The following is a 127,082-nucleotide window of genomic DNA, read 5'->3' on the forward strand; positions in this document are numbered from 1 at the left end:
ACAATTTGACAATTTGTTATCGTAAAAAACAAATTGACGTCAGTTTTTCATGCGTCTGTCCTGTTATTGACAATGAATTTCGTCATAACATTGTCAAAGAAGTGTGCGGATCCACAGCTACTTTGAAAATGCTATGACGAAATTCATGATCAATAACAGGACAAACGAATGAAAAACTGTCGTCAATTTGTTAACTAGACCATAATCGATTAATCTTGTTTCCAGGCTTCCCCCAAATGCCACAGGAAAGCCCTGGAAACGAAGTTGTAAAAGTTGTCGCTTTGACCTGTACAAAATTTGAATTACCCTTCGGTTATCATGGTTACGAGCTGACATGACCGAGGTAACGAAGTGACACGACTAAGTCTAATATTGGTTCGAACAAATACAAATGTAAAAAAGTTGTCAAAACCCCAGTTCTTTAATTTGCATGATGTTTTGGTTGATATGTCTTGTTACTCTACTGATAATTATAACGTACCGCAAACACCAAGGGGGCATGTTGTAAGGACATGAAGCAGGTACAGTTTTTCTTCTGTGACATACCAGCTTTTGCGAGTTGCAAATCCTAGTTTTGCGCAGGGCGACAAAATTTCGTCCCTACAACAAGCTGCATGAAACTCAACTAGTCTGAATTCCTGTGCCACGGAGCAGGAACAAAATGACCTCAATTTTCAATGTCGCATCGTATGTGTTCTGCTCTCGCAAAGTGTCCCCGCTACAACATAGAAATAAATCAAATCCGCTTCCTCTGCACTAGTTTGTGTATTGTCCCCACAACATGCGCACACCTACACAAGAAGAGGCTTGTCCCCGCTTCACGAAGGCAGCAACATGGCCCCTAGTGTTTGCCGATTCTAAGTACGGATCATACTGTGACATTTTACTCCCTCAAAAGGCTACGTAGACTGCGAGCAGTCTCTTTCGTTTCCTAGCGTGCAATAGCCTGCAATCGGCAACTAAGTTCCGCGCGCTGAGGATTTCAGGAACAAAATTCGGCTACTCATATGGCCTAAGAAGCTTCGCCTACCAGGCTCACCTTCTCTTTACACACTCGAGGAAACGTAAGATTCGTGCCTTTGTGAACGTTTCATACTCTTTAACGAGATAAAAAGGTAAAAATGAAGAATCATCCCTTAATTTATCACATACCAAAAACAAGCAGAAATAAATTCGAGAGATTTTTTTATCTTCATAACTTGGATGAATTCACAATTAAAAAAGCTATGACAATGAGTTATTCTTTCATAATTAAACACGACAGAAAATATCCACAACAAGGTAGAAATTAAGTAAAAACACGAGCCACAAGTGAGTTTTCTTAGGTTATATGTGGAGAAGAAAAGAATAGTATATTTTGTTCAAAAGAACTTTATCACCAAAGAGATTCATATTGCTTTAGAAGTAAGAGTTATCTAAAGCAAATATAAGTTCATTTTTTTATACCAACTTAAATGATGTCTGTTACTTTCCAATGGTCGATACCATAGGAGTATCTCTTTTTGATTTCCTATTGTTTTAAGCTCCCTTAATATTCACTCTGGAGGGACAACGTTTAGACTATTTAGAAAACTTAGAGGAGTTAAAAAATAAAAAAGCTAAGACAATGAGTTATTCCCTCATAATTAAACACGACAAAAAATATTCACAGCAAGGCAGAAATTTAGTAAAAACACGAGCCGCAAGCGAGTTTTCTTACATTATATATGGTGAAGAAAGGAATCAGATGTTTTGTTGGGAAGAACTTTTTTACACCGAACTGAGTAGCATATTGCCTTGAAGTAACAGTTACCTAAAGCAAGAATGAGTTCAGTTTTTAAACCATGTTAAATGTGAGATCACGCCTGTTGCTTTCGAATGGTCGATATCTTTGCAGTATCGCTACTTTTGGCATCTTTTAACTATCAACCATACATCTTTTAGCTTTTTTCGAGGGTTGAGTGAGGAAAGAATTTGCAGTTGCTACAATCAAAACTTTGCGGTATCCAATTTTAGCTAGATTTCAATATGTTCGCTAATTTCGCGCCATGTTTTCAACACCTCTTCTTTAGGTAATTTCCAAAATGCTTCCAAATTTTTCCAACCGTTTCTGGCTGATTCCAACAGATATTCGTTGTCAGGGTCAAGATATTTGTTGGAGTAAGCTCCAATTACTAGCGACTGACAAAACCTTGCGGCTACAAGCACGTAGAGTAGTTCAAGTTCTTCCTCAGTCAGCGGGTTAACCGAGTAATATCCCGCGAAGAAATGTCCCGCCATGCGGGTATTCCCGCAGCTCAAGTCATCAGCAATATTCAGGATGTACATAAGGGAAATTGCCAGTTCAAAGATGCGGCAACTGTAGTTAATATCTCCAAAGTCTATGAAACCAAAACTGCTATCTGGCGTGACTATGATGTTGTTGTTATTTGCATCAGCGTGGATGGTCTGTTTGGGCAAGAGATGAAGTTTTGGTGCCACTTCTTTCTTGAAAGATTCACAAACCTCTCGAACAAGTTTGGAGCGATTTTGATCAGTGACCGCAGCTTCAAGGAGCTGACCAACTGTGGTCACAACATTTGACAGGCCCCACGCAAATCCTGGTCGATCAAGTTTCGGGCATGGAAAATCCTGTTAAACAAAGTCGAAGAATAAATTGATTAAATTGTGAATGGTTTGATCATGAACCCAGGTGTATCAGTAGTTGGTCTTGTGTGATCGTCCGGGTGAGGGTAGTTCTGAAAAGAACTGTTGTTGGGAACTGAACTTTTGAGAAGTCATCTTTCTAACACTATCGACTGACAAACACTATTCACTTGACTCTGCAGATGACTTCCGCTCAGGTTGCCGAAACGTGGACTTCAGGTTAGGAGCGCGGGCCCCTTTCCCGAACAGCGGCTGGCAATCGAGCTTACAGTGTCGCCTACAGTATTATCACTTACCTCTAAATCTCGATCCAACCTCCCAATGGCCATCCCGGCATTAAACAGCAGTTCAGTGTTCAGCGGTATTTCATTTAATACTTTCCCCGGTACAAACGTCAGTAGACGCACATCACACACAAAGAACTTTTTTTCAGAATACTCTTTTCCATCATAAACCTCGATCCCGCTTCCCAGAATTCCTGCACTTTCGAAGCTCACGTTGGTATCCGCTAACACATTGTCATTTTTTAAGGCAGCACTTTCAGTTTCCAAGGTAACACCATCCGTTTCCAAGGCAACACTTCTAGGTTGGATGTTTCTAGGGATTTTGCATTTCACAAAATACGTATTGCGGATGGAAGGGACTGGGACGGGGCAGTGATAACCACGTGATTGAAGAAATAACATGGTGTTACATTGTACCTCTGTTAAACATTCATGGCTTGAATCCACGTGGTTTAATATTTTGAGAATGTACTCTTTACATCCAGAAACTTCCACTTCCTCTTCTTCTCTCATCAAAGATCCTCGCATGAAAAAGTTCCTGTCGTCATAACTGTATAGTTCTTTGACAGAAGTAGCGTCTTCAATGTGAAGGTTGAACAGTTGAGTTGCCATGGTAACTGCTTGATCTGTAGTTACAGGCGGTCTGCTCGGAAGAAGGGAAAAGAATGCCTTTTTGTCGCTCATCTCCTGGAAGTTAAGACATAGATTGTTAGATTTCAAGCGGTCCGGGTTCGAGCCCTGGCCGGGGACATTGTGTTGTGTTCTTGGGCAAGACACTTCACTCTCACAGTGCCTCTCTCCACCCTAGTCTCATACGCAGACGCTATTTGGGCTCGTCTCTAGGAGGATTGCGTGACGAGGGGTAGGAGGCTAGTCTTCACCTAGGTACAGGTGTATAAATGGGTACTGGCGAAACCATCGAGAGGGGTCGGGAGGGGGGGGGGGGGTAAGAATACTCCTAGTCGCTTTATGCCACTAAAACCGGAGATAAGCGCCGCCCTGATGGGACACTTGGCTCGTATTGGCAATGGTTTTCCTTACCCTGTCGTCTGTGGTATAAAGGGGACTGGGAAATTGTTGTGGTCCATACAGGTTCTATCCCCGAATTCCTACCCCCGCCCCCAACCCCCCCCGCCCTCTCCCCCACTGGCCACGATACTATTTTATCGCGAGAATATCCAGATCGTTTAATTTGCTACTACCCGTCGAGGGTTATATGTCTTGTCACAGGGCACAACATAGTGATCTGGTTAAGGGCTTACCATGACTCAAACAAGAGGGTAGAGATGAGAAAGTGCGAAAAAGAACATCGATCGAAATGACCTAATATCCACAGTGAAAAGAAGCAAACATCACAAAGAACATCGCGAATGCAAGGTAAGTCCGTTTTGTTTCGCTGTTCCCGCGTATATTTGACTCTTAAAACGGGCTTTGTTCCTTTATCGCACCGTTACATTATGTAACGCAACGGTAACGTGACAGTTAGCTAACGTGACAACGCCACTCGCACATGGAGCTCTATAAATCGTAACGTGGATGAATCACACGAACAAATTGGCTCAAATACACTAAGAAAGGAAATTAAAAAAGACGTAAGTAAAGACAAACACAGTGGCAAGAGAGACGAATTTCTGGCTACAACAACGTAACGTGTAAACGTGCGGTTCCGGTAAGGTCTTCTCTTTATTATTGTAGTGACGACATTAACCCATTAGCCGTGTTAAGTGGGGCTTGACAGTATTAATTCCGAGTATTCAAAACCGACGCGTTTGTCGCAACGTTGTTCACGTGTCCAATAATGCGTGCAAGGCTGTGATTACATGTATCTACTACTCACAAGCAGGGTAATGTTTGTACGCTCTAATGGTCGCCCGGTAACCGGTAAACTCAAAGAACTGTATGTGAATTAATTATATTGATTGGATGAATGCTTTTCCGATGTTTTTCGCTATTCAAGCCATGATATTCTGTAAAAATATCTCGATATTAAACTATATCTCAGAGAAGTTTTTCAAACCTTTGCCCTGTGAAGTAACTGGCAGTCATTCGTCATTTAGTTCAACCAGTTCAATGCCAGGTCAGCGTTGAAGACCGATGTTTATTACGATGTAGCTTTCGACAGTCACGTGCTCGCTTCCAGAGCCCGCGTCCACAGTTACCAGCGGTCGGTATAGGTGACGCAAGACTGTAACATTAATTAGATTTTAAAAACTGAACTGAAATTCGTAGCTTTATGATCTAAGAACCTCATCTACTACAGCGAAATTTGCTGCTTTTATGCTTTTCTTTACAGCTACAATTTAGCCATAGCAAATTTGGAGACCGGACTATTAAAAACAATACCGTAAACTGCCGCTTATATTAGCCCTGGGCTTGTACAATTTCGTAAGGGTTTTTAGACGGGCTTATAAACGGAGGGGCTTATATCCGAGGGGGATTATAACCGGAATGAAAATACCGTTTCGAAACGAGCTATAGCTCTACATGTTGATCGAAAAAGCTTTTTCATTTACTAGTAATTAAGCTTTAAAACATCATGATAAAACGATTCAAATACAAGGAAAGCTAGAGGGGGACTTTTATACAGGGTGGGGAGCTTATAGCCAGAGGTACTTTTTGGTTTACAAGAAGAGTGGCGTATAACCGAGGGGTACTAATAAGCCGGGGGGGGGGAGGGGGGTTAAAAATCGGCAGTTTACGGTATACGTCATGCCATTGGATCGGACTTCATGTCACTGGATCGGACTTCATCTTACTCGGATCGGACTTCATATCACTGGATTTGTAATATTATAAGAATTGTAGACTAGCTAGTATAGTAATAATAATAATAATAATAATAATAATAATAATAACAACAATAATAATAATAATAATTAAAATCTAAAAAAAAAAGAGGAGTGTTTATTGTGACAAAAACTAGAGCTAAGCTTTACAAAATGCTATAATATTTACATAATTTGATGTCTGTTAAGCCTGTAAAACATGTTTCCGTATCTAATCATGATATCATGGTTACTACAACTAATACTAATACTACTATCATCATCATAACATTAATTAACATATTCCATACAAATTGGTATATACAAGGTAAAAGTAAGTAAAAGAAATAAACTATTAAAACCTATTTCAACAGTGTTTACATAATGGCTCCCTCCTGGGTTTCAAGGTCAATATCGGTATATTACAAGGTAAAAGTAAATAAAAGAAATAAACTATTAAAGCCTATTTCAACAGTGTTTACATAATGGCTCCCTCCTGGGTTGCAACGTCAATATCGGTATATTACAAGGTAAAAGTAAATAAAAGAAATAAACTATTAAAGCCTATTTCAACAGTGTTTACATAATGGCTTCCTCCTGGGTTGCAACGTCAATATCGGTATATTACAAGGTAAAAGTAAATAAAAGAAATAAACTATTAAAGCCTATTTCAACAGTGTTTACATAATGGATTCCTCCTGGGTTGCAACGTCAATATCGGTATATTACAAGGTAAAAGTAAATAAAAGAAATAAACTATTAAAGCCTATTTCAACAGTGTTTACATAATGGCTCCCTCCTGGGTTGCAACGTCAATATCGGTATATTACAAGGTAAAAGTAAATAAAAGAAATAAACTATTAAAGCCTATTTCAACAGTGTTTACATAATGGCTCCCTCCTGGGTTTCAACGTCAATATCGGTATATTACAAGGTAAAAGTAAATAAAAGAAATAAACTATTAAAGCCTATTTCAACAGTGTTTACATAATGGCTCCCTCCTGGGTTTCAACGTCAATATCAATGTTCTTAAAGTCACAAAAGGCTTTCCTTCTAGCTCTTGAACCTCTTAGGCAGATTAGTGCGGATCTTAGTAAAGCGAAGGATGTCCTTGCTCTTATCCAGGAGATTGTTTTAGCATAATGTTCTCCTTTCTTGATGGAGATCAGCTGCGCCAGTCTGGAATGGTATTGCAAGCACTAATAATAATAATGATACATAATATTTTAAGAGGAAGCCTCCAATCACCGTAAGGCGGTTTTCAGGAGGGTCCTCTGAGAAAATAAATGTTAAACCTTTAAAATACATTAAAATCTAAAATACTATAAAAAGGACAAAGTAAGCTACGACCGCGACCGCTTCAAATTTTATAAGCTTTTGGTGAGATTCCCACGTTGTGCACATTGATGATACATTGATTATATCATTAATTACACTGTATCATACCTTTATATCATACCAATGATTATATCATACCTTTTTATATCATTGATGATATAAATAGGTACTTAAAATAGTAGTATCGTTTGTTGCCTGGTAGTGGCCATGTTTATTTTTGATTTTTCCAAAAAAAAGGCATTTTTCTTATTTTAAAACCTCCTTTTCGTCTTGCCCCTAACATCTCCTTTTCTATTTTCGATCTTATCTCTCTCCATCTTTTTCTGGCTCTCTCCTTGTCTAACTCCATCCATCCCACCCCGCTATTTCTTTCCTTCCTTCCTGCACTCTAATTATTCCACTACCTCAACCCCTTACCTACTATCATTACTACCCTTTCTTTTTTTTCTTTCTTTTTTTCCCATTCCAGTCGTATCATATCCCGTAACACTCCGTGTGTTTCTTTCCTTCCCCTGACTATTCGTAGCTTCCCCCTGTCATGACCCTTTTTCTAACCTCCCCCCCTAGCACTCCGTGTGCTCCTTTCCCCCCTGAGCTGAGCTGACTATTCCTAGCTTCCCCCTGTCGTATCCCTCTTTCTAGCCCCCCCCTAGCACTCCGTGTGACTCCCCGATTGTTTTTTTTTTGTAATTTGTTTTGACATTCCCCACCAGGGCTCAACCCTTCAACCTCCCGCTCTGAAATGAAGCTCCTTATCCACTACACCCCGCATTATATGTTTAAAGTCTTCCATTAATTTTTATGGTATCATGAGTTATTTGTCCCAGGCTCAACTCTAACCAACTAAAATCCAAGGAAATGAAAATTTCCAAAGCAATTCTTTAGCCAGGAAAGTGAACGTTCCAAGATCTCTTGTCACATGAATATAAGCTTAAAGCACAAAAACTAAATACTTTGTAAAAATACAAAACTGATCAAAATTCTCAAATCTGTTTCTGGATGCTGCAAACGAATTTTTTCCTTCTTAGCTCCTGGTGAAACTGTTGTGGCAATTAATAAACAAGGCGTTTAGTTTCTAAGAAGAAACTGTTTGAAGTTTATAAAAGGATAAAAAAACAGAGGACTCACGATCCAAACATGAGTTTTTCGTGATCGTGATCACATTTCATCATCGCTAAATTCTCCCCCACCCCAACTCTTTCGAGAAAGCTAATCTCGTCGTTTTCTAGTTTGGAGTGGTTTCCTACAGAGGTAAGACGTCGTGTTGACTAAAACTTCACAAATTAAATGTTTTGTAGAAGCTGAGACTTTAGTCTACATGCAGTCAACTTGAATTCGACTTTCTACAATATCGATAGTTTTTCTTCCGAGATTTTAAGATCAGGTTATTCATTGGCAGCATAATTTCCCATGTCATCATAATTTTTCCTTTTAAATTAAGACTTTTAAGAAACAGAATCAAAAGTATGGGATCATCCAGGTCTCAGACAAGTATTTATGCATCAGTCAATTCCATCTGTGACCACCTGCCCCTCTTTTCCCCTCTTTTCCCCTCTCCAGGCAGTACTGCCATTTAACTATCCAAATTAAGGACATTTCAGTCTTGCATCACACTTTCCTTTAGAAACTTAATTTGGCTTTTAAAATCTCCCTTCGTCCTGAAATTTCCAATGATCATCTTTTGAGGTGGTTGCTTACTATAGTCGCACATTGCTTGTTGTTTTATAAGCCAGAATGTCAGAGACCTGGAAATCCAAAATGCTGGAATGCTGGAAACTATGCCGGAATCCTAAAACACGGAATGACTTCTTTTGTTTAGGCCTGGACGGTTAATTGGCGGAAAACATGTGATACATATTTTTTAAAGAAAAAAAAAAATTAAACTTTAAAAAAAGAAAAAAAATTAACATAAGGTGCTGAGAGGCCGTAATATTTAAATTTCAACGTAGCTTAAGTTTATTAAGGTGCGAAAAATGATTTTCTTGGGCAAGAACTTATTCATGAGAAACTTATATAGGTATAGACTGTGATTGTTATATGTCGTTAAGAATATACATGTACACAATCTAAAATGACCTCGAGAAAAATATGTTTAGAAAATTAAACAAGTGTTAGTTTTCTTTCATGTTACAAAACTTAAGTGAAAATAAATCAGTTGTTTATGAGACTTGCAATAAAAATTTTGCAGTCATTTCTTTGAAGGAACTGTGTGTCTTGGCTGATATTAAACTAATTGCCCTGAGAAGAGAATGTTATAATTGGCTGGCTCAAAGCACGGCAAACTGTTCATGTGATCGCCTTTTAACATGTAAATTGAATGCGAAAAAGACAAAGGTTGTACTATTAGTCTAACACTTAAAGCAAAGGTCCTCACTGACTGTGATGTAATCTTTTTGTACTGATACAATCTTTTACATTTGGATCCGACAATTTCAAAATAAACCCATATTCATTTGCAGTAATAGAAAAAAGTAATTCCAGGTTTTAGGATTCCTGACCTTGGTTTCCAGCATTTGGGCTTTTAAGACAGCCGGCACATTGCAGTTTTATTTAATAAGGTATCCCATAATTAAGACCTACACTGAAAAGATCGGGCCAATTGATAGCAACATGTGAACGCAGCATATCTCAACATTGTTGAGCACAACATGTTGCTCATGTTTAGCCACCCTGTTGTGATGTATTGCGACATGTTGGGTGCTGTTGGCTCAAATTTGACCATTTTCAAACTTGAGCAAACAACACCGACATGTCGCAACAGGATGGCCAAATGCGTGCAACATGTCTTACCCAACAATGTTGCGATTGTCTGGCCGTGTCGTAAGGCGTCGAAAAATTGAACCTCAAAATGGGACCAGGCTACCATAATGTGTTACGGCCTGGAATATACAGGTCTCATACCCTCAGATACCATTTTTTCTGCAAAAAACATTCCTTCGAAACATGAAGATTCAACATCTCTGACCATTGGCAAAACGTGTTTTGAGACCATTTTGCTCCAATTAAGGACGTTCGCGCGAAAATGTTCCAGTGGATAGATTTTTTTAAAATTGTTACCGCAGTCAGATAATGAGTTACTTGTGTCAGAAATGCAAAACAAATTGGGGGTCACCGACTTCGTTTCAGAGATAAAGCGTGTGGAAAACTACCCTGATTTTGAAAAATTAGCGCACGTAATTCAGCATGGTCTACAGGGGTTTATAGTTAAAAATATCGAAGGTGGGTCAACAAAGGCAAACGATCTTAGTCATATGGTCTCTCAGCCAATGAAAAGGACGAAAAAAATTCATTAAATGATAACGGTCGTTATCATTTGATACATTTTTTCTCTTAGTTTTCACTGGCCGAAAGCCAACCATCTGACTTGCAGATAACTGCTTATAATGGCCTTCTAAGCCCATTCAGTTGTTCTTGAAACATAAACATATAAAAATTAAGTTGTAAGAATTATTATTCCTAACAATAAGGGTATTACAATTATTTTAAAACTAATCAACACTTATCGAATAAGAATTCTCGCAGTCCATTTGATTATTGAAACTTGTTTATTCGATGACTTAATTATAAAAGCACATGCGATATTATATAAAAATACTCGTGATCAAATGTCAATCATAAATGTCATTTGAACTCTGTACAAACAAAACATAAACAAAAACCCCATGTGGGCCAATAAGTTCCACGACAACACCCTTTCAGGCCTGAATTACTTTCATTGTACCAAACTTGTTAAGTTCAATATTGCAAGAATTATTGACAGATTATATCACGTGATTTTTGCCACTGCGTGCTTTAAGATCGGTGCAAGGTTTCAATCTGGTATGATTTTCTTGTATCAATTAAAGACGATTGTCGTTGACGTGGAACGTTGCGATATTCTTGGTTAATTAACGAAACGATTTATAAAAAATTTTAACGCTAAAGATGACTAGTGGAAAAAAAGAGGGATATTTACACCTTAAAATGATGGTTACGTTCAAGTGTCACTTCAATCTCATATGTTCGTCGTAATGTTGGATGACAAATACCTCGCTACTAAATTCCTTCAGACAAATCCAACAGGTCAGGCTTTCAACTTGGCTTGAATTTTCGTCGGTCAAAGAGGGCAGCATACAAGATTTCTTGCCACCGAGAGTTACAGCTGGCTCCTGAAGGTCTCTTCTTGATTTAGAGCAATGGTCATGTTGCTTCTGTTTTAAGGAGCTGGCACTTGCATGTCTCTCTTCATGTCGCCTGCAGTTTGACGACTGACTGAAGGGCTTTTTACAATGCTTGCATGTATACGGCTTCTCTCCTGTGTGAGTTCGATCATGTCGCTTGGAACCTGATGAGAGTCTAAAGGACTTTTTACAATGCTTGCATGTATATGGCGTCTCTCCTGTTTGAGTTCGTTCGTGTTGCTTGCAAGTTGATGACTGCGTAAAGCACTTTTTACAATGCTTGCATGTATACGGCTTCTCTCCTGTGTGAGTTCGCTCATGTCGCCTGCAGTTTGACGACTGACTGAAGGACTTTTTACAATGCTTGCATGTATACGGCTTCTCTCCTGTGTGAGTTCGTTCATGTTGCTTGCAATCTGATAACCTGCTAAAGGACTTTTGACAATGCTTGCATGTATGCGGCTTCTCTCCTGTGTGAGTTCGCTCATGTCGCTTGCAGTCTGATAAGCCGCTAAAGGACTTTTTACAATGCTTGCATGTATGCGGCTTCTCTCCTGTGTGAGTTCGTTCATGTTGCTTGCAATCTGATAACCTGCTAAAGGACTTTTTACAATGCTTGCATGTATGCGGCTTCTCTCCTGTGTGAGTTCGCTCATGTTGCTTGCACTCTGATAACCTGCTAAAGGACTTTTTACAATGCTTGCATGCATACGGCTTTTCTCCTGTGTGAATCCGTTCATGTTGCTTGCAGTTGGACGACTCGCTAAAGGACTTTTTACAATGCTTGCATGTATACGGCTTCCCTCCTGTGTGAGTTCGTTCATGTTTCCTGCAATTTGATAAGTCGTTAAAGCACAAATTACAATAACTGCATGTATACGGCTTCTCTCCTGTGTGAATCCGTTCATGTTGCTTGCGGTTGGAAGACCAGCTAAAGCACTTTTTACAATGCTTACATGTATACGGCTTCTCTCCTGTGTGAATCCGTTCAGGTTGCTTGCAGTTGGAAGACCAGCTAAAGCACTTTTTACAATGCTTGCATGTATACGGCTTCTCTCCTGTGTGAGTTCGTTCATGTCGCTTGCAATTCGATAACTTGCTAAAGCTCTTTTCACAATATGTGCATGTGTATGACTTCATTCCTGTGTGATCTTTATGCTCCATCATGCAATCTGTTAACTGGTGAAAGAACTGGCCACAATGCTTGCGTTGTTTTATCTGCCGAAAAAAAGAAAAGTTAATTTCCTGTTGAAACCTAGGTAGATGGGTTTTAAGGATGTTCGTGGACAAATAGTTCCCATGTTCAGATTGTTTTGAAACTTGCCATGCAGAAAGGTAGAGATCTGTAAAAAAAAAGGGGGGGGCAGTGCTCATTTTTGAGATAAGGTGCATTGAAGATCATGCGCCACTTGCATTATTTTTTCATTGATTTACAACGGTCAGTAAACACCTGTTACTAATCGAGTTCTAGGGTGGTACTGTAAGTTACGGAACGAGTTTTTTCCCCATAAACCGACGGGGAAAAAAACGACGATCCGTAAGTTACAGTACGGACCGAGAAAACGAGTTAGTAAGATATTTATTATATCTCTACTGGGTGTGTGACGGGTTCGGGAACTATTTCTATTTACACAAAACGGTTTCAAATTTCTGACGCACCTGGAAAGCTAAACGAGTCAATTCTAAATCGTCAGTAGGTTTTAATACGCAGTTTCAGAAGTAAAAGAAAGTTTTAAACTTTCACCTGCTAAAAAGGTTAAGAACAATTGGCAATAAATCACGAAACATTTTGGCAACAAAAACAGCTTTAAATTTTAGCGGGCCGTACAGTAGATTACGGTCCGCTAAATTGGCCAATCACAGCACGCGTACTAACTGAGAGATATAGTAATAACATTTAGTGACATTTACACCGGGTAAACATACTCAATTGATCACAACTAGGTTTATTAGGTAACGTTTTGCAGCCAACAAAATGCTAGAAGAAGCACGGTCGATCTTATTTGCCAGGATTCGGACGATCTAAAACAGGCCATAATCATAACATAATCGATCGAGCTTTACTTTGATATCCGTCGTGCTAGCTACGATGCCTTTTCCTCCAGTTTCCTTTAAAACTGGTTCAGCTTGTTCACTCAAAGATGAAGGCCTTTGAAGTTCCATGGGAACAAATGACCGGACTTAAGGGAATACATGTAAAACCAGTGTTTGATTGCATGCTTTATCGCTCATTAAAAGATTAAAACCGGAGCTGGATATTTCCAGCAAGAAACCATAACAAAATCATGTTGAATAAAGAAAATAAGGGGGTTTTAGTTTTTGGATCTTACTTTTCTGGTCTTAGTTTTTAGGTCTTAGTTTTCGGGTCAAAGTTTTTGGGTCTTAGTTTTTGGGTCTTAGTTTTAGGGTCCTAGTTTTCTGGTCTTAGTTTTTGGGTCTCAGTTTTCGGGTCTTAGTTTTTGGGTCTTAGTATTTGGGTCCTAGTTTTTGGGTCTTAGTTTTAGGGTCTTAGTTTTCGGGTCGTAGTTTTTGGGTCCTAGGTTTTGGGTCTTAGTTTTTGGGTCCTAGTTTTCTGGTCTTGGTTTTTGGGTCTTAGTTTTCTGGTCTTAGTTTTTGGGTCTTAGTTTTCGGGTCTTAGTTTTTGGGTCCTAGTTTTCGGGTCTTAGTTTTCTGGTCTTAGTTTTTGGGTCTTAGTTTTCGGGTCTTAGTTTTTGGGTCCTAGTTTTCGGGTCTTAGTTTTTGGGTCCTAGTTTTTGGGTCTTAGTTTTTGGGTCTTAGTTTTCTGGTCTTGGTTTTTGGGTCTTAGTTTTTGGGTCTTAGTTTTTGGGTCTTAGTTTTTGGGTCTTAGTTTTCGGGTCTTGGTTTTTGGGTCTTACTTTTCTGGTCTTAGTTTTTAGGTCTTAGTTTTCGGGTCAAAGTTTTTGGGTCTTAGTTTTTGGGTCTCAGTTTTCGGGTCTTAGTTTTTGGGTCTTAGTTTTCGGGTCTTGGTTTTTGGGTCTTACTTTTCTGGTCTTAGTTTTTAGGTCTTAGTTTTCGGGTCAAAGTTTTTGGGTCTTAGTTTTTGGGTCTCAGTTTTCGGGTCTTAGTTTTTGGGTCTTAGTTTTCGGGTCTTAGTATTTGGGTCCTAGTTTTTGGGTCTTAGTTTTAGGGTCTTAGTTTTCGGGTCGTAGTTTTTGGGTCCTAGGTTTTGGGTCTTAGTTTTTGGGTCCTAGTTTTCTGGTCTTGGTTTTTGAGTCTTAGTTTTCGGGTCTTAGTATTCGGGTCTAAGTTTTTGGGTCTTAGTTTTTGGGTCTTAGTTTTTTTGGGTCCTAGTTTTTGGGTCTTAGTTTTCTGGTCTTAGTTTTTGGGTCTTAGTTTTTGGGTCCTAGTTTTCGGGTCTTAGTTTTTGGGTCCTAGTTTTTGGGTCCTAGTTTTTGGGTCTTAGTTTTCTGGTCTTAGTTTTTGGGTCTTAGTTTTCGGGTCAAGGTCAAGGGGTCCTAGTTTTCGGGTCTTAGTTTTTGGGTCCTAGTTTTTGGGTCTTAGTTTTCTGGTCTTGGTTTTTGGGTCTTAGTTTTTGGGTCTTAGTTTTTGGGTCTTAGTTTTTGGGTCTTAGTTTTCGGGTCTTGGTTTTTGGGTCTTAGTTTTCGGGTCTTAGTCTTAGCTTTCGGGGGTCTTAGTTTTCGCTACAACCACGCTTAAATAGTGAATGTGACAGTCACGCAAACCCGCAGATTTAAACCTCTGTGTAAACACTGGATGTGTTTGTTGATGTACCTGTGCATTTAAACATTTTTTTAGTTTATTCAACTAGTAGTAATCAAAGATTATGAGTGCGTTCGTTTTCTACACCTGTGATTAAGTTAAATAGCTGTCTGTTGCTGAAATCATTATCTTTGTGAACAGCTGAAGTTTTATAGACAGATATCACAGTAACATAATAACAAAGTCCGCTATTTTTCGGGAGATTACAGTCAAACCTCCAAAAAGCAGCCACTCTGGGGGACGAGACAACTGGTCGCTTCTTAGATGACGGCAAGAAGCTAACCGCGGCCGCTTATAATAGAGGTGGCCGTTGGTAAACAAAATCACCCTTAGGACGGCAAGAAGCTGACCGCGGTCGCTTAATAGAGGTGGGCGCTGAATACAGGTTTTATTACAGTGTAGAGCCGACAATTTTTTCCGGGCTTTTGGTCGCTGGCAGCCAAATTAAAGTTGGCCGCTTAATAGGGGGCCGCTTAATAGAGGTTCGGCTGTATTTTGATTTCCTTGCTTTATTGCTGAGATGTTGGGTGACGGCTCCAGTTTCGGTAAGTCACAAGTTAAATAGACCATTTGCCTTCAAAATTCATGCGAAAATTTCAGTTTTACTTTTACTGGCAATTTTTAAGCATAAAGGCTAATTTTTAAAAGTAAACTTGTGTTACATCTAGTATTCAAAGCTGGAAGCACAAATATCAGCTAGCATTTGCACTAACGTGCCGGTTTATCCGTGGTTTATCGTAAACAAACTCTGTGCTACTGGCAACTGATTCGAATATTTCCGCTGATGAATAGAGATAGTCAGCATTTACATTGCTTTTCCTAAATTCTGGCTTACTCCTATAGATCTTGGCTTCAGAGTACTCTTCCATCGATTCAATTTTGAGCTTCGTTGAATACTGAACTATTTTTGGCCACTGGAACTAAGTAATGCAACAAACTCAAAATATAGCCAATGAAATATAGCTGTTCCTACAGTTAACGTGCCAAAGGCAAGGCGATTCAAAGTCGTGGTTGTGAACAGAATTAATAATTGTTGTCCCAGTTATGTAACGAAAGCACGTCATGTTGCATCCTGACAAAAGAGGCCACTCACGGTCTAGAATCAAAACAACAAACAAGCGAACGCGATCTAAAAAGCAAATCACCTTGTTTACAGGTGAACCGTCCCATGAAATTTGACTCGAGTCTGCATTAGGACTGCGTTCAACGAAAGCAACAATCCTTGCCAAATACGATCGTTCTTCGCTGAGTTTTCTTAAGTGCTAGTTTTAGCCTTGTAAAACACGATGGAAAAAAGGCGATGCGAATAACAACTGAAAATTATACAGGAACCAGAGAGCAACGCCATTCTCTATCAAAATAAAAACCCAGACACTTTTTGTCCTCATTCCGTGAGACAAAAAGAGCTTACTCTGTGTTATTAAAATTAGCTTGATATAAAAAAGCATTCTTTTAGACTCTCTTACCTTTATAAATCAGCGACAACGAATCTAGAAAGCAGATCACATCGATCACATACTCGATCACATGAAAGCCGCATCGAAAGACTCCATCACAGAGATTATACTGGAACCCAGTCTCTCAAGTGAACGCCCGGCTTATGTCATGTTACTTAGTCGGGGGCGGCGGGGGGGTTGGAAGGGGAGGGGGGCGGGGGAGTGTCGGAGGTCAGGGTAACTGTAGCACTCTTTGCATGGTTGAATGGACATAACCTCACACGCAGTCAAAAAGCACATTTTTCTACGGCTAGCGGGAAAAGAAAATAATCAGTGTGTCATCTATGTCATCGAACTCATCAGGAGCCATAATCGGGGACGGAGACCGTAAGCGCGCGCCGTTCCAAGTATTGGGGTTGTCCCCATGATATGGGACAATAATTCTATTTTTAGAACAAATTGCGCCATCACCTGCGGCACATGCGCGTGCATGCTGCGAGGATTTTTGCGGATGTCGCGCGGGGGAAATGGCGTCCGAAATTCCCGAAATGTTTCATGTTTTTGCCCCACAACTGAACGCGTTTACGTCTGTTGGAATTTTGCTTAAGTATTTTCGTCGTAAGCTGCTCCAGTTTGAGTGAAGTAAGACAGTGTCGAATTTAGGTATGTTCCGCTTTAAGCTTATATATATCGCTGACCAAGTTGTGTTCCGACGGATGCTTCTTTTACATGAGCTGTACATTACTCCACTTTAAATTTCACATATGTTGAAGATTAACAGCTTTTCCATTACACATCAAAAAACTATCTGGATATATTTAGATATAGCAGAGCTTCAGGACTTCATAGTTTCATAGCTCCTCTTGCCACACGCTTGCGAGGAATTTGTCAGTCTATCGCGACCGAAAAGTAAAACACAATAATTGCTAGTTTGAGTTTCGCTTGAATTGTAAGCAAGGCTTGATGTTTCATCGAGGCTTAATAACTTTACGTCCGTAGATACTGCTCAGTTTTATTCGTGTAAAAATCCAGTAAATTCTCTGTTGTCGATGAATGAGAGCGCCCGCCGATGCGTGTTTTGTACAGTCAGTAAACATGACAAATTGTACTTCCGCCGCACTTTCGTGTGAAAGCGTACATCGAACTCAAACAATAGCTCTATAGTTTTTAAATATGTTCAAGATTGATAAATGTTTGAGAACATATTAAAAGCTAAGCTGAAAATATGTGAATAAAGCAGAAACAATCAGCAAAGTTACGATGACGCTTTCTTTAATCAACTTGGAATAACGATTTCGATTTTGTTGATCGAGTTATCAAAACTCCTTGTCTATTTTCATTTTCGCAATGTAAAACTTCACTATGCTTATGTTGAAGAAACACACATGATGTTAGTAGCCTTTTTTGCATTCGTGAAATTTGTTGCAGCATCTCAGCACAAAAGATAACGAAAGAAATCTTTGTCAAGATTTGTTGACAATTGAAAACACCGACTCGGACTTGAAAGTGCACGAGCTGCACTATGCAAATGAGCTAATTGTACGCGTCAGACTTTCCTTTCAAAAACCTTTGCAAACTCACCAAACAAGCAGAGACAATAAGAAACCATCAAAACAGGTTTTGGTTATGATTAAACATTGTCTGAGAAACTCACAATTTAACTCGATACCAGAGTAGAGAGTTTTCTTGCTATATTCTTAAGCATACGCGTAAGCTTACAACTAGCGTGAGCAGATCTTATTATTCATTCCCAGCGCGAGATTGAAGTCTTGTTTTCGACCCTGAAAAACCCACCTTTTCCGTTAGCTCAGAGCATAAAACTACATATAAGCGCCCTGGTTCGTATTCCCTGCCTTATTCCCTGCCATCGCTGTGAAAAATACGCAAGACAATCTCTCAACTCTCACCATTTGATCACGCAACGTGACAACATCCACGCGAGAGCCCCTGACATGTGCGTGAATCCGCGCGGAAATATGACGTCAGGATGGCGCAATTTGTTCTAAAAATAGAAAAATTGTCCCATATCATAGGTGCCCGCGAATCCCGAGACTTACGGTCTCCGTCCCCGATTATGGCTCCTGAACTCATGCAATATCTGCTTACAAATCTTGCTTTTGAAACATAAATACATAAAAAGTTGCGAGTATCATAGTTATTCCCAACGATCTGGGTGTTATATTTTAAGTGTTTTTTTTAAAAAAAAAAAAGAAAAAAATTGTAACGTTTTGTTCTGTCTTGTTAGTACAGTGAAACTCTCGGGACCTTCCTAAGTGTCCGCTTAATAGAGGGTGTCCATAACAATTGCGCAATGTTTGTTAACAATTAATATTCAACAGTTCCTCTGTACTGTAATAAAGTTCCAGATTGTTAACGAAGCTTTCCAGAGTTCAAGTTCATCGGCTTTCATTACCATCTTTACTTTGTTTGTAACAATGCCCTTTAAATACAGAAACGATAATACGGGTATATTTAATCGACTATTTCAAGGACGTATTCCAATGCCACATCGTCAATTCAGTCCGGTGTCCACTTAATAGAGGTTTTTAACAATAGAAATTAGCCAAATACAATTTAACGGGTGGCGGATGGTAAATGCGAGACTTTGCGAGACGACGAGATTAGCGTTTTTCTTTGGGAGCCCGAGACATTTTGATTTCTTCAATTGCGAGACAATTGCTTTGAATGCGTACTTAAGACGTTCAGGTTCTAAGATGTTGTAATGTCATTTAACTTTACTAAAAAAAATTAACAAATCGGTACTTCGTGACTTTCTTAGCCTTGAAAAAAAATCGAGACTGCGAGACAGCTTTGTGAGAAAAATCGAGACTGCGAGACGCACATCACCGCTAAAAAACGAGACTGCGAGACCTGTGAAATTCGGCGAAAATTTTGCGAGACCCATGGTTTTTGAAGGACCATTCGCCACCCCTAATTTATTTTAGTGTCTGCGTCCGCTTAATAGAGGTGTCCGCTGAATAGGGGCTCGTTGTAAAGGAAAATATGAGACGTTAATTTTGGGACCAGGTTAAGTGTCCGCTTAATAGAGGGTGTCCGCTTAATTGGGGGTCCGTATGCGGTCCCTTGCAGTTTCTGGTTTCTCGTTTAATAGAGGTTTCACTGTAGTTTGTTCATGTACTCGCTGATATACCATGTTGTAAATAATGTTTGTATGTTGAAATAACGCATGACGTTACTAATCGAATCGTTCCGGTAGTCGAACTCAATCGAAATTAATCGAACGACTGGGTTCGATTAGTTCGCGTATCGAACAAAATCAAATCCAAAAATTTGTGTCAGAGAGTTCGATTGCGTTCGATTTCCGAACTAATCGAACCCAGTCGAACTTATTCAAACACGATAGAAAAATCTTAAATTTACCCTAATACAACCGATAATTGAACAGTCTGTCTAAGTAAGAGTTACAAATGAATAATTAACTAGTAATATTTTTATTGATTTATAGACTTTTGGCATGGAAAATACATGTAAAATCGCAAAAAAACCCTTAAGAACCTTAAGGAACCTTACGAGAACCTTAAGGTGGCTCGTACCAGTTTTCAGGTTTTTGACGGCTCATAACTTTGTAAGAATAGAGCAAAAAGACAGACCAGGGCCACTGCAATATTTTTGTAGGCTTGGATTATGCAATTTATACTTGACCTAAAACAGCTGTTATTTTGTCGTCACCAGTTACCATGGCAACATTCCAAAAGGATTTTCCAGATCTGATTTTTCGCTTATGTCACTAATAACTCAAAAAGTAACCCGGTGACCCCGAGTTTTTTTAATCAATAACTTTTGGCTTCTGAAAATGAAAATGCACAACAATTTTAAAATAATTTTACGGAGCCGATTTCTTGTAAACTTGGAAAAACGGCAATTTGCATTAAGTGCAAATTTCGTTCCGTAGGATTTTTAAATATTTTTTCTGACGTTTCTTCTCAATGATAATATTATATTAAAACAATGAAAAGGAGAGGTCACCGGGCTTGTTTTCATGTAAAAGCCTTCGCGAGTTCCGTTATTCCCACGCGCGTAGATACGCATTCAAAAATCCAGACTTTATAAGATCAACAGTTGCTCACAGTTGCTTATGAGCCGTTTTGACTACCGCTGACTGCTTCGCGTGCCCGCGCGGGCGAGCGGGCTCCGAACAGGCGTTTTGTTTTGTTTGCTGCTAAAACATCATTTACAGTTGTAGTTGTCGTTTAAGACAACGTCCTGGGCTTACTCTGTAGGATTTTTACACAAATTCTGGGTAGATTTGCTATGTTTTGCGAGTCCTTTATACGCTCCCGGTGGCTGTCACGATCGATCGAGTTGCCTTTGAAATTTGGGAAACATTGAATTCCCGAAACAATTTTTCTTAAAAACACAGAGTTGACTTAAGTTGTTCTAGCAGGTGAAGCCTCCTTTATATGCGAATTTCGTCTCCAACAGTACAAAAGTGACCTTGCGCGAAAAAAGCCGCGCGCCGCCATATTTGTTTTCGTCTTTCGGGTTTTAAATCTTGCGCCTCCATCGTGCGTGTTACTCACGCGTGACGCACGATGATAATCTACTCCCCGCGCGAGAAAACTGGTATCAACCACCTTAAATCAAATTGGAATACAGAACACGTTGAAAGAAACCAAAGAAATAAGCGAATAAGGAGTGACAGCCAGCGGGACATCTTGTTAGCTTTTCTAACGGTAATAAAATTGACAAAAGCAATTTTCTTTCAGTATTTATTCGTTGTTCTGGGTTAAACACCCTCGTATTCACCCGTTATTCGCATACAACATACCCCCATTTTCAGCCGAATGTAATAGACCGTGAATTTTACGACCGTTGTTTTTCAATCAACATCCATCCTCAAATGGAACCTAATCGAACCCAGTCGTACTAATCGAACTTGATCGAGCCCAACTGAATCGAACTCACTCGAACGTTCGATTGCGTTTAATTGGTCAATTTTTTTTGAGTTCGATTGTGTTCGATTACCCAACTCGAACCCAATCGCGTGATTACGTTCGATTAAGTTCGACTGAGTTCGATTTGGTCCGATTAGTAACGTCGGGAATACAAAAAAGAAATACCAAAAAAATGCACTTATAATTGTGGTTACTTTTATTTTTGTCAAATCTTAATGGAAAGTGTTGTTAATATACGCGCCATAATCCATTATTTGGAGCAAAACGGTGTCTGCGCTCTGAAACCGACTTTGAGGACCTTGTGACAACACTGGTTGTAGACATACAGGAAGCACAATAGATTCTAACTTGTCTTCACTTGATAACTGTTTAAAACTGAATAGAGAACTGTATACTTCGTCACATAGGTGCTATAAATAATAATATCAAAACATTTAAACAGAGTTGCACTGGAATGTTTTGTTTTGTCTTGTTCGTAGTTTGTTAATCTACTCTACTGATATACCATGTTGCAAATAAAACTTGTATTTTGAAATAACGCATATGTTGTAAGATAATAAATATCTAAAAAGGGTGCAAGTATTTTTATTCTCAGCAATCTGGGTGTTCTATTTTAAGAGTCTAAAAAAAACTGATTGACACCCTTTTAGAACTGAACTACTTTTATTATACCAGACTTGTTTACGTGAGTTCAATATTAACACTAAAGTTGACTGGTGGAAAAAAGAAGGATATTTACACCTTTATGTAATGGTTATGTAGAAGCGTCACTTCAGTCTCATATGTTCGTCATAATGTTGGATGACACATGCCTTGCTACTAAATTCCTTCACACAAATCCAACAGGTCAGGCTTTCAACTTGGCTCGAATTTTCTTCAGTCAAAGAAGACAGCATACATGATTTCTTGCCACCGAGAGTTGCAGCTGGCTCCTGAAGGTCTCCTCTTGATTTAAAGCAATGATCATGTTGCTTCTGTTTTGACGAGCTGGCTCTTGCATGTCTCTCTTGATGTAGCCTGCAGTTTGACGACTGACTGAAGGACTTATTGCAATGCTTGCATGTATATGGCTTCTCTCCTGTGTGAGTTCTTTCATGTTGCCTGCAACCAGATAAGTGAGTGAAGCTCTTTTTACAATGCTTGCATGTATACGGCTTCTCTCCTGTGTGAGTCCGTTCATGTCGCTTGCACCCTGATGAGCTGCTAAAGGACTTGTTACAATGCTTGCATGTATACGGCTTCTCTCCTGTGTGAGTCCGTTCATGTCGCTTGCACCCAGATGAGCTGCTAAAGGACTTGTTACAATGCTTGCATGTATACGGCTTCTCTCCTGTATGAGTTCGTTCATGTCGCTTGTAGTTTGATAAGCTGCTAAAGGACTTTTGACAATGCTTGCATGTATGCGGCTTCTCTCCTGTGTGAGTTCGTTCATGTTTCCTGCAATTTGATAAGTCGTTAAAGCACAAATTACAATAACTGCATGTATACGGCTTCTCTCCTGTGTGAATCCGTTCATGTTGCTTGCAAGCTGATGAGTTGCTAAAGGACTTTTTACAATGCTTGCATGTATACGGCTTCTCTCCTGTGTGATTTCGTTCATGTCGCTTGCAATTCCAGAAAACGCTAAAGCTCTTTTCATAATATGTGCATGTATATGACTTCATTCCCGTGTGATTTTCATGCTCCATGCAATCTGTTAACTGGTAAAATAACTGGCCACAATGCTTGCGTTGTTTTATCTGCGAAAAAAAGAAAAAGTTAATTTCATGTTGAAACCTAGGTAGATGGGTCTTAAGGATGTTCGTGGACAAATGGTTCCCATGTTCAGATTGTTTTGAAACTTGCCAAGCAGAAAGGCAGAGATCTGTAAAAAAAAAGGGGGGGGGGGGGGAGGGCAGTGCTCATTTTTGAGATAAGGTGCATTGAAGATCATGCGCTACTTGCATTATTTTTTCATTGATTTACAACGGTCAGTAAATACCTCTTACTAATCGAGTTCGAGGGCCGTACTGTAAGTTACGGACCGAGCTTTTTTTCCCATCGATTTATGGCCCAGGCGCGAAGCGCGCGGGCCATAAATCGAAGGGGAAAAAAAACGACGATCCGTAACTTACAGTACGGACCGAGAAAACAAGGTTAGTAAGATATTTATAATATCTCTACTGGGTGTCTGACGGGTTCGGGAACTATTTCTATTCACACAAAACGGTTTCAAATTTCTGACGCACCTCGAAAGCTAAACGACTCAATTTCAACCCTTTGAATACCAAACTTTAGCCAAGAAATACCGTTTTTAACCGTTTAGTCAGGTTTTTTAGCTGCCATGACGCTAAATAAGCCTAAGTTTTGCTAAGAAAGCTTTTTTTGTACTAAAAGGAGAGATTTTTCGAGGATTAGGCACAAAATAGAGCAAAATTTCAATTCCGGGCATGCACATAAGCCAAATTTTTTTTTTTTTTTTTGCCATTAACCGTCCTCAATTTTGTTTGTTGCCCGTTTCCTTTCTGTTTTTCTCGGCCCTTTTACACTGGCTACCTTTTGCGTTGTATGTTCTTTCTGGCTGCCAGGAAAAGTTGGATGTTAATTGCGGGCGAAGCCTAGAAATGGACCTTGATCAATCATAGAATCAATCAAGGCGTAGTGGACCATTTTACCACCGATTTTGCACCAAAACTGATAACGTTGTTTTTCGATTTGCGACGTCGGAATGTCGTCGATATGTAAACCTGACCATTGTGCGGAAAGGCCTAGCCTAGTACTACTATCTGCTCATCAAGAATATCTGATGACATTTAAATTGATGACGTCACAAGTGGTACAAAGAGCACGACCATTAAATGGCCGTATATGGCCACTTGGGCGTCAAAGGGTTAAATCGTTAGTAGGTTTTAATACACAGTTTCAGAAGTAAAAGAAAGTTTTAAACTTTTACCTGCTAAAAAGGTTAAGAACACTTGGCAATAAATTACGAAACATTTTGGCAACAAAAACAGCTTTAAATTTTAGCGGGCCGTACAGTAGATTACGGCCCGCTAAATTGACCTATCACAGCGCGCGTACTAAAACCAGTGTTTGATTGTATGCTTTATCGCTCATTAGAAGATTAAAACCGGGGCTGGATATTTCCGGCAAGAAACCATAACAAGATCATGTTGAATAAAGAAAATAAGGGGGTTTTAGTTTTTGGGTCTTACTTTTCTGGTCTTAGTTTTTAAGTCTTATTAGTTTTCAGGTCTTAATTTTTGGGTTTTAGTTTTTGGGTCCTAGTTTTGTCGTCTTAGTTTTTAGGTCTTAGTTTTCGGGTCTTAGTTTTTGGGTCTTAGTTTTTGGATCTTAGATTTTGTGTCTTAGTTGTTAGGTCCTATTTTTCTGGTCTTAGTTTTTGGGTCTTAGTTTTTAGGTCCTAGTTTTCCGGTCTTAGTTTTTGGGTTGGGTCTTAGATCTTAGGTCTTAGCTTTCGGCGGTCAGAGTTTTCGCTACAACCACGCTTAAATAGTGAATGTGACATTCACGCAAACCCGCAGATTTAAACCTCTGTGTAAACGCTGGATGTGTTTGTTGATGCACCTGTGATTAAACATTTCATTAGTTTATTCAACTAGTAGTAATCAAAGATTATGAGTGCGTTGGTTTTCTACGCCTGTGATTAACTGTCTGTTGCTGAAATCATTATCTTTGTGAACAGCTGAAGTTTTATAGACAGATGTCACAGTAACATAATAACAAAGTCCGCTATTTTTCGGGAGATTACAGTCAAACCTCCGAAAAGCAGCCACTCTGGGGAACGAGACAACTGGTCGCTTCTTAGATGACGGCAAGAAGTTAACCGCGGCCGCTTATAATAGAGGTGGCCGTTGAATACACGTTTTTATTACAGTGTATAGCTGACAATTTTTTCCGGGATTTTGGCCGCTGGCAGCCAAATAAAAGTTGGCCGCTTAATAGGGGGCCGCTTAATAGAGGTTCGGCTGTATTTTGATTTCCTTGCTTTATTGTTGAAACGTTGCGTGACGGCTCCAGTTTCGGTAAGTCACAAGTTTAATAGCACATTTGCCTTCAAAATTCATGCTAAAATCTCATTTTTACTTTTACTGACAATTTTTAAGCATAAAGGCTAATTTTTAAAAGTTAACTTGTGTTACATCTTGTATTCTAAGCTGGAAGCACAAATATCAGCTAGCATTTGCACTCACGTGCCGGTTTATCCGTGGTTTATCGTAAACAAACTCGGTGTAACTGGCAACTGATTCGAATATTTCCGCTGATGAATAGAGATAGTCAGCATTTATATTGCTGTTCCTTAATTCTGGGTTACTCGTATAGATCTTGGCTTCAGAGTATTCTTCCATCGATTCAATTTTGAGCTTCGTTGAATACTGAACTATTTTTGGCCATTGGAACTAGGTAATTAAATGCAACGAAATTTGTTTAACGTACTCAAAATATAGCCAATGAAATATAGCTGTTCCTACGGTTAATATGCCAAAGCCAACTGAAGGCGATTCAAAGTCGTGGTCGTGAACAGAATAAATAATCGTTATCCCATTTATGTAACGAAAGCACGTCATATCGCATCCTAACAAAAGAGGCCACTCACGGTCCAGAATCAAAACAACAAACAAGCGAACGCGATCTAAAAAGCAAATCACCTTGTTTACACGTGAACCGTCCCATGAAACTTGACTCGAGTCTGCATTAGGACTGCGTTCTACGAACGCAACAATCCTTGCCAAATACGATCGTTCTTCGCTGAGTTTTCTTAAGTGCTAGTTTTAGCCTTTTAAAACACGATGGAAAAAAGGCGATGCGAATAACAACCACTGAAAATTATACAGGAACCAGAGAGCGACGCCATTCTCTATCAAAATAAAAACACAGACACTTTTTGTCCTCATTCCGTGAGACAAAAAGAGGTTACTCTGTGTCATTAAAATTTAGACTCTCTTACCTTTATAAATCAGCGACAACGAATCTGGAATACAGATCACATCGATCACATACTCGATCACATACTCGATCACATTGAAGCCGTGTCGACAGACGCCATTACAGAGATTATACTGTAACTCAGTCTCTCGAGTGAACGCCCGGCTTATGTCATGTTACTTAGTCGGGGGCGGCGGGGTGCTGGAAAAGGAGGGAGGGGAGGGGGGGTGTCAGAGGCCAGGGCAATTGTAGCACTTTTTGCGTGGTTGAATCTGTTGAATGGACATGACTTCACACGCAGTCAAAAAGTACATTTTTCTACGGCTAGCGGGAAAAGAAAAAAATCAATGTGTCATCTGTGTCATCGAACTCACGCAATATCTGCTTACAAATCTTGCTTTTGAAACATAAATATGTAAAAAGTTGCAAGTATCATAGCTATTCCCAGCAATCTGGGTGTTATATTTTAAGTGTTTTAAAAAAATAAAAGTGGAATGTTTTGTTCTGTTTTGTTAGTACAGTGAAACCCTCGGGACCTTCCTAAGTGTCCGATTAATAGAGGGTGTCCATAACAATTGCGCAATGTTTGTTAACAATTAATATTCAACGGTTCCTCTGTACTGTAATAAAGTTCCAGATTGTTAACGAAGCTATCCAGAGTTCAAGTTCATCAGCTTTCTTACCACCTTTAATTTGTTTGTAATAATGCCCTTTAAATACAGAAACGATAATACGGGTACATTTGATCGACTATTTCAAGGACGTAATCCAATGCCCCATTGACAATTCAGTCCGGTGTCCGCTTAATAGAGCTTTTTAACAATAGAAATTAGCCAAATACAATTTATTTTAGTGTCTGCGCCCGCTTAATAGAGGTGTGCGCTGAATAGGGGCTTGTTGTAAAGGAAAATATGAGACGTTAATTTCGAGACCAGGTTAAGTGTAATACACCTGACGTTACGAATCGAACTGTTCGGTAGTCGAACTCAATCGATTAGTTCGATAGTCGAACAAAATCGTATCCAAAAATTTGTGTCAGAGAGTTCGATTGCGTTCGATTTCCGAACTAATCGAACCCAATCGAACTTAATCGAACACAATAGAAAAATCTTAAATTTACCCTAATACAGCCGATAATTGAACAGTCTGTCTAAGGAAGAGTTACAAATGAATAATTAACTAGTAATATTATTATTGATGTATAGACTTTTGACATGGAAAATACATCGAAAGGATAAACTGTCTGAAAAATCTCAAAAAAAAAAAAAAAAAAAAAAAAAAAAATCCCGAAACGTAAAGTTAAACTTATCGAGAGCCTTAAATCAAATTGGAATACAGAACACGTTGAAAGAAACCGAAGAAATAGGCGAATAAGGAATGACAGCCGGCGGGACAACTTGTGAACTTTTTTAACAGTAATAAAATTGACAAAAGCAATTTCCTTTCAGTGCTTATTCGTTGTTCTGGGCTAAACACCCTCGTATTCACCCGTTATTCGCATACAACATACCCCCACTTTCAGCCGGATGTAATAGACCGTGAATTTTACGACCGTTGTTTTTCAATCAACATCCATCTTCGAATCGAACTGAATCGAACCCAATCGTACTAATCGAACTTGATCAAGCCCGATGGAACTCACTCGAACGTTCGATTGCGTTCGATTGGTCAAATTGTTTTGTGAGAGTTCGATTGTGTTTGATTACCGAACTCAATCGAACCCAATCGCGTGATTGCATTCGATTAAGTTGGAGTGAGTTCGATTAATCGAACGTTCGATTTGGTTCGATTAGTAACGTCGGGAATACAAAAAAGAAATACCAAAAAAGATTCACTTATAATTATGGTTCCCTTTACTTTTGTCAAATCTTAGTGGAAAGTGTTGTCAATATAGGTGCCAAAATCCATTATTTGGAGCAAAACGGTGTGAGGACCCTGTGACAACACTGGTTGTAGACACACAGGAAGGACAATAGATTCTAACTTGTCTTCACTTGATAACTGTTTAAAAGTAGAGAACTGTATATTTCCTCACGTAGGTGCTATAAATAATAATATTAAAATATTTAAATGGAACTTCACGGGGGGTTGATAGTTTGACCGTTGAGACTCTAAAGGCAGATTTGGAAACATCTGTGGATGTCTTACACTACTTCTTGCAGAAGGTGTGGGAGCAAGAACAAATACTGGAGGACTGGCAACGGGGATTGATAGTGAAACTACCAAAGAAAGGCGATCTCACCGAATGCAACAATTGGAGAGGCATAACGCTTATGGTGGTTGCTGCAAAAGTTCTAGGCAGAATCATAATTACACGAATACGGGATGGAATTGATAATAAATTGCGCCAAGAACAGGCAGGTTTCAGGAAGGGCCGCGGTACAACGGAACAAATATTAATACTACGCAATATCATTGAACAGTGTATTGAACGGAACGCTAACCTTTATGTCTGCGTTGTCGACTTCGAGAAAGCATTTGATTCTGTGGATCGTTCTGTACTATGGAGGATTATGAGAAGCTACAGCATTCCTGAGAAGATTGTGACGATGGTGAAGGTGATGTACAGTGGGAGTGAATGCGCTGTAATTGATAGGCCAGGTGTGTACGATTGGTTCGAGATCAAAACCGGTGTTAAACAGGGTTGTTGTATGTCTGGGTTTCTTTTCCTGCTTGTTGTGGACTGGGTTATGAGAAAGACCACCAAACATGGGAACACAGGCATCAGATGGAAGTTCAACAACTCCCTAGAAGATCTTGACTTTGCTGACGACCTAGCCCTGATCTCTAGCAGTAGAAGTCATATCCAAACTAAAGTCAGCAACCTGGGACGTTATGCAAAAATGACGGGCCTCAAGATAAACACAGCAAAGACCATGATGATGTGCTGCAACAACACCGCAGGCAGAAAGGTCCAGGTCGATGGAAAAGAACTGGAAACGGTGTCGAAATTTGTTTATCTAGGAGGAACAGTGACCCAGGAAGGGGGCTCAGATGAAGACATCAAAAGCAGACTTGGAAAAGCCAGAGCAGCATTCAGCAAGCTTAGAAACATATGGAAGAGTAGTCAACTGAAATTGAAAACTTAGCTGAAGATCTTTAAGTCCAACGTTGTAGCTAGTCTGTTATATGATTGTGAAACATGGCGTATGACTGAAAGAGATGCGACCAAGCTAGACGTATTTCTACATAAAAGTCTGAGAAGGCTTATGAAGATCTATTGGCCTATGAAAATATCAAATGAGGAGATTCGAAAGCGGGCCAACATCAGTACCATAAGAGAGCAAATCTTCCGGCGGCGCTGGAAGTTCATCGGCCACGTTCTCAGAATCGATCCAAATAAACATCCCAAGACAGCATTAACATGGGTCCAAGAGGGAACAAGAGGTCGTGGCAGACCGAAAGAGACTTCGCGGAGAACCGCAGAAAAAGAGAGAACAGCATTGGGTTTTGGCTCATGGAGCGAGGCAACAGTGGCTGCTCGTGACCATGTGACATGGCGAAGGAGAATGTCTGGCCCTATACCCACTTAGGGTTACGGTCAAAATCATTGGAATGTTCTGTTTTGTCTTGTTCGTAGTTTGTTAATGTACTCTACTGATATACCATGTTGCAAATAATGCTTGTATTTTGAAATAACGCATATGCTGTAAGAAAATAAATATCTAAAAAGGGTGCAAGTATTTTTATTCTCAGCAATCTGGGTGTTGTATTTTAAGTGCCTAAAAAAAACTGATCGACACCCTTTCGGGACTGAACTACTTTTATCATACCAAACTCGTTGATGTGAGTTCAATATTAACACTAAAGTTGACTGTTGAAAAAAAGAAGGATATTTACACTTTTATATAATGGTTATGTATAAGCGTCACTTCAGTCTCATATGTTCGTCATAATGTTGGATGACACATGCCTCGCTGCTAAATTCCTTCAGACAAATCCAACAGGTCAGGCTTTCAACTTGGCTTGAATTTTCTTCAGTCAAAGAGGGCAGCATACAAGATTTCTTGCCACCGAGAGCTGCAGTTGGCTCCTGAAGGTCTCTTCTTGATTTAGAACAATGATCATGTTGCTTCTGTTTTAAGGAGCTGGCTCTTGCATGTCTCTCTTCATGTCGCCTGCAGTTTGACGACCCACTAAACGTCTTTTCACAATGCTTGCGTGTATACGGCTTCTCTCTTGTGTGAGTTCGTTCATGTTCCTTGCAAGTCGATGACCGGCTAAAGCACTTTTTACAATGCTTGCATGCATATGGCTTCTCTCCGGTGTGAGTTCGTTCGTGTTGCTTGCAACTTGATGACTCGCTAAAGCACTCTTTACAATGCTTGCATGTATACGGCTTCTCTCCTGTGTGGGTTCGTTCATGTTTCTTGCAACTTGATGAGTAGCTGAAGGACTTATTACAATGCTTGCATGTATATGGCTTCTCTCCTGTGTGAGTTCGTTCATGTTCCTTGCAAGTTGATGACTGGCTAAAGCACTTTTTACAATGCTTGCATGTATACGGCTTCTCTCCTGTGTGAGTTCGTTCATGTTCCCTGCAATTCGATAAGCTGCTAAAGCACAAATTACAATAACTGCATGTATACGGCTTTTCTCCTGTGTGAATCCGTTCATGTTGCTTGCAGTTGGAAGATCGGCTAAAGCACTTTTTACAATGCTTACATGCATACAGCTTCTCTCCTGTGTGAGTTCGTTCATGTCCCTTGCAATTCGATAAGTTGCCAAAGCTCTTTTCACAATATGTGCATGTGTATGACTTCATTCCTGTGTGATTTTTATGCTCCATGCAATCTGTTAACTGGTATAAGACCTGGCCACAATGCTTGCGTTGTTTTATCTGCCAAAAAAAGAAAAAGTTAATTTCCTGTTGAAACCTTGGTAGATGGGTCTTAATGATGTTTGTGGACAAATAGTTCCCATGTTCAGATTGTGTTGAAACTTGCCATGCAGAAATGTAGAGATCTGTAAAAAAAAAGAAAGAGGGGGGGGGGGGGGGTTGGGGTACAGCGCTCACTTTCGAGATAAGGTGTGTTGAAGATCATGTGTTTTAGAAGCTTTCATTATTTTAAGACGATCTTGTTTACAACTGTCAGTAATAGAGTCACACCTCTCCATATTGGCTACCTTGGGGACAGAGGAAAATGGCTGTTGTAGAGAGGTGCTCATTATGGGGAGGTCGGAGTGTAATGTGTAGTTCCAGAAAATATCCATGACTCCCCCACGGAAGGGATTTTTTCCCAAGATACCCCTCCCAACCCCTCTGGAAATTCCAATTAAACTTGATACATTTCTTTAAATGTTTTGGTCTTACAGACCCCTCTCCCCCCCCCCCCCCCCCACGCCAGGAAATTCCAATCCCTTCTGTGGGTGGAGTATGGATATTTTCTGGTACTGCACTATATGACACCAGGTTTTTTCCTCGGGTTGAACATTTTTATGTCTACAAAATACCTAGCGTAACATGTAACTATGTAACACAATTAAAATATATCAATAAAACAGAAACCAAACAGAAACGTAGACAAACAACACGCGGTATGGATCAAGTTTCGTGAACTTTTCCAATAAAAAATGAGGTTTTGTATACACCTTTCGTCAGTTTTTGATTAACTGGCCGTTGACAAGAGGTTATTTTGGCAGTTGGGACACGCTTCAGTGGCTGCTGCCATGGTGGAGAGGTGGCCTTCGTAGAGAAGTTGATAGAGGAGTGAACATATAGACCCTCTGTCGGGACCAAAAAAAGTGACCATTGTGGAGAGGTGGCCGTCAGTGGAGGTTTGACTGTAATAATTAGCAACATTTAGATCAGGGCAACATACCGGTACTCAATTCATCACAACCAATTCTATTAGGTAATACCTTACAGCTGATGGTGTTCCTTGGGGTAGAAAAGGCTTTGAAAAAGAATAAATAGTAGTCTTGCCATTCATATTCAAGGAAAAATGTGTTCGCAAGGGAGCAGAAAATGCAAAATATTTGTAACTTCTCACTAAAGATAAGTCCGATAAGATATACGCAAGAAACATAAACATATAGCTTTCTTGAAGCAAAACTACAGCGCCTCTGAAGAAAAATGTTGGAGGAAAAATATGATGTCCATGATAAGAATCTACATACTGTACTTGAAAACAGTTTTAATCAAACAGCTCGGCCTCGTGTCACAATATAGAATGTAGAAGGAAGCAACATTTTCATGGAAAATTTCACATTCTGTCCCTCGAAAGCAAATGCTTGGAGACTTAAAAACATATCTTGCAATAGAAATGAGCCTAAACAATGCCTAAACACATGACAAATTACAGAGCTGTCAAACTCGGCGAGGCAACATGCAGTTAACAGCGGAAACTGTGCAGACCTATGACCTCTAACGATTCAACTCTACTTAGAATTCCTTTATATAACACAACATGAAGTGCCCTTTATAAACACGAGTGAAGCAACGAAAAGGTCAAGAGACCGAACAGAGAATGGCAAATGTACAAATGTCACGATGGAGAAGACTCGTGTGGTTATCGACTGGTATCGATTTTCAATAACAATCGATAGATAAATTGATATCAATTGGTTGCAGATTGACAGAATCAGCACATAAATATCACATCTTTGTACGCAGTAATTGTAAACACATTTCATTTTATTGCTTTGAACGTTAAAAGAAGAACAATACTATCTTCTTTCTCTGCAATGCCCCATTCACAGGTATCCGTTTTCCTTTGACAACTCAAAAGTTTGTTCTCGTTCTTGCCTCCAGTCTACACTTATCCCATGAAAACGTTAACCAAAAACAGAAACGATTGAAGTTGGAAAGCGTTATCCAAAGTGGAAAACTATTTAATACGTGCGGACATGGGCCAATACTACAGACTTCAAAAAATGGACAGTGGTTGCATTGTGCCTTCATGATCACAGAAAAATTCTGGTAACAGAAGTTGTACTTTGGCAAGTGATGAAATTGCCATCAACAGCAGCATGAGTTGTCGCAAAATAATGAATAAAGCAGCAATACCCAGCCTGATTATAACAAACCTGATCTTAAACACTTCACCAACGGCAAAGATGATAGCCTTTAACGATGCTCCTTGTATTCTGTAAAGCCTCTTCCCGCTCTTCTTACGTAGACATAATGACATGGAAAGGTAATGACAGGCAAGTGGGGAATTCGAGTACACGTGCTACAGGATATATTCTTTGTGTTGAGAAGACTGGGTCGGAATTGTTTCACCAATTTTGTCCCCAGGGCTTCCTGAAATTGGCGGATGATCAGACAGGTAGTTAAGAGTGAATGCCTATAAAAATGGACCTAAATCGCCTATCAATGGCACAGGTCGAAAAATTGATTTCGCTTGTATTTTGTCCATAGATAGGTCCTAGTAAGAATAGAAACGGACCATAGTTAGTTTCTGCTAATACAGCTTTCTTTGGTAGAAATACGCCAAAAACGATTTCGACCCGACTGGGCTCAAAATCTACTTCCGGTTTTGCTGAATTTTCCGAATATTTGATTGCTTCGCGCTCCGCACAACAACTACTTGAGAATCTTTCAATGGATTTTATATCCAGTTCAGGTCTTGGTAGTATGACTGAGCGAAAAATAAAATAAATCAAAGTTAGTTTTGAGCCCGAAAAGAGGTAAAACTGAAACGCAAAATTTTACAGTATGTCGCAAGAGAATTATTGCTTAAAAACATCGCCATATTTTTCTATGGGCTATAACTTTAAATACCATAAAAACACTTTCTACGGGTTAAATATACACCCACCTGTTAGGATATCAAAAAATATCTCTGGGCAAATGGTTTCAAGTCGCCCGCCTTGGCCTGTGTTTCTCATAGATTTTGCCCAAAATCCGCCGTTGGAATGTAAGCAATTGCGTGACGCGGATAGCCACTCTCGAGTAAAATATTCGTTTCCAGCAATCCGATGAAAGCAATTTTTGAAACGTTGTGTGGATAAAATAATGGAAAATGTTTTTTTTGTTGTTTTTTGTTTTTGTTTTTTTTGTTTAACTTAGTATAAATATATATGTTTTTTCATTTGCATTGCGACATCCACGACATCCATGATAAAGAACGTTACTACAGTACTCCGGGAAATGATTTTAACACTTGTTTATTTTATTGATTTCACTGATAACTTACAACACAGTAGCAGTTTCAGAGATACACTTAACCAATCCTCTATGATTTATGGCAACTGAATCATTGACTGACAAATAAAGTCAAGTGGAAATACCATAATTTCTATAGACTACTAACTGCGTGACGGCATCTCAGCTCTTCTAGCTGTGTAGAAAATTTGTACCTACACAATATGCTCAAACTCAGCTAGAAAACCCGGAATTTCTTGAATTGAATTAGCCGAGGAAGAAATTGCGTTTAAGTTTCAATCATACTGGGAAAAAAATCCATCTTTTCTACTTTGGTTGTTTGATCAATTAACTGAAATTTGCAGATCAAAACACTGGTAGACAAATAAACATTACAGTGGTCGATCTAGGACTAGGTTTACAATAAAGGAGTTCCCGAATTCATCAATTTTAGAGTATTCGGATTAGTAGGGGTTTACAGTGAAAGGACATTTGGATTCTTAATCGTTTATACACGACGATAACTCCGGGAACATTCATGATGGAATGGTTAACAAGCAGTTTGTTGCCTCGACAACGAGAAACAAAATGCCTCCGAAAATAAGGCTAGGGGTAGGTTGAGACAGTCTGAAGTTTTCTTTCAACTCGCTGACCACGGTACTGTTGTCCATCATGCCAGGTTCCTCCAGGTATTTACTTAGGGTTTAGGGTCGAAAACCGTCGAGGTTTTCGATCGTGCCATCGTCGTCATCTGCGCAGTAAAGTATAAATTGGACACGGTTTCTGAGGAGTATGGCATTACCCATTATAAAAGTGATTACCTACACCTGAAACAGCACGAGGTAATCACCCAGCGACCGCCATCAAATGGCCATCAATGCGCCTACGACTCGACTACGACTGGATCATGTAATCCGCCACTTTCGTTCCACCGCAAACTCAAAAGATCACAGGCGGAAAAATATCTGGATTCGAGAGAAAATCGTTCACACGACAAAACTCTCCGGATTCAAAAGTTTTCGGATTCAAAGTTCCCACTTTAAATTCCGGATTCAAAATCTCCGGAGAGACGACCAAACCGGGGGGTTTTTATTTCGGTTTCGTCCACTTTTGTGTAAATGGCAAAATCAATCCGGCACTAAAACATTCTGGATTCATCACGAATCCGGAACAATTTCCTCTAGTGTAAACCTGCAATCCTGGCCATAAGTTCTTGGGACACCTCCCATTTTTGCGCGCTGAAACCCACGATTTCAACTACGTCCTTAACGTTTTAGAACAAAAGATGAATGGAAGCAAGTACAATTGACCCCCCCTCTCCCCTAGCAATGTTGCATGAAAATGAAGCTATTCTGAAGACTAGATTGGATGTGGGAAAAAAGGAAAAAGGGACAATAGAAAGTGGTTAGACAGTTGTGTTGGAACCAAACGCGATTGCTGAAAAATCGCTATTATTGGAATAAGACGTGAATATCTATCTTATCGTCTCTTTAGTTCGAGAATACTGTTCTAGGAGGCGAACAACTCTTGAAACGAGGCTATTCTGAGGCTATTGTCAAGGATTTTTTTTCTTCAAGATTTTTATCAACATTGACAGGGGGAGAGGGTAGGCGGGCTTGCGCGGTTTTGGTCTTAAGAGAGGCTGCCTGTGAAGTCATCTGCCGTAACTGTCCCAACACTTTTGACCAGGATTGTAGTCTTAAATGAACAGCGAACATCCATCTTGTTTTGTTCGCGGAAGTCGGTCACAGAGGAGCGAATTTCAATGAAATATATATATAATTTGATTAAGCAATTAGCCAAAAATAGGTTGGCCGCCAAAACAGTTTAGGGTTTAGCCCAACTTTAACCTTAAGTTTTAAGACTGAAGAAAAAAAGGAAAAAGCACTGAGCATTTCAGTTGTTTGAAACAGAAACATTCGCGCACAATGAACTATGTATAGTACGTGGGTAACCAGGAAAGCAATCCGTCCAGCACAGTAATTGTTCAAATTAACAGCTTACCGAGACACTCGCACTGTCGATGCCTCTTATTTATAACTTTTAGGATTTGTTTACTTTACTTTTTCCGACTTTTTAGCAGGAGAAAAAGCACTAAATGTGCTGGCACAAATAAAAAGGTTTAACCGAAAATCGATCCGTCGAAATCAACAAATGCAAATTTAATCACTGTAGCGTTCCTTCAGATCACGTAAGGCTACAAACCAACAATATCAACTTTTCATTACGCTTAACAAATGAACTTAGAACGATTTTCTTTCTAGAACTCGTTCTTGTAATTAAAATGATCAGAGAAAGAACGACAGCCTAAAACGACATAGCAGTAACACCCGAACTCCGAGTAAATTGCTTTTAATTGGCGTTTTTAATTAACGAAATTTCCAAAGCGATGACTTTCAAAATATAAAAGTTAAAAGTGGTCCATTATGTTTTTCTTTTTTCACCCAAATGTTCTAAGATAGCCATCTGCGGTTTGTTGGAAACGAATTATGTATTCAGGGTGACCGCCAGAGTCACGCAATTGTTTACATTCTCACGGCGGTTCAGGGAAAAATTCATGAGAAGCACAGGCCAAGGCGGGCGACTTAAAACCGTTTGCCCAGAGATATTTTTTGATTTTCAAACAGGTGGGTGTACAGTTAACCCGTATAAAGTGTTTTTATGGCATTTAAAGTTATAGCCCATAGAAAAATATGGCGATATTTTAGTGCTATAATTCGTTTGAAACACATCGTAATATTTTCCGTTCGTGTTCGATCTCGTTTCAGGCTGAAACGAAGCATCGATTTATTTTATTTTTCGCTCAGTCATACCATGAAGACCTGAGCTGAATGTAAAGACCATTGAAAGATTCTCAAGTAGCTGTTCTGCGGAGCGCGAAGCAAACAAATATTCGGAAAATTCAGCAAAACCGGAAGTAGATTTTGAGCCTAATCGGAAAAAAATCGTTTTTCGCAAATTTCTCCCCAAAAAAGCTGCATTAGCAGAAACTAACTATGGTCCGTTTGTTTACTAGCTAGGGCCAATCTATGGGCAAAAAATGAGCAAAATCGATTTTTCGACTTGTGCCGTTGTTTGGTCCATAATTATGGGCACTGGCTCTTAAGTGTGTGTGATGTCTGTTTCAAGGTCCTGTGCCAATCAATGGCAATCGATGAACGGATTTTGTGTGGTTATCGATTGACTGATACCAATCGATACCAATTACGATAACTAATTTTATCGATTGATATTGATTGATCGATTGGTTTTACGATCATCAGTTTCCATCAATTGGATACTCCAGGAACTAATTAACAACAAAGTCAACACGCTAAATGTTAAATAACAATGAGAAAAGCAACATTAATTACCTCTCTACTTCAATGCCACAACTCGACCAAATAATTTGCGCTTAAACAGTGAATGTGACACTCATAAACATCTATGTAAACACTGGATGCGTTTGTTGATGTAGCTGTAAATTTAAACATTTGATTAGTTTATTCAACAATCCTCGCCAAATACGATCGTTCTGCGTTGATTTTTCTTAAGTGCTAGTTTTAGCCAACAACAGAAAATCATACAGTACGTCTACACAGGGACCGGAGAACTACGCCATTCTCTATCAACATAAAAACAGACACTTTTTGTCGCCATTCCGTGAGACAAAAATAGCTGACTCTGATCATTAAGATTAGCTTGAGATATAAAAAGCAGGCAAGATTTCCGTATAACCCCATACATTTATTATGCAGATCACATGAAAGCCGCCATTACAGAGATTACACTGGAACCCAGTCTCTCAAGTGAACGTGGGGCATATATCACGTATGGAGCAGAGGCGGTGTGGGGGGGGGGGGGGCTGGGGGGAGGGGAGGGGTCAGGGCACTCTGCAAAGCAAGGCATTTTTTGACCTTTTTAAATGTTTGAATGAACACGACGTCACATGCGGTCAAAATGTAGCTCATTTCTCCGGCTAGCGGGAAAAGGAAATATGAATGTTTCAGCCAATGAAATGGCGATATTTTGCAATCAGTCAGGCACTTCAATTATGGTGTACCACAAATGGAAGGTGTAGAGAATGTCCTGCGGGGCACTCCCTTATCGGGATGCTGGGAGAACACTCGACAAGCTTCTAAACCACTCGCCGAACGGCTCGTGATTTACAAGCTAGTGAGTGGTGTAGCAGTGTGTGGTTGTTAACAAAATGACGGCCGCTTCTTTGTGTTTTCGAAGTGTTTGTGAAGAGGATTCGAGGGACTAGTAGATTTATTCCAAAACAATTAGATTATTCACTCTCGATTTCTATACTTGATAGTTGACAAGGGCGCAACTTTGATCACGCGAAAGAAAATCGAGAGCGGATAACCTAATTGTTAAATGAAAACATTCGCGAAAGACTAGAAGAGTTCGCAAAAGTTGTGGCAACACCGGTCCGCTGTTTCCATAGCCGCTCGTTGTTGTCAAAATCTAGCTTGCATTCGTGTTTCTGTAGAGACGCAGAAAATGCTTTTTATTCTTTTATTCTTAAAAATTAGCTACGAAATTCCATAGTTATTGCAATTTTCAAGGAAAACTATATTTATTCATGACATCAGGTAACGATTACTACTTACAAAACATGTTACCAATCGATTACAAATAAACCACATATCGTAAATTTAATATCTAAGGCTTTGCATTGTACTTTGAATTTTTAACTGACAATAGAGATTCACTGAGACGAGAAACAAGAGTAAATAAAATCATTTACAGGTCATAATAACCCAGTAATATCTCAAAACAGATATTAAAATATGTATAGGTGTGTACAAGGAATGCAAATGTTTGATTTTCCCAAACAGGTAAAACTAATCAGAAACTGCGCCGTAATTAGGAAACAATTAGCTCAAACATTAAGCTTAAAGTGGAAAAAAAGTTAAAGTATGAAATTATTTGACGTGGTTAATTTTTGTTACTGGAGTATAAATCAAATTTACCGATATTTAAGTGCTAAGTTTGTGATATGTATCAGGATTCAGGCAAAAGTTAACGTCAATATATCGAAAAAGTTATGTTCCCTACAGCTTTTAGAATTTATGTGTAACTTAATATTAAGACACGCTCAAGTTAGTAGGGTGGGGTTGAGATCTTATTCAGCAGGCTGGCCGCTAACCCCGGGCTGAGTTTCTTCAGACGCAAGGGGTATCTCATCTTTAGGGGCGGCATCCTCTGCCTCGGCGGCTTGCTGTCTTGTCAGAAGGTCTTTAAATTCCTGTTCTCGTTCCAACTCGTGTTCTCTTGCTGCGTCTTGTACTTCGCGAGTTCTAAACACCCAGTGATTGCATGGAGTCTCCGCTTTGTGAGAATCCACTTCAGTCTTGGCGGCAATTTCGAACTCTCTCCCAAATGGTGTTCTGAAAAGGTTAAACATGCAAAACAGTGTGAAATTGAGGCCTCGTCCACGCTACGCTAGAGAAATTTGAAAACGAAGCTTTATTTCCACGGTTAGGCCTACCGTCCACACTAATCCGTCACGAAAACAGAGCTTTCCGGAAACGCTCTTCAAACCGGAGAAATTTGAAAACGCCGGCTTTGAGTTTTAGTGTGGACGCAAATATTTTGAAAACGGAGCTTTTCGAAAACGATGAGGTCACGAAAATCACGTGATTTCCCTGCCAGAGGTTTCCTCAAAAAAAAAAAATCCAAAATGACCGGTGATTGTTGCGTTCTTAAATTCCTCCGGCGTAGTGTGGACGGAAAGCGTTTGATGGTTTTCAGAGTGAAAACGACGTTTTCAAATTTCTCCAGCGTAGTGCGGAGAGGGCATTACACACCATTGTGTAGATGGAAGTTGTCTGTATTGAGATGATTATAAATGTGAGGGGAGAATTTACTGTTATCACACAAACATACCTGAATGAAAACTGTGACAGGGCGGCTAAATTCTGATTGGTCTTCACGTGATTTAGTATAATTTTCGTGTTTGCCTGTCAAATGAAGAGAAGTTTTAAATATTTTATAGAATAGACAAAACTATATTACTACGATGATGGTACCAGCTATCAGCCTACAGAGCTGGAGATGTGTTGGCAAGAAGTTGCGGGGAATGCGTTGCAATCACGAAGCGCAAGGCATTCACGTTCTGCGTGTTTTCGCGCGTAGATTACTCCAGGAAAACTCGTGTTGCATGCTTGTTCGTTTCTGTAAGAATGCGAGACCCAGACTTTCACGAAGTGACGAGATACTGCGCCTCTCATCTGTTCATACCTTGATCGTTCAATCGTTTCAGGAAACGAATAGGACATCATAAGAAACATGTACGTTTCTGGGGCATCTGCCATCTTTTTGAACTCAAGACAAATGATCAAAAATTACGTCAAATATCAAAATGGCTAAGAGGCACGCTATAGTGGACTCTGAGCAGTCTCCCGTTGTACTATCTTGTGAGGGACAAGAAAGAAGAGGTGGGGAGAGAATGGCGGGGGTGGGGGGGGGGGTGGGTGGGACGATGTCTCATGACACTGGGGGAGGTTCACTTACCGGGATTGGCATTCCTTCCGTTTCAAGGCGCTGCTGAGGATCAAAGCAAAGAATTCTCCTGAAATAAATATACATAATTTTTGTTATCAACAGATTTGTTAGCTTCATACGAGAATATTTTGTTTTCGGGTAAGCTGACATCACAGGTATATAACTAATCTACAAACCAACGACAGATCACAATATTGTCTGGTGAGAAAAGAGTCAACTTTGGTACGGGTGTTTTTGAAACTTCTGATGAGTGTCGCCGCCATCAACACAACACAAAAAATCGCAACAAACGAAACAAAACACTACACGACAAACGCTCAAACCACCCCCCCCCCCCCAAAAAAAAAACGCAAAAAAACTCAACACAACTACATGTAAACAAGAGAACAAAACGCAACAAAACGCGAAAACATAACACAACGACAAAATGCAACAAAACATGACAAAACGCAAATACACGCGCAGTGAAATGTAGCATAACGGAAATAACACAACAAAACACAAAACGCAATGAACAGAACAGAACAAAACACAACAAAACGCAACAGAACAGAAAAAAAAAAAACACAAGAAAACGCAAAAATAAAAGCAACGAAACACAAGAAAACGCAACAAAACCCAACAAAACGAACTAAAAAGCAAGAAATCACAACAAAACGGAAACCAAAATGAAAGAAAACGCAACTAAAGTGTCCCTTCCATATTATGTGCGGTATCAGCTAGTCCTCCTAAAGGATTTGTTTTCTCAAGCAACGAGACTGAAAGGCAGCATTCACGCTGTGAAACCTTTTGTTCACCCCTTTGCTCGAGCCAGGGAAAAATAATCAAAACGCCAGCAAATGATACTGTACTTACCAGTGAGACATAAAAGTTGTATTTTCGTTCAGAGTCACTTTCTGTTGCCTGGACTTCTTTGCACATTCATTGAATGATACTCTATCGCTCATCAATTTGAGCTGCAAAAAATCGTTATCTGTGTTAATTTATGCTATTCAAATTAATTTATGACACATCAACAGGTAATAGAATTAAATTAAGTGGGACATGAATCACCTGGCGATTTATAAAGCCTCTGTGAAACTCCAGCAAAAATATGGCAAGGATGGAAATTTTGACAGCAATTTCCACCTGGGTGCAAGTGATTGACTTTAAGGGAATGATGCACCAAAGTATTTTGTCTGGACAAGTGGATTAGGTCCTTGGTTTGCGTTCCAATGAAAGTTTATTTCTATTAGGCACTCTTTACGCACAAGGGAAGATCAATGTATTAGACAGTGAATCCCCCATATAGGCCTTAACACCAAAGGTAATTCCTCTTAGGCTATTTTTAGATATGATACCCAGTTATTTCATGGAACCAATGTGGAAAATGTGGTGGAAAAGTCCTTTTCTACATATTTTCTTATAGCACAGATGTATTCTGCATTCCCAGCTGTCTTTTTGTTCAGCTGGGCTTTCATTTCAGGGAGTTTGTGCCTGTTTGGCTGCTCAAGCCAAAAACCCCCAGGAGGGAGGGGAATCGAACTTCCATATAAAAGGCGCAGGGGTGTTTGTTGGACATTTTGAAAAGAACCCCTAAGAGGTACCAAGACCCTGTTTATTGGGCGTGGCTTGAAATGTTTTAACCCCTAAGAGCTACCAATTCTAAACAACAGTCATATTATCTCTTGTCATAGTTTTTTGGCCCAATAGCCTTAAAGGTAGCAGTTGAGAACAAAAGCCCCTGCTGTGGACCTTTTGAGGATAAACACCCTAAGAGGTACAAAACTTCTTTTTAAACCTCCAAAAAGTATGACAAGCACCCCTGCCCCACCCAACCCTACCCCCCCCCCCGGGCAAAATCCCTCACTGGGAGAGGTATCGGATATTTCCTGAAACAACACAACACCAAACTGAGTATTATACTTACTTCTCCTCCAACTCCTGGTAGTGTGCTCAAAGTAAAAGGTTCATTGTATCTTAGGACTCCTTCACCATTTGGTTTTGGCCTGGTGATAACAAAAGGGCAAAAAAGAGGTAATTAGTTTTAAAATAAACTAATGGATTAATTGGCTCATAATTATTCGACTACAGCATAAGTAGCATATTAAATTGTGTGGTTCATGTCCACAAAATACCGGTATCTATAACCAAACCATGGAAGGTAATTGAAATTCTGAGGCAGTTGGGGGGTGGATCTCAAAAGAAAAAAAATTGAAAGAAAGTATGGAGTTAAACTGGAACTTCTGGAGGGGTGGGGTGAGTGGGGGTTCATCAACCAGGAAACCTTCTGTGGGAAGGTTATATATTTACAATGTGCATGCGATGTTTTCAGGAACAATGCATCAAATAAACTTTAAGTAATTAGTGAACTATTTACTCAATAAAATGAAATTATTTTAGGACTGAAAAATTTACTTTGTTCTGATTAATGGAAAACAGGACAATTTAGCATTAACTTCTAACTTGCACTGCAGTGCAAATTATTGTGTCCCTGTTGGTGATTTTCTCAGTTATTTAATAAATGATAAAATGAATGATTGATTGTATGAAACATTGAACAATTAACAATCTAAACTAGCTGTTCATTATATTTGCACTGGCATTCATATGATCAACTAAATGAATCCCATCATTACTCACCCAATCATGAAAGTATTTCGAATGCAAGGATCAACAATCTTAGATGCCGACACATCACAAGGCCCAACAAGTCTCTTTTCATCATGCATTTTACTTTCTGCCATATTTGCTGAAAGGGTTGTCTCAGTAGATGGATTAAAGATACAGACTGTGTCGCCGATATGAAGATAACCATCATGGGATACTGATAAGGTGACCTGGCGAATGGTATAAAAATACTTGTAAATTGGGATTTTGTTTATTTGTTTTCTGTACTGCTGGTTTGATGTTCTCTGGGGAGGGGGGATGTTTTCGAACATTTTCAAAAATTTCGAAAGATTGCCGAAGACTTCTCAAGAAGATCCACACCAACAAATGCAAGTGCAGTTAAGTGATAAATATGATATCAAAAATGATATCACTGATGTGTGTCTGGATAAAAGTAATATCCACGTATGTGGAATATCACTTTTATCAATTTGATACCACTCGGTATACCGCTAAATTTTATAGAATAAAAATCTTTTAAAAAGATAATTAATTCTAACAAAGTACTAAAGTATTCAGGAAGAAATTAAGTGACTGTTTAGTGTTTACCTGTGCAGATGCAAGATAAATGAAAGTCTGGGAGAATTACAATGTTTTTTCATGGGTTTATGTTAATGTATGCCTGACATGTGGCCCAGGATTACATAAACTTTTGAATTCTCCAAAAGTTTCTCTGACTTTCAAAGACTTATAAAGCTTAAAAAATAGACATATTAAAATGAATTTTTCAGGGTCCATGCAATCGTTATTAAATATAAACTCATGTCCCAACCTTTTTGAGAATATTTTGAAGAAGATTGCTGGCTTTTTGAATCAGTAGTTCTCCACTTTCTTTTTTCTCAAGGAAATCTTTTAGCTTGTCCTGTAAAATGAATCGAATAGAATCAGAACAAATTCAGAAATCTAAAATAACCCCAGGAAAAAACTGCATGGAATTGTTCAAATAAACCAACCTCTTCCAAGCAAACGTCTTCATTCCAATTACCGATGAGAACCGAAGGGTTGTAAGTTCTTACGCTCATTGTGATAGTGTATTTTTTAGAAAATAAACGGAAAACAAAACTCGAGCTCAAAATGTTCCACTCTTCAATTTTCGCTCGAGGAGACAATCTGTTTTGATTGTCATGGCGACCTTGAAGGAGAGACCGCTGATTACAGAATTGCATTACATAAAACGTCACAATGACGTAACGTCACGCAACGGAAGGATAACAACAGGAAAGCAGCGCTGATGAAATAAGTTCAACATTTTACCGCAGTTTGGACTTTTGACTTTCCTAGTATTTTAACGCAGGTGGCGTTGGCGTTATTTCATTATGTTTTATGGTGTCTGCACACTGTACACGGCCACGGCGCATTTTTAAAATGGCAAATTCTGCTCTTCGCCTGATCTTCCAGCGCTCGTCTCGGCTAATTTTCACTGGGAGCTCTACAAATAGCTTAATCCCGTCAAGAAGCCGAGAGACTTATGTGTCTTTGAAGAGACAGTTGTCTTCATTTTTGAATTCAAACTCTCTCGTAGAAGCATCGTGTCACAGGAGTATTTCAAGTACTACGTCATTGGTTTTGGGGAAGGTTATTCAAGGTGACATAGGACGACCAACGTCTTGTGATAAAGACCTCGGATTTCGTTCATACAGTTCTTTTGAACACGGCTACTCACAGGTATGGGTTTTAAGGAGGTAAAGATCTACAATTTTCATCGACAAAAGGAGATTTTGAATGAAAGGAAATGCAAAGGTGACCAGAATGGTTAGATCTTGAAAAAGACGATGCCTAAAGCATTTCACCTCAAGAAATAAGAAAAATGTAGCAAGAAATGGGACGAATAAAATTTAACGATTGAGCAAAAAGTGAAATGAAATGAAAGCAAAAAAATATCAGGCATTTTTACCAGCTTACTTATGGTTATTACATAATCTTGGACTTTGGACCTGCATGTAATGTTTTATTTTTTGGTTCCTATCCGAATATCACCACTGAGTAGTGGAAATTCATGTACATACCTAGTAATGATGTTAGGAATTATCAAGGAAAAAAAAAACAGCAAACAAAACAAATTAAAATTTTATTTGTATACATGCAGTCCATAGAGTTTTAGAAACAAAGAAGCAAATATTTAAGAAATAGAAAACATGTACTGTTTTCCTATCGAGTTTTAGTGTAAATCTACTAGTGTTCTATCATAAATGCCGTTCTCTGATTGGTTACGCTACTCACTACTCACTCGAGCTCATATAATCTAATAAAAATAATCTAATAGAAATGTGAGTGGAAGTTTGGGAGAACAAAGAAATAGTCTGATAGTAAAGGGGTTAGTTTTGCAGAGTGATAATTTAGTACAGTGGACTTGAAATCCAGCTCTTTCAGGTTCAAGTTCTGTTCTATTACCACTACCTGAAGTGGGTAACCCAAAAACACCAACCCCCAGTTCCAAGACCCCAGCTACAGACCAGGTCCACGGACTCTCCCATGGACTACCCCTATGGATCCCCTCTGCTGACCACCCCAAAGGGAGAATAAAAATAATAAATAAAAATTTCATGGCTTACAAGTAGTCTAATAGATCACTATGTCGGGGAAATTTTGAGCGTTACACTGTGCCAACGTCACAGACTTGGTTTTTAAAACCCCAAAAATAATAACAAAAAGAAGGAATGTTCTTACCTTCAATACATGGCTAAATCTGACTACTAAAGGTGTGTTAGCTTGTTTGTATTGATAATTCCACTGAGCAAATTGTGAAGCCCGAGACGAGTTTATGAACCAGCAGGAGAATGGGCTGAATAAAAATGGCGGAGGGGAAGAAGCACAAATTTTGAGGCATCCCTTTCTTTCATGCACAGCAAAGGATATGATCCTCAACCCAAATCTGTTACATTTGCACAACGCATCGCTCAGAATTTCGCTCACATGAGTGATCTATTAGATAAGCAGTAAGTGAAAACTTTGTTTATTATTTCTATTCTATTTTTGGGGTGGTCTGTAGAGGGGGTCTGAAGGGGTAGTCGGTGGACCGGTCCATTGGCTGGTTGGGGGACCTGGTCTGTAGTGGTGGTCTGCAGACTGGGGGTCAGATGTGTTTTTGGGTTACCCACCTGAGTTGTATAAGGAGTAGACTTGAGCTTAACTTCTCTATAAGAAAAAAGTTCCTCTTGATGGTCAAACCAGGGAGGTAAAATCATCCTCACAGCTGGTCAATGCCTGAACATTTAGATTTTAAATGCAGTATCCCAAAGGCTGGTAGACCTCAAAACCAACTTAAGGTGGCCATGCAGCTATTTATTTTGAATTTATATCGTCTCCTTCAGAATTTAGGAACTGACAAAGCAGAGAAAGGTAGTGAAATGGCAGACATTGAGGCAAGTGGTGCAACTGTTCCAAACGATACTTGGACTGTTGAATCTCTGGAACTACATAAAAAACTTACAAGTGACTTAATAGAACACGGAAATGGTGACTGGAGTAAACACAAGAATTTATTATACAATGGTGAAAGGAGACTCTTCACAAAAGCAATGGTCACGGAATATCCGGGTAAATTTTTTGAGTATGAATTTTTCTTCAGCAAAAAGGAAAAGAGACTTAAAGGAGTGATTCAGTTTGGACCATACACTCAGGGACCTCCAGGGTAAGTGTTGTTACATAGTATGGTCATATTGAAGAATTGTAAAGAGTGGAATTGCATGGTGTACTAACAACTGTTGAGCACTGCCCCTTTGTTAATCACCCCCCACCCCTTTGTTAATCACCCCCCCACCCCATCAAATAATTGGATTGTTTGAAATAATTGCCTCCCTTGAATAATAGACCCCCTCCTACCCCTCATCATCATCCCTCTATAATAGCTCCTCCCCCCACACCAAGTTGAAAATTGAAACCTTGAATATCCAATTGGATAGGATACGAGCTTTGATTTGATCATCATAAACAACAGGTAGTTTACAAAAGCACAGGTTTTGTGACAGTTTTTTTGTGACAGTTTTTTTGTGATTGTAATGGCGGTGTATTTTTTCTTTATTCCTTGATTATTATTAATAAAATAAAATTAAAATACTAAGAGCACAACTTCCTACGAGCAATGTTGAAATAATTGCCTCCTTTTGCCCCTTAAGAAAACAACAGAATAATTGCCCCAGCTGTTATTCGAGGAAATATGGCGTACACTGTTTGAGATACATTGTTTAATATCAGATGTGTCCATGGAGGTGCAAGTGCTTCAATGATGGACGCCGCCATTGGTGTCCTTGTGAACAGGACTTCCTCTTTCTGTGTCACGGCTTCCCTGACCACAAACTACAAAAGGTAGGACTTTGTAACATTTTGGATATGCAGTTGTAGCAGCCAAAATCCCCTACTTTCTATGGCAGAAGCCTTTCTAAAATGACCAAGATTTTCCCTCTAAAGTGCACAGTACAGTGATTCATACTTTTTGTTGTACATATAGTTCAAAGTTAGTGGAGGTGTGGTGGTCTCATGGTTAGTGAGCTCGACTCCAGATCAAGCAATCCGGGTTTGAGCCCTGGCCAGGGACATTAATGTGTTGTGTTCTTGGGCAAGACACTTTACTCTCACAGTGCCTCTCTCCACCCAGGTGTACAAATGGGTACATGGATTTGAAAGAAACAAACAACAATAATGTTTAGAAACAAAGCCATCTAAAAAGCAACTATTATGACAAAGCCAATAAAATATCATTTATGAACAGATCTCAAGGAATCAAGCATTGGGCTAGCACTGTCATGTATAGTTTATGGTTTCAGAATCCTAACCAAGTTTAATTTATCTTTTTAACAGTCTTCTTCCACTTGGTTCTACTGCTCTGGTGGAGTCATGGATTGACAAGGTTGAAGGAAGAAAGATTTTTGCTTGTGCAGAACTAAAATCTCCAGATGGAAAAGTGACATATGTCACTGCTAATGCATTATTCATTCAGCTGGATCCTCAGGGCAAAAAGTAGATTAATGTGTGGTTTTGTGAAGTCTATTAAAGCATTATCTGCATCAAGACTTTATTCTACCGACAGTTCCCTGAAAAAATGTATGAGTTAGACATGTACAGCTGTACTTGCAAGTATGTGTACTAACAGGTGATTTTTTGGTGACAGTTCTGAGTCTAAGTTAATAAAATTAATGTAATATTAGCCCGTTCACTGCTGGAGAGGTTTCTTACATTGTTTGGTAAGTTGAACAAAGTACATGTATATGTCTGCCTGCAAAACTCCTGGTGTTAAGACATAATAATTTTGTTTGTAAAATATTATTTTATTCTTTAAAATTTTATACAGTCTGTCTCAAAATGTAATTATATATAGTTATTTTGTGTGAACAAAATTATGAAAATATTGTTGAATGAGACAAAAAATGTTGGTAAAATGTCTGAAATACTGTCTTATGTTCTTGAAAATTGATCTGTTAGCAACTTAATTATGGTTGAACTGTTATACTGTACTGGTGCAAAATGTGTATGGAGTTAGTGCATGAATGAACTTTGGATACGCTTATGAGTAGATGCCAATTTGTGAGAAATTTCCAACTGGCTGTAAAAAGTTTTACAACTCATAAATTTATTTCAAAAAGTGTCTTATTTAAAACACCAGAACACAAGATGTATATAGACTGTTGAATGATGTTTTTATTTGTAATGTAAATTATTTTATTGGTATTGCTTAAGGTCGTTAAGGAGTAACGATACATATACTATAGAAAGAAATGTTTTATATATTGTAAAATATGTCTCATAAATTGTATGGTGACACCCCATGAAATACCCTAAATCCTCAAATTAACACCCGGGGCGCTTATTTCAAATTTAGGAGAAGATGCGGAGGTGCCTATTCAAGGGGGGGGGGGGGGGGAGGGGGGCTTATTTAATTTTTCCCAAATGGTGGCCTGACATGATCATTTTTCTTAATACATGTACATCATCTGCGCGTAAAAAACAACAACATAAGCTTATCAACGACATAAAAAGCTGATCCTTAAGTTTAAATTGTGGTACCGTTAGGACTTAACGTGTTCAACGTGTCCACTCAATGTGTTCACAAACATCTTTGTTGTGTCAGTACTCACCCACAAAATGGGGGGAGGTGCTTATTTTAAATTTTGGCCGATAGGAGGGGCGCTTATATATTCGAAGGGGGCACCTATTTGAGGGGGGCGCTAATTCGAGGATTTACGTTATTGTAAATTCGTAGGGGTGAGGGGTGAGGGTTGTCAAAAGTATGAAGCTACACGGTAAACTGGAATTTACTGGGTATAGGCAGGGGCTACATTAGGGCCATCAGTGGGGGTATGGATATTTTCTACTACTTCTCTAACATTTGCACAATGTAAAGGAAAAATACATTTTCAATACTGTCATTGCAGGAAACATGCTAACATTTCGGTATCTTGCCTCCGTCTAACGAATTCCTTTGTTGAAACAGCAAGTATGGTCTGTAACAATTTGTGACATATTACATGAATGGGTGGAAGTAAATTTTCCTTACAGATTGCGACCACATTTTGGTCGGAAACAGAGTATGGTTTGTGTACCCTGGTAGGGTTAGATTGAAGAAACTAAAGTAATTTTATCATTGTAGTCATTCATCTCCTGAGAAATAGCATTCTCAAAAAGTCAAGGTGAACAAGGCAGCTATGGGGTAGAATAGGTTTTTGGAGTTTGGTTTGAGTCTCAAATAGGTTAGTGAAGATCACATAATTAAGCTGGTTTCTAGAAGCGCACCACACACCCCTACTAAAAAAATGTCTGAGTGTACTTCTGTCCTGTCCCCGGCTAGCGGCTCTCTGTTTAGAGACAATGTGATGTAACATGCTTGGTGCCACACCCCTCGTTTGTTTTAATCACTTCGTATCCGACAAGAGTGAGAGAGAATTGTGTATTTAATTCTTTAATCGACTGGATTGTTGGAGTCGTCACGTAACAGCGGATGGAGCATTGCGTGACGACTTGGAGACTACTTTATGTGGACACTTCAGTGTGATCTAAACGAGTTGATAGTGTGAAAAGGCGGGAAAATTTGTCGGGCATTGTTCCAAGGAACATGTTAGCAAAGCGAGCGAGGCAGAGTTTACTGGCTACACATCAGTCGTATGCATTGTGGAAAATTGTAGCAAACGAAAGAGGTTTGCGGCAAGGTCTGAAAGAATAGCCTTGCGGAAAATTGTACGGATGACATTCGGCGGAATCGAGAGTTCTCTTGCTTTCGCGGCTGCCGTCATTGACCATCATCAAATCATCGACAGAATCGATCAAGTTCTGAGGCTCGCTGACTGTAGTGAAAAAGGACAAGATCAAATTGTAAGGTAACAAACTTAATTAACCGAAGGGCTCAGCTTAATTTTAATTTACATCATTGTGGCGGAACCGAAAATCTGTTTTGCTTTAGATCTCGTAGATTTTGCCACAATTCATCTTCTTAAAGGATATCTCTTGCATCAAACTCTGCGTAGCTGTCGCTTTTTGACAAAGACACTGTTGACACATACTTTGCGAAGTTGATATGTCTCGAAGTCAAAGTGGAGACTCGGGAAAAAATGCTTTAAGCTATAAGCTTAAATTGCAATGAGAAAGGGATTTTTTTTTGCCGCCCAGCCATATTCCATTCACGTGCACAGATGATTGACACGTGTTTCACAAGGCCTGCAGACAACAAAGACACCCGTTTGAAACCCAAACAAGTCATTAAAGTAGCTTTATATATTCACCTTCTTTCCTCCTCGTACTTTGGAGATTTGGCAGTGAGCCGATGTTAACTAACTACAATACAGGGCAATACACCATCACATAATTTTTTGATTAATGCGAGTTTTACAGTTGAGTCGGCGATCATTTCCTTGCCTCATGAATTCCTTTCCTTAGAATACAGTTAATGGAGGGGAATGGAGTCTTCTCTATTAAATATGCTTAGAAACACCATAGTCTCTTGTAAATACTCATTCGAAATATCAAATGTTGATTGGTTTATTTTGACGGGTGTTTCAAAGTGAATGACAAAATAACTCATGCAATCAGAACCTAGGGTTGGATAATAGCAATCTTACTTTAGATTAAATCTAGAAGTTTGAAACGAAGGATGTCAACTCTTTACGACGATGTAAATCATTCGAATGTGCTGAGTATTTTGACCGTATGTTATCTTTCTGGTTCTTTTTGCCGTCATGTGCAGGGATTTGGGCAGCGTTTGGCCGGCAGCGTTATAAGCTCTACCACCAATGTTTGACCTAACTGTTCTTGTTAACCAATCAGCACACAGAAAATGAAGTGTGACGTCATTCTGTTAGGTATGTCCAACCTCATTTCCAGGCTCTCTGGGAAAGAAGGGGGAGCCTGGGGTCGAGGTTGAGGTATGTCCTACATGGGGATGCCGTGAACCCGTCCCACAGCCGTCCCGTCCCGTAGTCTTGTGATTTTGTTATTACAAGAAATTACAATCGTGTAGTACTAAACTGTTTATTTGCCATAAAATATTTACAACTGCGTTAGCAACTTATCAGTTCACTTGTGTCTTCAGCGTTAAATGACGCTAGCTGTCCAATGTTGTTACATTAAAAACGATAATAGGGCGAAAAAACGACAACGGGGAATGGTGAACGAACAATCAATCAACTTGATTTTTAAATGTACACGTAGGAATTTACACGGCTTGAGATATTTACACGGCTTCATGCTTAAACTTCAATGAAACGATTTAACTGAAATATTTCACACAACAACCCGACTCCACTTTTCAACAACCAAACAACTCAACAGTTTAAGTTTGTTTTAGTGGTTGTGATAAATCCTGAACAACCACGGGTCAGCAGAGCCTCGCAAAATTGAACAGTTCCATTTTTAACAGGCTTCTTGCAATTGCTTTCATCCGAAACGTACGTTGTCATGACAACCCAAGCCGTAAATAGGCATTGAAAATGCTCCATCTTTAGATGAGCGAGTTCAAACTCAGTCGGCTGTTGTTTAACTCATCCCCAATCTTCCTCAACATGGATCCAATCTCCCTGGACGTGCACTTTTCTCTGTTGGCTGAGTCAGAATCCGCTGACCGGTGCTGAACGCCTGTGTTGGTAGACTGGGCCGCGCGGTCACGTGGCTCGATGCGCTTGAAACTTCTTCTGCGGCTGCTGTTTCGGCGGAGAAGACCGGAAAATCCCATAATGCAGTTTAAGCTGTAGGACTTGGTAACTGTACCTAGAAAATGAACACAAAAACCTTATGTTGTTTGATCAAGATCACTGAAATTAAAAAACAGCCATTTTTTTGTCTAGAATTTTTTAATACTCCTCTTTTGTCTAGAATTCTTTAATACCCGTCGCTACCTCATCGATCCCCACTGGCCTGTCGCAATTCGCAATAAATAATTGAATTAAGACGGCACCAGACGTACAAACATTTGTGGCCATTTGCGGCCATGCCGATGTAATCAACAGGTGAGAAGACGGCTAGTTGGGCGGAAAGCTTAAATCAATAAATGGGATTAATAAAGAAAGGAAATAGCCGCTATCTTAAGGGTAAAACTTCTATCAGTTAAAGAAATTGTGTCGGTGTACTGAGGTTTGTTTAATATATCAGATCTCTGCCGAATCGAACTTAAAGGGGAAAAGAAAATCTCCATTTTTTTTTTCATTTGTTGACTACAAACTGGTGAAATTGTTGTTTGCAAGCCTTGTGAACAGCGTGGCAAACCTTTTGTAAGTAAAACGCCCTTGCGGTTTAAACCACAATTCGACAAACACTTAGTCTTAAAATAAATATTTTGGACTTCTCTACCCTTGTTTAAAAGGCTTTTTTCTTTTCTATTTCTCAATCAAATGTGAAATACAGAGGGGCGAAAAGGAGTCGGTTTCTTTGACTGCCGTGAGGGCTTTTTCGCTTAGGTAGCAGAAAGAAGATAGAAAATATCTCTGGGAACAGAGCAGAACTTCTCACAAAGTCGATTGTTGATTTCTCGAAAGGTGTTCCTTTGAAGTGAGGTTTGTTTTTAAAATCCGGCTTTAACTGGCTTTTCCTTTAAGGTGTGGTGGATTTCCACCGGTGCATAATTTTCACGAGTGTTTAGACGTGAATTCAACATGTTCACCTGTTTTTTGTGCATATTAAAAATGTGACGGAGAAGAAGTAAGGACAATTTGCGTCGGTGAAAAATTCTGAGGCACCTGGACCATAAGTTTTACGTGAGGAAACCAGTTATATTCCCCTGTGTACTCACAAATAGCGTGTGAAAATTATCTGTACAGGTCATTAGTATTAAAATTCAACCGAATTTAGGTCAACGAGAAATTGTTTTTCCCAATCCAGTGACACACGTCACACACGAAATTTCAGTTTAAAATAAAACTTAATTTTAAGTTTAAAGACAGATTTGAAGGCCGCTTAGTCTCTTTGTAACCTGTCAACACACAGCATATCCCGAAAGATAGGAATGGGCGGTGAAAAGTTGCTTCCTATCTGAAAAGTATATCATATTTCACAAAGGAATTAAATTTGTGGATTAGTAGAAAGTTGAGTCGTCGAAAGGATTAGTGTCCATCAATAGCTTTTTTTTTTTGCCAAGATTTCGTTGCACTGGTGAAATTAAATCAACTTTTTGACCACCTGTCTATCAACTAAACCGACGAGAAAACAATTTGTAACTTTCTTCTTTTAGCTACCAAAGACTTGTCGAGGCACAGCCCCTCTATTAAATTCGATTATCCCAAATTAGTTTTTTCAACGAGTCAGTTTATTTCGGAAATGTTTTTGTAATAACTCTTACAGAACCGGAAAGAAACTTAAGCTAACAGAACAAGTTATAGCGGAGAATAAGTTTAATACCAGCTTGGGATTTTTAAGGAGATTTGTGGGTAAAATTTATCCTCTTTAATTAAGCGCAATATGTCAGCTTTGTAGAATTAAAAGGAGGTGTATTTTTTTTGATAGGGACGTTTCAGTTAAATCCAGATAACGACACGATGTGAACAGAAGGAGAAACAAGATATTCCTTTTTCGCATTCGCTAAACGGTGGAAAATTTCCGCCTAAATGAGGTATGATATTTCGGAGTCTTAATAGGCCGGTCTGTGAAAATTACCTTTTTCGTTGAAAGGGACCTGATTGATTTCTCAACGAATGCTTGAATAATAATACCTTAAACTATATAAAAACCACTTGGATTGAAGGTAAATGACAAAGATAAAACAGGATAAATGGTGGTGTTTATAAATAGAGACAGTTCAAATACGTGGGCAGATGCTATCCTCTGCAGCGCAAAATTCACTGGTGGGTCTAAATGTTATTAAATGTTTCCCTGCAATCTTAGTGTATAAACTTAACTTAATAAAGTCTTACCTCGAAAATAAATCAGTCGCTTTAAAAATTGCCTCCTGAACCGGTCGTCGCTAGTACTGATCTACGGGTAGACGTGCTATGATTTCAGCACTGCGCGCTCAAGGATTTCTGAGTGTTATGACAAACACCGGAGCCTTGTTATTAAGCAAGTTTATTTATGGTTCACCATGACGTAATGCCTTAGGAACCGGAAAAGTGCATCCTTGCGTATTTCCGCTTTTCAGTCGGGTTACAATTCTTTCTTGCAAATCGAAACTTGAAAATAAATGGATTCGCTGCCGTGGAAAACACTTAATTGTAATGCGCTAACTTCTCAAAATTAAGAAAATGTCTGTTCTGACTTTTTTCGTTTTGCTCACGTTTATGCCAAGTCAGTGTGACGCACCGCTAAAAATCCTAATTATTTTTGCAGGAAAATTCGCTGATAAATAGTGACATAATGTAGAAAGAATTCCAAACTTGTACAGCTGTGTCCTGCACGGGGTTGAAAGTTTTACTGGGCATGCGTTTGGCTGTTTTTTTGCGGCTATTTTAGGAATTTTATCAAAAATAAACAACTTGTGGGGTATAACTCCACTAACCCTGCCCAACGGCACAGTAAATGACAAGTTTTGAAAGAGCCAACTTATTTCTCAATTTATTTTTTTCGTTTGCCTTGACCTTAGTACAGAATGACATTTATTTTGTCCATGTTGTTCCTTGTCTCAATAACGCTTTCTCAGCGAAACCCTCGTTGCTTGGAAACCGACTGAGTGTTTTTCTGCGGTTTAGAAAGCTAAGAAAAGTAACGTGTCGGAAGGAAATGGCGATATTTGATTTTTTTCAGCAACAATAGAGTTTATGGCTAGGAAGTCCCACCCTTCGAAATAATACGATAGAAACAATGACTTTTCAGATGGTTTATAGATAATCAGTAAACATTTGAGCGGTGCGCTCAATATCTTGCGGTCAGGGCCAGCGCGAGGAAACCTGATTAATTTAGTCTCATAATGAAAAGCCACTTGCGTCAGAGAAACTTTTGTGTTTCTGTTACTCAGTCGTAAAAGGAGCAAAAGTATGAAGTAACCGTTTCTTTTTGTCTTTTAGTTTCCCTTGTACCACATTGTGGCGTCGATAAGGCGCAAATTCCGGAAAAATCAAAGGCTCCTTTCGGATGTACTCTGTTATTTGTCAATCGTTAAATTACGAAAGCTAAAAGCTCTAAAGAAAACTGCAGCCCACTAGATGACTTTAGCATGTTTTAACTTGCCCGGTTATATGAAAAAAAAAATTCCCTCTTTCTTCCCTTTTGATGTGGAATGTTTAAACTTACCATTTCACCAAACAGCAAACAACTTCACATAAACATGCAAAGTGTTACTAAATTTAATGCTTATTGTCCTAGAACAAGGGAAATACCCTTGCAAATGAAATCGAAACTGACAACAGAATAAATTAGAGACTTTGAAAGAAATTTTTTGAGTCATAAAAAATTGAGAACTTTTCGCAGGCCTTCTGTTAGGCTTTTTTTGCGACATATGCTCTTGAATCCGCCGTTGTTCAGATTTCTTTTCTTGCTTGTTCTGAGGCGGGTATTAGAACTTTTCTGCACGAAGAATCGCCTGTATTTTAACCTCTCTCTAAAGGACAAGGCACCCTCAGTATGGGAGAAACTGACAACCAGTCATATCGCGACTGAAAGAAAGCCTTTTACAGAACTGTTCAAAAATCTGGGAATGCTACCTTTCCGCGCTTTTGAATCTTTAGGCAGTTTTAATACACTCTGAAGGTTTAGAAAGTTTAAATACCGTCGACTCTCAGCAGACAAGAGCGCCGCGACTTTCTTGTTAAAATCCTGGATCACTACTGAGCTTCAACTACCACGGTAAAGGCAAATGTCTCTCAAAAAGCTATCTTTGGCTCTCATAATCTCTAAATCCTCGATTTTATTTAATGTTGTTTATATTTGAGATCGATTAAACCTTCAACATGTTGCGACTGAGCTCTGAAGGAACGATACGAACTCCTTTTGCCCTGTCTCCATGTCCGAGAATTCCACGGACATATTTTGCTCGTACAGTTTTGCTTTTAGACGCAGATCCAACAATATTTGTAGGATTTCGAAAGAAACGCGTGCTTTATAAAATCAATTAGGCTCTTGATTTTAAAACGGGTTTCTTGGCAGTCCAAAATTTCGCTTTACGAGATGGTCGAGTCTGTCAGTGAAAAAATTTCAGGTTTTGTCCATTGGGAGGCGATGCTAGATGAACAACTCGGTCCTTTGTAAAATCGGCCAGTGCGTAGTACAAAAAAGCAAGCAGAGATAACCCAGTTCTATGCCGTTCGAGCATGTGAAAGCGTCTTAGTTGCGCTCCAAACAGCTGAAATGAGCTGCTTTTTTCACTAATTCCCTTAGTAATCGATGATGCAAGTATATCGTTAATTTCGATCTGAGCAAGTTAATACGGCACTGTTAACACTAGGCTATAATGACCTCAAGTTTAAATGGACCGCAAGCGTATGTTTTTACAGGTACTCAATAACTCCTAGATGCTGGGCGAATTTGGGAAGATAAAACCTGACCGCAAAAGACCAATGAAATCGAAGGAGCTGGTTTGAATTAGCTCGATTTAATAATGAATGCCGTTTCGTTTGCACGCTTGATGAATTTTACAACGGTACAATTGTTTGTGAATAAAATAATCAGACAGTATAATCGTCTGCCCGCAAAACGTGAAACAAACTAGAAGTGACAGATGTTAGCTCATAGTATTCTTTAATGAAACGAGCTTTAATATTTATTTCACTTGTGAACTGTATTTGAATGTATGTATCGCAGTTAGAAACAAGACAGCATTCATGGGAGAGACAATTTTGAATAGGACTACAGTTATTTCTTCGGTCAAAACCATTGGTTTAATATGAGAATTCTTTAGATATTGCCTGCCCTTAATTTTATGTTTTAATGAGACTTTCAGTAAGAGCGCGAAAGTGTCGCGAGCCTCCCCACCCCCGCCAAAAATAAAACTTGCCTTGAAACACGCTACGCCAGTAGTCCCAGATTTCAAAACGGTTTTATGTGTTGTCCAAGCAACAGACTGTAGCGGCCTGATCGGTTTTAGAAAAACGAATGGACGACAGCTTTGTAGTAAAGACTTAGAAGTATTACTGTAGTGTGAGCAGTTTTTATGGCGTCATGATTCTGCTCAGTGGACAGACGCTAAGGCATACTATCCGGCAACCTTCGAAGACTTCAAAGTTCTTCTGAACTTGTTGGAACCTTGTGTCAAAATGGAAAATTTCTCCACTGGAACGATGGACGATATCGATTTCCCTGATTTTATCTCTTGATTGAGTGAAGACTTCAAATTGAACTGCTAGCCCAAAATTAAATATGACTTCTTTGCTTTGCTTGCCGAAGCGGTTTCAGGTGACCAAAACACTATTTTCCATTGTTCGAAGTCAGCGAACTTTGTAGAAAATTTTTATTTGTAGAAAATTTTTATATTTTGTCGTTGGTCCAGCAGTTACTGAGCTAGCCTACTATGATCCTTAGAGGTCTTTGTTACGTTTTCTCAAAGTTGTCGTTCTTTCAACACCAGTGCTTGACTTCCTTAAAATTTTGTTACTCCATTAAATCTTTCATCTTCAATCCATGTACGACTATAGTAAACTGTGAAGTTCTTAAAACACTGTTCATCTTCAGTGTAGCTAAGGCTCGATGAGAAATATATTTTGTACAAGGATTTTGCATATGTTGATGTTATGTCGCGTTTTGAGCGAAAATTTGCATCAAGACTAGACATTCGGGTCACGCCAGACTAACACTGTAATATTATTAAATTTTTGAATTGTAATACAGACTTACCTTAAAATATAGTTGTCAAAGCTCGTTCAAAGTTGCAGCGCTCCGGATTTTGCTTTAGATGTCTTGCGAGAACTTATCTCGGCTGTGGTCGGTTAAATTAATTTATCTGCCTCCCCTCGCGTGCAATAAATGCCGTATATTCAGTTGGTGATGTAAGGTCGAAAGCATCATAATGTTGATTCAAGTGTGACACGGTATTTATTTCACCCTCCCCTTATGTCATGTTATACGAGCACGCCGGGGCATGACGTGGGAGGTTTTTTCCCGGTGAAATATCACGATATGTTTGTATAGCAAATAAAATGAAACATTGTTAAATTCTAAAACCTAGATGATCCTAGATAGGTTCCACTTTTCTTTTTTTTATAGTATAGAGAGTGTTTTAGTCCAAGAGACCGAGGAAGGTTTTTTTAAGCACATCTGATCAGCTTGTGATAACATTATGGACCATAAATCTATAAAAAGACTTACGGGTCATAGTTGTGTATAACCCCTTAAACAAGATTAGTAATTCTAAAAAAAAAAATTAGCTCTTTGCCGAAATTTTTATAATGCAGCAATTTTTCTTAGAAAAGTATCTGATCACCGAAAACTGTGACGAACTGCGCTCTAAATAAACGTTTTCCGTATGAATTATTGATAAGGGACATTGTCTGATTTTTGACAAGTTAAGCACAAAATTATGCCAAATTCAATTCAACCATTTTTTTTCCTTATAGGGCTTCGTTTTTGTCGGACAGCTGTTCGGGTTGCCACTTGTTTCACACGTGATTGTTGTGGGGATTTAAGGGGGAAGTGGATAATGGCCACTGAGTGTGATACCCAGAACTAGTGTCTAGACTGTAGACGGACAGACACATCAAGAAAATTACCTCGTACAGCTTTGAATATTTAAACGGAAGAGGTTCTTGGACGGGGCTGTTAAATGCGACCTGGGACTGACTTGGCTATCTGGATTTTTCTTAACTGTTTCGTGAGCTAGATACATTTCACTGAAAAACTCTAGCTATTTTTAAATATGAAAAGGTTATTTTTAACTGAGATTTCATGTTGGTTATTGTCTTGATGAGATTCCGATCATTTTATTTACGACATCTATCCGGCACTACTTCTCAAAAAGCTTACTCTCCTGCTGTTAGAACGAACAAAGAGCTGGTAGTAGCAGTTTCCTTGTGACAAGAAACCACAGAATAAAATATCAAACTTTAAGTTTATAAACAATTTTATACCTAGCTTTCAGTTTCCTTTGCTATATTTTACATGTTTGATTTAGAAATTCTTTTGTCAACTTATTTTTTTCAATCTTACACAGTTCATATTTTTAGAACTCTATTTTTTCTATTTTATAGTGAAACATCAGCTTAATACCAAAAATAAGATATTTATTAAGTATTAGAGATGCGAACTGAAAGTTAAAATTTCTGAAAACTTTTACCAAGACTTTCATGTGACGCGTGGTTGTATATCGCGTGACCTACGTCGTGTGACATACAAGGTCAGCTCCACTCCTGTGAACGCGATGAAAAACACACATTGTCCCTTGTTGAAAATCGAGAACCTGACGTGATTTTCGTGCAAAGTTGCGAACACTTCTTTTTACCTGTGCCCTTTGTTATGTTTTGTTTATCAAATGTTCTCTTGGTATAAAGATAAAAGTATAAAGATCACCGTTGTATTGATTAGCTAATTCGTAGACACTCCTTCTTGTTCAACAATAATTCTCCGTTTTGATTCCCCATCAGAAGTCTTCCGTGCGCATTCAGCATATATATATCAAATCTGTTCAAAGTTTCCTCGAGGAATGTCATTCCTTCCGGTTTCCTCCTCACCAAAAGTCCTACGAGGGCAGAAAGTTCATGTGATTGTGAAATTCTTCAAGTTAATTTTGTTTAAATTTTGGATTAGTACTTCCCACGCAGAACACGAAAAGTCTCACGAGAAGCTCATTTTCAAGTACAACAGGAAATAAGACACAAATACCGAGCTAAAAATACTCGTTTTGTTACGGGGGGGGGGGGGGGGTGGAGGCAATACTCATCGTTGTTGCTAATTTTATCTGTTCATCTGAAGCGTACAACTGACGAAGATTTCGTAATCAAGCATTTTTCACAGTTCTTCGTTCACACGCCTATCCAGTTTCAGATCTAATCGAATTTCAACAGTATCCAACTGATTTCTTTCAGCTCACAAATAATAGCAATTAACTGAGAAGGCCTTTTTAAAATTGTTTCCAGTTGAATGGAGGTCCACACTCGTTGTAAGCGTTCATAAGAAAATACCAAAGAACTACCAGTGACCGAACCTAGCTCGTTAGTCACGTCCAGTCCTCTTCCCAGATCGTAAAGAGGACGCCGCGCGATAATTTTTTTTTTAAACAGAATTAAAGTTCTTTAAGTTGAGTGATTCGTTCAAAAACTGACATTAGCTGTATGGGCTCCAGCTGCCATACTGGCTGGTAGTTTAGTTTCTCACTGAACGTAACTACATAACATTTCTGAATACGTTTGCGCAGAGTTCGAATCTAAAACAGCGATTGAAACACAGACTAAATGCCTGTAGTTTTAAACTGCCAAAAAGTAAATTCAATTCCTTATGCTACCTATCCGCTCTACAGCTAAGACCAATGGTGACTGAGTTGACCACGATTGGTAAGAATTGAAAGCGTTTTATATTCGAAGCCTTAACTTCAGCTTTTCTCGTTGTGCCTAGTAATCTTTTATCTCACTTCTTCTTCGATCCCTTTTCAAGCTTTCACAGACGGACTAATGTTACACTGTACAGGAAGTTTCTCTAAAGACTCTTAAGTTCGACACGATCGTTCGTATAAAACAGATAGAGAGAGTGAACGAGAGATTCGTCGTTTTGCTGAAGAGGACAGCAACCGATAAATGTAGTCTCTATAATGTAGTCACCCCTTTCAATTAGCTTATGCTTGTTACTAATTGATATCAAGGATCAAATTATATCGAATTACATCACTGATTATCACTCATTGGATAAACTCCCCGTTCGGTTCAGAAGTCCTGCTCCTGGTTCAATTTTTACGTGCGTCTTTCACTTTCTGCTGGTGCTAAACTGAGGGGGTGGGACAAGAGACGGACGAGCGAGGCCGGAAGGGACGAGTTCTATTTTACATATTTCAACAAGCGTTTCGCCAAACCTGAAGGTAAATTTATCTCTTTAGTCACAGAGCATGCCTGATTTGCCATCCCCCAAAACAATTTCAAATTTATACCGCGTCCCGCCGGTTGTTATTAGCACATCCTGTTCCGCCACTTGAGGTATTTTTATCCCGTGTACCGTGTCATCCTCGATTTTTTGAAATAATTGATTCGCTCGCATTCCGCTAAGCTTATGTTCTGACACTCCAGAAATTTCGAAATACTTCTTCCATGCATGACGATTATAACAAAGGCCCGGGTCGCACTAGAGCCAATTTTGTTTGTTCAAAATATTTCCAATTTTTGGCGAGGAAAAATCAAATTTCGCAAGTTCCAAATTTTGGCAGTGGTCGCATTGGGCCAACATGCTGGAACCAAAACGTTACTGCTTGAAATATACGTAACAAGTAATCATGCGAGAGTTTCACTCTTCGCAGATTTTTATCCACGCTGTATGTTCTTGACTCTCCTCTATACAGCAACTCGTGAATGCCGGCCCATAATTGGACGAGCAGTTTGCTTGACTTGCGTTTGTGTTGTTGCTTGGGCCACTTGCGATCGAAGAAGATTGTCTCGCTGAAGCCATCTCTTCAAATTGCTGCCAGTAACCAGATGCAGGGTACGAGTCATAAGAATTTGAATAAAAACGGCGCTCATATTCCTCGTTTGCATTGAAATAACTGAAAAAAGCGTCAGATGGACCGGGCAACAAATGATTTTGTCCCGCCATCGCACGCGCCAAACTGGACTAGCCGTCAAAGTTATTTTCTCGCCGTAATTTTATCCAGGCATGTTTTAAAAAACATGACAGTTAAATGGTTAAAATAACAAAATTGTTTGCTTTGCAAAAATTTGGAAGTCTCCGAGGCAGCACTTCGGCTTCTTTGAAGATTGGCGAAATTTTGGCAATCCGTAAAAATTTGGCAAGTTTTTGAAACTGGGGGTCGCACTTATTTTTCGTTACTTGTTGACAGATTTATTACTTATACAAACAAAATTGGCTCTAGTGCGACCCGGGCCATACTCGGAACAGGCGACACCCCACCTCCTACCCGCACAGATCCCGAGCTGTTTGCAGTCGCAGTTTCACTTTTTAAAGCCAGCTTCGCCGTGGTAAGTACAGCTAACTTCTGTCTTCTATCTCAACCGCTTTAAATTATGTCTTGTTTGATTATGATAGCCATGACTTAAAATCATAAAGCGATGATTCATTACAAATGCCATCGTCTGCTTTTAGATAGCAAAGATTTTGGTTCTGTGATCTGATGTCTGTTACATAGGGAAGGCGGAAGTATGAAATCGATTAAATCGAGCACATTACGAAGTGAACACTGGCAAAGAGCAAATCCGCATTCTTCCATGCTTTTAAATTCGAATGAAGAGTAAGTCAGTCTTTCTTTGACAGGAAGGCGAGGAATATTAATTCTACTGATCAGTTAATACATAAAGTTAGTGGAGGGAAATGGTTTTGAAGCCCGGAATACTTCGATTGGGCAAACAAAGATAGCACGAGATTTAAACTGGAAGGTCCACGACCATAAACAATCGATCTTTCGTTTTGCGTTTATATCATGGTATCCTTCTCTCTGCACTCATATGCCATGCATGAATTACGAAACCAAAACGTATCCGATAATTAGTGTTTCAGACGGAACTAAACAGCTATTGTGTTTTGTGCACGGCTAAAATTAAAAGCGAGCAAAAACTTGTAACAAAGAGCTTTGTCGGTTTTCATGACCATTCTGCTACTGGTAAGCTTATATACTGTAGGCCGCTCGCCACTGAAAGCGTTGCATGCACGTATAACATGAAAAGCCAATGTTTAAATCTTAGAATTTACATTGGAAGATACTTCCATGAATCGCGTGACTGTTTCTTCAGGCCGCGCGTGAGAGCTGATCATGAATGTGTCACGCAAAATAAAGAATTTTAAAGTCACGAATGATTGTTCGGAAGCACTGTTTGTGGAATAATAGTCTGCTTGACTTTTTGCTTCTCTATTTATATTTTTTAGAGGAAAAGGTCCTGTTGCTGACGTGTATTGGGTTTTTTTCATTCTGGTGGTTCATCAGGAGTGGTGAGTGAATTAAGGGAATTTTCGTTTTGTTATTGCGCACGTCAGATATACGAATAAAATTCGAGGTTGGGCTTAGCTATCTTCAGTGCATGGGTTCTTACTAACACTGACCTAATGTAATCTAGCCCACATTTTTAATAGGCCAGAACAGAGATTTTGAAGGACATAAAATGAAATACTTTAAGATGGTTAAACGTCTTGAGTTTAGACTGTGTTGATGTCGTGGCTCCCTTCGTTGCCAGTTTATTCAATCACTCATTCATCGCCGGTTTTCATGTGATGCTATCGTATTTACCTATCCTTCTGAGGATTTATTTTCATCAGATGTAACGAGACTCTACTACTGAACTTTTCAAAGTTTTTGCTCAACAGAGTTCCCTGTTTTGTAACAGAGTAATCTCCAAGCTTTTGGGTGACATTAAAATGTCGGCCTGTAAAATCACGACTACGATACGAGAATGCTCTCGCGTAAGGTCAAACCCCCGGGGGGGGGGGGGGAGGAGGGAGGAGAGACTCCGATGTAAAAGGGACAGCGGTGCTCACCGTAACTTTTAGGGGTTAAAAAAGCGGATTTGGTACCTCTGAGGGTGTTCAGCCTCGAAGGGTCGACCACAGCGGGAGCTTTCACGGTACCTTTAAGGGTATTGAGCCGAAAAACGTCCGTGTCAGTTAATGTGTTGTTTTAGATTTGGTACCTCTTAGGGGTGAAAAAAATTTCAAGCCACGCCCACAAAACAGGGTCTTTCTTAGGGGTTCGGAATCCCGGAATCCACAAATCAAAGAAAACAACATCTTCAAATACGTCAAAATTAAAAAGGCCCCAAACTTTACCTCGTTTGAAACATATGTTCCCCGCCAGTCGAATTCGTGCAACGGTTATTTCTAGTGAAGGCTATAGTTACGAGAATTTAAACGAACGCGCGTCATAATTGATCCTAAGAACCCTGAGATTAAGCTTGCTGGTGATTACCATTTTTTAAAGTGATCTGCAATTTTATGTTTAGTAGATACTGAACAAGTTAGCAGTGACATAGAGAACCGGGTTTCCGTTAGTGGCAGCAAGCTGTACCTCGACGGTCGTGCCTCTCACTGGCTTCCGATATGCAAACAACTGGGCCAGATGCAACGCTAGAGGTTGTTTAAAACTAGTCATGTTTTTTGCAATTACAATTTGCGATTGAAGCTGAAAGCAACGAAAAAAAAAACCAAATTATATTTTTCCCATTTTATTTACTGGACATTGCTGAAGTGAATTTTTTCTGTCGTCACTCTCAATTTCAATAATTCTTGATTCTGGATTCCGGATTCCGGTTTCATTATTTTAGGGTTTCCGTTTTTAATGGCATGACAGTGAAAACCACCAATACCTATGTCATGTTTTAAATTTGTTACCTGCCTTTTGTTGTTTTTTTCTCAGTAAACCGTACGTTAGAAGTTACAAATATTTTGCCTTGCCTGCTCTTGTGTGACCGTCGTTTTCTTCGAATGCGGATGGGCAAGACTGATATGTAATCTTTTTCAAGGCCTATAGGCCTTTTGCAGCTGGGGTCACGTGACCAAATTTTTTCTAGAAAATTTTTATATCATGGGCTATAACCAGGAGCCATAATCGGGGACGGAGACCGTAAGCCTTGGGATCCGCGCGCACCTATGATATGGGACAATTTTTCTATTTTTAGAACAAATTGCGCCATCCTTACGTCATATATCCGCGCGGATCCGCGCACGTGTCGGGGGCTCTCGCGTGGATGTTGTCACGTCGAGTGATCAAATGGTGAGAGCTGCGAGATTCTCTTGCAGATTTTTCGCAGCGATGGCAGGGAATAAGGCAGGGAATAAGAACCAGGACTCTTATATGTAGTTTTATGCTCTGAGCTAATGGAAAAGGTGAGTTTTTATTTTTTTTTCGCGCTGGGAATGAATAATATCTGCTCGCGCTAGTTGTACGCGTAAGTTTTTCGTTTGTTCTGTGAAGAAAAGTTATGTAAGAAAACTCTTTACTCTGGTATCGAGTTGATTTGTGAGTTTCCCAAAAAATGCTTAATCATAACTAAACCCTGTTTTTGATAGTTTCTTATGGTTTCTGTTTGTTTGGCGAGTTTGCAAAAGTTTTTGAAAGGAAAGTCTGACGCGTACATTCAGTAACTCATTTGCATAGTGCAGCGCGCGCTCTTTCAAGTCCGAGTTGGTGTTTTCAATTGTCAACAAACCTTGACAAAGATTTATTTCGTGGTCTTTTGTGCCGAGATGCTGCAACAGTTTTCACGAACGCCAAAAGGCTATTAATATCATGTGTGTTTCTTTAACATAGTGAAATTTTACGCGGCGAAAATAAAAGAAACAAGGAGTTTTGATAACTCAACCAAAAAAAATCAAAATCGTTATTCGAGTTGATTAAAGAAAGCGTCGTCGTAATTTTGCTGATTATTTCTGCTGTATTCACATATTTTCAGCTAAGCTTTTAATATGTTCTCAAACATTTATCAACCTTAAACATATTTAAAAACTAGAGATATTATATGAGTTCGATGTACGTTTTCACAAAAGTGGGGAAGTCCAATTTGTCATGTTTTACTGACTGTACAAAACACGCATCGGCGGGCGCTCTTATTCATCGACAACAGACAATTATTTTTACACAAACAAAACTGAGCAGCATCTACAGGCATAAACTTTCTTGTCGCTTATTGGGCCTTGATAAAACATCAAGCGTTGCTTACAATTCAGGCGAAACTCAAACTTGCAATTATTTTTTTTTGTTTTACTTTTCGGTCGAGATAGACTCTGGCGAAATCCTCGCAAGCCTGTGGCAAGAGGAGGGAAACTTTGGAATCCTGAAACGCTGCTATATCCAAATATACCCAACTAGATTTTTGCTGTGGTTTGGAAGAGTTGTTAATCTTCAAGATATGTGAAACTTAGAGTGGAGTGATGTGCAGCTCATGTAAAAGAAGCATCCGTCGGAACACAACTTGGTCAGCGATATCATATCTAAGCTTAAAGCGGAACATACCTAAATTCGATACTGTCTTACTTCACTCAAACTAGAGCAGCTTACGACGAAAATACTTAAGCAAAATTCCAACAGATGTAAACGCGTTGAGTTGTGGGCCAAAAACATGACAAAATTTCGGGAATTTCGGACGCCATTTCCCCCGCGCGACATCCGCAAAAATCCTCGCAGCATGTACGCGCTGTGCCTCAGGCGATGGCGCAATTTGTTCTAAAAATAGAATTATTGTCCCATATCATGGGGACAACCCCAATACTAGAAATGGCGCGCGCTTACGGTCTCCGTCCCCGATTATGGCTCCTGCTATAACTTAAAGAATGGCAGAAATGGAAAGAGCGCATCGAAAATACTAAAATGGCCAAGTTTGAGGCGCCTGGAATTAAAGAGTAAGTTTATACGACAGTTTGAATTTTAGGAAAATTTAGAAGATTTGTATGGAAAATGTTGCTGGAGAGCAAGGCCTTGCTCTCCAACAACTTTTTCCATACAAATCTTCTTATTCTTTTAAAAATTCAGACCGTCATAAAATCTCATTCTTTAATGATGGGAGTCTCAAACTTGGCCATTTTTATATTTCCGACAGGCTTTTTCCATTTCTGGCATTCGTTAAGTTATAGCCCATAATTTTATGAAAAATAGGTCACGTGATGGCTTAGCTGCAAAGGGCCTATTCTACCTCAAGGAACGACATCAGTTGCAAAACTCAGTTGTGTTGAATTGACTGACTGCCGGACGGGCGGACGGACGGACTGTTCTAACCCATTTACTGCTTAAACCGACAAAATTAAATGCTGGGCCTATGGTCTCTGTGCCATTTGTGACGTTATCACTTTTTGCGATAGGCGGTAACGCTCTAAATTTATGTTGATGAACTAAAAAGGAGGGGAAATTCTTACAGAACATAGTGTCCTTCGTAGCTGTCGACCACAAACCACAGACACGCAGGAGACTACAGTGAAACCTGTATTAAGCGGACCCCATATTAAGCAGACACCCTCTATTAAGTGGACACCAGCTGAAGTCCCAAAATTGTCTTCCCACATTTACTGTAAAATAAACCTGCATTCAACGGACACCTCTGTTAAGCGGACGCGGACACCAATATTAAGCCATTTTGTTGCACAAAACCTGCAATAAGAGGACATTTCAAGAACTTTTTACTTCTAAAGGTCTAGCTGAGACTCCTGTAACATTGTTTAGCGATGTCGTTTTAAAGCTAAATGATTATTCCAGATTGATGCATTGACTGACGGACACCCTGTATTAAGCGGACACTAGTGAAGGTCCCAAGGGCGTCCGCTAAATACAGGTTTCACTGTACAAAGAACATGCTTGAATGAGCACGCTGCGATGAATAGACCCTTCGCATGACCGTATATATCACGGGAACAGAATAAAAGCAGTCAGGCCACCGCCTCGCTCTTTTATCTGTTTTCTGGTATTTTGAAATCCGTGACGCAACACTCACAGTCGTTTTCGAATCAGTTACTTTTAACTGCCATGAACACCTTCATATAAAAATTTTGAACTCACCATCAACGTAGACAAGTTAAAATCGTAAATCCGCTCTTTCTTTGGTTAGCACACTGTAAGACAGGACTTGTAAGAAATTATATTGGCCACGGGCCACATTTATTTATCAGGTGAAATGAGATTTCATTCACGTGACAACTCACTCCTTACAAACTCTCTGTTATAGTGTGCTCACCACATTGATTCCTGCTGTCTAAAGACGAAAACAAGGAAAGAGAGGATTTACGATTTCAACCTGCCCATGTTTCTTGACGGTGATATTATTTTATGCTATTTTCTGGTTGAATTTTGGTATGGTAAGGTAAAGTCCGAGTCGGGCCAAAGTGTCTCGTCTTGCCGGACATTATCCCGATTTCCGAAGCATTAAGCGACCAGGAGTACCCTTCCCTCCCCCTTGATTGGATGCTGGTTCAACGCGGGGCTGTCCTAGGACATTAAATTTGCCAGTACTCATTTGTACACCTGGGTGGCAAGAGATAGAAAAGTAAAATGCTTGATTCTTATTATCTTTTTACAGGGTTTATAGACGAGGAAGCTATGAACATCATAGAAGCCATTTTACAAGCCATCACTATTGGCTTGGTTGTTGCTTATTTCCTTCTAAACACTGGTCGTGCTCTAAAAGCCATTGAAGTCTGTAAAGAATGTTTGATTGTCCTAAATAATGAAGTATTACAAAAAGAGAAACAATTTGTTACGTTAAGTAAAATTCGTATTTATGTAGCAATCGTCAGGGCGTCTTGTATTATAGCTAATTACCCTAGCGCAATAAGCTACGGCCGGAAACTACTTGACATTTACCGCGAGCGAGGTGAAACAGCCAAAGAAGGGTCTCTTACTTTAACACTGGCCGACATATGCGAACAGCAATGTAAATACGCAAAAGCAAGAGAACTTTATCAGAGAGCGATAAACATCATGAGAGAAACGAGCGACAGAAAAGGAGAAGCGTATGTATATGGGAAATTTGGAAGTATATCTTATCGTCTCGGTGAATATGACAAAGCAAAAGAATATCTTGAGAAAGCACTTGCCGTCACTATAGAAATCGGTGACAGAGCAGGAGTAGCAGGCGCGTACGGAAACCTAGGAACTGTGTTTCAATCTCTCGGTAAACATGACAAAGCTACAGAGTATCTGGAGAAAGCGCTTGCCATCAATATAGAGATTGGTGACAAAAACGAAGAAGCGAGCTGTTACGGAAACTTAGCAGTTGTGTCTCAATCTCTTGGTCAATATGACAAAGCTAAACGATATCACGAGAAAGCACTAGCCATCAGAAAAGAAATTGGCGACAGGGACGGAGAAGCAGCAGATTACGGAAACTTAGGAACTCTGTTTCATTCTCTTGGAGAAAATGACAAGGCTAAAGAATATCTTGAGAAAGCACTCGCCATCAGAATAGAAATTGGTGACAGAGAAGGAGAAGCCAACTGTTACGGAAACTTAGGATCTGTGTTGAGATCTGTTGGTAAATATAACGAAGCTAAAGAATCTCTTGACAAAGCACTTGCGATCAGAATTGAAATTGGTGACAGAGCCGGAGAAGCAAGCTGTTACGGAAACATAGGAGCTGTGTTTGGATGTCTTGGAAAATATAAGAAAGCTATAGAATATATTGAGAAAGCACTTACCATCAGAATAGAAATTGGTCAAAGAGAAGAAGAAGCAACCAGTTACGGAGACTTAGGAACTGTGTTCCTATCTCTTGGTGAATACGAGAAAGCTATAAAATATATTCAGAAAGCACTTGCCATCAAAATAGAAACTGGTCAAAAAGAAGGAGAAGCAAGCTGTTACGGAAACTTAGGAAATGTGTTTCGATCTCTTGGTGAATATGAGAAAGCTAAAGAATATTTCGAGAAAGCACTTGCGATCAAAAGTGAAATCGGTGACAGACAAGGAGAAGCAACAGATTATGCGAACCTAGGAACATTGTTTCAATCTCTTGGTAAATATCAGGAGTGTGCAGAATGTCTTGAGAGAGCACTTGCAATCAAAATTGAAGTTGGTGATAGAAACGGGGAAGCAAACTGTTACGGAAACTTAGGAACGGTGTCTCATTCACTTGGTGAATATGACAAAGCGAAAGGGTATTTTGAGAGAGCACTATCCATCAGGATTGAAATTGGCGACATACAAGGGAAAGCAGTAGATTTACTGAACTTAGGAACATTATTTCATTCGTTTGGTGAACATGTTATAGCTGAAGAGTATGTCGAGAAGTCACTTTCAATTTCTAGAGAAATTGGAGACCTCGAAGGAGAGGCTCGATGTCTTGGAAACCTTTCAATGGTGAAGTTAGCTCAAAACAAGATCCAGGAGGCGCTTGACTGTCTTGTTCTGAGTATGAACAAAAGCGAAAATTTGCGTGGTTTCCTAGGAGACAATGACCAATATAAGATATCGTTTTCAGACGTTCGCAAATTTCCTTACCGGAATCTTAGTGCATTGCTTTGTTTTTGTTCCAAACCGAATCATGCCCTTTATGTTTTAGAGCTGGCACGGGCTAGAGCGTTAGCAGATTTGATGGCATCTCAGTACTCCGTTGATAGGCAAATCTCAGCTGATCCGCAATCATGGATTGGCATTGGAAATATTATGAAAAAAGAAAGCAACTGTACTTGCCTGTACATTTCCTGTTATCGTCAGCATCTGTTTTTGTGGACGCTCACAACAAGTGGCGTCATCCAGTTCCGAAGAAAAACAGTAGATGAGAACACTGAAGGTGCGGGCTCATCTGACAGCTTGGATAATTTATTTACTACAAGGTTCCGCAGCTTTGGTATTTTACCCCAAGAGAATTGCGAAGATCGATCTTTAAATGAAATTGAACCAAGACCAGATTTCTCTCAGGGGGAAGATCTTGCGACTTCACGACAAGTAAGGGGCGAAGATGCTCCCGACCCGAGTCTAACTTTGTTCTACAACTTGATGATCGCTCCTGTGGCCAACTTACTTGAGGGGTCCGAGATCATCATTGTTCCTGATCCTTGCTTGTACCATGTTCCATTTCCAGCTTTACCCAATGAAGTTGGAAAGTACTTATCAGAGACCTACAGGATCCGCATCGTTCCTTCTTTGATGACTCTCAAATGCATCCAGGACAGTCCTACAGATTATCACAGTCAGTGTGGTGTTCTGATAGTCGGTGATCCCGAGGTTGGTAAGGTGCGTTTTAACGGTCGTCGTAAAACATTCACACCATTGCCCTTTGCAAGAAGAGAAGCAGAGATGATTGGGCGACTGCTGGGTGTTCAGCCTTTGTTAGGACAGCAAGCAACTAAGCGGGCGGTACTTGAAATGCTACATTCAGCAGGTCTAATACATTTTGCCGCACATGGTGATGCCGAAAGAGGAGAAATTGCCCTTTCACCCGTCCGCTCTACTGGCAAGCTTCCTAAAGAACAAGACTACCTCTTGACGATGACAGACATTTCAGAAGTTCAACTTCGAGCCAAACTTGTTGTACTTAGCTGTTGTCACAGTGCTCGTGGACAGATCAGAGCTGAGGGAGCTATTGGAATCGCTCGAGCGTTCTTAGGATCTGGTGCACGCTCAGTGTTAGTGGCATTGTGGGCCCTAGATGACGAAGCAACAGAGCAGTTCATGAGTCGTTTCTACGAGCATCTTGTTGGTGGGGAAAGTGCCAGTGAATCTCTTCACCAGGCCATGAAGTGGATGAGAGGACACGGCTGGTCTGAAGTGAGGCAGTGGGCACCATTTATGCTGATTGGAGATAACGTGACATTTGAGTTTGGAAAATAAGAGTAAGTTTTCATAAGTAAGAAAAAAGCATCTGATTATTTGGGCGTTTTGTAAATGGGCCTTATCGACTAATCAAGAGCGTCTGTGTCTAAAAAGGTAGCATCTTGCGACAAACGCGAAAATTCGATTTGACTTACAATTTATTGCTGGATAAACTACAGGTTGAGACAAATCACTGAATATTTTTCGGCTAAATACTATTATTTTTTGTTAAAAAATTATAACGCAAATAACTAAATCGTCGTTTGAGATACTTACCTATTACACAGCTTTAAAAGCCTGGCATGCAAAACATGTTTCGCAATTTTTAAATATATACGAGAATAATCATGGTAGATAAAGCTTAGTACTTTTAATACCAAATGATTTGATTTGGAAGGCATACCATTCACTGCAATAGGCCATATTCGTATTTTCGGTATTGGACTGGAACTAGCTTGCAATGGAGGTTCATGCGGGGAATATCATTAAAAAGAGACTAAGGGCCCATTATGACGTCATCACTAGTGTTACTGATCATTAAGGGCCCATTAACCGATCTTTTCGAGCCGTTGCTAAGGAAAATTTATTCTCATATAACCTCATCATTTTTAGTCAGTTCAGAGTTATTTCATGTGTTTTAACTTTTTCATGATTAGTAACACTAGTAATGACGTCATCAGGCCACGCCCATGGTCATGTGACTAATACTGAAAAAACGCAAAGGCTCCCAGGCAAATTACTTTATCGGGATTTTTTTCATTGATTTGATATTTTAATTTAAATCCTCATTACGCTATGCATAGATTTTGTTTCATTTCTAAAAGGTCAGATTTTGAGAGAATTTCAAAATATTAATGCGTAATTTTCTGAAAAAAGCATGATTTTGAAAAAGGAATGCATAGCTATCTTTCCAACGTTGGCTTTGATCGAAATCCGTCGAAAAAGGCTGGATTTAATGAAAAACCGCGTTTCCTTTAGCATTTAAAGAAACCGGAAGTGCGCCCGATATATATTGGAAGTTACCCTATCAGCGCGTGCGCAATTTACACTATCAGCGCACTTCGGTAAGATCAAACAAAGCCACACAGAGTTAGTTTTGACCTTCTATTGCTCTTGTTTGCCTATCTTCTTCTTATTTTGTCTCTGCTTGTACTTTTTTTTACTTTGGATTTTGTGAAACAGAGAAAAACATCTAAAATGTTAGCGAATTTGGATGAATTGAGTTGTTTTTATTTTCCGAGCTCAGGCTGACGTAAGTAACCAGAAGTGAAATTTCACCTCCTTAGCAACGCGCGCGGGCGCGCGCATAAATCGGTTAATGGGCCCTTAATGTCATTTGCATTTGAAAAAACTCCCCGCATTAGCCTCAATTGCAAGCTAGTTCCAGTCCAATACCGAGAATACGAATATGGCCTATTCATGTGCTTCGTGAGTAAAATCTATTTTCATCACGTGCGAAACCTTCAAATTGAATTTTGGAAGGATGGTCTTTGGATTCCAGAGCTAGCAAAAACATCCATTGGGCAAATGATGTGAGGCTTTTCAAAACCGGTTAAAGATGCAAATATTTCACATTCATTGAAATGCATTGTAGTAGTTCAGCGTTTGCATTATACATAATACGCTGCTGGATCAGCCAATGGACCTAGATACGACATTAAACTAAAGCTGGGCAATTCTGCGTCCTCCATCGTAGTGTCTCCTGACATCTGGAAACTGGGTGTTTACCAGTACTATAGAACATACAATTGGCAACTTTATTGACCAATCAGAGTGCGCGTAGTGTCTCTCTTATTTTATAACAATCGATATGGAAACCACTCGCTGATAACTCCCTGACAGCAATTCTTGCCAGGGGTGTTTTTTGGCCCAGAATTAGCTTGATACAATTGACGGGGTAGCGTCTTCCTTCTCTAAGGAGGCTTACAGAGAATCTATTACAGAGACACACTGATTTGTTATTTTCCTGTTCCTCTAGGGACGCTTTACAACAGTTTCGTACCTAGCTGGAGTCTGACATTGAAATCCAAGATGGCGGTCATGGGGAAGCTTGCCGGCAACGCGTCTTCTAAGTAGAAACAAGTTTGAATCAAAGAAACAAGTAAATGTTTCCATAAATAATTCCGTGTCAAGACTAACTAATGAGACAACAAATTAGTTGTCAGTGATCAGTAGATAGGTGCATAGTCACTAGAAAGTGATCAAGATCGAATTTCCCCTTACAAGGCCAATTCATCTCAAGTAGTCAGGTAATGAGAATAACAAAAATCATCAGCAAGGAGATATTTCCCTTGTAACTCGTGTGACCAGTTTTCTATCCAACTGAAGACGGAAAACTCCTCTAACTTATTTACTATGAATTCACATTAGGACGGGTTAGGAGGCACCTGGGCGCCATTTTGTTGGGTCTCTTCCTAGTTCTAGCCCGTTTGGCGCAATTGTCTCTCAAAACTCCACCACGATAATCGTCTAAGTGCAAATTCACGACCCGATGTGGTTCTCGTCTTAACTCGTCTAGTAAGACGGATAAGAAGACGTCTAGTAAGACGGATAAGAAGACGTGTAAATTTGGACGAGTTTCCTATCTAGAACCCGTCCCATTATGACAATAGTTAGAAGGGAAACTCGTGACAGACCAGAAACCGATGGGTTTCTCAAAGCTAACATCAACAGAATTTATAGTAATGAGTAGAGAGAATTCACACTTTGAGCTATAAGAACAGTACTGAGTTTCACTGGTAAGAGCCTGCAGCAAGCTAAATTTCCCCCTAAACTCTTTTAAAGCTCGCGTCGTTACGATCAAATCAACATGTGGCTGATTTACACGACAAAAGGTTACTTGTAGCAGCCTAGCCTGCTAGACTGTTTACAGCCTCTCTATTTTTCAACGCACGCGGAAGAAACAGTGCACGAAGCGAGCGCGAAACACGCGCGGATGAGAGCGAAGGGGCGAGGGAAGCCAGCTAAACGAAGAATAGAGAGACTGTATTTCTCGGTCCCTGCCCTCGACCGCGTCATATCTGCTGTTTTACGCTGGCGTCCAGTTCTCTTGCGATTCTATTCGCGCGTTCAACGATCAAATAAAAATACGAGAAAGTAGAGGGCTGTGAACAGTCTATAGCATGGCAGGGATGGTGTTTATATGCTCCCTGGCCTCAAACCAGTTTTTCCCAAGATTTTGCATTAATAAACCCTCCTACCACACAGAGCTTTCCTCCTTGTAAAAGGGCCTAGTGTTTAAGTTCAAGTTTATTTGATTACAGTTACTTCATTTACAATCAAATGTTTCAGTAAAAAGTAGTAAAAACCCAAGAAGTGTAAACAAAGTTCAACTCCTCTGCCGCGCTTGTAAATAGTCAACTGGTGTCTCTTATACCAGTTTGTATTTCCCATGTTATCTTTATTTGCAATATGTAACAATCACTTAGTTTATAATTAGTAAGTGCAGGGTAGGAAAAGTTCACGCATATTAGGACACTTTTGCTACCATGTTACTGTTGATAGAGAATTCAGCAGTCTGCCGTCGGTGTAATTTTAGTTATATTGATAGATTTGAAATACATTTGTAATTGATTTTTATCTACCACTGTTCTATTTAACAAATCGAATGTGGCTTAGCGTGGTCAGTACTCTTATCGACAACGATATGCGTCATCACAGTGGTCAAAATGCTGTGGACGCACGAGGCACAATATCAACGTCAAAGAAAGTGCTTTTTTCAGAGCGCGAGCTGAAAAAGCCATTGCGTGACGCATTGGCGCGAGCAGCGTTGTCTGGACTCTTATCGACAACGGCAAATTAGCCAATCAGATTGCGAGATTAGTAGCAATTACGGTAAAAATTGTCTTGAAAAGCTTCTAAAAGGGTCCTATATCATGATGTATATCAGCACCGCGATTTTGTTAAGTTGTTGCAGCGTTTGAGTGCGTGTCCCAGCCAAGTCACTCCGAAATGACCTATCTTTAAAAATCCTTTTAGGCGAGCTATACCTTGGACGGGTACAAGATTTTAGAGAAGGGGGTTCGAGATACGGACCGCCCAAGGGGGTCCCCTGTAGGGAGTTCCGGGGGGCCTCCTCCCCCGGAAACTTTTAAAATTGAGTTCCTCGGAAATGGGATTTCGAGAATTCTGAGACCAAGTCAGCGTGTTACAATGTATCATTTTTTAATTTAGGGGGTTTGACCGAACCCTTCGAACCCCCCTTAGAGTCTCCCCCCAGTATACAGAGAGGACAGCCCTATTTATGGACAATGCAGCACCAAAATGACTTGTTAAAAATTCGAGGGTTTCTTCAATCTTTCGTTTTCCTTGGAACAAAGCCCATATAAATCAGCTATTATTAAAATATATGGCGTGCTTAGCCACATGATGCCTACAAAACCCAAACCAAACCAAGGTAAACGAAATCTGTAATTGAAACATTTTTAAACCTGCGACTGCTCAATCAAATCTACAAGCGGTAGCGAGGGACTGGTGGTGATCGCCGGGTGGGTGTTCAAAGCACGAGTAAAGACATGTTTACATTGTAAGTTGCTAATTTGTCACTGACTGTTTTTAAGATGTTACTTCAACAAGGTCGTTTAGTGCTTAAAGTTCTATCGGTTGAAACTGAAAGGCTTTACACCTGATTCAAAAACGCAGCACCTTAAACGCGCACTCTCAGAAGGCGAGGCTTGCAAAATTCGAGAAACGCATCGCGGGACTCACGCGCGTGCTAAACAGAGTCTCGCGGGACGTTTTCTGAATAGGCCAATAGGCCATTTGCGATTACCTTTCGCAGACGTTTTCCGGGTGTTCCCGAGTTATCGGTACTCCTACACCTTAGGACCTCTTTTCGTCTCTTGCTAGTTTGAATCCAAGGTGGCGCTCGCCTTATCAGAATGCGTGCGCCCACTCGTCAAAATACGTCTTCACTGCAGGCTTATGTTACTCTAGTACGTTTTTAACGGGGAAGCTCTGGCCGGAGGTCCAACCCCTTACCCTCTTGTATACCATTTTGACAGAAAAGCTGCCCCATTTGGATACCTTTTATTTATAAAGGAAACCCTTTCACACACCTTCTTAAGAACATTGCATCCCTTTTCTACACATTTGGAATGAAGTTAATGAAAAATATTACGGGAGAACATCAAACACTACCAGAAGAGATGTTAACCAAAAATCAAGTATTTATATTTAGTTCATGTTACGGCAGGAGCCAAGATACTCCCATTTCCCTACCCTTTCATATACCTCAACTTGTGTAATCCCTACCCTTTTATATCCCTGAGGCCTGAGAAAGGTACTCCTTTCGGGCGGAACCCCCACGTATAGGATATTATAGGGAGTACACTCCCCCGGGTACATCGTAAGGTAACAGTTTGCCACTGACTGTTCTTAAAGTTTTTCTTTATCAACACGCTTCGTTTAGTATTTACAACTTCATCAGTTCAAACTGAATTTTTTTTTTATTATGTGGGCACGAGTGTTTTACTGGAAAATACACCACTCGTAAAATTCATACGAAACTAGATCCGGAAGTCCGGTAGCGTATTTTCCATATCCTCACCAGTGAAAATATCGATGATTTCGGTGACATCATGTTTGAACCTTAAACTGTACTTAAATTTGTTGGTGTATGATCGAAACATCTTCGAATCTTCCTCAAAAGTCTTCGGCAATCTTCTGTAATCTTCCACATTTTCCGAAATTGTTCGGAAGGAGAATCTTCGAATGGAAGTCTTCGGAAATTGATCGGAAATCTTCGGAAAACCGTCCAAAACGTCGTTATTAGTATGTCTATATGATAAACAAAATAATGCATAGTTCCTTTTTAGATACGAAATATCTCTTCTCGTCTTCTCTTCTCTTCTTCTCTCAAAAAGACAGCTCGTTAAACGAACGCGCTTAGAAACTTAGAATGTAGTGCGCGACTCACGTGCGCTAAGTTTTTTTATGTTTAAGACGTAACCTTCCAAGCGCGCTCATACATTGAATAACGTGTAAAACTTTTCAGTTTCAACTGAAGAAGGTCTAAGCACTAACTGAAACGTCTTGAAGTCACATCTTAAAAACAGTCAGTAACAAACCAAAAACTGAAAGTGTCATCTCCTGACTACAATTGCTTAATGTTTAAATATATGTTTACATCATGAAGAAGAGTTTTTTTAGTAAGAATTGTACCCACCCACTTCTCCTTGAGTCATCTTTTACCGGTAATATATATGAAAAAAAGTTTACCGTGATTTTGTATTCTGATAAAGGTTACGTTGTTACAGTGTTTGAAAAAGCTTGCGTCAATCAAGTGGCTTCGAAATAACTTGTAGATATTAAAACGTACAGTGAGATCAACCCATTCCATGGACAATACTGCGCCATAGCTATCAAATGGTCTCTTCAGAAATTAACATCATGGGTTCTGTCAATTGCGTGGACCGGAGAGCGCATTGATAACTAAGTAAGCGGCTTAAGCAACGGCGACGGCGACGCCGAGGACCACATAAATCTTACTGAGTGATCTATTATCGAAATCAGAAACATATAATTTGCTTCTGTCGAAATACGCGGTGTGCTTAGTAATGATGCCGACTGTTTACAAACCAGTATAGACGTGAAGAATCATTAACTGAATTTTTTTTTTTAAACTTGCGTCTGCTCCGTTAAATCTACAAGCGGTAGTGAGGGACTGGTGATTAAGCGCCGGGTGGGTGTTGAAAGCACGAGCAAAGACATGTTTACATTGTAACTTACTAATTTGTCACTGACTGTTTTTAAGATGTTACTTCAACACGTTTTGTTTAGTGCTTAACGTTTTATGGCTTGAAACCGAAAGGCTTTACACGTGATTCAAAAAGGCAGCACGTTAAACGCGCACGCTCAGAAGGAGACATGCAAAATTCAAGAAACGCATCGCGAGTCTCACGCGCGTGCTAAACAGAGTCTCGCGCGACGTCTTCTGAATAGGCCAATAGGCCATTTGCGATTGCCTTTCGCCTCTGTGTCAAAACAAGCGCGCGCGCGCTTATACAGTAGAACCCCGCCTTACGGTCACCTCGTTAATTACGTCACCTCGTTTTTACGGCCAGTCTTTTTTGTCCCGGCGAAACGCCCATACATTTTCTCACAAGAAAACCCCGTTAATCCGGCCACTCTGTTAATACGACCAACAGCCTTATTGTGAAATCCACTGTTTTTAATACCATTTTTCCCCGTTAATATAATACGGCCTTTCGAACCACTTATGTTCATCTTCCCATTGTTATTATTGCAGGTTTTGATTGAACTTTTAACTTTTTTAAAAAAACATACCTGCAGTTTGAATGCTTATTAAAGAGTAGCTGCTTACAAGTGAGTTGTGATGTCTGTCAAGAAGTCACTTAAAATAGACCAGTTATGAAATTTTGATCCGATCCCTTCAATATCATACGGCCACCCCGTTAATACGGTGAAATTTTCATGGCCAGTTGGTGACTACTGTATGAAATCACGTGTAAAATCTTCCAGTTTCAAATGATAAAGGTTAAAGCACTCAATAACCGAAACTCTTGAAGTAACATCTTAAAAACAGTCAATGACAAACCACAAGCTTACAATATTATATCCTGACTACAATAACTCAATGTTCCAATATATGAAAGAATGAAAGATGCCAATGCAGCCATAACACTACTGGAAAAATGGCCTGAAAACATTTCTGGCTCTGAACGGGATTCGAACCCACGACCTTTGCGTTACCGGTGGTGGGTTCGAATCCTGTTCAGAGCCTGAAATTTTTTCAGGTCATTTTTCCAGTAGTGTTATCGCTGCATTCGCATCTTTCATTCTTTCATTATTTAATTGCTACTGTTGGACATCTATTACCATGGGTTCCAATATATGTTTACATGATGAAAAAGAGTTGTTTTTGGTCGGAATTTTACCCGCCCACTCTTCCTCGAGTCATTTTTTTACCGATAATTTACACGAAAAAAGGTTGTCCTTTCTTAACAAGTTCTCGCTCATGTTCTATAATTATGTCCTTATTAATCATACTTCTGGTTTTCAGATGATCTTCTGCAAAGATCACGCGAAGACAGACATTTCGTTTCTTCCGTTTCCGCTTGGCACGTCAGATGCTGCGAAACTGAAATGGCTTCAAGGATGGATAATTTATGCGAGCAACACAGTTATAAGCAGTAACACACAGACGCATCTCTACAGTTTTTGTTTGGAAGAACGAACGGCTGAACACAGGCTACTGCGCAACGGTAAGTTAGTCGTTATTTTGTTCAAATCAATGCATTATTTGGGCTTCCAATGATAACATTTAACACATTATTCGAGATATCACAAAACCTCCTCAAATGATGTAATGCTTGGCCGGGTTAAGGCGCGGAGTTCCCGGATTTAAAACCTCTGCTGGCACAAATCTGCTAGCAGTCTATTAGTGATTTGCCCTAGGAAATGCTACATGACCCGCCCGACCAGTTCTTCGGATTCCCTACGTTCAGGCTTACGAATAGACTACAATGATCAAGAACGCAGCTTTATAGTTAGTTGACAAAGAAACTGCCCACCTTCCGACAGCAAGTAGAACTTTAAATCGTACCATGATACTACAAACAAATGTTCTTTACCGTGTACATGTACTGCATGGCTTTGCTGTACGAACTATACAGAAGTCAGTTTTAGGATGTTCTGTACAAGCAACATCAATTACCGATCAAACTCGAACTCATTCGTTGTTATACAGCTTGATTTAAATCCATGGAAACTTCTCTCGATTTTTTAATGATACTTTTTCTCGGAGTTGCGAGAAATACGCCGACTGTTTCAGTTTCGACTTTTTCCAGTGCGAACTTCACTGTGGTAAGAAAAACTAATCTCTCATTTATTTCAACCAGTCCAAATTAAACTTGAAACCGCGCTCGGTAAAACTTAGTTTGATTTTGTTTGATTGATAACACGGGTGTCCATGGCGCATCAAGCTAGACAATTTACGCGTATCACGTTACCCTGCTGGGGGGAATGAGGCACTGAGTATAACAAGGAATAGATCTGAAAAGGTTGATTTTGTGACCTATAGCTATCAATGCGTATTTCGGGCTTCTTGAGCTACTTTTAACTTCTGAGGGAGTGTTCAAAGAAGACTGAATCGCGATTCACTGTTTTTCATTCCGTATCCCGGCATTAATTATAAAAGAATCCCGCATTCCACTTGCCAAAGAGTGCAAATCATTTTTGAACCTGAGGGTGTTTACATTCCGCATCCCGGCGTTGTATGGTTTAAACCCATCTCGCCTACGCGCCAAACGCATGCATTTGTGATACAATCATACGTTTTCTTGTAATTTCGCCGGAGATACTCAAATGCTTCGTTGGTTCCTTGCACTTTTCACAGGGAACAAAAATTGACGTAAAAATCTAATCTTGTATTGTTTGCCCTGTTAGTAAAATAAATACATCTTTGCGATAGTCTAAATATCACATAGCGTAGTTAAATTGAAGAAATTGTCCTCCAATTTTTTCATTCAAATGTCGAAGCATTTTTGAGCGTATTTCAAGCTCAGTTTACCCAATCACTCTGATCTGGACATTATTGGAAAGATCTTTTCCTCTTGCAGAACTTGAGTATAAGTAATGCCAGTTGTGGTAAAAGGTGATGGCGTCAGAAGTGGAACAAAGGACAATGCTCGCCAGGGCCGGTTTCGGCCGGTGCAGGAGCCAAGATAATTGAAGTGTGCTCGCAGCACTGATTCCCACTATTCACGGTCGATAACACGTTCAGTAAAGAACGAGGGTATTTACGATTTCTTCAGGTTATTTTCTTTATAATGGAAAGTTTTCATAAAGTCTGAGCAAGAGGTGAAACCCTTCTCGTCTGAGTCGGACCAACGTGTCCCATCTTGCATAAAAGGGCTAGCTAGAAGCCAACAGCGGGCTTAGCTCCAGCATTAAGTTCGCCGGTACTCATTTATACACGTAGGAGAAGAAAAGTACAAAAGTATAATGTTATTTTACACTATAGAGCTTGAGTGGTATTTTCTTTTCACAGGGCTTATAGAGGAGGACGAAATGAACAATCTAGACCACATTTTTCAAGTCATCTGTGTTGGCTTGGCTATTGCAACTTTCCTTCTCAACACCAGTCGGGGTTTAAAAGCTATAGAGGTCTGCAAAGAATGTTTGATTTTCGTAAATAATGTGGTGCCGAAAGAAAAGGAGGAGCAGGTTGTGAAATTAGTTAGCACTGCTATCTATAAAACAATCTTCACGGCGTATTGTCTTCTCTTTGATTACACAAATGCCATAAAATACGGCAAGCAACTTCTTGACATTTACCTAGAGCGTGGAAAAACAGGCGAAGATGAAGGCATTCTATTATTAGAACTAGCCATGATCTATGAAAAACAATTTAAATATGTAGAGGCAGGAAAACTTTATGAGAAAGCGATCAATATCATGAGAGAAATTGGTCACAGGAGAGGAGAAGCAGCCGCTTACGGAAACTTAGGAGTTGTGTTTGAATCTCTTGGTGAATACGATAAAGCTAAGGAATATTTTGAGAGTGCACTTGTGGTCAGAATTGAAATTGGTGACAGAGCAGGAGAAGCAAGCTGTTACGGAAACTTAGGAACTGTGTTTCTATCTCGTGGTGAATATGACAAAGCTAAAGAATATATTCAGAAAGCACTTGCGATCGAAATTGAAATTGGTGACAGAGAAGGAGAAGCATCAGATTTCGCGACCTTAGCAAATATTTGTCAATCTCGTGGTGAATATGACAAAGCTTTAGAATATCTTGAGAGATCACTTGCAACCAAGAAAGAAATTGGTGACAGAACAGGAGAAGCAGGCTGTTACGGAAACTTAGGAACTGTGTTTCGATCTCGTGGTGAATATGACAAAGCTAAAGAGTATCTTGAGAAAGCATTAGGGATCCAAATTGAAATTGGTGACAGAGCAGGAGAAGCAAGCTGTTACGGAAACTTAGGAACTGTGTTTCGATCTCGTGGTGAATATGAAAAAGCTAAAGAGTATCTTCAGAAAGCACTAGCGATCCAAATTGAAATTGGTGACAGAGCACGAGAAGCAAGCTGTTACGGAAACTTAGGAACTGTGTTTCTATCTCGTGGTGAATATGACAAAGCTAAAGAGTATCTTGAGAAAGCACTAGCGATCCAAATTGAAATTGGTGACACAGCAGGAGAAGCAAGCTGTTACGGAAACTTAGGAACCGTGTTTATGTCTCTTGGAGAGTATCGCAAATCTAAAGAATATACTGAGAAAGCACTTGCGATCAGAATTGAAATTGGTGACAGAGCAGGACAAGCATCAGCTTTCGAGATCTTAGGAACTATTTTTCAATCTCGTGGTGAATATGACAAAGCTATAAAATACCTTGAGAGAGCACTTGCAACCAAGAAAGAAATTGGTGACAGAGCAGGAGAGGCAAGCTGTTACGGAAACTTAGGAGCTGTGTTTATATCTCTTGGCGAGTATCACAAAGCTAAAGAATATACTGAGAAAGCACTTGCGATCAGAATTGAAATTGGTGACAAAAAAGGAGAAGCGACAGATTACGGGAACTTAGGGGCTAACTTTAAATCTCTTGGAGAATATGACAAAGCTAAAGAGTATCTTGAGAAAGCACTTGCGATCAGAATTGAAATTGGTGACAGAAAAGGAGAAGCAACAAATTTCGCGAATTTTGGAAACATTTTTGCATCCCGTGGTGAATATGACAAAGCTAAAGAGTATCTTGAGAAAGCACTTGCAGTCGGAATTCAAATTGGTGACAGAGCGGGAGAAGCAAGATGTTACGGAAACTTAGGAACTGTGTTTCTATCTCGTGGTGAATATGACAAAGCTAAAGAATATATTGAGAAAGCACTTGCGATCAAAATTGAAATTGGTGACAGAGAAGGAGAAGCATCAGCTTTCGCGAACTTAGGAAATATTTGTCGATCTCGGGGTGAATATGACAAAGCTATAGAATATCTTGAGAGAGCACTTGCCACCAAGAAAGAAATTAGTGACAGAGCAGGAGAAGCAAGCTGTTACGGAAACTTAGGAACTGTGTTTCGATCTCGTGGTGAATGTGACAAAGCTAAAGAGTATCTTGAGAAAGCACTAGCGATCCAAATTGAAATTGGTGACAGAGCAGGAGAAGCACGCTGTTACGGAAACTTAGGAACTGTGTTTCTATCTCGTGGTGAATACGACAAAGCTAAAGAATATCTTGAGAAAGCACTCGCGATCCAAATTGAAATTGGTGACAGAGCAGGAGAGGCAAGCTGTTACGGAAACTTAGGAACCATGTTTATATCTCTTGGAGAGTATCACAAAGCTATAGAATATATTGAGAAAGCGCTTGCGATCGGAACTGAAATTGGTGACAGAGCAGGACAAGCATCAGATTTCGCGAACTTAGGAACTATTTTACAATCTCGTGGTGAATATGACAAAGCTATAGAATATCTTGAGAGAGCACTTGTAACCAAGAAAGAAATTGGTGACAAAGAAGGAGAAGCATGCTGTTACGGAAGCTTAGGAACTGTGTTTCAACAGGCTCAGGAATATGACAGAGCTAAAGAATATCATGCCAAAGCACTCTCGATCAGGAGTAAAATTGGTGACAGAAAAGGAGAAGCAAGAGATTACATAAACTTCGGAACTAAGTTTCTATTTCGTGGTGAATATGAGAAAGCTAAAGAAAATCTTGACAAAGCACTTGCAATCACAGTTGAAATTGACGACAGAGCAGGAGAAGCAGGCTGTTACGGAAACTTAGGATCTGTGTTTCAATCTCTGGGTGAATATGAAAAAGCTAAAGAATATTTTAAGAAAGGACTTCTGATAAGTAAAGAAATTGGTGACAGAAAAGGAGAAGCAGTAGAATACTTCAACTTAGGATCACTGTTTAGTTCGATTGGTGAGCCCGTCGTTGCTGAAGGTTATCTCGAGAAGGCACTTTCAATTAGTCAAGATATTGGACACCTAAACGAAGAGTTTGCGTGCCTTTGTGAACTTACAGTCGTGAAGATAGCCCAAGAAAAGATCCAGGAAGCATTTGAGTGTGCGGTCTTGAGCATGGAAAAAAGCGAAAGTTTGCGTGCTTTTCTAAGAGAAAACGATCAATTTAAAATATCGCTCTCAGATATTCGCAGCATTCCTTATCAGAATCTTGCTGCCTTGCTTGTTTTTTTTGGGAATCCTAACAAAGCCATTTATGCTGTAGAGCTGGTACGCGCTAGGGCCTTGGCAGACTTGATGACAACACGGTACCCTGTTGAAAGGCAAATCTCTCCTGATCCGCAAACTTGGGTTGGCATAGAGAATATTGTGAAACATGAAAGCAACTGTTCTTGTCTGTATATCTGTAATTATGATAACGCAATGTTTTTGTGGATTATCAAAACAAGCGGAGTCATGCATTTTCGAACAATAACCGTAAATGAAAGCGATAACGCTGCCGGATCATCTGACAGTTCGGATAAGTTTTTTGCTAAAAGCTTCCGCAACTTTGGTATTTTATCCGAAGAGGATTGCGAAGATCGATCTTTAAATGATATTGAGCCAAAACCAGATATCTCTCATGAGGAGGAGCTCGCAACTTTGCGACAAGGAAGGGGTGAGGATGATTCCGAACAGAATCTAACCTTGTTCTACAATATGATCATCGCTCCTGTGGCCGACTTACTTGAGGGGTCCGAGATCATCATTGTTCCTGATCCCTGCTTGTGCCATGTTCCATTTCCAGCTTTACTTGCTGACAGTGGAAAGTACTTATCAGACACGTTTAGGATTCGCATTGTTCCTTCCTTGACCACTCTCAAATGCATCCAGGACAGTCCTACTGACTATCACAGTCAGTGTGGTGTTCTGATAGTCGGTGATCCTGAGGTTGGTAGAGTGCGTTACAATAGTCGTCGTACAACCTTCAAACCATTGCCCTTTGCAAGAAAGGAGGCAGAGATGATTGGGCGACTGGTGGGTGTTCAGCCTTTGTTAGGAGAGAAAGCAACCAAGCAGGCGGTGCTTGAAATGCTACATTCGGCAGGTCTGATACATTTTGCCGCACATGGTGATGCCGAAAGAGGAGAAATTGCCCTCTGTCCCGGGCGGTCTACTAAGAAGTTTCCTACAGAAGAAGAGTACCTTTTGACAATGTCTGACATTTCAGAAGTTCAACTTCGAGCCAAACTTGTTGTACTTAGCTGTTGTCACAGTGGACGTGGGAAGATCAGAGCCGAGGGAGTTATCGGAATTTCTCGAGCGTTCTTAGGATCTGGTGCACGCTCAGTGTTAGTGGCATTGTGGGCCCTTGATGACAAAGCAACAGAGAAGTTCATGAGTCGTTTCTACCAGCATCTCGTTGGTGGAGAGAGTGCCAGTGAATCTCTTCACGAGGCCATGAAATGGATGCGGAGTAACGGCTGGTCTGAAGTGAGGCAGTGGGCACCATTTATGTTGATTGGAGATAACGTGTCATTTAAGTTTGGAAAATAAGGGTAAGTTTTCAGATAAGATAACAATAATTCTATCATTTTTGTGTTTTGAAACCAGTATCCTTTAACTTGCATTTCATTAGAAGTAGCAAGATCCCGCTAAATCCTACCAATTCTGTTTGAAGATTGCTTGAACTATTTGAGAATGTCTTTTAAGGTATCATGGTAGGTGGATTAACAGTGTTTGGAAATCGCGCTCTTACGCTGGCGATTTGAGAGAAAACCCAATCAACCTATATATTTTCTGGAAGCGTAATAGTTATAGAACACAATCGCAGTGATATTAAAAGAAATACCCAGAAACACTGCTTCGCTTAAACTGGTTCGCTTCCGCACGTGAATTATCGGAGCGAAGCGATCAAGATCGGAAATATTTTCTCACACATCACCCTCAAAAAGGGTGTCGGCGATTTTGCAGAAGTCGTTTACTTTTTTTTTGTACACCCTCCTAAAGTTTCATGTTTTCAACGCGGACGTTTCCTTCTACTAAAGAGGCCATAACTTTGAGACGGAAGCGGAATTAAACAAAGCTCGAAACCCTTTTTCGAAGGAGGTATCCTGGAACATACCTGCCGATTTTCAGCCAAATCCGTAGGAAGACGCGCGTAAACGAACTAAAAATGTTCATCCTTGTATGCAGTTTATTTTATCGAGAAAAAGACGAAAAACCTTTTATGAGATTGGTATGATTAGGTGTTAAAAATCCCCTCCGCACTGACAGATGTCGGTGTGGGTCAGTTTACCACAACAGTGGCTTATGACAACTGGAAATAAACAGACGTCTAAAATTCTGGCGCGGAAACCAGTCGTAGTGAAATCGTCCGAGAGGCGACAAACTACCAAGAGCTTTATACAGGTTTCTCTTTAAGCTGCCATGATTTCTTTTACTTAAAAGATTTCGTCGGCGGCATTGGTATTATGCTGCTCAAGTTTAGGTTTCTTCGTTCGCGAGACATGTTTTGAAACCATGCCTCGTGAAGGCAAAAGAGGAAATCTCGAGGTCTACATCTGCGCTTGACTCTCTCATTGTGGAAGTTTCGGAATCGCGTCCGTTAATTCTCCAGCAATTTCGTGCGACGAGCACTTGTTGTAGTTTGTCCTTCAGCTTCATTGGCGGGAATAGTGTCCTCGAGTTCCTTCAACATTTTTCTTGGTTACAGTGCTACCGTGGGTCGCTGAGAGCCAAATATCTTGCTCGACGCTGAACCTTTGGGTTCCACCAGATTTTTGCCTCTTCGGCTTCTTCGAAGACGAAAATGGGCTAGAAATTTTCTGGGGTTGTCGTCCTGATGCTTGCAATGAAAGAACCATGTCGAGAACAGTTTGCGTGCACAAATGAAACATCACACCGCAATTCGCTTTACACGTGACAACTGGCGGTGAATTTTATTTGGACGTGTCAATGTGCCATAAGGGGTTAATGAGATTCAAAAATAGCTTTTTCTCTTTATCTTAAAAAGTAAAATAGCTTTTTTCCCATTCCTTTTGCAAAATATTTATTTCAGTCTTCTCAATTTGAACAGCAAAAAAAAAAAAAAAAGGAAAAGATTTTTCGCATTTTTCGTAAAATTCACTTACCATAATACCTTAATACGAACTAATTTAATTTGGAGGGCGTACAATGCACTGTCAGAAAAGTTCTTTGTAAATGAAAGGAGTTTTCACCATGTGATAAACTCTCGACTGGGTTAAGCTTCTGATGGTTGGATTTCAGCAGCCAGGCCTACGTATTTCAATATAAAAGGTTGGCCAATGATGGAAGGCGACGTGGTACCTTTTCAAAGTCGGTTAAAAATGCAAAGATATGAACTTCATTCAAATACTTTTTTAATCAATAGCTCATCAGTGTTTACACTAAAATCGTCTGTAATAGTGAAATATTCTGTTGGATTAAGACCAAAATAAGACTTACAAACTTAAGTCGGACAATTTTGCGTCCTATCCTTTAACACTGCCAGATTCAGAAACTGGGTGTTTAACGGTGCAATAGAATATAGGTTTGTCAACTCTATTGACCAATCAGAGCGCGCGTAGTATCTCTGGTATTTTATAACAGTCGATAGGAACCACTTGCTTATTTCTCAGTGCTATAAAATCACGTTAGTTTGTTAATCCATGGCCAATAAGCACTCGTTGTCGGATCGCGCCAAGTAAAACCGAAACCTTGTTGGTGGTATCTTTTGACCAGAATACAACTGAGGAAGTAGCGTTTTTAATTATCTATGAACGCTTACTGGAGGCTACTTAACCACCGCCCCCCCCCCCCCCCCGAGGGAGGATGGGAGGGTGCTTCTGGCACCTTTTAGGGTTTAAAAGAGCGGTTTTGGTACCTTCTATTGTGTTTACCCTCATAAGTCGTACGACGGGAGCTTTTCCAGTACCTATTAGGGGTTTTGAGCCGAAAAAATACGAGTAGATGGTATTCGAAGCAATCGTCATTAACACTGTTAAAAATCATGAAAGTGTTAGTTTATGTGCCGTTTTAGAATTTCAAGCTACGCCCACAAAACACGACAACCTCTTAGGGGTTCTTTTCAAAATTTCCGAAAAGGACCCCCGGTGCTGAAGGAAGCCATTTCAGTTGGCGAGTGAATCTATTGCTTACTCACAGTAACTGGTTATTTTCCTGTTCTTACAGACACGTGCATCAGCCTCGTACTTGGGTCTGACATTGAAATCCAAGATGGCCGCCAAGAGGCATTTTCTCCTCGATTTGTCTCCTGAGTACGAACACATTTGAATCAAAGTGACATTTTAATTTTTGAGTGGAATAACTGCGTGACAAGACTGATTAGTGTGATAGGAAAGTAGTAACAACTGATCATTGTTCCGGCTACTCGCCGGAACAATGGAACAATAGGAGGATCGAAATGCACCAATCACAGCCGACCTTTGTGATATAAATGATACCGTGCAGTCAGTCGACCTTATCGCTTGAAGAAGACTAGCAGTAAGCAGTCGAAACCTCGCGATCTACATCTCAAGTGACTACATCGTGAGACAAACGATAATACACTTTATTAGTGCTCAGTAAGTAAGTAGTTAGCAATAAGCGATCAAGTCCTGATTTCCCCTTACAAGACCATCACATTTTAAACAAACAGGTGATAAGAAGAACGAAAATCATCAATTAGGAGATATTGTCTTGATGAACTCTTAAATTCTCTGGGCTAACATGAACGGAAATGTATGGTAATAAGAAGGGAAAATCCACATTTTGAGCTTAGGACTGAACTGACGATCACTGGCAAGAGGATTGAGCAAACTGAAGTTTTCCAAGAACCTTTTTGAAAACCTTGGGAAGTTAAGATAAACTAAATCAACATGTGGCTGGTTTACATGGTAAAAAGTCGTCCCTAATGGAACGGTTACCCTAATCTTCCTCGAACCGTTTTACATCGTAGGACGTTGACCCTGGTAGAACCGTTACCCCCATCCTCCTGGAGTAATCTTTTACCTAGCGTTTCCATCAGAAGAGTTGTTCCGTCTGACCGCAGCAGACATTAGCCACCTGGAGTTTGCTCATTCTCTTTACGTCTCTATTTATCCCTGCTAGGGGTGGGTTGTGATATATGCTCCATGCCTTCAAAACCAGTTCTGTTCCACCAAGGGTCATCCTGTTACCCAAGATTTCTCATGTACTAAGTAAGCGGTTCTCTGTTATTGATAAACCCTCCTGCCATACAGATTATTCCTCCTTGTAAAACGGCGCAGTGTTTAAGTTTTACATGCCGTGTATTACACTGTGATAAAACACGACGGGCATTTGAGAACACGAGGGAAATGTAGAAAACGCGAGTCGCAGGCGAGTGTTTTCTACATTTCTCGAGTGTTCTCAAATGTCCGGAGAGTTTAATCACAGTGTAATACAGGGTTTAGGCTTCTGTATATGCTTTATAGTAGAAACAAAGAAAATGTTTTTCTCAATCTCTAAGAAAAATGTTGTCTAGAGGTTATGTGGCGAGCAACACTAAAACACCCTTTTTCAATGTTTTATTTAAGAAATAGAAAATATGTACCGTGTTTCTATCGAGTTATAGAAACACGAGTGGAGGTTTGGGAGAACGAAAAATGCTGTGGGAACACAGGCCGCAGGTGAGTGTTTCCAAAGCATTTTCGAGTTCTCCCAAACTTTCACGAGTGTTTCTATAACTCGACAGAAACAAGGAGAACATGTTTTCTATCTCTTTTAGAAAACACCATGACGAAAAAAAAGGAAAACAACTTTACGTCAACACCTCGTGCTAGGTCTGTGTTTCTATGGAGTTATAGAAACACGACGTTTAACCAATCAGCGCGCGTATTTTCTTAGGACTGTTTTCTAAACTCTGATAAAACATAGCTTTTTGACCAGTGAGATCGCGCGCAGGGTCCTATCTCTGTCAGTATAAACTTATTTCAATTATAATCAAATGTTTTAGTAAACCGTAGTAAAAAAAAAAAAAAAAAAAAAAAAAAAACTGAGAAGTGTAAATAAAGTTCAGCCCCTCGACCGTGCTTCTAAATAGTCAAATGTTTTCTCTTCTGCCTGTAGGAATATTTCGTGTTATTTTCATTTGCAATATGTACCGATGACTTAGCTTAGGTAGTCTTAGGAAAAGTAAACACATATATTAAAACACTTTTGCTACCATGTCACGATCAGAAAAAAGGATGTTGGTACCTCTTAGGGGTTCTTTTCGGGTGAGGTAGCAGCTCTCGTACGGTCTCACATGAATGGCTTGATACCCCTTGAGAGAAGAATAGAACAAACAACAGAAACAATGCCCTTAGCACTAAAACAATAACAGCTACTAACAATGAAGAGAATTACAAGCTTACGAGAGCTGCTACACTTTTGTTCTTATCAAAATATCCGATGAGCAGCCCGTCCTTTTCATATGGGTATCCCCTCCGGGACTAACAGTCCAGGCATTTCCTTACAAATGTGATCTGCTGGCGCTTGCCCTACTGGCTTTTCTTCCTTTTGCGAGTTTTCCGTTTTTTACCCAAAATCAGCGGGGTGGCCCCCCTGGCCCCTCCCTTAGATCTGCCACTGACTAGTATAATATCAAGTAATCAGCGGCCAAAATTCCCGAATTGAAATTCGCATTACTTGCCACGAACTATAGATTCCGAATACGTACCAGGCTTTCGCTTGTTGCAATTGTTCGCTATTTCGACTGCGCTCATTCGATTCACGTTAATATTGAAGATTGACAATACCGAGAATTGGGGCTGCGATATCTAAACTGTGGATGCTAAGAAACCTCAACTGGAGTTTAAATTAGTACTCCTAGTAAGAAGGTTATAGATAGGAGAACGAAAAGAAAAAGAAACCATATTTTATACGAGCACTGAAAATTATAGTAAGATTTGTGGAAAACAACGATTTTTTCCAACCGAAATTGCAATCGTTGAAAACAGCCAAAAACCGTGGCCAATATTCGAAAATGTGAAGAGGCGATTTGTGGACAGCTTTTCTAACAATTTCTTCAAACAAAGGCATGTCAACCGCCATGTCGTGACGTCATTACGCAAATGTAACTTTACATGCTTTGTTATTTTTTGTGCAGTTTGCGCAGACCTAACCAAATCTTTTGTGATGATAACTGTATTACACCTTTATTATGACGTATATGGAGGCTGATTCACCTGTACTGTAAAGAGAAAGCTCAGGATCCGAAAAAGACGCTGTTGAAAGTAAAAATCAACGAAGACATGGACGAAGAAATAAGTGTTTTTTATTATTATTATTCAGGAGATAATATATCTGTGTTTGAACGTTCATAAACAGTCTTTCACTAGGTGAGAAGAAACAGTTGTTTGATGGAACGATTTTGCACCGGAATTTTGCATAATAAAGGTTACGTTGTTACAGCGTTTGAAAAAGCTTGCGTTAATCAAGTCGCTTCGAAATAACTTATAGATATTAAGGCGTACATGAAGATCAACTTATTCCATGGAAAATACTACTGCGCTAGCTATCAAATGGTCTGTTTAGAAATTACCATCATGGTTTCTATGTTAATTGCGTGGGTCGGAGAGCGCCATGATAACTAAATTGGCGGCTTAAGCAACGACGACGACGACGCCGAGGACCACGTCGAGTCAAAATCAATTTATATTTTACTAGCGAAATTCGCGATTATCTTGATCTGTGCAGTAGGCCAATGGCTCTGAAGCCGTGCTCAGGCTACCCATGCAACTAAAGTGTTTAATTTTAAATGGAAAAACGAAAAATTAGCCGGTGTCGTTCGCGTTTCTCAGACTACACAGAACTTGGTCATTTCATCTTGTTGTTTTTGAGCAGAGTACAGCAAAGAAATGTACAAAGATTTATAACGCACGTGCACAGCTATTGTTTTGTTCATTAAACCTTTTGTTTGGTGACGTTCTCGTTGCCGTCGTCGCCACGGTTTGCTTAAGTTCCCTAATGTTTCAAGTAAACAAATATCTTACTGGGTTTCAGATTAATTTCAAACGATTAATTAACTCACGAATCATCTAACATAGTATTCGGCTATCTTAGCTCGCTGTTAATGAAGTGCTTTGCAATGAAAATTAATTTGCATATAAACTTGAGTTATGCTTGGCGTCCAAGCCTTCAACATTACGGCGAAAATGGTGGACCTTCAAGGAGTTTGTCATTGTTGCCGCAATCTGCTTAAAACGTAAGTATAAATTGTTTGCTTACACGCACTATACGCTCTTATCAAAACGACTTGCTAAAAAGTCGGGTTTTTCAACTTTCTTTTCTTTTAAATCATAAATCACACTAAAACTATTATCAAAATCAGAAGCATATTATTTGCCTCTGTCGAAATACACGACGTGCTTAGTAATGATGCCGACTGTTTACAAACCAGTATCAACCTAAACAATCGATAAATGAATTGTGTTTTGAAACTTGCGTCTGCTCGATCAAATCTACAAGCGGTAGCGAGGGACTGATGGTTGATCGCCGGGTGGGTGTTCAAAGCACGAGCAAAGACATGTTTACATTGTAAGTTACTAATTTTCCACTGACTGCTTTTAAGATGTTACTTCAACACGTTTCGTTTAGTGCTTAACGTTTTATGGGTTGAAACTGAAAGGCTTTACACGTGATTCAAAAAGACAGCACGTGAAACGCGCACTCTTAGAAGGCGACATGCAAAATTCGAGAAACGCATCGCGGGACTCACGCACGTGCCAAACAGTCTCGCGCGACGTTTTCTGAACAGGCCAATAGGCCATTTGCGATTGCCTTACACCTCTGTGTCTAAGCGAGTCTTCGCGCGATACCATTAATACGAAAATGAGTTCTGCATACAAGTTCAGTTTCATCCAAATCAAACTTATTTTTATAAGAAAGGTTTTGCATGGTACTCTAGCCTGCAATGCAGGCGTTTTCCATCTGTTCACGTGTTATCGGTACTCCTACACCTTAGGACCACTTTTCGTCTCTTGCGAATTGAATCCAAGGTGGCACTTGCCTTATCAAAATGCGTGCGTTCGCTCGTCAAAATACGCCTGCACTGCAAGCTTATGTTACTCCAGTACGTTTTTAACGGGGAAGCTCTGGCCGGAGGTCCAAGCCTTATCCTTTTGTATACCATTTTGACAGAGAAGCTACCCCATTTGGATACCTATTATTGAACAAGGCATCCCTTTCACACACCTTCTTAAGAACACTGCATCCGTTTTCTAAACTCTTGGAATGAAGCTAATGAAATATATTACGGAAAAACATCAAGCATTACCAGAAGAGATGTTAACCAAAACTCAAGTATTTATATTCAGTTCATGTTCCGGCAGGAGTCAAGATACTCCCATTTCCCTACCCTTTCATATACCTCAACTTGTGTAATCCCTACCCTTTTATATCCCTGAGGCCTGAGAAAGGTACTCCTTTTGGGCGGAACCCCCCCGTATAGGCTATTATAGGGAGTACACTCCCCCCCCCGTATAGGCTATTATAGGGAGTACAATCCCCCCCGGTACATGGTAAGTTACCAGTTTGCCACTGACTGTTCTTAAAGTTGTTCTTTATCAACACGCTTCGTTTAGTGCTTACAACTCCATCAGTTGAAACTGAAACTTTTTTTTTATTATATGGAGACGAGTATTTTACTGGAAAATACACTACTCGTAAAATTTATACGATACTACATCCGGGACTCGGATGGCGTATTTTCTATATCCTCACTAGTAAAGATATTGATGACTTCACTGATATCATGTTTGAACCTTAAACTGTACTTAAATTTGTTAGTGTATGATCGAAACATCTTCGAATTTTCCTCAAAAGTCGTCGGCAATCTTCAGTAGTCTTCCACATTTTCGGAAATTGTTCGGAAGGAGAATCTTCGAACGGAAATCTTCGGAAAACCGTCCAAAACGTCGTTAATAGTATGTCTATATGATAAACAAAATAATGCATAGTTCATTTTAGATACGAAATATCTCTTCTCGTCTTCTCTTCTCTTCTCTTCTCAAAAAGACAGCTCGTTAAACGAACGCGCTTAGAAACTTAGAAATGTAGTGCGCCACTCACGTGCGCTATGTTTTTTATGTTTTAGACGTAACCTTCCAAGTGCTCTCATTTATTGAATCACGTGTAAAACTTTTCAGTTTCAACTGAAGAAGGTCTAACCACTAACTGAAACGTCTTGAAGTCACATCTTAAAAACAGTCAGTGACAAACCAAAAACTGAAAGTGCCATCTCCTGACTACAATTACTTAATGTTTAAATATATGTTTACATCATGAAGAAGAGTTTTTTTACTAGGAATTGTACCCGCCCACTCCTCCTTGAGTTATCTTTTACCGGTAATTTATATGAAAAAAAGTTTACCGTGATTTTGCATACTGATAAAGGTTAAGTTGTTACAGTGTTTGAAAAAACTTGCGTAAGTCAAGTCGCTTCGAAATAACTTGTAGATACTAAGACGTACAGTGAGAACAAGCGATTACACGGACAATAATACGCCATAGCTATCAAATGATCTCTTCAGAAATGACTATTATGAGTTCTATGTCAATTGCGTGGGCCGGCATGAGCGCCATGATAACTAAATAGGCGGCTTAAGCAACGACGACGGCGACGCCGAGGACCACGTCGACTCAAAAATCAATATATTTTACTAGCGAAATTCGCGATTATCTTGATCTGTTCAGTGCGCCAGTGGCTCAGAAAACGTGCTCAGGCTAACCATGCAACTACAGCGTTCAATTTCAAATGGAATTACGAAAAATTAACCGTTTTCGTTCGCATTCCTCAGACTACACAGAACTTGGTCATTTCATGTTGTTGTTGTTGTGCAGAGGGCAACAAAGAATTGTGAAAAGATTTATAGCGTACGTGCACAGCCATTGTTTTGCTCATTCAACCTTATGTTTGGTGACATTCTCTTTGCCTTCATCGTCATGGTTTCCTTAAACTCCCTAATATTTCAAGTAAACAAATATCTTGCCGTTTTTTGGATTAATTTCAAAGGATTTCTTAACTCGTGAATCATCTAACATAGAACTCTACTTCCTTAGCTCGCTGTTAGGGAGGTGCTATGCAATGAAATTAATTCTCATATAAACTTGAGTCATGCTTGGCACCGAAGCATTCAACATGGCGGCTACAATGGGGCACCTTCATCGAGTTTGTCAGTTTTGTCACAATCTGCTTAAAACGTAAGTATAAATTGTTTGCTTACACGCACTATATGCTCTCATCAAGACGACTTGCTAAAACTTCGGGCTTTTTAAACTTTCTTTTCTTTCAAAAAAAATCTTACTGAATGATCTATTATCGAAATCAGAAACATATAATTTGCTTCCGTCGAAATACACGGCGTGCTTAATAATGATGCCGACTGTTTACAAACCAGTATCGACGTGAAGAATCATTAACTGAAAGTTTTTTGAAACTTGCGTCTGCTCGGTCAAATCTACAAGCGGTAGTGAAGGACTGGTGGTTGATCGCCGGGTGGGTGTTCAAAGCGCGAGCAAAGACATGGTTACATTGTAAGTTACTAATTTGTCACTGATTGTTTTTAAGATGTTACTTCAACACGTTTCGTTTAGTGCTTAACGTTTTATGGGTTGAAACTGAAAGGCTTTACACATTATTCAGAAAGGCAGCACGTTAAACGGGCAGGCTCAGAAGGGGACATGTAAAATTCAAGAAACGCATCGCGGGACTCACGCGCGTGCTAAACAGAGTCTCGCGCGACGTTTTCTGAATAGGCCAATAGGCCATTTGCGATTGCCTTTCGCCTCTGTGTCAAAACGAGCGCGCGCGCGCTTATACAGTAGAACCCCGCCTTACGGTCACCTCGTTAATTACGTCACCTCGTTTTACGGCCAGTCTTTTTTGTCCCGGCGAAACGCCCATACATTTTCTCATAAGAAAACCCCGTTAATCCGGCCACTCTGTTAATACGGCCAACAGCCACATTCTGAAATCCCAACTGTATAATCGTCTATAATTTTACCCCGTTAATATAATACGGCCTCTCGAACCAGTTACGGTCATCTTTCCATTGTTATTATTGTAGGTTTTGATTGAACTCTCAACTTTTTTTAAAATCAAACTTGCATGTTTAACGCTTGTTAAAGAGCTGTCGCTTAAAAGTGAGTTGTGATGTCTGTCAAGAAGTCACTTAAAATAAACCACTTATGAAATTTGATCCTACCCCGTTAATATCATACGGCCACCCCGTTAATACGGTGAAATTTTCATGGCCAGTTGCTGGCCACTGTATTGAATCACATGTAAAATCTTTCAGTTTCAAATGATGAAGGTAAAAGCACTCAATAACCGAAACTCTTGAAGTAACATCTTAAAAACAGTCAATGACAAACCACAAGCTTACGATATCATCTACTGACTACAATAAGTCAATGTTTAAATATGTGTTTACATGATGAAAAAGAGTTTTTTTTTTAGGTCGGAATTTTACCCGCCCACTCTTCCTCGACTCATTTTTTTTACCGATAGTTTACATGAAAAAAGGTTGTCCTTTCTTACCAAGTTAGTCGTTATTTTGTTCAAATCAATGCATCATTTGGGCTTCCACTGATAACATTTAACATATTATTCGAGATATCACAAAAACCTCCTCAAATGATGTAATGCTTGGCCGAGTTAAGACGCAGAGTTCCCGGATTTAAAACCTCTGCTAGCACAAATCTGCTAGCAGTCTATTAATGATTTGCCTCAGGAAATGCTACATGATCCGCCCGACCACTTCTTCGGATTCCCTACGTTCAAGCTTATGAATAGACTACAATGATCAAGAACGCACCTTTATATTTAGTTGACACAGAAACTGCCCACCTACCGGCACCAAGTAAACTTCAAATCGTACCATGACACTACAAACAAATGCTCTTTACCGTGTACATGCACTGCATGGCTTTGCTGGACGACCTATAAGGGAGTCAGTTTCGGGATGTTCTGTACAAGCAACATCACTTACCGATCAAACTCGAACTCATTCGTTGTTATACAGCTTGATTTAAATCCATTAAAACTTCTCTAGATTTTATAATGATACTTTTTCTCGGAATTTTGAGAGACTCGCCAACTTTACTTTAGTTTCAGTTTCGACTTTTTTCAGTGCGAACTTCACTGTGGTAAGAAAAACTAATCTCTCATTTATTTCAACCAGTCCAAATTAAACTCGAAACTGTTCGGTAAAACTTGGTTTGATTTTGTTTGATTGATAACACTGGTATCCATGGCGCATCAAGCTAGACAATTTACGCGTATCACGTTACCCTGCTGGGAGGAATGAGGCACTGAGTATAACAAGGAATAAATCTGAACAGGTTGATTTTGTGACTTGTAGCTATCGATGCGTATTTCGGGCTTCTTGAGCTACTTTTAGCTTCTGAGGGAGAGTTAAAGAAGAATCGCGATTCACTGTTTTTTATTCCATATCCCGACATTGATTTTAAAAGAGTCTTTCATTCCACTTGCCGGAGAGTGCAAATCATGTTTAAACCTGAAGATGTTTACATTCAGTATCTCGGCGTTACAATTTTTATGCGTTTTAAAACCCATCTCGCATACCGCCAAACAGATTCGTTATATGATCATCAGTTTTCCTGGAATTACGTGAAACACCCAAATGTTTCGTAGGTGCCATGCACTTTTCCAAGGGAACTCTACTGAGGCTGGAGTCCATCACTAGGAGCGTGCAACTCCCATACTAAAACTATATCACAGCAGTTTTACAGACAGGTCTATTTTTAGGCTTCTTTTCCCGCAAAATAGGTCAGTTTCGGTCAATATGGGCGCGCATCGCTAAGGAAAAAAATGGCCAACCTTACATCAGGAGCCCATCACTTCTACCGGTGTAATGATAACGTCAGTTAACAATAAATTCCGTGCTTGTGATTGGTCACTGAAGTTCCTATGGGGGTCTGAATTCGGGATAAATTCAAACAAAAAATAGATCGGTCTGTGAAAACGCCGTGACCAGAATATAGGGTAGCTGCGCGCTCTTAGTGATTTGCTCCTGACTGAGGTAAGAACCTAATCTTGTATTTTTTGCCTTGTTAGTTGAAAAATATGTCTTTGGGATATTCATAACATCACATAGTGAAGCTTAATCGAACAAATTTTCCTCCAAGTTTTTTCACTCAAATTTCGAAGCCTTTTCGCGCGTATTTCAAGCTCAGTTAACCCGATCGCTCTGATTTGGGCATTATTGAAAAGATCTTTTCCTGTTGCAGACCTTGAGTAGGGGTAATGCCGATTATTGTCAAAGGTGTTGACGTCAGAAGTGGAACAAAGGACAATGCTCATCAAGGCCGTTTTCGGCCTGCACAGGAGTCAAGATAATTAAACTGTGCTTGCACTACTAATCCCTCCTATTCAGGGTCGATAACACATTCAGTAAAGGTCCGGGGGATTTATGTAATATATCAAACACGAAAGACCGTGTTTGACCACATTTTCAAACACCGAGAAGAGAGTTGAAAATACGACGCGCAGCAGAGTATTTTTGATGAACTTCGAGGTATTTGGATATGTGGTCAAACACTGTCTTGAGTGTTTGATATATCTTCTCAATCAAAACTAAAACTAAGGAGAAAACGGAGAAATGAAATCGTGAAAATCTATGCTAATAAAGTTCAGATATCCAAACACCGTCACGGTCATGATTTCCTTTGTTTAAACTTGATGAATTATTAGTGACTTTGAGAAGACTTCTTCAGGTTATTTTTCGTTGTTATGGAAAGGTTTGATAAAGTCTGAGCACGAGGTGAAAACCTTCTAGTCTGAGTCAAACCAACGTGTCCTATCTTGCATAAAACGGCAAGCTAGGAGCCAATACCAGGCTCACCTCCAGCATTAAGTTCGCCGTTACTCATTTATACACGTAGGAGAAGAGAAGTACAAAAGTATAATGTTATTTTACACTATGGAGCTTGAGTGGTATTTTCTTTTCACAGGGCTTATAGAGGAGGACGAAATGAACAATCTAGACTACGTTTTTCAAGTCATCTGTGTTGGTTTGGCTATTGCAACTTTCCTTGTCAACACCGGTCGGGGTGTAAAAGCTATAGAGGTCTGTAAAGAATGTTTGATTTTCGTAAATAATGTGATGCCGAAAGAAAAGGAGGAGCAGGTTGTTAAATTAGTTAGCACTGCTATCTATAAAACAATCTTTATGGCGTATTGTCTTATCTTTGATTACACAAATGCCATAAAATACGGCAAGCAACTTCTTGACATTTACCTAGAGCGTGGAAAAACAGGCGAAGATGAAGGCATTCTATTATTAGAACTAGCCATGATCTATGAAAAACAATTTAAATATGTAGAGGCAGGAAAACTTTATGAGAAAGCGATCAATATCATGAGAGAAATTGGTCACAGGAGAGGAGAAGCAGCCGCTTACGGAAACTTAGGAGTTGTGTTTGAATCTCTTGGTGAATAGGATAAAGCTATAGAATATCTTGGGGAAGCACTTGCTATCACAATTGAAATTGGTGACAGAGCAGAAGAAGCGAGCTGTTACGGAAACTTAGGAACTGTGTTTCTATCTCGTGGTGAATATGACAAAGCTAAAGAGTATCTTGAGAAAGCACTAGCGATCCAAATTGAAATTGGCGACAGAGCAGGAGAAGCAAGCTGTTACGGAAACTTAGGAACTGTGTTTCTATCTCGTGGTGAATATGACAAAGCTAAAGAGTATCTTGAGAAAGCACTAGCGATCCAAATTGAAATTGGTGACAGAGCAGGAGAAGCAAGCTGTTACGGAAACTTAGGAACCGTGTTTATGTCTCTTAGAGAGTATCACAAAGCTAAAGAATATACTGAGAAAGCACTTGCGATCAGAATTGAAATTGGTGACAAAAAAGGAGAAGCGACAGATTACGGGAACTTAGGGGCTAACTTTAAATCTCTTGGAGAATATGACAAAGCTAAAGAGTATCTTGAGAAAGCACTTGCGATCAGAATTGAAATTGGTGACAAAGAAGGAGAAGCGGCAGATTACGGGAACTTAGGGGCTAAATTTAAATCTCTTGGAGAATATGACAAAGCTAAAGAGTATCTTGAGAAAGCACTTGCGATCAAAATTGAAATTGGTGACAGAGCAGGAGAAGCGAGCTGTTACGGAAACTTAGGAACTGTGTTTCGATCTCGTGGTGAATATGACAAAGCTAAAGAGTATCTTGAGAAAGCACTAGCGATCCAAATTGAAATTGGCGACAGAGCAGGAGAAGCATCCTGTTACGGAAACTTAGGAACTGTGTTTCGATCTCGTGGTGAATATGACAAAGCTAAAGAGTATCTTGAGAAAGCACTAGCGATCCAAATTGAAATTGGTGACAGAGCAGGAGAAGCAAGCAGTTACGGAAACTTAGGAATCGTGTTTATGTCTCTTGGAGAGTATCACAAAGCTAAAGAATATACTGAGAAAGCACTTGCGATCAGAATTGAAATTGGTGACAAAGAAGGAGAAGCGACAGATTACGGGAACTTAGGGGCTAACTTTAAATCTCTTGGAGAATATGACAAAGCTAAAGAGTATCTTGAGAAAGCACTTGCGATCAGAATTGAAATTGGTGACAGAGAAGGAGAAGCAACAGATTTCGCGAATTTAGGAAACATTTTTCAATCTCGTGGAGAATATGACAAAGCTAAAGAGTATCTTGAGAAAGCACTTGCGATCAGAATTGAAATTGGTGACAGAGCAGGACAAGCATCAGATTTCGCGAACTTAGGAACTATTTTACAATCTCGTGGTGAATATGACAAAGCTATAGAATATCTTGAGAGAGCACTTGCAACCAAGAAAGAAATTGGTGACAAAGAAGGAGAAGCATGCTGTTACGGAAACTTAGGAACTGTGTTTCAACAGGCTCAGGAATATGGCAGAGCTAAAGAATATCATGCCAAAGCACTTGCGATCAGGCGTGAAATTGGTGACAGACAAGGAGAAGCAAGAGATTACATAAACTTCGGAACTAAGTTTCTATTTCGTGGTGAATATGAGAAAGCTAAAGAAAATCTTGACAAAGCGCTTGCAATCACAGTTGAAATTGACGACAGAGCAGGAGAAGCATGCTGTTACGGAAACTTAGGATCTGTGTTTCAATCTCTGGGTGAATATGAAAAAGCTAAGGAATATTTTAAGAAAGGACTTGTGATAAGTAAAGAAATTGGTGACAGAAAAGGAGAAGCAGCAGAATACTTCAACTTAGGATCATTGTTTAGTTCGATTGGTGAGCCTGTCGTTGCTGAAGGTTATCTCGAGAAGGCACTTTCAATTAATCAAGATATTGGACACCTAGACGAAGAGTTTGCATGCCTTTGTGAACTTACAGTCGTGAAGATAGCCCAAGAAAAGATCCAGGAAGCTTTTGAGTGTCTGGTCTTGAGCATGGAAAAAAACGAAAGTTTGCGTGCTTTTCTAAGAGACAACGATCAATTTAAAGTATCGCTTTCAGATATTCGCAGCTTTCCTCATCGGATTCTCGCTGTCTTCCATGTTTTTTCGGGGAATCCTGATAAAGCCCTTTATGTTACAGAGCTGGCACGCGCTAGGGCCTTGGCAGACTTGATGGCAACTCGGTACTCTGCTGAAAGGCAAATCTCTGCTGATCAGCAATCTTGGATTGGCATAGAGAATATTGTGAAACATGAAAGCAACTGCTCTTGTCTGTATATCTCTAATTATGAGATCGCAATGTTTTTGTGGATTATCAAGACAAGCGGAGTCATGCATTTTCGAACAATAACAGTAAATGAAAGTGATATCGCTGCCGGATCATCTGACAGCTTGGAAGAGTTTTTTGCTAAACGCTTCCGCAGCTTTGGTATTTTATCCGAAGAGGATTGCGAAGATCGATCTTTAAATGATATTGAGCCAAAACCAGATGTCTCTCATGAGGAGGAGCTCGCAGCTTTGCGACAAGGAAGGGGTGAGGATGATTCCGAACAGAATCTAACCTTGTTCTACAATATGATCATCGCTCCTGTGGCCGACTTACTTGACGGGTCCGAGATCATCATTGTTCCTGATCCCTGCATGTGCCATGTTCCATTTCCAGCTTTACTTGATGACAGTGGAAAGTACTCATCAGACACGTTTAGGATTCGCATTGTTCCTTCCTTGACCACTCTCAAATGCATCCAGGACAGTCCTACTGACTATCACAGTCAGTGTGGTGTTCTGATAGTCGGTGATCCTGAGGTTGGTAGAGTGTGTTATAATAGTCGTCGTACAACCTTCAAACCATTGCCCTTTGCAAGAAAGGAGGCAGAGATGATTGGGCGACTGGTGGGTGTTCAGCCTTTGTTAGGAGAAAAAGCAACTAAGCAGGCGGTGCTTGAAATGCTACATTCAGCAGGTCTGATACATTTTGCCGCACATGGTCATGCCGAAAGGGGAGAAATCGTTCTCTCTCCCGGGCGATCTACTGAGAAGTTTCCTACAGAAGAAGAGTACCTTTTGACAATGTCTGACATTTCAGAAGTTCAACTTCGAGCCAAACTTGTTGTACTTAGCTGTTGTCACAGTGGACGTGGGAAGATCAGAGTCGAGGGAGTTATTGGAATTTCTCGAGCGTTCATAGGATCTGGTGCACGCTCAGTGTTAGTGGCACTGTGGGCCCTAGAGGACGAAGCAACAGAGCAGTTCATGAGTCGCTTCCACGACCATCTTGTTGGTGGAGAGAGTGCCAGTGAATCTCTTGACGAGGCCATGAAATGGATGCGGAGTAACGGCTGGTCTGAAGTGAGGCAGTGGGCACCATTTATGTTGATTGGAGATAACGTGTCATTTAAGTTTGGAAAATAAGGGTAAGTTTTCAGATAAGATAAGAATAATTTTATCATTCTTGGGTTTTGAAGCCAGTATACTTTAACTTGCATTTCTTTAGAAGTGGCAAGATCCCGGCAAATCATGCCAATTCTGTTTGAACATTGCTTCAACTATTTGAGGATGTCTTTTAATATAAACTAATTTAATTTGGAGGGCGTACAATGCACTGTCAGAAAAGTTATTTGTAAATGGAAGGAGTTTTTACCATGTGATAAACTCTCGACTGGGTTAAACGTCTGATGGTTGAATTTTAGCAGCCAGGCCTATGTATTCTAATAAAAAAAGGTTGGCCAATGATCGAAGGCGACGTGGTACCTTTTCAAAGTCGGTTAAAAATGCAAAGATATGAAATAAATTGAAATTCTTTCATAATCAATAGTTCATCAGTGATTATACTAAAATCGTCTGTAATAGTCAATTTTGCGTCCTATCCTTTAACGCAGCGAGATTCAGAAACTGGTTGTTTCACCGTAAAATGGAATAATTGTTTGTCAACTCTATTGATCAATTAGAGCGCGCGTAATATCTCTGGTATTTTATAACGGTCGATAGCAACCACTGGCGTATTTCTCAGTGAATTAAAATCACGTTAGTTTGTTAATCCATGGCCAATTGGTACCTCTTAGAGGTGAAAACATTTCAAGCCGCGCCCACAAAATAGGATCTTGGTACCTCTTAGGGAATCTTTTCAAAATTTCCCACAAGCACCCCCGTTCTTTTTACATAGGAGTCCCTGCGGGACTTTACCCTGTTTACATCAAGAAGGAAGCCATTTCAGTTGGCGAGTGAGTCTTTTGCTTATGCACAGTAACTGGTTATTTTCCTCTTCTTACAGAGACGTTTTGCATCAGCCTTGTACTTGGGTCTGACACTGAAATCCAAGATGATCGTCACGAGGCATTTTCCCCTCGACTTGTGTCCTGAGTACGAACAAGTTTGAGTCAAAGCGACATTTTAATTTTTGAGTGGAATAACTCCGTGACAAGACTTCTTAATGCGATAGGCAAATAGTAACAAGTGATCAGTAACTAAGTAAGTAGTCAGTAATAAGTGATCAAGTCCTGATTTCCTCTTACATGACCATCAAATTTTAAACAGACAGGTGATGAAAAGAACGAAATTCATCAACTAGGAGATATTGTCTTGATGAACTCTTAAATTTCTCAGAGCTAACATCAACGGAAATGTATGGCAATAAGAAGGGAGAATCGGCATTTTGAGCTTAGGACAGAACTGAAGATCACTGGCAAGAGGATTCAGCAAACTTAAGTTTTTCCATGAACTTTTTTGAAAACGTGGGTCGTTAAGATAAACTAAATGAACATGTGGCTGGTTTACATGGTAAAAAGTCGTCGCTGGTGGAACGGCTACCCCCATCCTCCTTGAACTAGCCTGTACTAAGCGTTTATATCAGCAGCAGACATTGGCCACCTGGAGTTTGCTCATTCTCTCTACGTCTCTATTTATCCCGGCTAGGGGTGGGTAATGATATATTCTCCATGCCACCAAAACAAGGTCTGTTCCACCAAGGGGCACCCTGTTGCCCACGATTTTTCGTGTACTAGCTAAGTAAATGGCTCTCTGTTATTGATAAACCCTCCTACCATACAGAGCTTTCCTCCTTGTAAAACGGCTCACTGTCTACGTTTTACACGCCGTGTAGTACACTGTGATAAAACACAACGGGCATTTGAGAACACGACGGAGATGTAGAAAACACGACTCGCAGGGGAGTGTTTTGTACATTTCTCGAGTGGTCTCAAATGTCCGGTGTGTTTTATCACAGTGTAATACTCGGCTTAGGTTTCTTTATTTGCTTTATGATATAGATTTTACACGCCGCGAGTAGAAACAAAGAAAATGTTTTTCTCTGTCTCTAACAAAAATGTTGACTAGAGGTGATGGGGCAAAAAACAATAAAACACGCTTTTTCTGTTTTATATTGTGATAAACCATGGCTTTTTTCACCAATCAGAGCGCGCGCAAAGTCCTATCTCCCTTATAAACTTATTTCAGTTACAATCAAATGTTTTAGTAAAACGTAGTTAAAAAAATAAAGAAATAAATAAAGTTCAGTTCCTCGGCCGTGCTTGTAAAAAGTCAATTTTTGTCTCTTCTGCCTGTAGGAATATCCCGTGTTATTTTCATTTGCAAGATGTAACGATGACTTAGCTTAGGTAGTCTTAGGAAAAGTAAACACATACATTAAAACACTTTTTGCTACCATGTCACCATCGTTAATTTGCTGTCGACGACATTTGTATGATTGCGGTTTACATTGATACGTTTGTAATACATTTGCTTTCTTATATCTTTGATATATTGTAATATCTTTTTCGTAGTTTTATATTTTACTTTTAAAGTCAATTGTAAAGGGGACAACGTAATTGGCCTAGCCTCTTTAAATAAAGTTGGTTGATGTTTTTATTATCATACGCTGTGGTCACTGCTTTCTCATTGACTAACATCCGGAGGGGGACTCCCATATAAAAAGGACGGGGGGGTGCTTGTCGCACCTTTTAGGGGTTAAAAAAGTAGTTTTGGTGCCTCTTAGGGTGTTAAGCCTCAAAAGGTCCACAGTGGGAACTGTTCCGGCACCTTTCCGAGTATTGAACCGAAGAAATAGGACAGACTTTAATGAGTTATGCAAGAATTGGTATCTCTCAGAGGAGAAGAAATTGCAAGCCACGCCCACAAAACAGGATCTTGGTACCTCTTAGGGGTTGTTTTCGGGTGAGGTAGCAGCTCTCGTAAGGTCTCACATGAATGGCTTGATACCCCTTGAGAGAAGAATAGAACAAACAACAGAAACAATGCCCCTAGCCCTAAAACAATAACAGCTGCTAACTATGAAGAGAATTACAAGCTTACAAGAGCTGCTACACTTTTGCTCTTATCAAAATATCCGACGAGCAGCCCGTGCTTTTTATATGGGTATCCCCTTGCTAATGTGATCTGCTGGCGCATATGTCAGATTAAGGTAGATTATAAATCTTGGAAACCATCACGCAGTGAAGCAAACATGTCTTGGTTGTGTTCTGCGCAACAGGATGTTAGTCATGATTTTCTTTGAAACAATGTCAGCCGCCATGTTGTGACGTCACTGCGCACATGTAACTTTACATACTTATTTTTATACAGTTCACCTGTATTATGATGTAGTTTGAGGCTGATTTATGAAAGCTCAGGATCCGAGAAAACACTGTTGAAAGTAAAAATCAACAAAGACAGAAGAAGAAAACTGTGTTTTTTTTTATCATTTATAAGGTAATCTATCTGTGTTTGAAAGCTTATAAAGAATCCCTGACTAGGCGAGAAAAAACCGTTGTTTAATGTATCGATTTTGCACCGGGATTTTGCATAATAAGGGTTACGTTGTTACTGTGTTTGAAAAAGCTCGCGTTAATCAAGTCGCAGCGAAGTAACGTGTAGATATTAGGAAGTACAGGGAGATCAACCCATTCGATGGACAACACAGCGCCCTATCTATGAAATGGCCTGTTTACAAATTGCCATCATGGGTTTTATGTCAATTGCGTGAGTCGGAGAGCGCCATGATGACTAAATAGGCGGCTTAAGCAACGACGACGGCGACGCCGAGGACTGCGTCGAGTCAAAAATCAATTTTTATTTTACCAGCGAAATTCGCGATTATCTTGATCTGTTCAGTACCCCAATGGCTCTGAAAACGTGCTCAGGCTAACCATGCAACCACAGCGTTCAATTTCAAATGGAATTACGAAAATTAGCCGTTGTCGTTCGCCTTCCTCAGACTACACAGAACTTGTTCATTTCATGTTGTTGTTGTTGTGCAGAGGACGGCAAAGAAATGTACAAAGATTTATAACGCACGTGCACAGCCATTGTTTTGCTCATTAAACCTTATGTTTGGTGACATTCTCTTTGCCGCCGTCGTCGTAGTTTGCTTAAACTCCCTAATATTTCAGGTAAACAAATATCTTGCCGTTTTTCGGATTAATTTCAAACGATTAATTAACTCGCGAATCATCTAACATAGCATTCGGCTACCTTAGCTCGCTGCTAGTGCGGTGCTATTTAATGAAAATTTATTTGCATCTAAACTTGAGTCATGCATGGCGCCCAAGCCTTCAACATGGCGGCCACAATGGGGCACCTTCAACGAGTTTGTCAGTGTTGTCGCAATCTCCTTAAAACGTAAGTATAAATTGTTTGCTTACACGCACTATATGCTCTCATCAAGACGACTTGCTAAAAATTCGGGTTTTTTTAAACTTTCTTTTCTTTTAAAACATAAATCATACTGATTGATCTACTATCAAAATCAGAAGCATATTATTTGCTTCTATCGAAATACACGGCGTCCTTAGTAATGATGCCGACTGTTTCCAAACCAGTATCAACGTGAAGAATCGTTAACTGAATTTTTTTTTTTTAAATTTGCGTCTCCTCGATCAAATCTACAAGCGGTAATGAGGGACTGGTGGTTGATCGCCGGGTGGGTGTTCAAAGCGCGAGCAAAGACCTGTTTACATTATAAGTTACTAATTTGTCACTGACTGTTTTTAAGATGTTACCTCAACACGTTTCGTTTAGTGCTTGACGGTTTATGGGTTGAGTCTGAAAGGCTTTACACGTGATTCAAAAAGGCAGCACGTTAAACGCGCACTGTTAGAGGGCGACATGCAAAATTGGAGAAACGCATCGCGGGACTCACGCGCGTGCTAAACATAGTCTGGCGCGATATTTTCTGAACAGGCCAATAGGCCATTTGCGATTGCCTTTCGGCTCTGTGTGAAAACGAGTCTTCGTACGAAACCATTTATAGGAAAATGAGTTCTGCATACAAGTTCATTTTCATCTAAATCAAACTCATTTTCATTAGAAAGGTTTTGCATGGTACTCTAGCCCGGAGTTCAGGCGTTTTCCGTATGCTCACGTGTTATCGGTACTCCTACACCTTAGGACCACTTTTCGTCTCTTGCGAGTTTGAATCCAAGGTGGCGCTTGCCTTATCAAAATGCGTGCGCTCGCTCGTCAAAATACTCCTGCACTGCAGGCTTATGTTACTCTAGTACGTTTTAACGGGGAAGCTCTGGCCGGAGGTCCAAGCCTTACCCTTTTGTATACCATTTTGACAGAAAAACTACCCTATTTGGATACCTATTATTGAACAAGACATCCCTTTCACACACCTTCTTAAGAACACTGCATCTCTTTTCTAAACCCTTGGAATGAAGTTAATGGAAAATATTACGGAAAAACATCAAGCATTACCAGAAGAGATGTTAACCAAAAATCAAGTATTTATATTCAGTTCATGTTCCGGCAGGAGTCAAGATACTCCCATTTCCCTACCCTTTCATATACCTCAACTTGTGTATATCCCTGAGGCCTGAGAAAGTTACTCCTTTTGGGCGGAACCCCCCCGTATAGGATATTAAAGCGAGTACACTCCCCCCGGGTACATCGTAAGGTAATAATTTGCCACTGACTCTTCTTAATGTTGTTCTTTATCAACACGCTTCGTTTAGCGCTTACAACTTCATCAGTTGAAACTGAAAGTTTTTTTTTATTATATAGATACGAGTGTTTTACTGGAAAATACACCACTCGTAAAATTCATACGAAACTACATCCGGGACTCGGATGGCGTATTTTCCATATCCTTGTGAAGATATTGATGACTTCACTGATATCATGTTTAAACCTTAAACTCTACTTAAATTTGTTGGTGTATGATCGAAACATCTTCGAATCTTCCTCGAAAGTCTTCGGCAATCTTCAGTAATCTTCCACATTTTCGGAAATTGTTCGGAAGGAGAATCTTTGATCGGAAATCTTCAGAAACTGGTCGGAAATCTTCGGAAAATCGTCCAAAACGTCGTTATTAGTATGTCTATATGATAAACAAAATAATGCATAGTTCCTTTTAAGATAGGAAATATCTCTTCTCGTCTTCTCTTCTGTTCTCTTCTCTTTTCAAAAAGACAGCTCGTTAAACGAACGCGCTTAGAAACTTAGAAATGTAGTGCGCGACTCACGTGCGCCGTTTTTTTTTTTTTTATGTTTTAGACGTAACCTTCCAAGAGCGCTCATATATTGAATCTCGTGTAAAACTTTTCAGTTTCAACTGAAGAAGGTCTGAGCACTAACTGAAACGTCTTGAAGTCACATCTTAAAAACAGTTAGTGACAAACCAAAAACTGAAAGTGTCATCTCCTGACTACAATTACTTAATGTTTAAATAAATGTTTACATCATGAAGAAGAGTTTTTTAGTAAGAATTGTAGCCACCTACTCCTCCTCGAGTCATTTTTTACCGGTAATTTATATGAAAAAGAGTCGACCGTGATTTTGCATATTGATAAAGGTTACGTTGTTACAGTGTTTGAAAAAGCTTGCGTTAATCAAGTCGCTTCGAAATTATTTGTAGATATTAAGACGTACAGTGTGAACAAGCGATTCCACGGACAATAATACGCCATAGCTATCAAATGGTCTGTTCAGAAATTACCATCATGGGTTCTATGTCAATTGCGTGGGTCGGAGAGCGCCATGACAACTAAATAGGCGGCTTAAGCAACGACGACGGCGACGCCGAGGACCACGTCGAGTCAAAAATCAATTTATATTTTACGAGCGAAATTCGCTATTATCTTGATCTGTTCAGTACGCCAATGGCTCTGAAAACGTGCTCATGCAACTACAGCGTTCAATTTCAAATGGAATTACGAAAAATTAGCCGTTGTCGTTCGCGTTCCTCAGACTACACAGAACTTGGTCATTTCATGTTGTTGTTGTTGTTGTGCAGACGACAGCAAAGAAATGTACAAAAATTTATAACGCACGTGCACAGCCATTGTTTTGCTCATTAAACGTTTTGTTTGGTGACGTTCTCGTTGCCGTCGTCGTCGTGATTTGCTTAAGCTCCCTAATATTTAAAGTAAACAAATACCTCTCCGGGTTTTAGATTAATTTCGAACGATTTATTAACTCCTGAATCATCTAGCATAGAATTCGGCTACTTTAGCTTGCTGTTAGTGCAGTGCTATTCAATGAAAATTAATTTTACCTTTATCTTCCCCTCTATTTGCATATAAACTTGAGTCATGCTTGGCGCCCAAGCTATCAACATGGCTGCCACAATGGCGCACCTTCATCGAAACGCAACTATAAATTGTTTGCTTACACGTACTATATACTCTCATCAAGACGACTTGTTAAAAATTCGGGTTTTTTAAACTTTCTTTTCTTTTAAAAACATAAATCATACTGAACGATCTATTATCAAAATCAGAAGCATGTAATTCGCTTCTGTCAAAATACACGGCGTGCTTAGTAATGATGCCGACTGTTTACAAACCAGTATCAACGTAAAGAATAGTTAACTCAATTTTTTTTGGAAACTTGCGTCTGCTCGATCAAATCTACAAGCGTTAGTGAGCGACTGGTGGTTGAGCGCTGGGTAGGTGTTCAATGCGCGAGTAAAGTCCTGTTTACATTGTACGTTACTAATTTGTCACTGACTGTTTTTAAGATGTTACTTCAACACGTTTCGTTTAGTGCTTAACGTTTTATGGGTTAAAACTGAAAGGCTTTACACGTGATTCAAAACGGCAGCACGTTAAACACGCACGTTCAGAAGGGGACATGCAAAATTCAAGAAACGCATCGCGGGACTCACGCGCGTGCTAAAAAGAGTCTCGCGCGACGTTTTCTGAATAGGCCAATAGGCTATTTGCGATTGCCTTTCGCCTCTGTGTCAAAACGAGCGCGCGCGCTTATACAGTAGAAGCCCGCCTTACGGTCACCTCGTTTTTACGGCCAGTCTTTTTTGTCCCGGCGAAACGCCCATATATTTTCTCATAAGAAAACCCCGTTAATCCGGCCACTCTGTTAATACGGCCAACAGCCACATTCTGAAATCCCAACTGTTTTTAATACTGTTTTTCCCCCGTTAATATAATACGGCCTTTCGAAGCAGTTATGTTCATCTTTCTATGTTATTATTGCAGGTTTTGATTGAATTTTCAACTTTTTTAAAAAACATACCTGCATTTTCAATGCTTATTAAAGAGCAGTCGCTTGGAAGTGAGTTGTGATGTCTGTCAAGAAGTCACTTAAAATAGACCAGTTATGAAATTTTGATCCTATCCCTTCAATATAATGCGGCCATCTTGTTAATACGGTGAAATTTTCATGGCCAGTTGGTGACCACTGTATGAAATCACGTGTAAAATCTTTCAGTTTTAAATGATAAGGGTTAAAGCTCTCAGTAACCGAAACTCTTGAAGTAACATCTTAAAAACAGTCAATGACAAACCACAAGCTTACAATATTATATCCTGACTACAATAACTCAATGTTCCAATATATGAAAGAAGGAAAGATGCCAAAGCAGCCATAACACTACTGGAAAAATGGCCTGAAAGCATTTGAGGCTCTGAACGGGATTCGAAGCCACGACCTTTGCGTTACCGGTCGTGGGTTCGAATCCCGTTGAGAGCCTGAAATGTTTTCAGGTCATTTTTCCAGAAGCTTTATGGCTGCATTCGCATCTTTCATTCTTTCATTATTTAATTGCTACTGTTATACATCTATTACCATGGGTTCCAATACATGTTTACATGATGAAAAAGACTTTTTGTTTTGGTCGGAGTTTTACCCGCCCACTCTCCCTCGAGTCATTCTTTTACCGATAATTTACATGAAAAAAGGTTGTCTTTTCTTACCAAGTTCTCGCTCGTGTTCTATAATTATGCCCCTATTAATCATGTTTCTGGTTTTCAAACGATCTTGTACAAAGATCACGCGAAGACAAACATTTCGTTTCTTTTCTTTCCGCTTGGCACGTCAGATGCTGCGAAACTGAAATGGTTTTAAGATGGATAATTTATGCGAGCAACACAGTTATAAGCAGTAACACAGAGATGCACCTCTACAGTTTTTGTTTGGAAGAACGAACGGCCGAACACAGGCTACTGCGCAACGGTAAGTTAGTCGTTATATTTTTTTAAACAATGCATTATTTGGACTTCCACTGATCACATTTAACATATTATTCGAGATATCACAAAAACTTCCTCAAATGATGCAATGCTTGGCCGCGTTAAGGTGCGGAGTTCCCGGATTTAAAACCTCTGCTAGCACAAATCTGCTAGCAGTCTATTAGTGATTTGCCTTAGGAAATGCTACATGACCCGCGCGACTAGTTCTTCGGATTCCCTACGTTCAAGCTTATGAATAGACTACAATGATCAAGAACGCACCTTTATAGTTAGTTGACAAAAAAACTGTCCACCTACCGACATCAAGTAGAACTTTAAATCGTACCATGACACTACAAACAAATGTTCTTTACCGTGTACATGTACTGGATGGCTTTTTGTACGACCTATACGGAAGTCAGTTTTGTGATGTTCTGTACAAGCAACATCACTTACCGATCAAACTCGAACTCATTCGTTCTTATACAGCTTGATTTAAATCCATTAAAACTTCTGTCGATTTTTTAATGATACTTTTTTCTCGGAGTTGCGAGAGACACGCCGACTGTTTCAGTTTCGAGTTTTTCCAGTGCAAACTTCACTGTGGCAAGAAAAACTAATCTCTCCTTTATTTCAGCCAGTCCAAATTAAAGTCGAAACTGCTCGGTAAAACTTAGTTTGATTTTGTTTGATTGATAACACAGGTGTCCATGGCCCATCAATCTAGACAATTTACGCCTATCACATTACCCTGCTAGGGGAATGAGGCAATGAGTATAACAAGGAATAAATCTGAACAGGTTGATTTTGTGACCTGTAGCTATCGATGCGTATTTCGGGCTTCTTGAGCTACTTTTAGCTCCTGAGGGAGAGTTCAAAGAGGACTGAATCTCGAATCACTGTTTTTCATTCCGCACCCGGCATTAATTTTAAAAGAATCCCGCATTCCACTTGCCAAAGACTGCAAATCATTTTTAAACCTGAAGGTGTTTACATTCCGTATATCGGCGTTGTATGGTTTAAACCCATCTCGCCTACGTGCCACACGCATGCATTTGTGATACAATCATATGTTTTCTCGTAATTTCGCAATAGATACTCAAATGTTTCGTTGGTTCCTTACACTTTTCAAAGGGAACAGAAATTGACGTAAGAAGCTAATCTTGTATTGTTTGTCCTGTTAGTTAAAAAATACATCTTTGCAATATTCTTAATATCACATAGCGTAGTTAAATTGAAGAAATTGTCCTCCAAGTTTTTCACTCAAATATCGAAGCATTTTTGAGCGCATTTCAAGCTCAGTTAACCCAATCACTCTAATCTGGGCATTATTGGAAAGATCTTTTCCTCTTGCATAACTTGAGTATAAGTAATGCCAATTATGGTAAAAGGCGATGGCGTCGGAAGTGAAACAAAGGAAAATGCTCGTCAAGGCCGGTTTCGGCCGGCACAGGAGCCATGATAATTAAAGTGTGCTCGCAGCACTGATTCGTTCTATTTTACGGTCGATAACACATTCAGTAAAGAACGAGGGGATTTACGACTTCTTCAGGTTATTGTCTTTATAATGGTAAGGTTTGATAAAGTCTGAACGAGAGGTAAAAAGATTCTAGTCTGAGTCGAGCTAACGTGTTCCATCCTGCATAGAACGGTTAGCTAGGAGCCCATAGCAGGCTTACCTCCAGCATTGAGTTCGCAGGTACTCATTTATAGCGGAGCCCCATACTCATATAGGAAAGAAAAGGAAACCCGTGAGTTGATTTTCTCATGGTTATCATGGCTAACGGTATTGTTCGTGGGCGCGTGCGCAAGACGGCGACGGCGACGACGACGACGAAGGCAACGACGACGGAGTCGCGCAACATGGCGGCCATACTCCAAATAATAGGTTGACAGAGACATGCAGCCTTGGTTTACCGTGTACTTCTTTGATATTGGCATCCATGTTATGATCAATTGACACCTGTCAAAACAAGGTATCCGCTGACCAGTATCACGAGACCATATCGCTCAGGTTTACAGTTCATCGAGGTCGCGCGTTTTTTAAAAGTTGACCACTGACCATGTGCTGGTTTTCGATTGGAGCGAGGGCTCATCTCAGGTTAACTTGTTGAAAACAGGCCAGGATTGTTCGGAAGCCGGTTAACGCTAGCCCAGGATTAAAAGTTAACCAAATTATAACTTTTTCTTCTATACAAATGTTTTTTGCTGCAGTCTTTTGTGTATATAGTGATTATTAAAACTCAAAACAAAAGGCCAAAGAGTATACAGAAAACCTCAACGCAAATTCACAAAACTCAAATCAAAATTCTACCTTTTCCTGGGTTAGCTTAATTTGGCTCTGAACAACCCGACCCAGGAGCTACGCTTTTAGGCTGGCCTAAATCTATATATTACGCGTAGGTGGAAAGAAGTACCAAAGTATAATGTTATTTTACACTATAGAACTTGAGTGGTATTATCTTCTCACAGGGCTTATAGAAGACGACGAAATGAACAATCTAGACGACGTTTTTCAAGCCATCTGTTTTGGCTTGGCTATTGCAACTTTCCTTCTCAACACCGATCGAGCTGTAAAAGCTATAGAGGTCTGCAAAGAATGTTTGGTTTTCGTAAATAATGTGGTGCCGAAAAAAAAGGAGGAGCAGTTTGTTAAATTAGTTAGCACTGCTATCTATAAAACAATCTTCATGGCGTATTGTCTTATCTTTGATTACACAAATGCCATAAAATACGGCAAGCAACTTCTTGACATTTACCTAGAGCGTGGAAAAACAGGCGAAGATGAAGGCATTCTATTATTAGAACTAGCCATGATCTATGAAAAACAATTTAAATTTTTAGATGCAGCAAAAATTTATGAGATAGCGATCAATATAATGAGAGAAATTGGTGACAGGAGAGGGCAAGCAGTCGCTTACGGAAACTTAGGAGTTGTGTTTGAATCTCTTGGTGAATACGATAAAGCTATAGAATATATTGAGAAAGCACTTGCGATCAGAATTGAAATTGGTGACAGAAAAGGACAAGCATCAGATTTCGCGAACTTAGGAAATATTTGTCAATCTCGTAGTGAATATGACAAAGCTATAGAATATCTTGAGAGAGCAGTTGCGACCAAGAAAGAAATTGGTCACAGAGCAGGAGAGGCAAGCTGTTACGGAAACTTAGGAACTGTGTTTCTATCTCTTGGAGAGTATCACAAAGCTAAAGAATATACTGAGAAAGCACTTGCGATCAGAATTGAAATTGGCGACAAAGAAGGAGAAGCGGCAGATTACGGAAACTTAGGGGCTAAATTTAAATCTCTTGGAGAATATGACAAAGCTAAAGAGTATCTTGAGAAAGCACTAGCGATCAAAATTGAAATTGGTGACAGAGCAGGAGAAGCAAGCTGTTACGGAAACTTAGGAACTGTGTTTCGATCTCGTGGTGAATATGACAAAGCTAAAGAGTATCTTGAGAAAGCACTAGCGATCAAAATTGAAATTGGTGACAGAGGAGGAGAAGCAAGCTGTTACGGAAACTTAGGAACTGTGTTTCGATCTCGTGGTGAATATGACAAAGCTAAAGAGTATCTTGAGAAAGCACTAGCGATCAAAATTGAAATTGGTGACAGAGCAGGAGAAGCAAACTGTTACGGAAACTTAGGAACTGTGTTTCTATCTCGTAGTGAACATGACAAAGCTAAAGAATATATTGAGAAAGCACTTGCGATCAGAATTGAAATTGGTGACATAGCAGGAGAAGCGGCAGATTACGGGAACTTAGGGGCTAAATTTAAATCCCTTGGAGAATATGACAAAGCTAAAGAGTATCTTGAGAAAGCACTAGCGATCAAAATTGAAATTGGTGACAAAGCAGGAGAGGCAAGCTGTTACGGAAACTTAGGAACTGTGTTTATGTCTCTTGGAGAGTATCACAACGCTATAGAATATATTGAGAAAGCACTTGCCATCAGAATTGAAATTGGTGACAGAGCAGGACAAGCATCAGATTTCGCGAACTTAGGAAATATTTTTCAATCTCGTGGTGAATATGACAAAGCTATAGAATATCTTGAGAGAGCACTTGCAACCAAGAAAGAAATTGGTGACAAAGGAGGAGAAGCATGCTGTTACGGAAACTTAGGAACTGTGTTTCAACAGGCTCAGGAATATGGCAGAGCTAAAGAATATCATGCCAAAGCACTTGCGATCAGGTGTGAAATTGGTGACAGAGAAGGAGGAGCAAGAGATTACATGCACTTCGGAACTAAGTTTCTATTTCGTGGTGAATATGAGAAAGCTAAAGACAATCTTGACAAAGCACTTGCAATCACAGTTGAAATTGACGACAGAGTAGGAGAAGCATGCTGTTACGGACACTTAGGATCTCTGTTTCAATCTCTGGGTGAATATGAAAAAGCTAAAGAATATTTTAAGAAAGGACTTGTGATAAGTAAAGAAATTGGTGACAGAAAAGGAGAAGCAGCAGAATACTTCAACTTAGGATCATTGTTTAGTTCGATTGGTGAGCCCGTCGTTGCTGAAGGTTATCTCGAGAAGGCACTTTCAATTAATCAAGATATTGGACACCTAGACGAAGAGTTTGCATGCCTTTGTAAACTTGCAGTCGTGAAGATAGCCCAAGAAAAGATCCAGGAAGCTTTTGAGTGTCTGGTCTTGAGCATGGAAAAAAGCGAAAGTTTGCGTGCTTTTCTAAGAGACAACGATCAATTCAAAGTATCGCTTTCAGATATTCACAGCTTTCCTCATCGGCTTCTCGCTGTCTTCCTTGTTGTTTCGGGGAATCCTAAGAAAGCCCTTTATGTTACAGAGCTGGCACGCGCTAGGGCCTTGGCAGACTTGATGGCAACTGGGTACTCTATTGAAAAGCAGATCTCTGCTGATCCGCAATCTTGGGTTGGCATAGAGAATATTGTGAAACATGAAAGCAACTGCTCTTGTCTGTATATCTCTAATTATGAGAACGCAATGCTTTTGTGGATTATCAAAACAAGCGGAGTCATGCATTTTCGAACAATAACAGTAAATGAAAATGATTTCGCGTCCGGATCATCTGACAGCTTGGAAGAGTTTTTTGCTGAAAGCTTCCGCAGCTTTGGTATTTTACCCGAAGAGGATTGCGAAGATCGATCTTTAAATGATATTGCGCCAAAACCAAATGTCTCTCATGAGGAGGAGCTCGCAACTTTGCGGCAAGGAAGGGGTGAGGATGATCCCGAACTGAATCTAATCTTGTTCTACAATATGATCATCGCTCCTGTGGCCGACTTACTTGACGGGTCCGAGATCATCATTGTTCCTGAACCCTGCTTTTGCCATGTTCCATTTCCAGCTTTACTTGATGACAGTGGAAAGTACTTATCAGACACGTTTAGGATTCGCATTGTTCCTTCCTTGACCACTCTCAAATGCATCCAGGACAGTCCTACTGACTATCACAGTCAGTGTGGTGTTCTGATAGTCGGTGATCCTGAGGTTGGTAGGGTGCGTTACAATAGTCGTCGTACAACCTTCAAACCATTGCCCTTTGCAAGAAAGGAGGCAGAGATGATTGGGCGACTGCTGGGTGTTCAGCCTTTGTTAGGAGAGAAAGCAACCAAGCAGGCGGTGCTTGAAATGCTACATTCAGCAGGTCTGATACATTTTGCCGCACATGGTGATGCCGAAAGAGGAGAAATTGTCCTCTCTCCCGGGCGGTCTACTAAGAAGTTTCCTACAGAAGAAGAGTACCTTTTGACAATGTCTGACATTTCAGAAGTTCAACTTCGAGTCAAACTTGTTGTACTTAGTTGTTGTCACAGTGGACGTGGGAAGATCAGAGCCGAGGGAGTTATCGGAATTTCTCGAGCGTTCTTAGGATCTGGTGCACGCTCAGTGTTAGTGGCACTGTGGGCTCTAGAGGACGAAGCAACAGAGCAGTTCATGAGTCGCTTTTACGAGCATCTTCTAGGTGGAGAGAGTGCCAGTGAATCTCTTCACGAGGCCATGAAATGGATGCGGAGTAACGGCTGGTCTGAAGTGAGGCAGTGGGCACCATTTATGTTAATTGGAGATAACGTGTCATTTAAATTTGGAAAATAAGGGTAAGTTTTCAGATAAGGTAACAATAATTTTATCATTCTTGGGTTTTGAAGCCAGTATCCTTTAACTTGCATTTCATTAGAAGTAGCAAGATCCCGGCAAATCATGTCAATTCTGTTTGAAGATTGCTTCAACTATTTGAGAATGTCTTTTAATATGAACTAATTTAATTTGGAGGGCGTACAATGCACTGTCAGAAAAGTTCTTTGTAAATGAAAGGAGTTTTTACCATGTGATCAACTCTCGACTGGGTTAAGCCTCTGATGGTTGGATTTCAGCAGCCAGGCCTATGTATTTCAGTAAAGAACGCTGGCCAATGATCGAAGGCGACGTGGTACCTTTTCAAAGTCGGTTAAAAATGCAAAGATATGGTCTTCATTCAAATTCTTTTTTAATCAATAGTTCATCAGTGTTTATACTAAAATCGTCTGTAATAGTGAAATATTCTTTTGGATTATGACCAAAATAAGAGTAACAAACTTAAGTCGGGCAATTTGCGTCCTATCCTTTAGTGCTGCCAGATTCAGAAACTGGGTTTTTGACGGTACAATAGAATATAGGTTTGTCAACTGTATTGAACAATCAGAGCGCGCGTAGTATCTCTGGTATTTTATAACAGTCATAGCAACGGCTGGCGTATATATTTCTCAGTGCTGTAAAATCACGTTAGTCGTTAATCCATGGCCAATGAGCACTCGTTTTAATCTCTCGGATCGCGCTAAGTAAGACCCAAACGTTGTTGGTGATATCTTTTGGACCAGAATTAGCTTAATACAACTAAGGAGGTAGCGTTCTTAATATTCTATGAAGGCTTACTTGAAGCTACTTTACCTGCGGGGGCGACGGGGTTGCTTGTCGTACCTTTTAGGGTTTAAAAAAAGGTTTCGGTACCTCGCTCGGTGGGAGCTTCCGCGGTACGTTATAGGGTTTTGAGCCAAAAAAAAATATGACCGGGTATAGTTGATTTTCAACTTTACGAGTAGAAGGTATTTGGAGCAATCGTCTTTAACGCTATTAAAAATTATGAAAGTGTCAGTTAATTTGTTGTTTTAAAATTGGTACCTTTTAGTGGTGAAAAAAATTCAAGCCACGCCCACAAAATAGGATCTTGGAACCTCTTAGGGGCTCTTTTCAAAATTTCCCACAAGCACCCCGTCCTTTTTACATAGGAGTCTCCGAGGAACTTTACCCTGTTTACATGAAGAAGGAAACCATTTCAGGTGGCGAGTGAATCTACTGCTTACTCACAGTAACTGATTATTTTTATGTTCTTACAGAGACGTTGTGCATCAGCCTCGTACTTGGGTCTGACATTGAAATCCAAGATGGCCACCACGAGGTATTTTCCCCTCGGCTTGTGTCCTGAGTACGAACAAGTCTGAGCCAAAGCGACATTTCAATTTTTGTGTGAATAACTCCGTGAAAAGACTGATTGATGTGATAGGAAAGTAGTAACAAGTAATCAGTGACTAAGTAGTCAGTAATAAGTGATCGAATCCTGATTTCCCCTTACAAGACCATGAAATTTTAAACAAACAGGTGATGAGAAGAACGAAAGTCATCAACTAGGAGATATTGTCTTGATGAACTCTTAAATTCTCAGAGCTAACATCAACGGAAATGTATGGCAATAAGAAGGGAGAATCGGCATTTTGAGCTTAGGACAGAACTGAAGATCACTGGCAAGAGGATTCAGCAAACTTAAGTTTTACCGTGACCTTTTTTGAAAACCTTGGGTCGTTAAGATAAACTAAATCAACATGTGGCTGGTTGACATGGTAAAAAGTCGTCGCTGGTGGAACGGCTAACCCTATCCTCCTCGAACCAGCCTGTACTTAGCGTTTGTATCAGAAGAGTTGTCCAGTCTGACCACAGCAGACATTGGCCACCTAGAGTTTGCTCTTTCTCTCTACGTCTCTATTTATCCCGGCTAGGGATGGGTAGTGATATATTCTCCATGCCTTCAAATTAAGTTCTGCTCCACCACGGGGCACCCTGTTGCCCAAGATTTCTCATGTACTAAGTAAATGGTTCTCTGTTATTGATAAACCCACTTACCATACAGAGCTTTCCTCCTTGTAAAACGGCGCAGTGTTTAAGTTTTACACGCCGTGTATTACACTGTGATAAAACACGACGGGTATTTGAGAACACGAGGGAGATGTAGAAAACACGACTCGCGGAGGAGTTCTTTCTACATTTCTCGAGTGTTCTCAAATGTCCGGTGTGTTTCATCACAATGTAATACTCGGCTTAGGTTTCTTTATTTGCTTCATGATGTAGATTTTACATGCCGCAAGTAGAAACAAAGAAAATGTTTCTCTCCATCTCTAACAAAAATGCTGAATAGAGGTAATGTGGCGGAAAACAATAAAACACGCCTTTTCTGTTTTGTATTCTGATAAAACATGGCTTTTCGACCAATCAGAGCGCGCGCAGGGTCCTATCTCCCTTATAAACTTATTTTAATTGCAGTAAAATGTTTTAGTAAACCGTAGTAAAAAAAAAACAAAAAAACTAAGATGTGTAAATAAAGTTCAGTTCCTCGGGCGCGCTTGTAAAAAGTCAATTTTTGTCTCTTCTGCCTGTAGGAATATCCCATGTTATTCTCATTTGCAAGATGTAACGATGACTTAGCTTAGGTAGTCTTAGGAAAAGTAAACACATATATTAAAACACTTTTTGCTACCATGTCACGATCGTTAATTTACTGTCGTTGACATTTGTATGATTGCTACTTACATTGATACGTTTATAATACATTTGCTTTCTTATATCTTTGATATATTGTAATATCTTTTTCGTAGTTTTATATTTTACTTTTAAAGTCAATTGTAAAGGGGCCAACGTAATTGGTCGAGCCTCTTTAAATAAAGTTAGTTGATGTTTTTTATTATCATACGCTGTGGTCACTGCTTTCTCATTGACTAACACGCGGAGGGGGACTCTCATATAAAAAGGACGGGGGGGGTGCTTGTCGCACCTTTTAGGGGTTAAAAAAGTAGTTTTGGTGCCTCTTAGGGTGTTAAGCCTCAAAAGGTCCACAGTGGGAACTGTTCCGGCACCTTTACGAGTATTGAACCGAAGAAATAGGACAGGCTTTAATGAGTTATGCAAGAATTGGTATCTCTTAGAGGAGAAAAAAATTGCAAGCCACGCCCACAAAACAGGATCTTGGTACCTCTTAGGGGTTGTTTTCGGGTGAGGTAGCAGCTCTCGTAAGGTCTCACATGAATGGCTTGATACCCCTTGAGAGAAGAATAGAACAAACAACAGAAATAATGCCCCTAGCACTAAAACAATAACAGCTGCTAACTATGAAGAGAATTACAAGCTTACGAGAGCTGCTACACTTTTGTTCTTATCAAAATATCCGACGAGCAGCCCGTGCTTTTTATATGGGTATCCTCTTACTAATGTGATTTGCTGGCGCATATGTCAGATTAAGCTAGATTATAAATCTTGGAAACCATCGCGCAGTGAAGCAAACATGTCTTGGTTGTGTTCTGCGCAACAGGATGTTAGTCATGATTTTCTTTGAAACAATGTCAGCCGCCATGTTGTGACGTCACTGCGCACATGTAACTTTACATGCTTTGTTATTTTTATGCAGTTCACCTGTATTATGATGTAGTTTGAGGCTGATTTATGAAAGCTCAGGATCCGGAAAAACGCTGTTGAAAGTAAAAATCAACAAAGACATAGAAGAAGAAAAATGTGGGTTTTTTTTTATCATTTAGAAAGTAATATATCTGTGTTTGAAAGCTCATAAAGAATCCCTGACTAGGCGAGAAAAAACCGTTTTTTGATGTATCGATTTTGCAGCGGGATTTTGTACAATAAGGGTTAAGTTGTTACAGTATTTGAAAAAGCTTGCGCCATATCTATGAAATGGTCTGTGTAAAAATTACCATCATGGGTTTTATGTCAATTGCGTGGGCCGGAGTGCGCCATGACAACTAAATAGGCGGCTTAAGCAACGGCGAAGGCGACGCCGAGGACCGCGTCCAGTCAAAAATCAATTTATATTTTACCAGCGAAATTCGCGATTACCCAGATTTTTTCAGTATGCCAATGGCTCAGAAAACGTGCTCAGGCTAACCATACAACTACAGCGTTCAATTCCAAATGGAATACGAAAAATTAGCTGTTGTCGTTCGCGTTCCTCAGATTACATAGAACTTGGTCATTTCATGTTGTTGTTGTGGTTGTGCAGAGGACAGCAACGAAAACTACAAAGATTTATAACGCACGTGCACAGCCATTGTTTTGCTCATTAACCCTTATGTTTGGTGACATTCTCTTTGCCGTCGTCATCGTGGTTAACTTAAACTTCCTAATATTTCAGGTAAACAAATATCTTGCCGTTTTTCTGATTAATTTAAAAGGATTTCTTAACTCGCGAATCATCTAACATAGAATTCTACTTCCTTAGCTCGCTGTTAGTGCAGTGCTAAGCAATGAAAATTAATTTGCATATAAACTTAGTCATGCTTGGCGCCCACGCCTTGAACATGGCGGCCACAATGGGTCCCTCATCGAGTTTGTCAGTGTTGTCGCAATGTGCTTAAAACGTAAGTATAAATTGTCTGCTCACACGCACTATATGCTCTCATCAAGACGACTTGCTAAATATTCTTTTATTTTAAAACATAAATCTTCCTGAATGAGCAATTATCGAAATCAGAAACATATAATTTGCTTCTGTCGAAATACACGGCGTGCTTAGTAATGATGCCGACTGTTTACAAACCAGTATCAAAGTTAAGAATCGTTAACTGAATTTTTTTTTTTGAAACTTGCGTCTGCTCGATCAAATCTACCAGCGGTAGTGAGGGACTGGTGGTGATTGCCGGGTGTGTGTTCAAAGCGCGAGCAAAGACATGTTTACGTTGTAAGTTAGGTAGGTAGGTAAAACTTTATTTATGCAGGGTGGCCCATTCAGCACAGTGGCTGGTATCCAGAGGGGCCCTGCTTAATACAATTTCTAAAAATATAAAACGTCTAATAGTATAAAATAGTTATAAAAATAGAGTTAAAAAAAAAACTAACGTCTAGTAGTTGAAATAGTTATATAAAAAGAGTTTAAAAAATTGAAACGAGTTACAAGCATGAACTGGTAGGGAAAAAAATAGATATCATAAATTAGGTGCTATAAATAAAATGGGCTTTGACAAGATTTTTAAAAGAGGAGAGTGATACAGCTTGTTGGATTTTACAAGGCAGTGAATTAAAAAGCGCTGTGCCAGAAAATCTAAAATCTAAGTTACTAATTTGTCACTTATTGTTTTTAAGATGTTACTTCTACACGTTACGTTTAGTGCTTAAAGTTTTATCGATTGAAACTGAAAGGCTTTACACGTGATTCAAAAAGGCAGCACGTTACAGGCGCACCCTTTCAAGGCGACATGCAAAATTCGAGAAACGCATCGCGGGACTCACGCGCGTGCTAAACAGAGTCTCGCGCGACATTTTCTGAATAGGCCAATAGGCGATTTGGGATTGCCTTTCCCCTCTGTGTCAAAACGAGTCCTCGCACGATACCATTCATACGAAAATGAGTTCTGCATATAAGTTCATGTTTATGCAAATCAAACTTATTTTCATAAGAAAGGTTTTGCATGGTACTCTAGCCTGCAATGCAGGCGTTTTCCGTGTGTTCATGTGTTATCGGTACTCCTACACCTTAGGACCTCTTTTCGTCTCTTGCGAGTTTGAATCCAAAGTGGCGCTTGCCTTATCAAAATGCGTGCGCCAACTCGTCAAAATACGCCTGCACTGCAGGCTAATAGTACTCTAGTACGTTTTTCACGGGGAAGCTCTGGCCGGAGGTCAGACCTCTTACCCCTGTGTATACCATTTTGACAGAAAAGCTACCCTATTTGGATACCTTTCACCCACCTTCTTGAGAGCACTGCACCCGTTTTCTAAACCCTTGGAATGAAGTTTATGAAAAATATTACGGAAAAACATCAAGCATTACCAGAAGAGATGTTAACCAAAAATCAAGTATTTATATTCACTTCATGTTCCGGCAGGAGTCAAGATACTCCGTAAGTAATAAGGTTTTGTGAGTAGTGTAAGTAACTACATTAATATTGTATTGTAAGCAGTGTAAGTAACAATTAATTAAAAAAAAAAAAGAAATAATAATAAAAAAAGATACTCCGATTTCCCTACCCTTTCATTTACCTCAACTTGTGTAATCCCTATCCTTTTATATACCTGTGGCCTGAGAAAGGTACTCCTTTCGGGCGGAACCCCCCTGTGTAGGCTATTATAGGGAGCACACTACCCCCGGGTACATGGTAAATTACCAGTTTGCCACTGACTGTTCTTAAAGTTGTTCTTTATCAACACGCTTCGTTTAGTGCTTACAACTTCATCAGTAGAAACTGAAGTTTTTTTTTATTATATAGACACGAGTGTTTACTGGAAAATACACCACTCGTAAAATTCATACGAAACTGCATCCGGGACTCGCATGGCGTATTTTCCATATCCTCACTTGTAAAGATATTGATGACTTCGCTGATATCATGTTTGAACCTTAAACTGTACTTAAATTTGTTGGTATATGATCGAAACATCTTCGAATCTTCCTGGAGTCTTCGGCATTCAGTAATCTTCCACATTTTCGGAAATTGTTAGGAAAGAGAATCTTTGATCAGAAATCTTCGGAAATTGGTCGGAAATCTTCGGAAAACCGTCCAAAACGTCGTTACTAGTATGTCTAGATGATAAACAAAATAATGCATAGTTCCTTTTTAGATATGGAATATCTCTTCTCGTCTTCTCTTCTCTTCTCTTCTCTTCTCAAAAATACAGCTCGTTAAACGAACGCGCTTAGAAACTTAGAAATGTAGTGCGCGACTCACGTGCGCTATGTTTTTTTATGTTTTAGACGTAACCTTCCAAGCGCGCTCATATATTGAATCACGTGTAAAACTTTTCAGTTTGAACTGAAGAAGGTCTAAGCACTAAACGAAACATCTTGAAGTCACATCTTAAAAATAGTCAGTGACAAACCAAAAACTGAAAGTGTCATCTCCTGACTACAATTACTTAATGTTTAAATATATGTTTACATCATGAAGAGAGTTTTTTTTAGTAAGAATTGTACCCGCCCACTCCTCTTTGAGTCATCTTTTACCGGTAATTTATATGAAAAAAAGTTTACCGGGATTTTGTATACTGATAAAGGTTACGTTGTTAAAGTGTTTGAAAAAACTTGCGTTAATCAAGTCGCTTCGAAATAACTTGTAGATATTAAGACGTACAGTGAGAATAAGCGATTCCACGGACAATAATACGCCATATCTATGAAATGGTCTGTTTAGAAATTACCATCACGGGTTTTATGTCAATTGCGTGGGCCGGAGAGCGCCATTATAACTAAGTAGGCGGCTTAAGCAGCGACGACGGCGACGCCAAGGACCGCGTCCAGTCAAAAATCAATTTATATTTTACCAGCGAAATTCGCGATTATCTTGATCTGTTCAGTACGCCAATGGCTCAGAAAACGTGCTCAGGCTAACCATGCAACTACAGCGATCAATTTCAAATGGAATTACGAAAAATTAGCCGTTGTCGTTCGCATTCCTCAGACTACACGGAACTTGTTGTTGTTGTTGTGCAGAGGTCAGCAACGAAATGTGCAAAGATTTATAACGCACGTGCACAGCCATTGTTTTGCTCATTAAACCTAATGTTGGGTGACATTCTCTTTGCCTTCGTCGTCATGGTTAACTTAAACTCCCTAATATTTCAAGTAAACAAATATCTTGCCGTTTTTCTGATTAATTTCAAAGGATTTCTTAACTCGTGAATCATCTAACATAGAATTCTAGTTCCTTAGCTCGCTGTTAGTAAAGTGCTTTGCAATGAAATTAATTTGCATATAAACTCGAGTAATGCTTGGTGCCAAAGCCTTCAACATGGCGGCCACAATGGGGCACCTTTATCGAGTTTGTCGGTGTTGTCGCAATCTGCTTAAAACGTAAGTATAAATTGTCTGCTTACACGCACTATATGCTCTCATCAAGACGACTTGCTAAATATTCGGGTGTTTTAAACTTTCTTTTATTTTAAAACATAAATCTTACTGAATGATCTATTATCGA

General features: G+C 39.7%; 6 protein-coding genes and 2 pseudogenes across 7 annotated transcripts; 4 read left to right on the plus strand and 4 right to left on the minus strand.

The window, feature by feature from the left end:
* Positions 1-202: 202 nt before the first annotated feature.
* On the minus strand, positions 203-5,190 carry LOC145481701 (hydroxylysine kinase-like). The gene is made up of 3 exons (XM_081460228.1): positions 4,927-5,190; positions 2,922-3,596; positions 203-2,610 (listed from the first exon to the last, which is right to left on the minus strand). The coding sequence occupies exons 1-3, from the start codon at positions 4,960-4,962 to the stop codon at positions 1,996-1,998; spliced, it is 1,326 nt and encodes a 441-aa protein (XP_081316354.1). The 5' UTR covers positions 4,963-5,190; the 3' UTR covers positions 203-1,995.
* Positions 5,191-10,881: 5,691 nt separating this feature from the next.
* On the minus strand, positions 10,882-26,383 carry LOC145482363 (uncharacterized). The gene is made up of 3 exons (XM_081461004.1): positions 26,214-26,383; positions 22,283-23,004; positions 10,882-12,001 (listed from the first exon to the last, which is right to left on the minus strand). Exons 2-3 carry the CDS (start codon positions 22,951-22,953, stop codon positions 10,996-10,998), a joined length of 1,677 nt encoding a protein of 558 aa, XP_081317130.1. The 5' UTR covers positions 22,954-23,004; positions 26,214-26,383; the 3' UTR covers positions 10,882-10,995.
* A 3,676-nt stretch (positions 26,384-30,059) lies between these two features.
* Positions 30,060-31,040, minus strand: LOC145481910 (uncharacterized). The gene has a single exon (XM_081460478.1). The coding sequence runs from the start codon at positions 30,978-30,980 to the stop codon at positions 30,060-30,062; it is 921 nt and encodes a 306-aa protein (XP_081316604.1). The 5' UTR covers positions 30,981-31,040.
* A 7,729-nt stretch (positions 31,041-38,769) lies between these two features.
* On the minus strand, positions 38,770-44,600 carry LOC145481832 (cilia- and flagella-associated protein 161-like). Its single transcript, XM_081460381.1, has 8 exons — positions 44,378-44,600; positions 44,197-44,286; positions 43,398-43,594; positions 42,685-42,763; positions 41,631-41,731; positions 40,785-40,842; positions 40,158-40,231; positions 38,770-39,658 (listed from the first exon to the last, which is right to left on the minus strand). Exons 1-8 carry the CDS (start codon positions 44,588-44,590, stop codon positions 39,394-39,396), a joined length of 1,077 nt encoding a protein of 358 aa, XP_081316507.1. The 5' UTR covers positions 44,591-44,600; the 3' UTR covers positions 38,770-39,393.
* Positions 44,601-44,747: 147 nt separating this feature from the next.
* LOC145481900 (acyl-coenzyme A thioesterase THEM4-like) lies at positions 44,748-49,245 on the plus strand. Its single transcript, XM_081460467.1, has 4 exons — positions 44,748-45,089; positions 46,736-47,055; positions 47,619-47,729; positions 48,222-49,245. The coding sequence occupies exons 1-4, from the start codon at positions 44,748-44,750 to the stop codon at positions 48,382-48,384; spliced, it is 936 nt and encodes a 311-aa protein (XP_081316593.1). The 3' UTR covers positions 48,385-49,245.
* Positions 49,246-62,015: 12,770 nt separating this feature from the next.
* LOC145503105 (uncharacterized) lies at positions 62,016-91,627 on the plus strand (annotated as a pseudogene). Its single transcript, XR_014051431.1, has 5 exons — positions 62,016-63,833; positions 68,897-72,145; positions 80,257-80,354; positions 82,142-86,600; positions 89,236-91,627. The product of XR_014051431.1 is annotated as an uncharacterized LOC145503105 (transcript).
* Positions 91,628-100,006: 8,379 nt separating this feature from the next.
* LOC145481097 (uncharacterized) lies at positions 100,007-104,981 on the plus strand (annotated as a pseudogene).
* Positions 104,982-115,296: 10,315 nt separating this feature from the next.
* Positions 115,297-121,570, plus strand: LOC145503188 (uncharacterized). The gene is made up of 2 exons (XM_081482684.1): positions 115,297-118,961; positions 120,237-121,570. The coding sequence occupies exon 1, from the start codon at positions 115,297-115,299 to the stop codon at positions 118,957-118,959; it is 3,663 nt and encodes a 1,220-aa protein (XP_081338810.1). The 3' UTR covers positions 118,960-118,961; positions 120,237-121,570.
* Positions 121,571-127,082: the final 5,512 nt, after the last annotated feature.

This window comes from Orbicella franksi, chromosome 1 (genome assembly GCF_964199315.1).
Source record: "Orbicella franksi chromosome 1, jaOrbFran1.1, whole genome shotgun sequence".
NCBI lineage: Eukaryota > Metazoa > Cnidaria > Anthozoa > Scleractinia > Merulinidae > Orbicella > Orbicella franksi.

Bases quoted from the DNA above. Each gene is read 5' to 3' on its own strand.
- LOC145482363 (XM_081461004.1), bottom strand. From the start codon at position 22,953: ATGGAGCATGAAAATCACACGGGAATGAAGTCATATACATGCACATAT. The intron at 12,002-22,282 runs GCTACATCAAGA...ATCAAATTGCAG, and splicing joins AGTCAGTCGTCAAACTGCAG to GAAACATGAACGAACTCACA.
- LOC145481900 (XM_081460467.1), top strand. From the start codon at position 44,748: ATGGTGTCTGCACACTGTACACGGCCACGGCGCATTTTTAAAATGGCA. The intron at 45,090-46,735 runs GTATGGGTTTTA...CGTCTCCTTCAG, and splicing joins TTGAACACGGCTACTCACAG to AATTTAGGAACTGACAAAGC. The intron at 47,056-47,618 runs GTAAGTGTTGTT...GTTTAATATCAG, and splicing joins TACACTCAGGGACCTCCAGG to ATGTGTCCATGGAGGTGCAA.
- LOC145481701 (XM_081460228.1), bottom strand. From the start codon at position 4,962: ATGACGAATGACTGCCAGTTACTTCACAGGGCAAAG. The intron at 3,597-4,926 runs GTTTGAAAAACT...CTTAACTTCCAG, and splicing joins AGTTACTTCACAGGGCAAAG to GAGATGAGCGACAAAAAGGC. The intron at 2,611-2,921 runs GTAAGTGATAAT...TTTGTTTAACAG, and splicing joins GGTTGGATCGAGATTTAGAG to GATTTTCCATGCCCGAAACT.
- LOC145481910 (XM_081460478.1), bottom strand. From the start codon at position 30,980: ATGGAGCATAAAAATCACACAGGAATGAAGTCATACACATGCACATAT.
- LOC145481832 (XM_081460381.1), bottom strand. From the start codon at position 44,590: ATGCAATTCTGTAATCAGCGGTCTCTCCTTCAAGGTCGCCATGACAAT. The intron at 44,287-44,377 runs GTTGGTTTATTT...TTCATTTTACAG, and splicing joins AAGACGTTTGCTTGGAAGAG to GACAAGCTAAAAGATTTCCT. The intron at 41,732-42,684 runs GTAAGTATAATA...GATTTTTTGCAG, and splicing joins TACCAGGAGTTGGAGGAGAA to CTCAAATTGATGAGCGATAG.
- LOC145503188 (XM_081482684.1), top strand. From the start codon at position 115,297: ATGTTATTTTACACTATAGAACTTGAGTGGTATTATCTTCTCACAGGG.